We start from the raw sequence: 144,179 nt of genomic DNA on the forward strand, positions 1-144,179 counted from the left end.
GGCTTCCCTGGTGGTGCAGTGGTTAAGAGTCCGCCTACCAATGCAGGGGACACGGGTTCGAGCCCTGGTCCAGGAAGATCCCTCATGCCACAGAGCAACTAAGCCCGTGTGCCACAACTACTAAGCCCACGCACCACAACTACTGAAGTCCGCACGCCTAGAGCCTGTGCTCTGCAACGAGAGGCCACCGCAGTGAGAAGCCCGTGCACCGCAACGAAGAGTAGCCCCCACTCACCGCAACTAGAGAAAGTCCGTGCACAGCAGCGAAGACCCAACGGAGCCAAAAATAAGTAAATAAATAAATTTATTAAACAAAAAAATCTCTAGGAGCCAATCAGGGTAGTTTTGTCTCCCTTCTCCATGAAAGGTTGGGTGGGAAGCCTACCACCTTAAGGACAGCTGGCCTCTTCTAGGGGGCAGGGATTTTTAGCCTTGACCCCCTCTAATTACAAGAAGAGTCCAAGACGCACACCAGCCACCTTATTTCACACAATCCCCACTAGATCTTTCCTTTCACTCTTCAAGGCCAGACCTGTCCCGATGAACATTAGGCATGGAACACTTGGGAAAATCCCTTCGCAGTCATGTTCTGGCTGGAAAACCCCAAGTGAAGGAATAAAGCAGACACAAATCTAGATAGAGGAGACCAGGGCACCAGCCAGAAGAGTCAGGACAAACCTGCTGGCTACCTTTATTTTCAGTGTCTCTATAGCTGTGAGTCTAGGAGCCCACCCAGAATCCTCTCCATCATAGAAAGTGTTCAGAGGAAATCGACTTGATTCTTTATCTCTGAGAAACTTACTTGAGTAGCTGCCAGTAATCTTTACCAGGTTTTTAAAAAGTTCATAAAAGCTACTTACTTGTGTTTGAACATCTTTGCGGTTTCTTTCAGTTGCCTGAACAGAAATGTATTGTTATGTACAACAGAGACATATGTGTCTCCCTATAATTTTACACGCATACACGTGCAGTTTTCTGTTTAGAACTTTCTTCCCCATCTCCTTGCCCTAAACCGCATAATAAGCTCATTCATTTGTAACCCTTCTTGGCTGCCTGATGTTTTAAAAGTAGTCAGTCAGTGCTGTTACTTTGCTAGCTTCAAAGACGTTGTTTGGAAATGGTATTAAGAAAGCGGACTATGCAGGGAATACAATACTAGAAATGTAAGACCAGTAACCAACACTGACTCTGAGAGAAATATTTGCTGTCAGGATATCCCCAGTCCCTTGCCCAAGTGACATCAAGCCTTCTGCCCTTTAGATACAAAGATATCTGCATGCACTGTCTTTGAGGTAACAAGACACTGTGTAAGGGGGGGAAAAACGGGTCTGAAGAGAATTTCTCAGGCGCGGTGATTGCCTGATTGCACAAACATCAAACATCGCCTCGTCAGTTTTTCACACTCTCCGAGAGAGGAAGTGGCACGGATAGGAACGGGTGTTTGGAGCGGCGGGATGGGCCCGGGAGGGGAGGAGACACCGCCCCGCCCTCAGAGGAGGCGGCAGGGAGAGGGAAACCTCTGCGAGTAACCTGCACCTCGGCCCCTTCCCGCGTCCCCTGCCCCAGGCGGTCGACTGCGCAGTCCCCGGCAGCGCCGGCCGAGGCGGCGGGAGAAGCGCAATCCCCGTGTCCTGGAGGGCAGCACACGGCCACCCGCGCAGAGGACCATCCCTGACCCCAGACCCACGCCGGTCGCCCGTGCGCGTCTGCGCGCCCACGCCACCTTCGCCGCGCGCAACTCCCACGCCCCGGGCCCGCTGCCTGCCGGGCGCCGGATCCGCCTCCGGGGCTCGACCCAGAGGGTCCTCGGCGGAGTCCCTAGGGCTGCGGCCCCCGTCCCTCCCTCCTCCCCGCCCTCCCCCGCCCGCGCTCCTCCCGGTCGCCGCGGCTCCTCCTCCAGAGCTCCCCGCGAGCCGGCGGCGGCGCGGAGCAGGTGCTGACGAAGCCCGCGCATGCCGCTGCCCGGCCCGAGGCGGTAGCGGCGCCGGGCGCTCCGCCCGCCCCTCCTCCGGGCCGCACTCGGTCTCCGGCGCGCGCGGGGACATGTCGGTGGCGACGGGCAGCAGTGAGGCGGCCGGCGGGGCCGGCGGCGGTGGCGGCGGCGGCGCGCGGGTTTTCTTCCAGAGCCCCCGGGGCGGCGCCGGCGGCAGCCCGGGCTCGAGCAGCGGTTCGGGCTCCTCCCGGGAGGACTCGGCGCCCGTGGCCACGGCGTCCGCTGCCGCGCACGTTCAGCCGCAGCCGCGGCGCCACCAGCAGGGAAAAGTGACAGTAAAATACGATCGCAAGGAGCTTCGGAAGCGGCTCGTGCTGGAGGAATGGATCGTGGAGCAGCTGGGACAGCTTTACGGCTGCGAGGTACCTGGACGCGGGGCCGGGAGGGTCGGGGGCCTCCCTGGCCCCGCTGCGCAAACATAGGAATTCTCCAGGGCTCTGGCTCCCAGGCGCGCACCGCCCTGGCTCCTGGGGACCCAGGGCTGGGAGCGAGGCGCGGCGTGTTCTCTCTCCAGAGTGCCCTCTGGTGCCGGGGCGCAGCGATGGGGACGCCCCTCCTGGGTTCAGCTGCCGGGTGCCCGGAGAGCTGGGGGCCCCCTTGATGGCCGTGCCGAGGGCTGGGTCTTGCTCGGCGCCCTGCGTTTCTGCCAGCCCCGGGCTCTTCTCGGCTCCAGCTGCAGCTCCCCGAAGTGGGGCTCGGAGGGGATCACCCCGGCTGCGCGCAAACCCACGAGAACAGCGCTCACTGCTGGGACCCAGGCAGACCCGGTTTCTGTGGAGGAGGAGCAGGGAAAAGACTGAAAGCTGCTTAACGGAGAGGAGAGGTTCTGGGTACCTTAGAGACCACCTCGGTTTCTGAAATATACAACAAAATCATAAGCTGAACGCTTTCCCTTTTCCAGCCAGCCCCGACGCACATCTCCATAATTCGGCCTTGCATTACCAAAGCTGCACACGTTGGGCTTTGTTGAAACAGCTTTCTTTCTTCCTGCCCAGTTTCAGTTATTCCCGTTGACGGGCGCAGAATGAAAGCCTTGGGCAGCCTGGAAGGGTGCCTGGGTGGAAGGAAGGGAGCCTGCGGGTGGTGTGCGGGATGCCCGGAATCGCCCAGCTCCCCCTGCGCCGCGACATTTACTTCCCACAGTTCAGGGGCTAAGCTGATAACGCAAATCTGTCTGCCGCGTCAGGAGAAATAGTTGATGTAAGGAGAAATATTTAGAATAAGCTGTTACAAAAGTATGGCAGAAAAATGACCGAAGCCAAAATGATCGCCCGTGAGTGTCTTTAATAACAGTATTTGTAAATGAAGTCTTCTACGTCTCTTAAGGGAGTGGAGTTTGGAAAGGGTGGAAGAATGGAGAGGGTTAATAATTAAGGATATGGTTTCTAAGTTAAAGCTAGGTTTGTGTCTATAGGGCTGTTACCCTCTACAGCAAAAATGAAAGCCAGATGAACCCACTGGCTTTTCCTCCTGTTTAGATTTCACACATTTTATGGCCTATTGTGAAAACATATTTTCCCTAACATTCTCATCGGCGCAAGGAAACAGCATTCTCATTACAGACGCCTGATGAATGATTGTGATATAATGAAGCTTGACTATATGACTAATGGGCTTGTAAAAATATATTGTTTCTCCAGCCCAGCTCTTAGAAAAAGCCATTTTAATTGCATAAATAAAACTGGCCAAAATAGGAAGTGTTTATGGGTTTTTTTTTTAAAATAGGAAGTTGGCAAAACTCTTTAAAGAAACAATATATTTGATTTAGCTGGGATTACTGTGGGATGGATGGATGTGCCCAGTCTTGCCTCTGTAGAATCCAATTACTTTTCACTTATTTCATACTGGTCTTTATACTCCATTTTGGGTTTGGAGAAGATTTGGGTTAATAGAGAAACTGTTGCTGAAATTAAGAATGATTGAGCAATGTTCTTTTTATGGGAGACTAAATAGATGTAGCTTTGGGAAGAGTTCCAGCCTCTCATCAGGTTGGCAAATCATATATTTTAAAGGTTCTTCTGAATAATCGGAAAAAAATGAAAGATTGAATACTCACTGTATTACACATGTAGGTTAGGTACCTATTTTAAAGGGTAAATATGACCTTGAATCTTTTCCTTGTACTTCTCCCATTTCAGACCTCAACGTATAGCAAACAGCTAGAGAGTTGAGAGGTTTTGTGGTGAAATGACACAAGATGCTATAGGCTGCCCGCATGTCATTAAAATGGGGCAAATATTCCTCTTCAAGTTGTTCTGTCATTTTAGGTTGAAGGAATATAAGTCATTGAAAGGGTTGTTGGCAATTTGTAAATACTATATTGATGCTATACCTTTGGTGAATAATAAAAAGGCTGTGGACTAATAAGTAGCCACGTAAGGGATTGTCTTCTGCCATCTATTTTTCCACTGGTAGGGCTCTATTTTTAGCTTCATTTCTCTGGTCTGGTAGTCTTTCCTTGCTGATAGCTTCAAGTATTTCAGCCTCTGGTTTGTGAATCGAGAAGGACCTACCTGGCTCGTAGCTCTGAATCTCATGACTATGAAGGTTAGGAAATGTCCTTTTTTACACTTAAAATTGGTAATGTCTCCAAATGTTTAGCCCATGAAATTGACACGGAAAGCCAGCTTGCCAGACTTCGAACCAGCCAGAGGCCTGAGCTATCTGCCAGGTTGGGGGATCTTCCAGATGAACGTGTATTTAATTTCAGAAGAACTTGCATCAGGCCGCTCAGCAGTTAGATGACTTGTCCTTTTCAGAATAGAAAATAGTGGTCTTTTAGAGTGACATAAAGTATGATATTTAAAATTAGAAAGGAGTGGGAGAGAAGAAATACACAGAATAACTTCCTGGCTATGGTTTTATCGAGAAGTTTGCAGTGGCCAATCGGTTTTATACAGAGAATAATACAAAGACAGAATTTATGGAGTACTTATATTATGCACTGCGTGTTGTTCCAGGCACTGATTCATTTAGTCATTACAACAACCCATATGAAGAGAGTGCTGTTATCATCTTTGTTTTACAGATGAGGAAACTGAGACACAGAGGGATTAAGAGGCTTTCGCAAGTTCACATAGCTGGTGAATGTCACTGGGTGAGGTGGGGTAAGAGCCCAGCAGTGTGGCTCTGGTCCATGTTCTAAGCACCGAGCCTGCTTATAACTCTGCAGGGTCCTGTGCAAGAGAACAGATGGAGGCCCTCACAGCATGTGTCGAAATGTTTAAAAGTTATGAATCAAGCTAATGAGCATTCATATATATTCTATCCTCCTACCTTGGCAAAGATATCTTCATAATGGCCTGGAAAGCTAGGCTTGAACTTTGAATTCTCAGATTTCCCAGAGCTCAGAGCTGGTTGGGAGAATCTTCCCCTGGGCCAGGACCTGCTTCCCTCGGTTCTTCACCTGTGATACCTTCAATGAGGTAAAGGGCATCGTGTCCACTCGCATGTCCAGTCTGTCCACACTGCCTGCCCCCCACCCCCAACTGTGCCTCTGGCTCCAACCAGTGGCAAAGTCCCCCTTTGGGAGGCCAGACCTGGAAGGAGCCTGTTCATGCCCTGGAAGTGTCCTGGTATTTGATCAGGGAATTCTGGGGACTCAGAGTGTAGGCTAAAACCAGATGGAGGGTTACCGGCTCTGGATGGGTAAGTCCACCTGGTCCCAGGAACTCTGCAGGAAGATGAGTGGGGCCCAGGGCTGTGGCCCCTCCTACACAGTCTAAGGGTGGTATTGTTAAACACCACATCATACGTACAGCAGAAACTAACACAACATTGTAAAGCAACTATACGCCAATAAAAATTAATAACCCCCCCCTCCCCATCATACAGCCATTTGGATACATAAATAAATGTCTTTATAGATTCTAAAATGATTATTTACGTTTATAGTTATTTTCCATTTCATCTTCTTGTACAGTTAGTTACATTTTCACCTAGGAATTTGCTTATAACAGAACTGCTAGGTTAAATCTACATCCACATGTAAGAATTTCTGTTTTAAGACATTTTCATATCTCTCCCAAACCTTGATAGTTTTTAAGAGCATTTTTTTAATAACAAATTTAATCAGTTATACATATACATATGTTCCCATATCCCCTCCCTTTTGCGTCTCCCTCCCACCCTCCCTATCCCACCCCTCCAGGCAGTCACAAAGCACCGAGCTGATCTCCCTGTGCTATGCGGCTGCTTCCCACTAGCTATCTACCTTACGTTTGGTACTGTATATATGTCCATGTCTCTCTTTCGCTTTGTCACAGCTTACCCTTCCCCCTCCCCATATCCTCAAGTCCATTCTCTAGTAGGTCTGTGTCTTTATTCCTGTCTTACCCCTATGTTCTTCATGACATTTTTTCCCTTAAATTCCATATATATGTGTCAGCATACAGTATTTGTCTTTCTCTTTCTGACTTACTTCACTCTGTATGACAGACTCTAGGTCCATCCACCTCATTACAAATAGCTCAATTTCGTTTCTTTTTATGGCTGAGTAATATTCTTAAGAGCATTTGATATCTGGCATAGTGTCTACTTTGACGAGTATTGCAAGAGGACTTAACTGGATAAGTCATGTCAATTTTTCCCATCTTGCCCAGCATCAAGATAACATCTGTACTTCCAGTTTTGCAGTTTGATTTGCTTTGGAAATAAAAGCCTGTAGTTAACCTCAGATTACTGAAATGCCTGCAGCAGCCTAGCCATTAACAGACTTGTATACTGAGGGTATCTCCTGGGTTATCCTGAATGTCCATTTAGGGGGGCTTTCCTTTTGCTGCAGCTGTCTGCATTTTAAAAAGTGGTTTCTGGCACGTTACACTCTTTCATCTTCCCTTACTCCCTACCATCCTCATTCTGTAAGTCAGTGGTTCTCAAATTGTTTTGACTGTGGCCCTAGAAAGAAACACTTGCTGCCTGATACACATACTGACACATGGATGGATGAAAACAGAGATTCACAAAGCGCCACTTAAAGTTACCATGTACGTGAAAGAAAAATTACAAAGTTAATATTAAATATGACTTTATTAATGTTGAAATACAATATTCTGTTCTACTTAATTTACCACAATTGCTGGTTGTGACCCTCTAAATTGATTTCATAACACATTTTGGGGTTGCAACCTGCCATTAAAAAAATAACTGCTCCTGAAGGGGAAAAGATATATATAAGATAATCAGCTAAAATTTATTGAGTGCTTTCTGTGTATCAGGTATGGTTCATGGAATCCTAGTAACAACCTCTGATATTCCCATTTCATGGATGTGGAAACTGAGGCACAGAGAAGTCAAGAAGTTGCCCCAGGCCCCTCAGCTGGGACACAGCAGAGCAGGGCTGTGTCCAGAAAGTCAGCTGTACCTTAATCACTGCTTCTTGAGGTGGGGCAGTGCCTGGCACCTTCTTGAACCCCTGTAGGTTGCTTCCTCCCCTGATGCAGCTGTTGTAACTTCTGAGCTGACTGATGTTGCATGTAGGGGGACACCAGTGTCCATGGATTTGTTCTTGGATCAGGCCTCCTGTTTTTAGTTCAGGTCGTTGCTTTGTTCTCGATTCCTACTCTGCAACACCAAATTAGCCTGCTTTGCTGCTTTGTTAGTCCCTCAGCTGGAAGGTAGAAAGTGCTATCTAGAAGATGGTTTGTGGATTATGTGGTGAATCCCCATTTGTGTAGGTATTTGAGAATGAATAGACTTTTAAACAAAACTGCTTAAAAAAAAAACTCCATAAACTCAATCTGTAAAATATTAAGGAATAAATTAAACATGTTAAAAGTCCATGAATAAAACAATTCTAAATTGCCAAAGGATGAAATGAAAACTGTACTTAACAGGTTTCCCTTTGGAACAATGGTTAGGGAAATTTGGTGTGGAGGCAGTGATTAAAAGAGTAAATGCTTCGAAGCGAGGTGAACCTGAAAGGTACGTTGGCCCCAGCATTTAGTAGTGCTTAGAGATTGGGCAATTTCCTTAACCTCTCTGAGCCCCACTTTTCCCCTGCGTTTAAGGGAATAGTCCTGGCCGCTTTGTGGTGGTGTTATGAGGACCGAATGGGTCCGACCGTGGAGCTGGACCTTAGTCGGTGTTGTAGTTTGAATCATAACCAGCCACTAACTGTTGGTCGTTCCCTGTGATGTGGGAGAGGAGGAGGGGGGAAGATAAAAGAAGTATTCGTACCTATTTGGTGGTAGAATTTGGAGACGGATGTGAGGTCAGAGGCGTTGGTGTATTTTTGAACTTGAACATGGGCAAATATTCGCTCTGTCATTCCCTTTTTTCCTAGAGCCTTCCTCGTTCTGGAAGTTCCTGTGGATTTTCATATATGTGGAGGGAAGTTACGCATCAACAATTTGAAGGCAGGATTGGTCTTAATTTTCTTTGTCTGTGTTCCTTGTAGGGCACAGTTCTTCAGCCCTTAAGCATTTATTTGAGTGAATGAAAAACGGTCAACCTTCCGAAAACCTTTTAAAAGTCATTCATCTTTTAGTACTGGCTTATTTGGTGGTGCTCCTTTATCATGCTCATGGCTATGGAAAAAAACTGATGCAGGGTTTGGTTACAATCATCTATGTCAAGCTCTTGCATCATTACTGTTTTATTTTAGCATTTTTGGATATACACCTACCTCCATTGACCTATTTTGCTCAAAACAGGAATTGAAAGACAGTAGTCGCAGCTAATTGATTTTTAAGCTTAGACTGAGAGAATTCTTTGGAAAACTGAATCTTCCTCATGTCTCCCGTCCACTCTTTTCCTTTGCTTCTACTGTTCCCCTTGCCACACTAGCCTACCTGCCCTTCTCATCTCTGACACCTGTTTGTTTCCAGTATCTTCCATTTTTCTCTCACCTTTGAAACAACCTGGCTTCATAGGATACCCTTGCCCAGCTCATAGTCTCCTCAAAGACATCATCTCTTTCTAGATGAGGGAACAACTGAGTCTGTTTCATTTTCCATGTGGTGTGTGCACCATGTGCATAATTGCATTTTGTAGTTTACTCTCTTGTCTCCTGTTTCGTGCACTTGTCTATTTCAAACCTTCACCTGTCTTTTAAAAAATTATTATTTTTTTTTATTTTGTTTTTGGCTGTGTTGGGTTTTTGTTGCTGCATACGGGCTTTCTCTAGTTGCGGCGAGCGGGGGCTACTACTCTTCATTGCGGTGCGCGGGCTTCTCATTGCGGTGGCTTCTCTTGTTGCGGAGCCCGAGCTCTAGGCGTGCAGGCTTCAGTAGTTGTGGCACGCGGGCTTCAGTAGTTGTGGCTCGCGGGCCCTAGAGCGCAGGCTCAGTAGTTGTGGCGCACGGGCTTAGTTGCTCCACGGCATGTGGGATCTTCCCAGACCAGGGCTTGAACCCGTGTCCCCTGCGTTGGCAGGCGGATTCTTAACCACTGCGCCACCAGGGAAGTCCCCACCTGTCTTTTCAAGGCACCCTTTCTGTTACCTGCCCTGCGCCTTGCAGCCTCCCGCTGTTCTAGCCAATCCATCACCCTCCCGGGCACTTCCTTCTCTTAAGTACCTTCCTACCTCGGCTGCTTTTCAACCTCCTCCTTTCACCCCAGCACATACACAAGTTGCAGTGTTTCTTTCCGTTACCACAACCTCCTACCACAGAAATGCTTCCCTTTCTCAATCCTGTACTCCCTCTGGTTGCTGCCCTATCTTCTCCGTCCCTTGCTATTTTTCCAGATCTTTCTCCCCCCATGACACCCACTGTTTATCCACTGCAATCTGATGTTGGCTCCCCCATGGCTTCCCTGAGGATCTTCTTGCTTTTCAGTCCAGTGGTTTGTTTGGGTCTTTATTTTACTTGACCTTCTGAGGCATTAGGTGCCCTTCACCATTTCCTAGGGAAGCTTTGAGCAGTCCTCGCCTGGCTCTCATCCTACTCTCTAGCTACCCTTCCAGCCTCCTTTCTGGCTTTTCGTCCTCTGCCCGCCTCTTCAGTGTTGTCACACTGGCTCTGTCTTTGGGCCTCTGCTCTGTTTTTTCTGTTTCTTCCCCACTCCTGCATCCTCTTTCTGGTTGAGATGAATACTCCTGTGGCCTCAGGTGCTGTCCATATGCTGACAACCCTTCAATCTGTATGTTTAGCCCTGATCTGTCTTCTGAGTACCAGACATACTCAGATGCCCCGTGGGAACCTCAGCTTTAGCTGCTCTGAAACTGAGGTTCTCATTTTCCTCTGCAGCCTGCCCCTCTTCCTCAGTTCCCTGGGTGAATGGGAGGCACGCTGTCCACAGGTGTCCCAGCCGAGAGCATGCTGACCTCTCCCTGCGGGTCACATCCAGCGGTCAGGAGGTCTTGTGGACGCCTCCTCAGAGCTCTGGAATCTGATTCTTCGGCTTCTCGCTGCCACCGCTTTAGTCCGGCACCATATAATTTCTCACCTGTGTTATAGAAGAGACACTTTGGTCTCGTGTCCCTCAAATTACTGCTACTACTAGCACTAGTACTACTGCCAGACCTCTACTATTGCTGCTGTTATTACTACTTCTGCTACTCAAGTAGCTCTCGGTCCAGGGCCAGGTGATTTATGCATTTTATCTCCTCCAGTCGATCCTGACAGTAACTTTATGAGATGGGCGGTATTATCTTAATTTCTTCTCGTTATAGAGGAAGAAACTGAGGTCAGAGAAGTTGTTCCTTGTCCTTGTCCAGGGTCACGCTGACTCCCAAAGTCACACAGCCTCGATGCTACCGTTGCTCCCAGCAGCTGCGTTTATTAAGTTCTTACTGCACAGCCCGTCCTTCCTGAGTCCTCGTTCATTCCCTACAGTAACTCTGCAAGGGAGGTAGAGAGACCGAGGTACAGAGAGCCTGAGCGACAGGTCCCAGTCAGAGGCCACGTCATTCTCCAGTGGCAGAGGCCGGAGCGAAGCCCTGTCTCTGGTTCCTGGGCTGGAGTCTTCTCCTCTGGCCCTTCATCTCCAGCTCTCCCTCAACACGGGAGCTTCGGAGCCCCCTCCACACGGCCGGCTGGAGTGTTTCTAAAATCCTGACCGGATCTAGTCCCTCCACAGTCTTCAGGATACGGCCTGCGACAAGGCTCAGGGCTCTGCTGCTGGTCCCTCTCCGGTCTCATCTCCTTCCCCCAGCCCACCCTTGCTTCTTCAGTTATCGACTGAGATCCTAGTGCAGGTCAGGCAGGAGCCCCTTCCCGTTTGTCTCTCTCAGCCAGAATCACCTCTCCCTCCCTCCCTCCTCCTCCTCACCTGCCTGCCTCTTACCTGTTCTCCTCCAGGAAACGTCTGTCACAGGTGTCATCACTGGCAGGCTGGCTGATGGGGCTTTGCTGGCTTGTGCTCACCCCTGTCTCGGCCCCTTTCTATAATCTTGTCTCTTGCAGCTTCTGAGGGCAAAATCTTGTGGTCCCTGCAGCCCTAGTGGCCTCTTGCATCCTGGCTGCACTCAGGGGTCCAGGACCTGGCTGTCCAGTGAGTGACGCAGAAACTGGTCCCCTAGACCAGATGGTAGCATCTTCCGGTGCCGTGCATTTCAGAAATACATACCCCAACTTGAGTGCATTAATGTAATTTGGCTCTGCCTGTATTAAAAATCTGCTCTTCATGGGACTTCCTTGGCAGTCCAGTGGTTAAGACCCCGAGCTTCCACTGCAGGGAGCGCGGGTTTGATCCCTGGTTGGGGAACTAAGATCCCGCATGCTGCACGCAGAGCAGCCAAAAAAAAAAATCTGCTCTTCTGTCGTTGACCTGAAGTTTCAGTTCTTTTTCATGCTTAGGAATTATATACATGTGTTTTTTTTTGAAACTGTGAGCTAAAAGGACATTATGATGGAATAAGGCACAGAGGCCCAGGTGATGAAAGTCTTCAAAGGAAGTAATCACTCATTACCGCCATTCTTCTCTGTAATTTTAACTTTTCAGTGTGTACAAGAATATTATTTTGTTTGCACAGTAATCGTTCATTTCTTTGGAAGTGGAGATGCTTGCTGTGCTGGGAAGGGGTGAGGGCTTTTCCGTTAGAAGATAAGATTCGGAGCAACAGGCTCACACGAGCCTTGATAGAACAAGGAATGAAAGCCAGGATTCCTGCCTCTGCTTAAAAGTTTGGGCCAATAAATTCTCACCAGGTTTTTCTTAGTCACCACTGGCATTTTGGAAATCTGTTCCACTGAGTAAAAGCTTAGAAAAAAGAAGAGACCAGAGTGTGAATTAGTCTGTAAAGCATCACTTTATGGTTGAGGAAAAAATGATCACAGAAGGGCTTTTCCTTTTTGAAAGAATCTTTAGGTCAAACTGTGGAAAGACCTGTGGAGGGAAGGAATATTCATTCATTCCAACAGGTATTTACATAGATGGGGAAAAAGGAAGAAGATGCCTTAATTCATTTAAACTGTATAAGAGAAAAAAGAGAAAGTAAAGGGACCCTTCCTGTTATAGGGGAAGAATGGAGGTGTCCATATGATTGGAAGCCCCTTGAGGGTGGCAACTATTTCCTGTTCACGGTTGTATTAGTGTTTTCAATACATTTATTTACCACATAGTGGTTGTGTATTTCTTCCTTTACTCAAAGCCTGTTTTCGGGAAAGATTATCTTAAATTCATTGACATTATAATGTAAATGACTAAAAACACTTTATCGTTCAGGTTAATAGGAAGTAAGGTCTTAGGTAAGAGAAAGTCGTCAGTTAATAGCTGACCTTCAGGAGTGAATACATGGCGCAGGCTGTATCATCTGTGGGCTGTGGGACCATGGTGGCATCTATGAGATCTATGACTCGAAACGTGTTCTCAGTATGATGTCGTGGGAAGGGTCCTGGCCTCTGTTCTAGCAGGGCTGCCACTTGCCAGATGACCTTGGCAAGTCATTTTCACATAGGCTTTTGTTTTCAGGTTTTCTTTCCTCATCTGAAAAAAAAAAAAAAAAAAAGGAAGTCTAGGGCTTTCAGGCTCTGATCTTTATAGAGATTCTATAATAAAGCTGACCGTGCCTTGGAGAAAATGAGATTTATTAAAGAGAGGGTGATATTTAAAGCAGTAATAGAGGGTCTTTCCTCTCAAGGCAAACCTGAGACAGTTAGACTAGTTCACCAAAGGATCATCTGATTTACATAGTCATTTCAGTAGCTAAAGTGAGTGTCTCCAGCCTTCCCTTGCATGATGTCTTATGTGATGCCACTTGGACGGGAAGGATCCAGCTGAGAAGCCTTTTTAAAAGAACCCTCTTTCCCTCTCCAGCACTTCCTCCCCACTGTTGATTTCCAAGTTAAATTTGAAATCTAACAGTGCAGATACTCAGAGCTACCCTATCTGCCTATTTTTTTTTTTGCATTTAATTGGGTTAACCTTTAAGAAGAGCTGGCATATTTGACTTAAAGCTTTTAGGCATATAAGTTATAATATTGCCTGTTGGAGACCTTTCCTGTTATTATTTGTCCATTATCTTGGCAGCTTATAATTAACTAATGGTGGTATTTATTTTAACTTGAGGAAGAATTGTGTTGAGATATAAAACGAGCATCTGAGAGAGAAAAGTGCAGCACCTTTAGGAAATAAATTTTTTAAAAGGCAGAGTACAAATTAGCCTAAATAAGAGTCTGAATAAATCTGTACTAAACAAATTAATTTTCACTGGGGAATTTATTCCTGGAATGTCACTTTATAGTTAGTTTTAGAACATGATGGGATAGAAAAAAGAAAGTAAGATTTTTCATAGGCAGTTCCGGTAAGAAGTGAAAAGCAGAATTGATTGATCTTTATAATATTTGTTTATTTTGTTTCATGATAGAATCCATAAAGCACCATCAGATAATCCCATTCCTCCACACAAAAGCTCTGTGATGTTAGTAGTTATCCTATTTTTAAAATGTGAACATTGAGACTCAGAGGGGCTTAGTAACATGCCCACGTTGAAATTGCCAGTAAGACGAAAAGGAAGACTCAGAGTTGGAAACATGGAACATGTTTCTTGGAAACCATGAACATCAGTTTCATCTTCACCCCCTGATCATTTCCATGGATTCTAGCATTTTTGACCGATACACTGGGCAAGCCTTTTCTGCTTAATTTCTTCGACATATTTTCAAATATACTGCATCTTAGTTGAACAATTTACAGTATTCTATTATTTTTTAGATGAACCATTTAGAGGATTCAGCTGTTTCTTTAGAAAAATTCAAATCTATTAGTTCTCAAGTATACATCACAGTTGAGTGTGCTACTTATTTCTGATTGCCAGGTTTGCGTGAGCAGTTAGTATTGGAGTCCTTATGTTCTCTATTTATCCACTTAGATGGAATTTTGAGGTAAAAAGTTGGAAACTCACTTTAAATAAGCCATTTTATCCTACATGTTTGAAAGTACCAAATATTACCTTTGACATGGTTGAAGTAAAGAAATAATGCTTCTTCTAAGTAAAATGTGAAAAACCCTTATTAACAACATCCTTTGCTTCTGCCTAAGGATGTTTTTGTCCTGAGCTGCTATGGTCCACCATCTATTAATATCTTTTATGTTTTCTATGTCAGTAGTACAACTGACAGAGCTGCTTCATTCGTTTCTGCAAATGTTAATGGAATCAAATCTGTTTTAAGCCAAGCAAGTAAGATGTTGAGTTTTTGGATTGGTAAAGATAGCTTTTCTGCTTGGTTCTTAGGAGCTAGTACTCCACGTAACAATTCTAATTAGTCAACTGGTTTTTCTCCTCTTTGTGATGGGGTGTGGAAGCTCGCTAACAAGTCGGAAGAAAGTGAGTCATTGATTTGGTGCTCAAACATGATTATGCTTGCTATAATGAAAACACTCTACAAATATTACAACTAAAAAAAAAGAACATGTACTGTCTCTGGTAGACAAGGGCCTTTTGTTAAGCTAAAATATTCCATTTCTTCATCAAACCCCAGATGGTTCAGTATTTAGTAAGCTTATGCCAGAAGCAGTTTATATGGATGGATGTTTAGATAGTGAAAGTGTGTGTGTGTGTGTGTGTGTGGTGTGCGTGTGTATGTGTGTGTGTATCTAGGTAAACAGACAGACCATCACCCAAACTAGCCTGAGTCTTTAAAAGCATTTAGTTGCCAGTCACGTCTCAAACTTCTGCAATATTCCCATGTTAAATTTCAGAGAGGGATAGTGGGCTGCATTTAATACGTGGAAGATCCTTGGGTTGAGTTAACTCATTATTCTGAAGAAGAAAATGAGGAACTAGTTTATTTATCCTTGACACCTTACTCTAAATTGCCTTGCATAAAGCAATTTAAACCAATCAAGGAGGGCAAAGAATGAGATACAGAGAACATATAAAACAGTAAAGTGAAATCCAAATTCTCAAGCTAGTCGTTATGACTAAGACACTGACCCCCTCGGCTGCCTCCACAGGTGCAAGGCCAACCTCTGAGCAGTCCTGGAGGGCGTGAGTGTGGACCTGGCCTTCCTCGGAAGGAATTCAGGCTATCTTTTCCCTTTCACTAATCAAAACAAACTGAAAAGTTTTTAGAGACGGCTGCTTACTGGTGATAGGAAATAGGTTGTCTTATCTCGGGATCCCTGCAGGTTGGGATCACGGTTCTTTTTCCATCCTTTTTGCTGGGATGCAGGGCATGGAGTTCTAAGATAGCCCCTCCCACCTCTCTGGGGTAGGAGTGGGCGTGGTCTTCCAGAAGGAGGAGGCAGGCTCCCCCGGCCCGACCCGCCTTTTTTTTGCAGACTGGGTGTGAGCCGTCACCCTCGGCTTCCTTTAATTTCTCCCTTTAAATGATAGAGCCCTCTCGGGGATGTTTTGAGGATGAATAAGGTTAAAAATCATCCCAGGAAAAGTCAAGGATACTTATGAAAGTACTACTAGCAACATCTGTGATCTTTTTTTCCATAGTTAATTCTGCCTTGTTAATACATATATTCAAATGAAAGGTATGTCCATTGGTCAAAAAGAGAGAAGAGGCTTTTGGAGTTTTTTTATTTTGAATAATTTTTGGTGGAGTTTACACCTTGATTGAAAATTTTGGTCACACACCAGGTTTTGTGGATATAGAATAATCTAGTTAGTGTCCCAATGAAAAGTCTTCTTGTTGGGTTGCTTCAAGAAAATTACCTTTTTAATTCAAGAGACTTATCACATTTGAGTTAAGTGATGATGGATAATGTGCATTCTGGATACAAATCGTTTTCATAGGATGTCTTTGTGCTTAGAAAAAAGACTGCAAAGATATAATAAAAAGTGCTTTTTAGTATCATTATGGGTACTTTTTAAAAAATTATTTATTTATTTATTTATTTTTGGTTGTGTTGGGTCTTCGTTTCTGTGTGACGGCTTTCTCTAGTTGTGTCAAGAGGGGGCCACTCTTCATCACAGTGCGCGGGCCTCTCACTATCGCGGCCTCTCTTGTTGCGGAGCACAGGCTCCAGATGGGCAGGCTCAGTAGTTGTAGTCCACGGGCCCAGTTGCTCCGCGGCATGTGGGATCCTCCCGGACCAGGGCTCGAACCCGTGTCCCCTGCATCGGCAGGCAGATTCTCAACCACTGCGCCACCAGGGAAGCCCTATGGGTACTTTTAATTTTATTTATGCTTTGTATGATGAATGTGTATTCCCTTCATAAGAGAAATCTAGGTTATTTAGAAAAAGGTGGGGGTGGGTATCATACCTGATCTGCTGTCATCGTAAGAAGAGGCTTCCTTTCTCTTCCATGATCAATCTCTCTCCTGTCACAGGGCTTGATAATGTTCAGAGCAACTTTTGAGGTGTTTTGCCTTCTCTTCTCAGGCAGTGTTTTTTTTAATTGCAAATAATTAAGGGGAAAATGAACCAACAAGTGTGTTCGTATTAAATTCTTTCCATTTTCAGAATAACTAGTGATAAGGCTTTTGGAAAGTAAGGTGTCTTTATCTTTTTGGGTGGAAAGACCATCTGTGGAGAGGATGGTGCTACCAACCACGGGACAGAAGGGAGTTTAGAAGGAAGATGGGATCACCCTTTACCTTCTCTGAGGAGCCCATCCCCATCCTCCTACTCAAAAGGGGCTTTCTTCTTCATCTTCAGCCTTTCCTTCAAGAGTCATAGATCTTAAGATCTGTGCATTTCATGGTATGTAAATAATGTCTCAATAAAGTGCTAGACACGCAGACACAAGACTCTCTCCCCGTTTCCTCCTCTCTTTGCCCAGATCGAACAGGGAGCTTGTCTGTACCTTTTGTCCGCATTTTATCACCTTCTGCTCCCCCTTGGCCCACTGCTGTGTCGCTGTCTCTCCTCTCCACCCAGAGGGCTTGTGCCCTTCAGGTTGCTGAGACCCTCATGCCCATCTCAGTTCTCGTCTTTTGTGCTCTCAGCAGTGTTTTTTTGTTTCTTTTTAAATAGATTTATTTATCTCAGACCATAGTTGGAATCCTGGGCATTTTCTCTCTTCTTTTTTTTTTTTTTTTTTGAATGTTTGAATTTAATTTATTTTTTTATACACCAGGTTCTTTTTAGTTATCCATTTTATACATATTAGTGTATATACGTCAATCCCAATCTCCCAATTCATCCCCCCACCCCCGCCAGCAGTGTTTGCCCTGCTTTCTGAAGCCACTCTATCCATTATCCATCCATCAGCCATCTTGCCCTCCGTCCATCCTCCCATCAGCCATCGTGCCATCGATCTGTCTCTGTCTCCAATACCCATCCAGCAGTCCTTGCAACCACTTTCTGCTGGGCCCACTTACTTTTTTTTTTAACAAATAAACTTTATTTTTATTTTTTTATTTTTTATTTTTTATAAACTTTATTTTTTTAGATGGCTTTAGATTTACAGAAAAACTACAAAGACTGCACTCCGTGTACTCTGTGACCAGTTTTACCTATTAGCAACACCTTAAATTACTATGGTAAATTTGTTACAATTAATGAACCAATATTGATACATGATTTTAACGAAAATCCACACTTTATTTAGCTTCCTTAGTTTTTATCCAGGGTCTTTTTTCTGTTCCAGGGTTCTGTCCAAGATACCACGTTACATTTAGTTGTCATGTCTCCTTAGACTCCTCTTGGCTATGACCGTTTTTTGGGCTCTCCTTGTTTTTCATAACCTTGACAGTTGTGTGAAGTACTGTTAGGTATTTTGTAGAAATGCCCTGCAAATGGGATTTGTCTGATGATTTTCTTATAATTAAACTGGGATTATGGGTTTTTGGGAGGAAAGCCACAGAGGTAAAGGGCAGTTCTCATCACATCCTGTCAAGGGGCATCCTATCAACAGGACTTAATCACTGTTGATGCTGGCCTTGACCACCTGGCTGGCGTGGTGTCTGTCAGGTTCCTTCACAGTAAAGTTACTCCCTCTCCCACTTTCTATACTGTATTCTTTGGAAGGAAATCACTATGTGTAGTCCCTACCTAAGGAATGGGGAGTTATGCTCCAATCCTTATATCTCTATATGATTTATATGGAATTCTTCTGCATGGGACACTTATCTCCTCTTCCCCAATTTTTTATTTAGTCAATAATTTATTTAAATCAATATGGACTTGTGGATATAATAAATATGTGTACTTTGGGTTAAAATTCAATGCTGCTGTATTTATTTGTTGCTCGAATTGTTTCAACTTCGGGAGCTATTTCAGTTGGCTCCTTTGTATGTTTGACATACTCCCATCATTGTGTGTGTGTGTGTGTGTGTGTGTGTGTTTAATACTTCCTTACTTTCTGGTGCTACAAGGTGTTCCAGGTTCACCTTGTATATTTTTTGCCCCAGGCATAGAATCAGCCATTTCTCCAAGGAGATCTGGTTCCTTTTATTGGAGAATGGTATCAGAAACCAAGATATGGATGATAGGTGTGCTTGTGGCTACTGGGGTGTCATTGTTTCTAGGGTCTGTCAGCTGTCAGAGTAAGGAAATGTATGTGTGGGTACTAACCTGTGTATATACATGTATCTGTAAATATTTCTATTACGTAGCCATCAATATCTATATTAAGTGAAACATGAGTTCAAGATGATGTCTCCAGCTCTGATCCATTACCACGTGAATTATTCTAGCCTCTTTCTCTTGCCCATCTGTAAATTCTCCCTCCATCAGTAAGAAACCTGAGGTTCCCACCACCTGCCATCCATTCACTTAATTGTTCGATTGTGGCATACAGGTACAGCAGCATCGGAATTAACTCATACCCCTGTGGGAAACAACTTTATCAACTAGAGTGCTTACGTGCAATTCACTTGTATTTAGTCCTACAGACTCTATTCATTTCCCGTTACTTAGATCAGCACCTTTTCCCCATACCTCCTTCAGTGAGGTTGTTTCCTACATTTGTAATATAGTCAGATTGTTTGATCACATTCTGCATTCCATTTTGGGATCCCCCAATCTCTTAAATGATTTTTTTTAAATGTGCATACCCAAGATGTAGTCTTTGTGCTGTAAGGTTCATGTGCCTTGACAAACACATGATGTCACGTATCCACCCTTACAGTATCATATAGAATGGTTTCATCACGCTAAAAAATACCTCCTGTGCTTCACTCATTCAACCTTCCCCGCTTCCCCCTGAGCCCCTGACAACCACTGATCTTTTTACCATTGCCATAGTTTTGCCGTTTCTAGAATGTCATACAATTGGAACCACGTAATATGTAACTTTTTTGGACTGTCTTCTTTCACTTAGCAACATGCATTTAAGATTCATCTATGTCTTTTCATGACTTGTTAGCTCATTTCTTTTTATAGCTGAATAATATTCCATTGTTTATTGGCATGTACCACACTTTTTCCATTCAGCTATTGAAGGACATCTTGGTTGCTTCCAGTTTCGGGGCAATTATAAATAAACCTGGCATAAACATTTGCACACAGGCTCTTGTGTGGTTATAAATTTCAAATCATTTGGGTAAATATGCCAGATGTACTTTTAAGTGCTAGGGGTGTGGTGCTAGGGAAACAGCAGTGAACCAGAGAGGTAGAGTCCCTGTGCTCTGAAAGCAAATACACATGAGTAAAACAAAATGGTTCCAGCTTGTGAGAAGTTCTGTGAAAGAAATAAAACAGACTAATGGAATAAAGTATGAAAGACTGTGCCTAGGTTGCTAGGACCAGGGACAGCCTCTCTGAGGAAGTTCGTTTCCTTTGAACCAGGACCTACATGGTGAGAAATGACACTAGCTGTGCAAAGATGGGAGAGGATGAGCTTTCTCCCGGTGGGCTCAGTTAATGCTGAGACCCCAAGGCAGGATGGACCTTGACATGGTCAAGGGACTAGGGACAGAAAAAAATGTGAGCTGAGATCATGAGTGAGAGTCCTTTTAAAAAAAACTTTTTCCTGTAGTATGGCATACAGAGAACACAAATCCTAAGTGTGCGGGTTGATGAATTGTCTAGAATTGAACCCACCGCGTAGCCACCATCCAGATCAAGAAAGGGAACATTGCTAACACCACAGGAGTCCCTGCTGTGCCCTCTTTCCATCATTAGCATCACCCCACCCCCCACACCCCTGCCTGCAAGGTAATCTGGTTGCCTTTTAAAATAACTTTTATGGGCTTCCCTGGTGGCACAGTGGTTGAGAGTCCGCCTGCCGATACAGGAGACTCGGGTTCAAGCCCCGGTCCGGGAAGATCCCACATGCCGCAGAGCAGCTGGGCCCATGAGCCATGGCCGCTGGGCCTGCGCGTCCGGAGCCTGTGCTCCGCAACGGGAGAGGCCATAACAATGAGAGACCCACGTAGCACACACACACACACAAAAATTAAAAATAAATAAATAAAATAAAATAACTTTTATGTCTGTTTCTTTTGTTCAACATTGTGTGAGATACACCCAAGTCATTGCATGCCATTGAGGTTTGTCCGTTTTAGTTGTCATGTAGTGTTCCCTGTATGAATACATCACAATTGTTTTTTAATCTGTTCTGCTTTCGATGGGCATTGGGGAGGTTTCCAGTTTGGGATTATTCTGAAGTGAGCCGCTGTGAACATTATTGCACGTGTCTTTTGGTGAACATATGTCTGCATTTTTGTTGGGTTGCATACATAGTGGAGAAACTGCTGGCTTATAGGGTATACATATGTTCAGCTTTGCTAGATATTCCCAGACAAATTTCCAGAGTAACTATAGTAACTTACATACCCACTACAGTATCTGAAAGTTCCAGTTGTTTCACATCTTTGTCAACACTTGGTGTTTTCTCTTTCATTTTAACCATCTGTTAGGTATATATTGTTGTTGCATTGTGGTTTTGATTTGCATTTATCATGAAGTTCAGTCCTCTTTCATATTTATTGGCCCGCTGGGTATCCTCTTTGTGAGGTGCCTGTTCAACTCTTTTGCCCATTAAAAAATAAAACTTTAGGGGCTTTCCTGGTGGCGCAGTGGTTGAGAGTCCACCTGCTGATGCAAGGGACGCGGGTTCATGCCCCGGTCCAGGAAGATCCCACATGCCACGGAGCGGCTGGGCCTGTGAGCCATGGCCACTGGGCCTGCGCATCCAGAGCCTGTGCTCCACAACGGGAGAGGCCATAATGGTGAGAGGCCTGCATACCGCAAAAAAAAAAAATTAATAATAAATAAATAATAAAACTTTAGGTTGGATTGTCTGTCTTACTGATTTTTGTATATCCTGGATGCTAATCTTTTATACATCCTAGATATCAGTCATTTGTCAGAAATAGGTATTGTATGTATTTTCTCCCACTTTTTGAGTTGCCTTTTTTACTCTTTTAATGTTTGTTTTTAGATAAACAGAAGTTCTTAATGTTAATATTTTCCAGTTTACCAGTTTTTTTTCTTAATAGTGCCTTCTGCATCCTGTCTAAAAAATCTTTGTCTGCTCCAAGCTCATGAAGGTGTTCTCCAATGTTATCTTTTGGACGCTTCATTGTTTTACCTTTTATAATTAGATCTGTAATCTATTTGAAATTGATGTTTGTGTATGGTATACTGCAGGGATCAAGATTCGTTTTTTTCCGTGGGGACATCCAGTTGACCCAGCACTATTCATTGAAAAGATCATCCTCTTCCCCACGGTGCTGTAGTCACAAAACAGGGGACCTTGTATGTATGGGTCTATTATAGATTCTGTTGAGTGTGTTTTCATGCTGGATGGGACCTTCCCGTTGTGCTCACTGTACTCCATCTCCAAGTCTTGGCACAACGGCCCATGCACTGTAAATGGTCAGTAGGTATTAGCTAGTTGATGATCAGGTCTGAACTTGCCTTTTTGGCAAGAGTACGTAAAATCCCTAGGTTCAGGCTCAAAGAAAAGATACTCAGATTTCATTTTAGAGATGACTTTGCTGACTACTTAACTATATTTCTTCAACAGGCCCAAATATGGTTTTGGAAAAGTCCTGCTGGCCACAGTCCTAGGGAAGGTCAGTTAACTTCAGATGAGTCGGTAGGGCTGTGTCTATTCAACCATCCAGTCAGCCACCCAATAAATAGCTGTTAAGGGCCTACTATGTGCCAGGTGTAAAGTAGAACTATGAAACAATGGGATTCTTTCCAGAGTTTCTGTTTTTCTTATTTGTTTGTTTGTTTATTTATTTATTATATCCTTATTGGAGTTCAGTTGCTTTACAGTGTTGTGTTAGTTTCTGCTGTACAACAAAGGGATCAGCTATATGTATACATATATCCACATATCCCCTCCCTCTTGCATCTCCCTCCCTCCCACCCTCCCTATCCCACCCCTTTAGGTGGTCACAAAGCACTGAGCTGATCTCCCTGTGCTATGCGGCTGCTTCCCACTAGCTATCTATTTTACATTTGGTGGTGTATATATGTCCAAGCCACTCTCTCACTTTGTCCAAGCTTAACCCTTCCTCCTCCCCGTGTCCTCAAGTCCATTCTCTATGTCTGCGTCTTTATTCCTGTCCTGCCACTAGGTTTATCAGTACTGTTTTTTTAGATTCCATATATATGCGTTAGCATGCAGTATTTGTTTTTCTCTTTCTGACTTACTTCCAGAGTTTCTATTTTTGATTTTAGAACATTTGTTGTTTCTTTCTTTACAAGTTAAACGTTCAGTGTGAGGAGGGTAATTTTTGAAATTTTCTTCTGTTTCGGGGATAGTTTTGTTGTTCTATTATAGTTATTTAAAATTTTTGTGTGTGACAGTCTGGGTAAACAGGCAACAAGCCTAAGAATTAGGGCTTTTATGTTGCTATCAGAATATTTTAAAACAAAACCCTACAAAAGAAAAGAGATTAAACATTTTTTTTAAAGCACATTATTTCATCCAGTGAATTTAGTGAGCAGTGAAATACTTTTTTTATTTTCAGAATTTAGTGCCAGCCCAAAGACCACATTCAGAGGAATAGAGACGTGCATTTTCAGGAGGTTGGCACTGTGCCTAGGAGAAGAGTCGGTGTTGTTACCTCAGATTGCACTGCAAGTGGGTCTCATGTTGGTGCCGCTCCTGGTACTTGTCCGTTGCGGGACCCGTCGGTTGATGGCTTCTCTGTGGCCGCCATCTTGCTCCATGTTGCTAGGGCTCTATTCATGTCCCAGGGCCCCGCTCCTTGCCTCTCTCCAGGGATATGAATGAGGAGGACTGAGTTGGGCAGATGCCCTAAGCTGGAGCCAGCCCCCAGCATTAGCTGCTGGAAGGTGGGGTTGCCCCCGCCAGCACTTCCTTGCCCACTGTTGCTTGTTTCTGGTGGTTTCCAGCACTCAGAGCCCTTTGTTCACACTGGGAGAGGCAGCCCTGGAGCTGGGCCATGGCCGGTTCTGCCCTCTGCCTCAGGAAGGGGACAGAGACTGGCAAGGGAACAGGGTTTCCTTCCTTCAACTATCACTTACATGCAGGACTTTGAGTCACTTTCTTATTTAGTGAATGTTGGCCCTTTATTTTCTCTCTCTCTTTTTTTATTAGTTTGTCTCAATTGAATGTTTTTATATGCTGAGTTAAACCTCACCTATCCAGAGGTCACTCATTTGGACACAGAGAAGAACCTAAAAGAAAGCAGAATGGGAAACTTTGGGAGCTGAAGGAGCTGTCCTGGAGTGTCTGTTCTTTCTTTCTTGGAGAAGGCCTGAGGCTTTGGGGAGAGCTTGTTTCCTCCGACTTTAGCCGTGGTTCTAACAAGCTTGATTTCCTGTCTTCTTAGTTCATTCTGATTTAGAAGCAACAAAGTAGGCTGCTAGATATAAGTACGGGGAGAACATCTTCAGGACGGCTGACAGCCTGACAGTAGGGGGTTGACAGGGAATCTATAAAAAGCTCAGGAGATTGGAGCCATCTTCGCAGAAGACAAAGTGGCTTGGAGGGTTGCAATGCAGTGCAGTAGGACGTCTGACCGGAGTTATTAAGAGAATATTCAATTCTGTTGGTAACCTCTGCTTCAGAAGGCAGGCACATTTAGAGCAAATTTCAGAAAAAAAAAATTGTAAATATTGGTTATCTGGAATAATTTGCTTACACATATAGAGCCATTATTTTCCTCAGAATACTGAATAGAGAAAACAATTCTTTCCTCTCTGTCTTCCCATCTCTCCTCCTCCTCTTTCCCCTCTTCCTCTGCTCTCCCCTCTTGCTTTCTTCCTGCCCTTCCTCTCTCCCTTTCCCCTCCCCACTCTCCTCCCCTGTCTCCCTCCTCCCACCTCCCCATCTCCCCTTACTGCTTTCTCTGCCCTTCCACTTTCTCTCCTCTCTCCCCATCACCTTCCCCTCCCCAACACAATACAGTTTCCCATTTGCATTGTCTTTGAAGGACACAGATGTCCAGTGGGTTGATGGTAAATGTATAACAACCAGCTCTCAGAAGAAAACTCCCCTGATTTATAGCATTTGCCCATGGCCTTGGTGTAAACACTCCCTCCATGGTTGATTTCAGGCTACCACTGTGAAGTCACAAACTCAGAGCAGGGAACTCACCTCAAGAGCGTAGATAATAGTGCAATTAATAAAATCATTAGAAAGTGATGAGTTTTGAGGGCTTCCCTGGTGGTGCAGTGGTTGAGAGTCCGCCTGCTGACGCAGGGGACATGGGTTCGTGCCCCGGTCCGGGAAGATCCCACATACCACCGAGTGGCTGAACCCGTGAGCCATGGCCGCTGAGCCTGCGCGTCCGGAGACTGTGCTCCGCAACGGGAGAGGCCACGGCGTTGGGAGGCCCACGTACCACAAAAAAAAATAGATAAATAAAAGAAAATGATGAGTTTTGAATATTTACTAACTTTGTTTTAAGTATAATTAATTTACTTGTATGTCTATAAAATTTAATTTTTAATAATGATTGTTTACTAGCTGTCTTGTAAAATTCCTGAAAAGCTACCAGTTGTCTCTGGTGAGCTGGTATAAGCCGGCTCCAGCACCCCATTGCACATATCTAACTCCTTAGAGCTGAGGGATACTGTGTAACCTAGTTTGACCATAACAACAAACTAAACTCTGTGAAAGAATCCCAGAAACTCAGATCTAAAAGAGACCCTAGAGATCATCTCTTCCGCCCTCTCTTCCTGACACATTAGTTCCATCTACAGTCGGGTAAAAGGATATTCCAGGGCTTCTGCTGCTCAGATTTCTCATGTCCCTGTACAGACCCCATAATCGACATACACATTTGAAAGTTAAGGGACTTTCTTCAGGCTCCAAACCAGGACAGGAGTTTAATCTCTTTCTCCTGTTGCTCTCTCATTTCACTCTTATGGAAACAACCCGATTCCTGATTTCATAATTTAGCAGAAGATATATTTTATTTGTAAGGATTAATTTAAAGACCACCAAACCATGTCATTAAGTAAAATCAATGAATGTTTATTAGCATTTATTATGTGGTAGGTATTCAGAATCTCTCTTGTTTTTTACTGAAGAATTTACTGATTCGTCACTCATGTTTTAAAGGATATTCATTATATAGGTTTTATTTAACCTATATATGTTCATTATATGGTATATTCACTCACAGGTATATATATATGATACATATATTTTGTATACATATATATTCAGTCTATGCTACTTTCAACATTCAGAACTGATGGTTCAAGTTGTATAGGTAGGAAATATTTGATTCTCTCAAGCCAGTGAGACTAGACAACTTTCTAGAAGATCTCTCTAACCCTGGGGTGTTGGTGCTTTTGTGAGATGGTGAAGCTCTTTTGTGAAAGTGCATTTCTGTGTGTGTTTGGCAATACAGCAGACCATACATGACCTTCTGTACGAGGCCGCATGGAGTGGTGGGGAGAACAGTTGCAGAGCAAGGCAGACCTGAGTTATTGAGAGCCGCTGCTAGGGATATATTTTCCTTAAGAAGCCTTGGTTTATTATGGACCTCAAAATAGAAGCTTCTTGGTCTGAAGATAAAGTTCTCTGGAAATGCTATCTGACACGGCTCCTGCTGGGCAAAGTTGCTGTAACAGGAAGCAGCGTGCGTGTAGGGGGATGCTCTACGTAACCGGGCTGGGGAGGTAGCTTCCTGACGAGGACCGTGAACATGGTGACGAGGACCGTGAACATGGTGACTGGAGATGAAAGTCCTGCCATCCCACATCCCTGAGAGGCCAGATTTGTCCAGATCTGACTGAGGACCTTAAGTTCTTAAACACACCAGTCTCTCCTCTCAGATTTAAGATGGCCCAGTATTCCCCTTCCCCAAACCCTCCTTCTCCCTCGTTTAGGATCCTATCCATCCTCTGAAGCCCAACTCAGATCTCATCTCCATGATGTTTTTCATTTTAGGCAGAAATCAATCAGCTTACCCAGCACTTCTTAGCACATTTATAAGTCAATTAAAAATAAATGTGATGGCATCGCTCAGCTGGCTCTTCCTGTATGCTGCCTGTGGTTTCTTATGTGTATGTGTCTTATCTTCCTAATTCTTCTGTAAGCTCCTAGAGGGTAGGAACTTTGGTTTAGAGTATGTTGTGTCCTCTGAAAAGTCCAGCAGATGTTCCCTGTTTAATGGATGTGGGCATGAGGTCACGCTCTCCCATGTCAGGCTTGCATATCTCCTTGGTCTCCCAGCAACCGTATTGCTGTCTAAGTTGGTCAATCAACTCATTACCTGAACTCCAAACCAGTACTTGCCGTGGCTTCCCTCTTTTTATTGATGATGTGATGACTCACCCAAAAAGACCTGGAGGTTTTTTTGTTTTGTTTTTGAAATAATTTTGGATTTACAGAAGAATTGCAAAGATAGTATTCAGTTTTCCCATATCCCCATTCACCCAGCTTCCTCTAATGCCAACATCTTATCATCTGGTCCATGTATCAAAACTCAGAAATCAACATCAGTACAATACTGTTAGCTAAACTACAGTCTTTATTCAGATTTCCTTGTTGTTGTTGTTTTTCCCACTAATGTCCTTTTTCTCTTCCAGGACCTAATCTAGAATATCCCAGTGCATTTAGTGGTGTTTGTTCTTGACCCCTTCTCTCCTAGCCCAGCCATTCTTGGAGCCACCTGATCTGGCCCCTTACACCTGCCCGTCTTTCCCATTCCTGGGACAAGTGCCTGGATGCAGCTCCAGCCCCTTATCACTCACATGTGGACCCTGGCCCATTATTATCAGACTCCTGCCCCCAATTCTCCCACCTTCTTGTGAGATGCCCAGAGATGCCAAGTGGACCATCATAAAGTGACTCTTCCCAGGTGGCTCAGATCTCTCCCTGAGTGAAAGCTGGGCTCTCCACAGCCTCCTTTCTCACCTTCCAGCTTCGTCTTGTACCACATTCCAGCTTTGACTTTGGCCTCTTCTTCAGAGGAGAAGCAGCCTCCCTAACACCACTTCATGTCTCACAATGACTGACCTTGACTCCTACTGTGCACCAGGAACTGTGCTAAGCTCCTGAGATGCTTTATCTTAGTCTTCAGGACAGTACCTATGAGGGGGACCGATTAGGAAACTGAGGCACAGAGAAGGTTAAGTAACTAACTGCCCACAGTCCCACAGCTAGTATGTGGTTGAGCAGGGGTTTGGACAGGGGCCGTCTGACTCAGGACCTTAAGTTCTTAAACACACCAGTCTGTCGTCTCAAATTTAAGACGGGCCAATATTACCCTTCCTCAAACCCTCCCTCTCTCTCTCAGTTAGGCTCCTATCCATGCTCCGAAGCCCAACTCGGATTCCACCTCCACGATGTTTTTCACTTTAGGCTGAAATCAATCAGCTTACACAGCACTTCTTAGTATTTATAAATCAATTGAAAATAAATGCTAAGGCATCGTTCAGCTGGCACTTCCCATAGGCTGCCTGTGGTGTGGTTTCTTATGTGTACGTGTTTTATGTTCTTAATTCATCTGTAAATTCCTTGAGGGTGGGAACTTCGGTTTATAGTATATTGTGTCCTCCAAAAAGTCCAGCAGATGTTCCCTGTTTGATAAATGTGTTTTAATGAGTAAGTGTGATTTCCTGGGATGTCATGTGATAATAAATAATGAAGATTGTGTCTTTTTTGGTCTCATTCTACTTGAAGCATACTATGAGTGGCTTGAATGTTGCTAATGGTGCTGTTATGGCTTCTAATCCCCGCTGAGCAAATAATAAAACCCAAACAGCAGTTAACCTTCCCCATATTAACTCTTTATGCTCTTAACAAACCTATGAGGTGGGTGTTGTCACTGGTCCCATTTTAAAAAGGTGGAAACCAGGCACAGAGAGCTTCAGTAACTCACCGAGGGCTGCAGAGAGGCTGGTGGGGCAGGAAGGATTGTTCCCCATGGATCTCTTGGATCTGATTCAGTGGGGTCCTTGCCTGCAGAGGTCACAGACGGATACGGAACCCACCTTCTCTTTTTGTGAAATCAGAGTGGTCATTTACTAAGGATACAGAACTTTGACACATTGAGCGTATTTTGGAGAAAGTGAGTTTGTTAATATTGTGAGTCTTTATAAGTATTTAACTCCTTGCCCTTTATGACTGCTCAGTAATTTCCTTTGTAAAATATTACTTCAACAATAAAAAGCACAAATAAAGGTGAGCTCACTAGCTTGGCGCTTGTGAGGGCATTCCTCACTGCAAGGAAGTTGCTCTGACATTTCCTGGGTGGTGGTTTGGTTCCCCCAGGACGAAGGTAGGTAATGACCAGAACTCTTACTTTGTGTGATTTGTCTGTTGCAACGCTTAATCATATGACAGCATCTGACCCTGTGTTAGTGGATAACCATAACACATGGCTTTTGACTCTGCTAGGTTCCAGGCTGGTGTTTATCTCAGCAGAATCGGTTAAAGTGAAACTCGGATGTCATACTACAGGTGTATTTTGGGAAGTGAAGTCTGTACCACAGGTTCAGAAAATAACCTGTGGTATTTTTAACCACCATGTGGTTTGCTGCAGTGGGTCCTGAACTTTCTGAAGTTCTCTGTTTGGTAACAAGATTTCTAAACCAGTCACACCTAAGTCTCAAGTTACTCTAAGAAAGAATTCAGAGCTCCGCTGGGAGTATTTTGGAACTCTGGCCAGACATGGTCTGTGGGTTTGTTTTTTTTTCCCCCCTTTCTTGTGGGTTTATCCTTTGATTGGTTACCTGGTTTGGGGGTGGGGAGGGAGAAGTTCTCATGACTGGGGTCACAGGAAGGTTGTAGATGGTCACCACTAGGTGAGGCAGTGTGGGCTTGGGGGCGGAACCCGTGTGACACTTGCAGCCATCCAGCTGGCTAGTCTGGAAAGGCCACTCTGGAGGCCGTCTCTGGGACACCCATGGCCTTCTTTTTTTTTTTTTTTTTATTAGTTTCTGCTTTATAACAAAGTGAATCAGTCATACATATACATCTGTTCCCACATCCCTTCCCTCATGCATCTCCCTCCCTCCCACCCTCCATGGCCTTCTTGAGTTACAAAGCCAGGAATGGCTCCTAAAAATCTAGCTTGAAGCAGAATGCTTATGGTACAGTTTGTGTCTGATGCCCTTGGGGCAATTACCTCTTGTTTTGTTTCCTGTTTCAAGGCAATATCTTTTGGTTTAAACTGAACTTTCTCCTTGATTGCAAGTCTTTTTTTTTTTTTTTTTTTTTTTATTGCACTCCGCGGGCCTCTCACTGTTGTGGCCTCTCCCGTTGCGGAGCACAGGCTCCGGACGTGCAGGCTCAGTGGCCATGGCTCACGGGCCCAGCCGCTCCATGGCATGTGGGATCTTCCCGGACCGGGGCACGAACCTGTGTCCCCTGCATCGGCAGGCGGACTCTCAACCACTGCGCCACCAGGGAAGCCCTGTGCTGACATTCAAGTACCAAATGAGTTCAAGCTCAATAAATGTGAGCACTGCAGTAGTTCATCTGAAGGAACTGTTCTCTAATCCACGTTCTGCTTCTTTATATGGGTATTTCGGTGGATTCGTGGGTTAGTGTGCTGGGAACCAGCAGAGCTTTTACGATCATCTTCAACTAGTCCACGTTCAGACAAATGCCTTTCAGGTCATAGAAGCGAGATTTTTTCTTTTAAGCTGCTCTTGGGGGTGAGGCCCGTGTCAGGTAGGTCCCTGCCATCGCGCAGATGTGTGGTTTCAGCAGAGGGCTTGGAGGAGTGACTGAATCAGGAGAATCCTGTTCGCTGTTGGGGGGACCCTGGGGGTGAGGCGGTGGGTTTCATACTGACAGATGAGGCCCCTCAGGGAAGTGGGACGAAAGATCTGCAGGCACAGCCAATTATTTAAGGCAGGTGTCCCCGGGCACAAGTGACCTGGCCTTGCCCTGTGTGTCAGCTGGCCTGTGTCTCTACCTTCTGGCTTCCCAAGCTCATGACTCCATGTCCTGTTTGCTGCCTCCCTCTGACCAGAAGTTCTAATATCCGTGTTCCCAGCCTGCAAACTGGGCCCTCGTTCCCGACAGGTGACTTGCTGGGTGGTTTTGTTGTAGATGCCCTGGGCCCTGTATTGTCCTCTGTACACAGTTAAGCCCAGTCTCAACAGGCAGCAGAGAGAATGCAGGCCTTTCCCCTGCACTGTGGGTTGGCCAAGAGGAAAGGGGCGTCTGCTTCAGGAGAAGCATCCCAACAGTTCCAGAGGGACAAAGACACGCCACTTTGTACCTGTCGCTTCTGTGAAGGGATCTGGGGAGAAGAGATGGAAAATTACGTGACAGTTTGGGCCCAGATATGGGCCTCACTTAACGGGGCTTTCAGGCCAAGTCTATACGGGGAAGGGAACTATCTCGGCAGACAGGACGTGAAAATCCTTGCCCGTGCGACCGAGGACTGGACCCTGTCTGTTGACAACAAAGAAGGGAAACAGGGTCATGTGAGGTGTATCCGAGGGGCTGTGGAGATGCAGTGATTCCCTTTCCATCTGCACGCCTGTCTTCCTCTCCCATGGACGGAGGCAGAGGACCGATGGGGGGAGAGTTACTTTAATTGGGCCCGTCGGTCCTGCATCAGAACCCAGCGGCCAGGCCTGCCCAGTGATCCTCCCAGCGAGTAGACGGGACAGACCTCATCGCCAAGGCCCTGTCTCGGGCGAGGAAGATGGGCTTCTTTGCTGTCTGTGTCCTTCTTTGCAGTTAGCCCTGGCCGTGGAACAAACATTGTTCAATTGCTTATTGGTTTAATGTTTTACCTCGATCATGAACACGCTTTCCCCACATGGCTGTGGGCTGTGACATCATTTCCCAGCGGGCTTCGTATGTGTGTCCTGGCACCTGGGGCCCCTCACCACCACCCACAGTTTCCCTGAGGAGGCTTCCTAGTCCATCTGCGTCCTGGGATCAGGGGCTGGCACCACACTGGAAAGGCGTGTGGTGACCTGTCTCGGGCCCACCTGGGAGCAGTAGTGGGAGGTCTGGCGAAGGGTCTGGTCTGTCTGATAACCCAGCCCATGCGGGAGACTGGAGGAAACCCCAAGTGTGGGCAGAGGAGCATGTTGGGGGCCACGAGGACGGTGGAAGTCCTATGGGGGCTGACAGGGAGGGAGGGGCAAGACCAGCTGGAGGCTCTCAGGAGACGCCGGGCTCTGATTAGAGGGGAAGGGGTTACAGCAGGTGAAGATGTGTTGTTCTCCTTTTATGCCCGGCCAGCCCTTGAAGTTCAGTTCTTCATGTTAGTAAATAGATGATTGATATAGAGACCTGCTGGAAAAGTATCTCAACCCAAGAGACGACTGTGCGTCTGAGCAAAGCACAGTCATAGACGCATTACCTCAACGGCTTGGTTTCTGCTTTCCTTTTTTGGAATCAAAGGTACACCTGGCTTTCAGAATAGTCACGGTGCTACAAAATACTGTATCAGGAACACTGAAGAGGATTTCTATGCTGTTGGTGGTTGTATTACTACGTCTGATCTGAGATGAAGAGCCGGCAGTCTCTGGCGTGAGGAGATATGGAGGCATGTAGGCACGCTCCCTGAGATGGGGATTTTCACATCTCACAGCTGACTCATTTCTTCATCCACCGAGAAGGAGGGAAGATGAGATCCGTGCTCCTCTTGGATGCCGCAGACCCAGCAAGCTCTCCAAGGAAGGCCAGCCAGCTGTGCTTGTTAGCTTTCTAGACTCTCTCTCACTTCTGAGTGCAGAAGTCCCTTTCAAAGCTCTGTTCTACTTCCTAAATTACCCTCCCAGCCCACTTCCTCCTGGGAGGAAGGGAGGCCTGTGGTGTCAGCTGTCCTGAGAGTGGACCCAGTGTGGGGAAGCCTGGGGAGGGGCACAGGGAGGGCAGAGACTTCCAGGCCCAGAGGTCTTCATCCTCAGTGAAGGGAACGGCCCCCCAGGGCCGAGGGTCCCAGTAAGTGTCCGGACTTGGGGGCCTGTCTTTTAAGGGGAAACTAATCCAGCCGATTTGCCCTTAATTAGAATTTGAATCCCCAAATACGCATCTCACGTTAAAACTCTATTGTTGGTTCATGAGCTATTAAAATAACGGCCATTATTCAGGATGATGATGTTATATATGTTTGATGAAACATCCTTCTCATTTTTTTTTTTTTTTTTTTTTGCGGTACGCGGGCCTCTCACTGCTGTGGCCTCTCCCGTTGCGGAGCACAGGCTCCGGACACGCAGGCCCAGCGGCCATGGCTCACGGGCCCAGCCGCTCCATGGCACGTGGGATCCTCCCGGACCGGGGCACGAACCTGCGTCCCCTGCATCGGCAGGCGTACTCTCATCCACTGCGCCACCAGGGAAGCCCCTGATTATTTTTTAATGTGGTTGTGATGAAACTGAAGGATAATAGCATGCAAAGAATGAGTGAGGAAGAGGAACGTTTGAGTACCAGCTGTGCCACGTAGTGACTGTGCGACCTTGGGGAAATTACTTAGCCTTTCTGTTCCTCGGTTTCCTCATCTGTAAAATTGGGGGTCACGAAAGGGATGTTGTGAGATTGAATTGAGGTGATCCAGGTGATAAAGCGTTTAGCTCGGTGTCTGGTAGATACTAAGCTCTTGGTCAATGTTAGCTATTATAATGTTTGAGGCAGAATAGTGTAGACTGATACAAGGCTCCGGTTGTGTGACTGTGGGCAAGGAGCTGAACCTCTTTCTCTGAGCCTCAGTTTCTTCATTCGTAAAACGGGGAGATTAGTTCACCTATATGAAAAGGCTGTCACAAGAGCGACCATGATAGTGTTTGGGGAAAGTGCTTTCACGAAATATAAGTACTTTGGGCCGTCATACGTGGTAGTTTTTTATTTCTCCAGCATTGCATAAAGAACTCTACACATGTAGATAAATCTCGAGAGCTCCTCAGTTTGCCTTTGCTTGTTTTCTCTGATGTAAACATGTCACAGCCATACAAGTGATGCTTTAAGCGTGTGTCTGGAGGACCTCCCTGGGGTCACTTCAGTGGGAGTCACAGGAGAAGCCATTTGTGTGAGCTCCTTGAGCACATGTGATGTGGAGATCAGAGTGACACCAGAGTGATTTGGCAGAGATTTAGGACTGTCACCAAACAATGTGATGGGGGAAGGGGTGGGTGAGTGTGAAAACTACAGGTATGAACTTGAAGGAAGCCTGGGTGTGGCTTTTACTGCTGAATGCTAATCCTGAACCATATCATCAGGTTTCAGAGGGGCTCTTCTTGAAATAAGAAATGACTCAGTTGGGACTTCCCTGGTGGTGCAGTGGTTAAGAATCCGTCTGCCAATGCAGGGGGCACAGGTTCAAGCCATGGTCTGGGAAGATCCCACATGCCGCAGAGCAGCTGAGCCCATGCGCCACAACTACTGAGCCTGCGCTCTAGATCCTGCGAGCCACAGCCACTGAGCTCACGTGCCACTACTACTGAAGCCCACGCACCTAGAGCCCACGCTCCGTAAGAGAAGCCACCGCAATGAGAAGCCCGCGCACAACGAAGAGTAGCCCCCGCTCGCCGCAACTAGAGAAAGCATGCGCACAGCAACGAAGACCCAACACAGCCAAAAATAAATAAATAAATTAATTTAAAAAAAAGAAATGACTTAGTGCCAATCTGCATTGTCACTAGAAAAATGAATGTCCATGTTCTTATCGCAGTGCATCTGAAATAAGGACAGACAGTCAGAGTTTAGGTTTATTTGGGTGAGAGCAAGGTAGACAAACTATAGCTTCTCCCTTAGGAACTAATGGTCAGATTTAAATTTAGTAGTAAATGATATGTATCTTTTTTAAGGTGAAATCAGCTAAGCCTGTCTTCAGAAGTGCAAGTTTTCTTCGCTCTGCTTCCTTGTCTATTTTTCTGTAAGGGGCTGACTGCTTCCGGTGAGGCTGGCAGTCGTGGAGATAGTCTTGATGAGGATTGCCCAGCCCGGTGGGGAATCACCTCCTCACCTGGAGTTATCATCAGAGGGTACTTTTCAGGGAGGGGAGGCACCGGTGGGCATTTTCCCTTCCTTTCTGCTTTAGGATTCAGATTGTCCTGAGAAATGTTAACAGTATGGTAGAACCTTTAAAAAATCTTGTCTGGAATATTTAACTGTTAGTTATTCATGTTCTTCTCTGTTATGCCAGCTCTTCACTTTTACTCCTTCCTCTTTCCCCAGGTGTCACACTTCTCAAATGAAAAAAAGGTCTCTTACACATAATAGTTTTCTTTCTTATACCTTAATTAGAGAAAGTGTCACATAGGACATAGGAGCCTAGATTTCTTGTTTCTAAACATAAGAAAATGCTTTGTCCTTTGCCTTAATTGTAGCACACTGGAGAGAGAGGTTGCCCAGTCTGTGTGAGCCATCTACCTGACAAACATGGCACACTTTGTGGGTATCTTTGTTAAGATTTTTCATTAATGTGATGACTTATTTATTTATTGTTAAAATTTATTTATTTTTGCCTGCGTTGGGTCTTCGTTGCTGCGCGCGGGCTTTCTCTAGTTGCAGTGAGTGGGGGCTACTCTTCGTTGCAGTGCGTGGACTTCTCATCCCAGTGGCTTCTCTCGTTGCAGAGCACGGGCTCTAGGCGCGTGAGCTTCTGTAGTTGTGGCTCGTGGGCTCAGTAGTTGTGGCTCATGGGCTCTAGAGCACAGGCTCAGTAGTTGTGGCACATGGGCTTAGTTGCTCCGTGGCATGTGGGATCTTCCCGGACCAGGGATTGAACCTGTGTCCCCCATTGGCAGGCGGATTCTTTTTTTTTTTTTTTAGCGATATGCGGGCCTCTCACTGTTGTGGCCTCTCCTCTTGTGGAGCACAGGCTTCGGACGTGCAGGCTCAGTGGCCATGGCTTACGGGCATGTGGGATCCTCCCGGACCAGGGCACGAACCCGTGTCCCCTGCATCAGCAGGCGAACTCTCAACCACTGCGCCACCAGGGAAGTCCCGATGATTTATTTTTGATTTGGATCTCTGACTGGTTTTCTTTTTCATTTTCATTTTTCATTCATTTTCTTTTTCATTGCTCCTCTAATTTGAGACTTGAAATAAAATTACCTTGTGTGGTAAATGGTTTGTCTCTTTCTTCCTTTTCTTCCATAGCAGGTGCTGGATGAAGTGGGGAATTGGATGCCGGGGTAGAATAAGAATCTGTTTTTTGGAAATGCTGAGCTTGATGTGCACTATACAGCTAACTAACTTGGGTGTCAACAATATTAAAGAAAAATAGAACTTAATCTTGTCATTGGATTAAATTGAACCATTTCTATCAAATTGGTTAGGGTCAGTCACAGAAGCACTTTTAGTTTAGTATGGCCAAGGGCACATATTCAACATTCAGACCTGCTGGGTTTGAATCTGGCTTGGTCACTTCCAAGCTGTGTGCCTTGGGGCAAGTAACTTAGCCTCTGTTTGCTCAACTATAAATGAGGATAATAAAGGTGTATACCTACTTTATAGGGTCAGCGTGAGGATTAAATGAAATGATACATGTAAGGTACACTGTACTGTCACCAAGTAAGCACGCTATAACTCTAGAAATTCATAAATGCCCATTTAAAGTGCACATATTCTGCTGGCTTGTGGATTGTCTTTTTCATAATTGCTGTGGTAACTTAGACTTTCCACATTTGAAAGAGAGTGATTTTTTAAAATGAATTATCTTAGACTATTAGCAAGCAATTCTAGCTAATGTTAGTCATAAATTTCAATTGAGTTTTCTATAGTACAGTTAGCTATAGAATTATAAAAAGGAAAACAAGTTGGTGAAATGGGTTTATAAATTCAACTTTATCTCCACAGAGTGGAAGTAGAATGGAAAATAAAATGTATTTTGTCTTAGGACCTCAGGGAAGTTTAGCGTTCAGAAAAACCCTTCCCCACGTCTTAGGACATGGAGAGTTATTACAAACCTATGGCCGAATATCTGAGTGTCGTTTTCTACCTTTCTAAACTGGGAAGTTTCTTGAGGTGAGCGAGTAAAACATAGAAAAGTTTCAGTGATTTATGTAAAATCTCACCCTGATGCCAACATTAACAAGTCTTTATTTTAAACATCTTAGAAAAGCAGAGGAGACGTGCTCTGGTGTAATGCTCTCCTTTTGACCGTTCACATACTTCTCAAGTTTTGTGTCGTCACTTTGGGTGTCAGGTCAGTGATTCATCTGGCTTTTGAAGAAGGATTGGTTGTCAAAACTTGATGAGCAACCAAATCGGGCAGGTTAAATATCATTTTCTTCTTTGTCGTAGATGGACTCAGAAGTTAATGTCTGGGCTGTCCATTGACTAATCTGCAGGTGTAGTCATGCATCTGAGTACAGTAGATACTGCACCTGGTGAGCATGTATCCCAGGTAGCATGTGATGCTCTCACAGCAGGGGCTCAGCCCTGGGCCTGTCACGTCTTTGAGCCGAGGTGGCACTTGTGTGGAGCACCGAGGGGCTGTCTTCCTCACTGCCACGTCCTCCTGGTAGCAGGCAAGCCGCCTTCTCTTTGATGAGCACATCCAGCCCCCTCCGGGTATACATGGCTGCCTGTTTCTTTGTCCCCTTCCCCACTGCTCCCCCTTTATGGCCATGTGCTGTGATTCTCCATTGCTTGCAATTTGGGGGATATTGCTTTTTGGGCACGTTTAGAGCTTCTCTTGGCCAAAGATACAGATAAGTGACCCCTGGTTTGCCCAGGGGGGTCCACACTCGCAGTTTGTCTGTTTTCTTCATTGGATGAAAGGCTCCTGGAGTTCAGCCACTGCATGGGCTCATTAACGATTGTATCCTTGAATGTACAATACATAGTACCTTGCGTGTGGCAGGCGCCCCAAAAGATTTGTGAATGAGTCAGTGAATGAATGAATTTATGTCTTTGAGCAAACCAAAGCTGGCACACGTGGCCTGGCTGAGATACAATCAAGGGGTTTTGGTCTTGACTCATCCACCGGGGGAGGGAATGACTGATTCCCCGCTTCTTGCCCTTGATTCCTGGCCAGGCAGCCAGGACCTTCTCTCTGCTAACCATACCATCTGTTGTTGGATCTTGGCTATCACATTCTGTTACAGATCTTTCCCCGTTTTAATTTCATATTATTATGAAGAGACCTAATGTCTAATGTCTGCATTCTCACATCCCTACCTCTCAGCTTAGCTGGGTTGCTTTGGGTGAGTTATTATTGAACTTCTTTCCTTATCACTTTCCTTATCCATGAAATGACAACCGTGGTCCTGCCCGTAGGCTGGCTGCGAGGAGGGGAAGAGTTAATGGTGTGAAGTGTCAATACTTAGAAAGTGCCTGGCAGTAGTCAGCTCTGATCACTGACAGTCACTCTCAGTGTCGTGTGCACATGCAGAGCTGTCTCCACTAAGGCCCTGGGCCATCTCTGCTTTTCTCTTGCCCCTGCCAGCTACCTCACTGGTTTCCGAACTTTGTTCAACTTGCCCTGGGGACACCCCTCACAGCCACCAGAAAATGAACTGGAATGTTCCAGTTACAGTCCACTGTATCCCTAGCACTTAGCCCAGGGTCTGCAAGTAATGCATATCAATAAGTAACCGTTGATTGGAGGATGCTGAGGTTCCCTGCCTAGGCCCCTGCCAGGTGTGAGGCTCAGGCCCCCACAGTCTGAAGGCCTCTACTACATAACAAATCTGCAGACTCCTAGTCTGTAATAGGAAACTGACGATGATTTTTTTTTTTTTTTTTTTTTTTTTTTTTTTTTGCGGTACGCGGGCCTCTCACTGCTGTGGCCTCTCCCGTTGCGGAGCACAGGCTCCGGACGTGCAGGCTCAGCGGCCATGGCTCACGGGCCCAGCCGCTTCGCGACATGTGGGACCTTCCCGGACCGGGGCACGAACCCGCGTCCCCTGCATCGGCAGGCGGACTCTCAACCACTGCGCCACCAGGGAAGCCCTGATGATGATTTTTTTTTACAACAATCAGTGGCAAATCAGCTCAGGGTTGTCAGTCAAGATAGGTTAAGTTATGTTGCAATCAGGTGTGACCCCAAATTTCAGTGGTCTGAAACAACAAAATCATAATTCTCACTCATGCCGTGTATCCAGTGTGGGCTGGTGCGGGGGGTTCTGTTCCTCATCGCCACCCAGGGGCCCAGGCTGACGGGGCTCCCTTTAGACACGTGTTTCCATGATTAGCAAAGCAGATCAAGTGGCATGTGAGACACCCATGGGCTCTTAAAGCTTCTACCAGGAAGGGCACACAGCACTTCCGCTCCCAGTTTATTGGCCAAAGCAAGTCACTTGCCACATCTAACTGCAGAGGGAGCGCCAAAGCACAGACCCGCCCTGTACCCGGACGGAGCCACCAGAATATTTGCCACCAGAGAGATTTTGCTGAAAAATGGAGTGTCACTGTCACTAAAGGGATTGTTCCCTGCCACGTCTCTGCCCTCATATTAATCATTATTTTATTTAGTCAAGGAGACAAATGAATCCCAGGAAGCTTAACAAATGGGGTTTTCCTTTTTGAGGGTCTTCCAAAGGCCCCCCGGAACAGTCTTCCCGTCCACGTTGAAGGAAATAACCGCTGTCTGTCTGAAGACCACATGTCCTATGCAATCTAGAGCCGGGCCTCAAAGGCGAGTGTTTTACAAGAAAAGCCCCTCAGTTATTTTATCAGGCTGTTGCCAGGGATTTATACAGCCTTGCATCCTGATGACTGGGCGGGCCTGTCATTGTATGGATAAGCTCCACATCCAGTAAGCCTGCTTTGATGATCTCGTAAATAACCCTTTGGGGGGGTAATCTCCCTGTGCCCAGCACTGTGCTGGGAGCTGGGGTGCTGTGGTCATGCGGTTAATAAACACAGCGATGGTGGCTTGAGAGAAGAAGCAAAGGGAAATATTGGGCTGAAGAATGAAGGGAGGGTCAGGCAGGCGCTGACCAGGTGGTGGAGCTGTCGGCAGTCAGCTGGCCTGCAGTGGAAGGCGGGGGGCACTGCAGGACACGCTCGCAGGCCTACATGGCTGCCTCAGGCACAAAATGAAGCTGGTAGAGTCAGATCAGGAGACCCTTGTGGGCAAACTGAGGAGTCAGAATTTTGAGTTTAGTCCGACGCGACGGAAGCAGGGGAGCGAGGTGTTCAGATTTGATTTTTTTTAAAGTTATTCTTGATTTAGTCATAATTTTTTGTTTCCCATGCTTTACTTCTTGGTATGATTTATACTTCCACAACTAATGACTCTCTGCAAAATTTCTGTCTTAAACCTAAAGCTATATATTTTACACTGAATAACCACATTTAAACTCATCTTTTCCAGTATTTTTCACTCACACAGAAAATTCAACAAAAAACCGAGGGAGAATATTGTTCTCTCGCATAGATTCAGTCACTGTGGAGAGAGATCTGTTTATTATCAGGGTTTATTTCTCTCATTAGGTGGTTGCTACCATTTGTTGTTTTGTCAAAATTTAACATTGTATGTGTGTGCCTAAAGCATTAAGTGTTTCTAATTTCAACAGATTAATCTACATACTTCTGGCTTTGCTGGTTTTATGGTGAGATGATCTATTTACTTGAATCTTTCTTCTTTTGGTAAGAGCTTAATTAGATGGTCAGACAGATGTTTATCCAACACATTCTAAAACTATAAGTTTTGTTTCTCAGTGTTTGAAGACAGATCAGAATTTGGAGAAAACCCATGTGGTTGCTGTGTGTAGACAGTGCCCAGGTCGAGAGAGAGTAAGGAGGCTGGAGGGGGCCTGTAGCCTGGACCAAGGGGGTGAGGCTGGGGGGAGGCGGTGGGTGCAGGTGCTCCTTGGAGGTGAGATTGACAGGACTTGCCAGTGGATGGATGTCATGTCTAGCAGGAAGGCGACAGTGGTCATTTGCTCAGGGCAGCTGTCCTGCAAGGCAGGGGCACCAGGGTCCTGAGAAGGGAGATCAAAAGATTGGTGGTGAACAGAACAAAGGGAGCTGCCTTTGTAGGAGGTATTTTCATTTCCCTTTGTTCACTCCCTAAATTCCCCCTCCTTTGGGTTATGTTTTCTGGATCTGACTGAAATCAATCCTTGAGAGGCAGTGGGATCTCCCTCCCCCCAGAGTGCCAGATAAAGAGTGACACATTTTAAATGTTTGCATCCATGCCTCATCCCTCACCGGCTGTGCTTCTTAACGTATTTCCTTCTGTTGACACAGTGCCAGCTCAGACGGAGGTCAGAATGCAATAGAGCAGATTGCAGTGTTCTTTCTTGACTTAATTGACATCCTCGTCCCATTTTTCATGGTCACTGTTATTGGATTTGAGGGAGACTCTGGACTCTTGATTTGATAAGGAAGACACCTGCGTGTCCCTGATTGAATTTGGCAGATGTTTTGGTCGCCTTGTGGAGGACTGAGGAAATACCCAAGTCTCATCCGCAATATGTTATCAAGCCATCTTTTAAACCTTGGAGGGATTCTGGTGACAGCCAAGCTCATCATGTGGATGTTGATTGTTTTAGCTTTTCTTTCAGTGAGAACATTTGTCTGACCTTACATTCTAGGGCTGCTCCCATTTGGAAGCTTTAAAACCTTTATTCAGACTGATATGGAATGTTTTATTATAAGCATACCTCTCGGTAGAGTTTGAAAGCCGTAGACATCTTAACACCGACAACTACGGTTTGGAATCTTAATCCTGGCTGGTTCTGTTCTGAATCCACCCCCCTTCTTCCTAGTCTTCTGAATCGATGGAGTCACACAGATCTGTTCTGGGTTGTAACTTCCCACTGCCCCCAACACAGACCAACTCCTGGAAGGGGAAGGTCAGGTAGGTCACTGCCCACCAAGGCCTTCCCAGCTCTTAGCCTGGCTTTGATTCTCCATCTCACTTGCAGGTTAAAGGAGGGAAAAGATGTTTCTGGTCAGATCACCTTTGGGTCAAGCTGCCTGATGGAGGACAAATCATGGAACCTCTAGAAGTCTACGTTTCCTCACTTGTTATACTAGTACCTACAATTAGGTTGAGATGAGAAGTAATTAAACGCTTGATTGTAAAAGTTACAGGCACAATGCCTGGCACAGAGGTGTTGATAAATATTAGCTATTATTATTTTGAAAAACAGAGGACTGCCTTATTTACTTTTGCACTATTTGACCAGACCTACGCCTGTGCTTTGTGATGGTTTGTGTTTTACACAGATTTCTTAGAGAAAATAAACACATAAGCTCTAAGTCACTGATTCATAGCTGATTATGGTTCAGGACTTTGCCTTTTTATTACTAATCAGTGGATATTATAGTCTCTACTCTGGGGCTTTCCTGATTCTCAGAGGCTGTAGATCTCGTGGTTGCTAAGCGGTCTTCTGGACAGAGGCCAGTCGCCCTAAAAAGCTGCGTAATAAAATATTCTGAGCTCGGTAAACAAAGGCATCACTCAGATATGATAAAGAATTTGAATCAAGATTAATCTTTTCTCTGGCCTGGGTCTACCTTTGACTTCCTCAGATTTACAGAAGCTCTCATTGGTGAGCACTTACTATAAGGCCGGCACAGTGTTAACCAAAAGGTGTGCTATTTAATCCTTGAAACAGCCCAGTGAGGTAGGCTGTCTTATTCTTATTCCCATTTTTATAGACGAGGAAATGGAGCTGCAGAGGGGTTAGGTTGCACAGCCTATAACTGACAGGGCTGGGACCCAAACCCTGGTCTGCTCGGCTCTAGTGTCTATGTTCTGAAATACTGTTACGGCTTGAAGATGCAGGTGATGTTGGGTTTGAGAATATTCCTTCGGGAGCAAATATTGAATGGAGTGTCAACAGTGTGCAAGGTGATGTGAGAGGTCCACTAAAAAGGAACCTGCTGGGCTTCCCTGGTGGCGCAGTGGTTGAGAGTCTGCCTGCCGATGCAGGGGACATGGGTTCGTGCCCCGGTCCGGGAAGATCCCACATGTCGTGGAGCGGCTGGGCCCGTGAGCCATGGCCGCTGAGCCTGCGCGTCCGGGGCCTGTCCTCCGCAATGGGAGAGGCCACAGCAGTGAGAGGCCCGCGTACCGCAAAAAAAAAAAAAAAAAAAAAAAGGAACCTGCTTTACCTGGGTTCAACCCTGGGTTCTCCCCAGCACTACACCAAGGCCATTCTTGTCAGGGGGCTGTCATGTCCACTGTGCTCAGTCCAGTGGCCCATCTCACTTGCAGGATGTGATGCAGCTGATTGGCCCCTCCTCCTTAAAACTTGTTCTTCTACATCTGGCTTCCCAGGCACCACACTCTTCCCATTCCCTTTGCTGGTCCTCCCACATCTTTCTTTTTTTTTTTTTCTCTCTTTAAACATCTTTATTGGAGTATAATTGCTTTACAGTGTTGTGTTAGTTTCTGCTGTATAACAGAGTGAATCAGTTATATGCATACGTATATCCCCATATCCCCTCCCTCTTATGTCTCCCTCCCACCCTCCCTATCCCACCCCTCTAGGTGGTCACAAAGCACCGAGCTGATCTCCCTGTGCCATGAAGCTGCTTCCCACTAGCTAGCTATTTTACAGTTGGTACTGTATATATGTCCATGCCACTCTCTCATTTCGTCCCAGCTTACCCTTCCCGCTTCCCATGTCCTCAAGTCCATTCTCTTCATCTATGTCTTTATTCCTGTCCTGCCCCTACGTTCATCAGAACCATTTTTTTCTTTAGATTCCATGTATATGTGTTAGCATATGGGATTTGTTTTTCTCTTTCTGACTTACTTTGCTCTGTATGACAGACTCTAGGTCCATCCACCTCACTACAAATAACTCAGTTTCATTTCTTTTTATGGCTGAGTAATATGCCATTGTAAATATGTGCCACATCTTCTTTATCCATTCATCTGTCAATGGACACTTAGGTTGCTTCCACATCCTGGCTATTGTAAATAGTGCTGCAATGAACATTGTGGTACATGACTCTTTTTGAATTATGGTTTTCTCAGGGTATATGCCCAGTAGTGGGATTGCTGAGTCGTATGGTAGTTCTATTTTTAGTTTTTTTAAGGAACCTCCATACTGTTCTCCATACTGGATGTACCAATTTACATTCCCACCAGCAGTGCAAGAGGGTTCCCTTTTCTCCACAACCTCTCCGGCATTTATTGTTTGTAGATTTTTTGATGATGGCCATTCTGACTGGTGTGAGGTGATACCTCATTTAGTTTTTGATTTGCATTTCTCTAATGATTAGTGATGTTGAGCATCTTTTCATGTGTTTGTTGGCAATCTGTATATCTTCTTTGGAGAAATGTCTATTTAGGTCTTCTGCCCATTTTTGGATTGGGTTGTTTGTTGTTTTGATATTGAGCTGCATGAGCTGCTTATATATTTTGAAGATTAACCCTTTGTAAGTTGCTTCATTTGCAAGATATGGCCTATCCTGGATAGTGTTCCATGAGCACTTGAGAAGAAAGTGTATTCTCTTGTTTTTGGATGGAATGTCCTATAAATATCAATTAAATCCGTCTTGCTTAAAGTGTCATTTAAAGCTTGTGTTTCCTTATTTATTTTCATGTTGGATGATCTGTCCATTGGTGAAAGTGGTGTGTTAACGTCCCCTACTATTATTGTGTTACTGTCGATTTCCCTTTTTATGGCTGTTAGCATTTGCCTTATATATTGAGGTACTTCTATGTTGGGTGCATTAATATTTACAACTGTTATATCTTCTTCTTGGATTGATCCCTTGATCATTATGTAGTGTCCTTCTTTGTCTCTTGTAATAGTCTTTATTTTAAAGTCTATTTTGTCTGATATGAGAATTGCTACTCCAGCTTTCTTTTGATTTCCATTTGCATGGAATATCTTTTTCCATTCCCTCACTTTCAGTCTGTATGTGTCCCTAGGTCTGAAGTCTTGAAGTCTGAAGTCTCTTGTAGACAGCATATGTATGGGTCTTGTTTTTGTATCCATTCAGCCAGTCTGTGTCTTTTGGTGGGAGCATTTAGTCCATTTACATTTAAGGTAATTATCGATATGTATGTCCCTATTACCATTTTCTTAATTGTTTTGGGTTCGTTTTTGTAGGTCTTTTCCTTCTCTTGTGTTTCCTGCCTAGAGAAGTTCCTTTAGCATTTGTTGTAAAGCTGGTTTGGTGGTGCTGAATTCCCTTAACTTTTGCTTATCTGTAAGACTTTTAATTTCTCTGTGGAATCTGAATGAAATCCTTGCTGGGTAGAGTAATCTTTGTTGTAGGTTTTTCCCTTTCATCACTTTAAATATGTCCTGCCACACCCTTCTGGCTTGCCGAGTTTCTGCTGAAAGATCAGCTGTTAACCTTATGGGGATTCCCTTGTATGTTATTTGTTACTTTTCTCTTGCTGCTTTTAATATTTTTTCTTTGTATTTAATTTTTGATAGTTTGATTACTATGTGTCTCGGCATGTTTCTCTTTGGGTTTATCCTGTATGGTACTCTCTGTGCTTCCTGGGCTTGATTGACTATTTCCTTTCCCATGTTAGGGAAGTTTTCGACTATAATCTCTTCAAATATTTTCTCAGACCTTTTCTTTTTCTCTTCTTCTGGGACCCCCTATACTTCAAATGTTGGTGCATTTAATGTTGTCCTAGAGGTATTCTGCTCCCTGGCAGTTATTTTCACCATTTTATCTTCCAGCTCATATATCCGTTATTCTGCCTCAGTTATTCTGTTATTGATTCCTTCTAGAGTATTTTTAATTTCAGTAATTGTGTTGTTCATCACTGTTTGTTTGCTAGTTCTTCTAGATCCTGGTTAAATGTTTCTTGTATTTTTTCCATTCTGTTTCCGAGATTTTGGATCATCTTTACTATCATTACTCTGAATTCTTTTTCAGGTAGGTTGCCTATTTTGTCTTCATTTATTTGGTCCTGTAGGTTTTTACCTTGCTCCTTTGTCTGTAACAAATTTTTTTGTCGTTTCTTTTTTTTTTTTGATGGATGGTGCTGTATTCCTGTCTTACTGGTTGTTTGGCCTGAGATGTCCAGCACTGGAGTTTCCAGACAGTTGGATAGAGCTGGGTCTTGGTGCTGAGATGAGGACCTCCGGGAGGCCTCACTCTGATTGATATTCCCTGGGGTCTGAGGTTCTCTGTTAGTCCAGCAGTTTGGACTCGGAAGTTCCCACCACAGGAGCTCGGGCCCAACCTCCGGCCTGGGAACCAAGATCCCGCAAGCTTCATGGTGCAGTTAAAAAAAAAAAAAAAAAAAAAAAAAGGAAGAAAAAATGGAGCAGTACAATACCAAAGAATAAAACACCAAATAAAATTAGACAGATAAAAAATATATTAGGAAAAATAAAACTATATTTGAAACAACTGCAACAGGTAAAATAAAACCACAACAGAAAAAAGAAAAAAAAAGGGTGGGGGGAGGAAACAAGCCAAAAGGAGAGATCACTAACAAAGTAAAAAGAATAAAATAAAATCAGAAAAATAAAAGATTTATCCGGAAAAATAAAAATATAAAAGAATCAACAACAATGAATCAACAAGGTAAAACAGGACCCCAATCCAGAAGAGGAAAAAAGAAGAGAAAAAAAAAAGCCTTAGCCATGGGGGCGGAGTTTAGGTAGGGACAGGGTTTAGGGTTTAGGGTGGGGCAGGACCTAGGCGGGTGGGGAGGTGACTTTTGAATGTAGGGCACAGCCTAGGTGGGGCGACGTTCAAGCGTGGGGCGGGGCCTCTGCTTAGGACCTGCACAGAAGGGAAGACGCAGCACGTGGAAAGGAGTGTGGAGTTCTGGAGCTTGGAGGCAGGGCCCTGAGGAGGGTGTGTGGGTGCGGTTTAGGCCCAGGCCGGGGTCTCCAAGTGTAGAGGTGGGGCCCTGGGGGCGGGGGTGTAGGGGCGGGGCTTGGGCTGTGCGCAGCAGGAGGGAGGTTCGGAGGGCAGAGGATTAGGCCTGGGAGCCCAAGAGACTTCCCGGTGCCTAAGTGGACAGGGAAAGCGCTGGCCCCATTCCCTTCCCGCTCCTCCCCCACTGTCTCCCCCAGGGTCGCCCCTGTGCCCGCTGGACCCCTAACCGTGGGTGGGTCCCACTGGGTGTAGGAACTCCTCCCCTCCCCCAGCCACCCCTCAGGGTTGCCGTCCCCGAGGTCCAGCCTTTACTTTTGCTCCCCCTTCCCTCCCTCCCGCTCCCTCAGGACCCGCATGGCTGGAGGGGGCCTTGGCGGGCCGAGGATCAGGCCCGGGATCTCAGCAGGTTCCTGGGGGCCCAAGTGGGCGGGGGAAACCTGGCCACGCTCCCTTTTGATCCTCTGCCTTCCCAGTGGTTCCTCCGTTTCCCCCTTCAGGCGTGGGACCCCTCCCGGTCCCCCAGCCGCCCTACGGGGTGCCAGTCCCATCCCACTTCCCCTCCCCCTTCACTCCCCCCCACGCCCCACGTCCTACCCGGTCGCTGGGGGTTCCTCCCGTCCCCTTAGGTGTCTGTGGTCCCCCTCCAGTGCCTGGTAGGTGCCCTAGTTGTGAGGAGATGCGAATTCCACGTCCTCCTAGTCCACCATCTTGACTCCCTGCCTTGTTATTTTTGTTGTGAGGATTTCCACATCTGAAGAATCAGCAAATTCTCCCAGACTTTGTGGTCTGGTTTCCTTCATGGAAGACCTTCCAAACACCCTCCCACATCTTTCTAACTTCTACACATTAGAGGTCTCAAGGATTAGCCCTCAGACCTTTTCTCTTTTCTTTCTACATTCCATCTCTTGGGGGTTCTTATTTGGTTTCATAGCTTAAAATGTCATCTATACACTTGTGAAATTTATGTCTCTAGCCTGGACCTGTCCATCAAACTTCGTCCTTACATATCCAACAGCATCCTCTATATCTCCACTTAGATACCTAGAACGCGGCTGAGCCTCAGTACGTCCAGAACCAAGCTCTGATCTGTAGCTCCATCCCTCCCTCAACTGCTCTTCCAGCCCATCTTGCTCATCTCAGAAATGGCAGCCCCATCATAATGGTTCCTCGAGTCAGAAACCTTGGAGCCGTCCTCTCCTTGCATCCTGTATTCCAGCGGTCAGCAAATCCCATTGGCTCTACCTTCAAAGTATAACCAGAGTCTGACCGCCTCTACCGTGATCTGTATCACCTACTTCTCTTAACTGGATTATTTTAGCTCTACCTGTTCTCCTTGTTTCCTCCTTTGCCTCCTACCCCCTTTATTCTCAACACAGGAGCTAGAGTGATCCTGTTACTGTAAGTCAAGTCATGTGTATGTCTTTCCTCTGATCTACAGGGTCTGCCTGATCTGACCCTCACCCCCACCCCGTTACCTCTCTGATCTTCCGCTTCTTTTCCCTTCACTGACTCTGCTCTGCACACTGGCCTGCTCTTTTCCTGAACAAGCCATGTGTGTTTCCTCTCCAGGGCTTTGCAACTTGCTGTTCCTCTGCCTGGGACATTCTTCCCCTGGACACCTGCATGTTTCACTCCCTCACCTCCTTCAGCGCTTTACTCACACTGAAGCTTCCACAGTCAACATTTTTGGTATTACAATACCTCAACCCCTCCTATATCCCTTTCTTGCTCTAATTTTCTTTATAGTACTTATCTCCATTTAACATTATTTTTTGCATACCTAAATAAGTTCCAAGAGGACGAGGATTTTGTCTATTTTGTTTCCTACTCTATTCCTAGTACCTAGAACAATGCCTTGCATATAGTAGGCACTCAATAAATATCTGTGGAATGAATTTATCTGCCAAATGTTTACTTGTGGTCACTATGCACAAAGAATGGTGCTTAGAATGGGGAGGGACACGAAAATAAATTAGACTGTATAACGCTCTCAGAGTGTTCTCGATAGCATGACGGAAAAGACATGTGCGTAACACCTATCTTTAGAATCATTATTTAAGTGCCATCCCGATATGAGGCATTAAAAGAGAGAGAGCTTACCTTGCCATCTGTTCTACAAGGAAGTGGTTTCAGGCCCCAGAGTGGTGTTAAGCTGGGAGTGAGGTGTAGATGGGGACGGAAGAGCATTCCAGGTGTGGACGCCCATGTCTGTGGAGGCGGGAGCTTTCAGACTCGTGCAGAATGAGTCACTTGGTTTGCAGTTCCATGTTGTCTGTTTCTAAGCTTCATGTAGGAGATAGGCCCTGGAATATTCTGAGTGCTTGGTTCCCTTTCTGCATGTCTCCTCTCTTAATCTCGTTTAACTGCAAAGTAAAAATCTGTTGTGTAGGCTACCCCTGGACCACAGGTAGAGGCCAGGCCTTGATTCATGGAGGGAAAAGCTTAGAGGTTATCAAGTCCCGTGTTTCCCAAGCTTACTGCTTATCAGAGTCATCAGTGGAGTTTTCTATATCCACTCCAGGCCTACTTCATCTGCATCTCCGGAGAAAGGGCCCAAGAATCAACGCTGAAAACCAAAAGGAGACTATAGTCTGGAGGAGGGATGGCGCCCTCCATCCGCCTCTGCTGGGTCATTCAGGTCTGGAATGGCCTTCCAGTGCAGCCCATTCTGGTTTTGAACAGCTGGGCTTGATCATAGCTCATTCCCCGTTTCCTTCAACTGTCGTTCCTATGATGTGGCTCCTGACACCACTGTCCTAAGCCTCCTTACCCTGCCTCTCATCCAGTTCTCTGGCAGACATTCATTGAATGCCTGATGTGGGCATGGTTTTCTTAGCTCTTTTTCCCCCACATCCCTCTTCCAGTTTGATTACCCTTCTCTTATCCCAAGAAATGGTTACTCAACTGATCCATAACCCTTCTGAGGATTCGGACACAGCTTGAGCCAAGATTTATCTTTGTATTGCACACCTCTGTTTGTTTTCTTTTTAAAGAATGTGTACAGAAGGATACAGTCCACAGGACTTTTAAGTGGTGTGTGTAACTTAGTGAGGAGAACCAAATGATGTCGCACCATGATTTACATGTCAATTACAAATCATTCTTTTTCCATTAATTAAAGGAAGAACTCTCCAGTTGTCTACCAAGTAACAATTTATTATCCTAGGTTGGTTTTTTGAATGTTATTTTGAAGTGATGAAAAAACTTCTCGTTTAAAATATTTTACTTTGTATTGAGTTACATCGGCCTCGCCTCATTCTGACATTACAAACCCTTTTACTTAGTAAGGGGCTGGCTACTCTTGCTTCATTTCACCTTTAGCACCAACAGTTCTGGCATTTGTTAACTTGATTAAATGCCTGCCTTGGCCAACTACAAAATGTAAAAGATGCTCTTATAATTTGTTCCATAATTTAAAACCCTGTTTCATTTATTTAAACTCCTTGGCAGTAGATGTTTTCTATTCTATAACATCTCAATGAGTCAAGGGGAAATCCTCTTGTTTAAGTACTGATGCTTATTGAATTTAATCACTGATATTGAATTTAAAGGTGAGATTGAGCTAGTTCATAAATATAACAATAGATCCAAGAGGGTCTCTGTCTGGGTTGAATCAATCAACAAAGGCAAGAATTATAAAAAGAATGTATGCCCACTTTCTCTTTGGACTATCTTTACTTACCTAGAGCAGTTACTATTTACAGCCTCTCTTATATAACCTGCATGATTATCTTATCTCCAATTCTGGGTCAATTTCAAGAGGAAATTAAGTACCCATGCGATTATAGGGCTTCCTCATTCTTAACTTGAATAGTCTAGAAAGCGTGTTTAATGGTAAAGCTTTAGGCCTAAGCATTTTATTTGGGAGAGGGTTTCATTTATTCACTCAATAAAAATTTCACTGTGCGGGTATGTGGGTTGGATACCATGTTATACATGAGGGTTACTAAAATAAGCGAAGCCCAGCCCCCGCCCTCCTGGAGCTCTGAGTTTGCTGGCGGAGACGGCAGATATACATCTTGATGAGTTTTAATGTGCTCGTGACCGTGATGAGATTTAATGTGCCAATGACCGCAGAGTGCGGGCTGCTGGAGACTCCAGGTGCTAACACAGTGTCCGCTTGTGGGCAGTGGTTGCCCTGAATGGCTGGCACCCCATCTACCGATGCTCACTGGATACCGAGGGGAGAAGGCCCGAGACCCTTTGGCCTGGTCACTGTCTGGGCAGAAGAACCTGTCTCAGTGAGGGAGAAACGGGGTTCTCCTGTCCTGCGTCATAGACTCTGAGGACTATAGTCCTAGTAGACCCTCCCTTTCCAAGTAGGAATAACAACAGGGTTTTCAGAAGGGAATCATCACAATACACTGTCGTTATGCCCGCTGAGTACTAGCTGGGCTGCTTCAGACAGCCTAGAGGCTGGCGAAGATTTATGGTCATGGGGGCAACTGGGCCATCATAAATCTTCGGCCCTGCTTGCCTTTGTAACAGCAGAGTTAGCTCGTTGGTGCAAAGGCCCATTGGGACTCAGACTAAATCATTCAGGCAGTCGCTCACGGGTAATTATGGAGTGTCCACTAGGTGTGAGGCCTTCTGTTCCCCCGTTTATGTCAATATTTAGCAGGGTAGGAGCAGGCATCGGATTCTTGAATCTAATTTCTGTTCTAAGGACTTTTTGAAAAAATTGGTAAGGTGGTTTTGAGTGTATCATCTTCAATCCAAATAGTTCTCTGCTCAGGACAAAATAAATAAAGCTTTGGGGAAAGATTAGACCATTCAGCACCTTTCTGGGAATAAAAACGTAGTAGATGCAAGAAACTTGCCCCCCTTGTTATTTGTCACCATTTTTTCCTTTGAAAAATAAATCTGTAGTTCAATCCATTCACTTGTTAAAATGAAGAAGTGTGGCACCCCCGCTCTTGTTCCACCTGCCAACATTTGTGATCTCAAATGAGTGTCTGTTCCAGTAGCAAAAGTCACAGATGGAGGTAAGGTGACAACCTGTTGCCTCACTAGTTGAAGTTTCCTTTGTGACTGAATCAGAAGAACAGAATTGGAGTTTGGGGGATTACTGGAATTGTATGTGACTTGCCCAGGGTCTAAGTTACAACGCTGTTATTGTAAAGGGGAAGCTCTATCATAATCAGGGCTGACAGCATTTATGGAGGACAGATGAGAATTCCCGGGTTTCGGGAAGGCCTGGGTGTCCTCCCCTCCCCTCCCCGCGGTGTCACATAAACCTAGTAACCTTCCATCCACCACTGACTAAGCCTTGAACTTCTGCCGCTTGCTTCACCCCTTTAGTTCCCAGACACGTAGCCTGGGGGAACGATTCAAACTCTGTCCTAGAAGGACTGCCCGGGGGGTTCCGAGGATTATCAGCTGAACTTGCCTTCCTCCGGCCACGGCCACGTACCAGTGGAGGATGGGGGAGCATTTCTGTGGGAGAGAGAAAGTCAGGAGAGGAGTCCAGGGTGAGACCTCAGCCCCGCCTGAGAATTTAAACTGGACCCGCTGCAGGTTCAGTTCAGGTGAAGACTGCTTTCTATTCCCTATCGTTTGTCTAGGAGGTTCCACTGTGGACCTCTTCTCACCAGCACCCGCTTCCAGAAGCTACTCCAGCAGACCTGTGGCTCCAGGGGGCACTTGGCTTGCATGTAAAAGGCACCAACTGTTTGAATTGAATTTGATGTTAGCCCCGTCCCTGGGATCTGTGAAGTGAGGGAGAAGGGGGCCAGTGGCCCAAAAGTTAAAGGGCTGCTTTGTAGGTTGGCAGATTGCTGAATTCCAGGCAGTTATGGGATGTCTGGTGGTAGGTATCGCTTTCCAGTGTGGAAGCAATCTGCCTGTGACATCGGTCCCCTGACCGCCACGGTCGATGCGGAGGAGGCCCTGGACTAGGCCCTGCTCTGGCTGCGCTGTTGTCAGATGACCTCCGTCCCCCACGGGCGGAGGGCAGCTCCTTGGTGAGGGCTGGTGGATGGCTCAAGTCCCCCTGCGGCAGCTTCCTTTATCCTGGGCATTTTCCTGTGTTTAAGACCTGCACAATTACAAAAGCTATGGAAGATGGCTTTTTGGGGACTCATTTCCAAAACAGAGGCCCCGGCAGGAGTTGGGAAACACTCAGGTGATCACAGCAGTGCCAGCTGTTTGCAGAGGGTCCTGAGCAGCAGCAGAGCAGCGGTGGCCTTGGGCCTGGAGAGAACCTCCCGGGCCCCTGATTGGGTCGGGACAGGGCAGCCGGCTCCCACTCACTTAGCTGAGCTTTGCTGCCACGCCAAGCAGCAGCATGCCTTTGAGTAGTGGCCACCTGCCTCCGTCAGCATCCTCTGTACACAGGTGTGGGTCTCCCGTCTTGTTCATGCTCTAGTCCTCAGCACCCAGCCTCTGCCCAGCCCCTGGTAGGCAGCCAGTGCAGAATGAAGGTTTTTAAAGGGCTGTGGAAATCAGCCACCACGGACAAGGAAAGGCTTTTCCTTTTTTTGTTGTCACTATCTTAGTAGACACTCAGAACCTCCTGAAGTAGTGGTTTGCAAGCTGTACTTGGCCTCAGTTCCCCTGGGCTCCGGTTACCTGTGGGGCTTCTGAGTTCCTCCCTACACATTAGGGTCCAGATGACCCTGAGGGGGGTGCCCAGGAATCTGCATCTCCACAGGGGGCTTTGGGGGCAGGTATTCTATGCATCATGACTTGAGAAAGAGACCTTCAAGTTTCTAGCTGAGAAGTGCTCTGGAAAAATCTCTCCAAGTGGGGAATCATCAGTTGGAGAAGGAAGCTCCTGCCCGTTCCCCCTGCTTTCATCGTGCACCTGGGGTTTCCCAACCTTTGATTTCTTTTGCCATCCCACATTGAGTCTCCGAGGCACACTTTAAAATTCTCTTCAAGTACACTTTAAATCTTCAGTGGCATGGTTGCAACCCGCTGACATTTTAAAAATTGAGTACTTTTGTAGGAGAACAATAATAAACAATTACTGGACATACATTTTAAAACCACGTAAGTTTCCAAATATCAGATCTTAAAGAAACTCGATTTTAGCCCCAAGAGACTTGGCGATACATCACAACCGCCCCTCCTGGTGTCAGGATCCTAATTACTTGCTTCTACAGAACAGTTGAGGATTTTTTTTTCTCGGTAACCTTGAACCCTTCTCTACCCAAGTCTCCAGACTTAGGCGTATCCTATGCACCCTAAGGAAATCCATCCAGTTCCAGCTTCCAGCCTGGGGAGCACTCCTTTCTCACTACTGAGTGGAGGGTAGTGGGGACTGGCCCAGCCCCTGGCTCCCGCCCTTTGGACAGTCCCCTCAGGTGCAGATGCAACAGGCTCAGAGAACGGCAACGTCTAAATCAAAAAACCTCCATAGGATTTGTAACAGGTGAGGCCCAGGCCTCCAGCATGTTCTCTGGAAATGGTTAGTCATTCCCAGACTTGCCCTAAAACCCTGAGTCCATTTGCTTCTATCTCACAAAGGGTGTGGTCCATGGAAATTTAGAGTTGCTTCCAGATTGCCGTGGGTGCCCCGGCTGCTTCTGATGTGCCGAGTGCCTGGAGGGCTCCCTGGCTGCTGGCCCGACCACTGACAAGGCTCTGCCATTCTCCCTTGATGCTCCAAAAGTCACGGAAATCAAAGGGAGAGAGCTTTTCCCCAACAGTGCCTCATCCTGAAAGACATAGAGCACACATGTTGGGTCAGGTTGTCCGGGTTTGAAACTAAACCTATCAGCCCCATTGGTCAAGACCCTGACACACTCCATCTGTAAACTAGAGATGATAATAATGCCCACCTCCGGGAATTGTTCACTGTTTAACTCAAAAAATGATTCTCAAGGGTTTACTGTGTGCCAGGCCCTGTGCAAGGCGCGCTGCTCTATGGACTTGGAGTTTAGGGAGGGAGACCAACAGATGTAAATTTTATCTGTTGGTAAGTGCACAAAGGAGAGATGCATGATGTTAGGAACGCACTTTTCAGGGGTGGGGAGGGGGACCTCGTTACAAGGGGGACCAAGGAAGTAACTGCTGAGCTAATGAGTATTGCATACCACATATGCACGCAGCATGTGCAAAGGCCCTGTGGAGGCCTAAGTGGGGAGTGTGAGGAGGAATTAAATGAGGCTGGAGAGGAGGCCAGGGGCCCGGCATCCAGAGCCTGGTAGGCTGGGTTAAGAATTTGGGTTTTAAGAACCATGGGAAACTGCTAAAGGTTCTCAGCAGGACAATGACAGATTTGTGTTCTCAAAGTTGGAAACTATTTGGAGGGGGATTGAGAGTGGATGTGTGGAGGCCGTTAAGAGAGTCCTGGAATAATTCAGGTAAGAGATGATTTAGCTTAGACTTGGGAGGTGGTACAGGTGCAGGTTCAGGAGACAGTTAAGCCGTGGAATTGATAGACTTGGTGATGATTTGATGGTGGGGACAGAGGGAGAGGAGGGGTCAGGGGCAAGGTATCCTTGAAGAGTCACATTGCCTACACAGAGTAAGCCCTCATTAAATGTAAATTATTATGCTAATCATAAAGCAGCTCTCCCTTTGGTCTGCTGAGTTCTCTCGGAAGCTCTCGTTCAATGACTTTTAAGGGGGGACGAGAGGGCTGGCCTGTCTCCCTGAGACTGGTGTTTGACCAATGGCAGTTGGGCCCATGTACCCTCTGACACCGATGCGGCCCTTCCAGCATGAAGTCGAACCCTGCACTCAGGCCGAGCAGGCTCCTTTCAGTCTGCCCCCAGGGTCCTCATCCTACACCCTCATCCTGGTCCGCGGTGGAGCTTAGTGCCTGGATGCACCTAAGTTGGCTGAATGTCATAGTTTGACTCACACTTGGGACTTTTTACACCTCCGTATACTGTAATAAGGATTCACATGGCCATTAACGGGAGGGTCAGCCTCTCCCACTGCTATGTGTTGTCACCACCCAACAGTAGTCTTTCTCTTTTTTAATCCGTAGGCTTTATTTTTAGAACAGCTTTGCATTAATAGAAAAACTGAGCGGGAAGTGCAGAACTCCCATACGCCGCTCACAGTCCCCGCCCCTCCCTCTGTTTCCCCAACAACTGGTATCTAGTCTGGTATATTTGTTAAATTGATGAGCCAATATTGATACGTTATTATTAACTGAAGTCCATAGTTTACATTAGGGTTCACGCTGCGTGTTGTACATTCTGTGGGATTTGAAGTAATGACATGGATCCACCATGACAGTTTCATACAGAATGATGTCACTGCTCTAAACATGCCCCGTGCTCCACCCATTCAACCCCCCTTTCCTGTGAGCCTTTGACACCCACTGATCTTTTTACCGTCTCCATGGTTTTGCCTTTTCTAGAATGTCGTACAGTATGACATACATATACAGTAGGTAGTCCTTTCAGATGGGCTTCTTTCACTTAGTGATATGCAGGAAGTTTCCTCCACGTCTTCTCATGATTTGATAGCTCCTTTCACCAAGTCTTTCGAATTCCATCTGCACCGTGGCTACCGGTCCACACCTGGAAGTCTCCATGTGGAAATCACAATTTCTGTTCGGCGCCTGGCGTCTCTTCCAAGTGGCATTTCCACATCACCTTCTCAGTCCTGCTCTTCTCCGCACCTGTCAGTCCTGAAGACATTTGGCTGATGTAGGAGCCTTCCCAAGGTAGGAGCTGGAAAATGACTGGATTCAGTGTTCTGTGTTCAGGAAATCTGATACCACAGTGACTCCATATTCCCGTCGGAATGATTCAGTGAAAGTTTTGGTAGCTGGGAGAACTGCCTTCTCTAAGAATTGGGCTGTACCAGACTTTGAGTCATGATTGCCTTTGTGACACCCTGGGGGGTAAATTGAGGGTTTCCAGCCTAAAAAGTTTTGCTTGGTCCCTAAGCAGTTCTACTGCAAAGGTGAGTGTATACCCTCTTCTATCAGAAGACATCCCTGGCCAGATCACTGAATGGATGGGAAGCGGGTCAGAGCCAAGTGTGACTTCTTGGAAACAGGCTGCACGGCCATTGCCTCTTGCTCTCCTTGGACGACATCAGCCCTGTCCTCTGGCACTCTACTTTATTCTTCTCCAGTGTCCTCATTCATCGCCTGCAGTCCAGGGCCAATTTGAGATCATTGCTGAGTTGCCTTGTTCGTGTTATGTTTTGGAGCTGCCCAGTCCCTCCCGTCTTTTCATGGTGTCCTAATGTCCGTGTCCTCCACTCCCTCGGTACCCACCTGGGAGCTTACCTGTGGTGTTCCTCATGATGTAGGTGCTGCCATGGAGATCAGAGGGTCAGAGGCCAGGCACTGCTGTCAGCCCAGGGGGCACGAGGATGGTGGTTGTCCATCTGCTGTAGCTAGAGCTTTAGGATGTCCTGTCCCCACTGTCCTCAGGTATGCCATGGCGAAGAAGGTTGTCCCTGTCATCCTTGTGATCTGCCTTAGCCATCCCTTATTTTCAAATACCTTATTAGGGACAACCTCCCAGTTTTCTTGTCACTTTGGCATTGTTAGCAACCGGTTGTGCATCTTTAATGTTCATATGCAGAAATGCAGAACCAAGTGTTATTGTTTCCAGAAAGCTCTGCGTCTGGGGATTTTTGCTTACATTTTCTTTTTTCTTTTTTCTCCTCTTAATCCGTATGTTTTTGAACAAGTTGTCAATGTTCTAGGTCTTTACTTACCATTTTCAGGCATCGGGAATGAAAGAGTTCTTGGAAGAGACATTTACATTGAACTTTATTTACTTATTTTTAAAGAGGAATGAAGTGATCAAAAGTGCCCAGTCAACTGAGCCCCTTCTGAGGTCATCTTACCATTTGCTAGTTTGCACTACCTGGCCAGGCACCTTCAGGCCAGCTTCTTACCCTGCCCTGAGAATTCCAGGTGTGGGAGATAGGGCCAGGGAGGTGAGTTATCTTGCCCCGCTCACGCCAGTTGTAAGGGGGAGGGACAGCATTTAAACCTGGGCCTGTCTCTCTCCAAACTCCGTGCACTGGGCTCACCACCATGTGTCCCCTGCCGGAGGGGGGTATCATATGTGCTGAGAAGCAGAGCCGCCTGAGGCCTGTGTGGGAACATGCAGGTTCTGACCCAGATCTCCCTGGTGTCCTTTTATCACAGAAGGATGTGGCCTCGTGAGCTCCTGGGACCAAGGATGAGACGTATAACCCTTTCTGCCCTGACTCTGAGTCCTTTTTTAAAAACCTTGTTTGGAGAGTTATGATTCTCTCTCCAGAGACAATCGTTTGTTCAAACGAATTGCTAAATGTTTTAGGAAGGGCACAGATTTGGGGGTGGACGAGGCCCACCCCGGCTGCCCTGTGAAAGGGGAGCAGCGTGCATGGAGGACAGGGAAGGAAACCGGGGTGCAGCCTGGGGGGAGCCCCTCAGCTGGCTCCATGCTTTCCCAGGCAGCATCTAGGTCGTCTCCCCTAACATTCGGCCTGGGCACCCTCGCCAGGTGCCCTCCCTCACTGCCAACAGCTCACACCCACCGTCGCACCCACCCGAGCTCAAGAGGGGGGCCTTGGGGCCTACTCCTCGCAAAACGCTCTGGCTCAGCCCGCCTTGTTAACCGGTGCAGCTGCACGTAGAGGAGTTTGCCCTTTGAGGTTTGGATTAGCGGTGACCCAAATAAGAGCAGAATACATTTTGTGCAGTCACCCTGGTCTAAGCCAGTGTCATCTCTTACCCAGTTATTTCTGTGGCCTTGTAAGTGGTCCTGCCTATGCCCTCAGCCCTTTCTTCACAAAGCAGCCAGGGCAAGCCTTTGTAAAAGGTAAATCAGAGGGGATATGGGGATATATGTATACGTATAGCTGATTCACTTTGTTATACAGCAGAAACGAACACACCATTGTAAAGCAATTATACTCCAATAAAAATGTTAAAAAAAAAAAGAAAGAAAAGAAAATCAGATCACACCATGCCCTGCTCAAACCCCCAGAGCCTTCTGTCTCAGTCGGGGTCCAAGTCAGAGTCTTTACAGGGGCCCCACCCCAAGTCCACTGCAGTGACCCTGGGAACCTTGCTTCTCAGACTCACCTGGGCACCTGCTCTATTCCCCTTCCGTGCTCTTCCCTCAGATTTCAGCACGGTCCTTCTTCAGGTCTGTTCTTCAGATCTTTCTCTCACTACTCTGACCACCCTATTAAAATTCCAGCTATCGTATTAGTCCCTGTCCCTCTCCTCTGCTGTTTTTTCTTGAAAATATTTATCACCATTTGCTACATCATGTATTGTACTTAGGTGTTTATTGTCTGTCTTTCCCATCGGGGTTTTTTTTTTTTAATAAATTTATTTATTTTATTTATTTATTTTTGGCTGCATTGGGTCTTCGTTGCTGTGCGCAGGCATTCTCTAATTGTGGTGAGCGGGGGCTACTCTTCGTTGCGCTGCGCGGGCTTCTCATTGCAGTGGCTTCTCTTGTTGCGGAGCACGGGCTCTAGGCGTGCGGCCTTCAGTAGTTGTGGCACATGGGCTCAGTAGTTCTGGCCCGAGGGCTCTAGAGCACAGGCTCAGTAGTTGTGGCGCACAGGCTTAGGTGCTCCGCGGCATGTGGGATCTTCCCGGACCAGGGTTCGAACCTGTGTCCCCTGCATTGGCAGGCGGATTCTTAACCACTGTGCCACCAGGGAAGTCCCCCCCATCAGGGTTTAATCTCCATGACAGCAAGTATTTTTGTCACTTGCTCATTCTTTACCTCCGGCGTCTAGAAAGTTTCTGGAATATAGCAGGTCCTCAGTAAATAGATGTCACATGGATTTTCACGTGACCAGTAGTGTGGATCTTTATATCTCTGAGCTGGCGTTTGTTTTATATTGTTGATTGTTAGGGCGACAGTCCTCAACTGGGCTGCTGTGACACGAGGTTGTGTCCCGAGTGATTGGTTCAATGATAATAGTGAAAGTACCAAATAAAGGTAGTGAACCATCAAAAAATTAAAACATATTCTGGGTGTTTGTAAAATAATGTCAGTGTTGCTCACTGGTATCACAGTGTATTTTCTTAAGCAGGAGGAAAGGGGGGTGCTCGGGACAGGGCGTGCCCTGTAGCTTTTCTGCTTTCTGCTGCAGCCGTCATTTGTATGTGCTGATGCCCCAGAAATGAACCTTAGCTGCGGGGAGTGTGGTATAAAGGGGCGTCCAGACCTGCTCCCCTGGGCAGCAGGGACAGCAGCCTCTCTGCATACTATTTAAACCATCCCTTCACTTCATCATAGGATGAAGTTCAGTCAGGATACTTTAATCTTTTTAGAGGGGGAGTTTGGGGGATTTTGCTGTTTGAGCAAGCTTCAGCCTTTGAAGGTTATTTAACTTCTAAAACAAGTGTGTATTAGGGACGTGTTAGTAACACGGGATGGTACCATTCGCCAGTGTTGAAGTTGGAATGACTGACAAATTGTTTACCTCATTTTAGTTCCATTTAAGGCCTCTCCTGCCGCAGCCCCTCGAAGTGGCCCAGCAGATGCGTGCCCATCAGGCACCGGACCCCCTGCCCGTATTAAAAATAGGCTCATCTCCTCTCCCTTCACTCAGCTTCCCAGCTGTTTAAGCCTCCGCCCTCAGTCTTGATTTGTTTATGCCCTCTGGCCTTCATGGTCCACAGCTACAGGTGACTTTCCTAGTTTATTTCTTTGTTTCAGTGCAGCACTTCTTCCTGAAATGGGAGGTAAACATATAAGATATTAGGCCTGATGTGTCATAAAATGTCTATACTTTTTCTCTAACTCCTAGTCGACGGTCTGGGGGGATGTAGGCATCCAGGTTGGAAATCGTTTCTCTTCAGGATTTTGGAATGATTGTTCCCTTGGCTTCCAGCTCACAGCGTTGCTGTTGGGAATCTTGGTGACGTTGATTCTCTGTCCTTCTGTGTGTGACCTGTTTTCCTCCTGAAAGCTTCCCAGATCTCCGCTTCATCCCCAGTGTTCTGATATTCCACAGTGATGTGTATAGGGTAGGCTGGGCTCCTTTTTTTTTTTTTTGGCAGTACGCGGGCCTCTCACTGTTGTGGCCTCTCCCGTTGCGGACCACAGGCTCCGGACGCACAGGCTCAGTGGCCATGGCTCACGGGCCCAGCCGCTCCATGGCATGTGGGATCTTCCCGGACCGGGGCACGAACCCGTGTCCCCTGCATCGGCAGGCGGACTCTCAACCACTGCGCCACCAGGGAAGCCCTGGGCTCCTTTTTAACTAGAAAAAATTTCTTGCCGATTCCAGGGCTGACTTAAAGGTTTAATACGATACTATTTAGATATGTACCACTTAAAACGAAAACTCTTTATGCTTTTGGTTCTTCTGATTACAAAATCAAAATTGCAAATTAAATACAAAGTAACCAACCAACGGAACTCAAATGTCCAACGTGAATCACCTGGGATGGCTGATGTCATTCTTTCTGTGAGAGGAATTAGGTACAGTTGGGGGTAGTACAGAGTCCTTTGAGCGATGGCTTCGGGCTTCACTTGGTGTGAATAAGTAAGTCAGTTATGCATTAAATCTACTCTTCGGCCTTTTTCTCATTAGGTCATTAACCTAATGCTGCTTGATGATAAACACAGGGCTGATGTGATTATAGAGTGGTCATCCAGACGATTCTTAGAATAAACGTGCTTGCTTATAGAAGTGTTTTTGGGTTCATTAAAATGAAAACATGAGGGCTTCCCTGGTGACGCAGTGGTTGAGAGTCCGCCTGCCGATGCAGGGGACACAGGTTCGTGCCCCGCTCCGGGAAGATCCCACATGCTGCGGAGTGGCTGGGCCCGTGAGCCGTGGCCGCTGAGCCTGCGCGTCCGGAGCCTGTGCTCCGCAACAGGAGAGGCCACAACAGTGAGAGGCCCGCGTACCGCAAAAAAAAAAAAAAAAAACATGAAATGTAAATATTTTCACAGAGAAAATAATAATACTCACATAGTCCCTGGGAGCCCGTGTGCCTCTGTTCTTCTTAGGTTTTTCCTACACCAGTTTCCCCGTAGGCCTGTGGAGGGGAGCCCTGGGGAGTGTGGGCTGTCAGAATAGGCCAGTGCCCCCCGACCCCGACCCCTGCTGCCCACGTTTCTCTCTCACTGCCATGGTGTCCACTGCACTCTAATCTCACGGTCCTTCATGTCCTTATCTTGGGACAGAGACGCAGACAGCTGTAAGCCACTGTCACTTTCGGGGAGCCCTTGATCTGTGTGTTGTGGAGCGTGAAAACCATCATCCATTTTCAAGCTGGTTTAGCATCAGCATTCCTGCCCCCTTCACTGTTGTGGAGATCAGTGAGCATTTGTATTTTTTTAACAGCTGACGCCACACTTGACAGGGCTCGTGGTGTGAATTTTCTGGCGAGTTGGACGTGTGTGTGAGTGTGCATGTGTGTTTTCACTGCAGGCCGTCTGTTTCGGGAACACAATACTCGTTGCATCAGTGCATCCTGGTGCCTGAGCCCCGGGTGGTCGCAGGCTCGGCTGAGGTCCTGCTTGCGCGGGGCTGTGCCTCTGGCCCTCGGCGCTACCATGTGTCCCTGTGCAGTGGCAGCGTGGGGTCTTCCTTCTGCATAGGGTTGGTGGCTGCTGGAGGTGGCTTCCCTCTGAACTGCCTGTTGGTTTGTGAGTGTCTCTGAGGTCCCAGGCGTGCTCTCTGTCACTGCATGTTTCTCCAAAACCTCACGGGCTCAAAACCTGCACCTTGGGGCTTCCCTGGTTGCGCAGTGGTTGAGAACCTGCCTGCTGATGCAGGGGACACGGGTTCGAGCCCTGGTCTGGGAGGATCCCACATGCCACAGAGCGGCTGGGCCCGTGAGCCACAACTACTGAGCCTGCGCGTCTGGAGCCTGTGCTCCGCGACAAGAAAGGCCGCGATAGAGGCCCGCGCACCGCGATGAAGAGTGGCCCCTGCTTGCCACAACTAGAGAAAGCCCTCACACAGAAATGAAGACCCAACACAGCAAAAAAATAAATTAATAAACTCCTACCCCCAACATCAAAAAAAAATGACCTTCTTTGCAATAAAAAAAAAAAAAAAAAAAACCCTGCACCTTCCTTCTACCTTTCCCTTCTCCCTCCTCCAACATCCAGTTCATCTCCAAATTCCATCCCTTTTCCCTTCCTGTTTAAAATCACTGTTTAAAAATTTTCCAGGGCTTTCCTGGTGGCGCAGTGGTTGAGAGTCCGCCTGCCGATTCAGGGGACACGGGTTCGTGCCCCGGTCCGGGAAGATCCCACATGCCGCGGAGCGGCTGGGCCCGTGAGCCATTGCAGCTGGGCCTGCGCGTCCGGAGCCTGTGCTCCACAACAGGAGGGGCCACAACAGTGAGAGGCCCGCGTACCGAAAGAAAAAAAAAAAAAACAAAAAACTTTCCATTCTTGCCACCGCTGGCATCCAGGCCCTGATACCTCCCACGGGATGGCCGCCTCTCAGCAGCCTCCCCTGCCCCCTCCTCGTTCCCGGGGCCCTGCTGCTGGGCCAGCTCTCCCAGCATTTCCCACCCTTGCTCTGGAGCCCTCCTTGGCTACAGTCTCTGCAGGCTGAGGACAAACTGGCAGCATGAAGGCTGATGGGTTTTGTTTATCTTTCACAATATTTTAAAGAGTTGTAAACCAACTTAAAAAAAAGATATTTTAATATTAAAACTCTGTATTTTCAGCTTTTCTGAAAACTTGGAAAATCTGGCAGCATAGAGCACATGTTCCTAAAAGGTTACAATAGTTGGAAATGGAGGAGTTTTTTTGTTTGTTTTTGTTTTCTTTTTGCGGTACGCGGGCCCCTCTCTGTTGTGGCCTCTCCCATTGCGGAGCACAGGCTCTGGACGCGCAGGCCCAGCGGCCATGGCTCACGGGCCCAGCCGCTCCACGGCACGTGGGATCTTCCCAGACCGGGTCACAAACCCGTGTCCCCTGCATCGGCAGGTGGACTCTCAACCACTGCGCCACCAGGGAAGCCCTGGAGGGTTGTTTTGTTTTGCTTTTTGCTGCCTTTCCCTGGGGCATGCCTTCTCTTGTTTGCCGCACTCCTCACTACTCCTTATTGCACCCCACCTGCCTCAGCTCTCATTCTGGCGTTCATAGTCATTAATATTCATAGCCCAGAGCTGTCTGACCTCCAGGCCAAGGACCTTTCTACACCCTGTGCTTAGAACAACCCTTGTATTTTGCCTTCTGTGTGTACCATTCTGCCTCTTTTGGGTGCGCTCTCTCCCCCTCTAAACCTATCCAAATCCTGCCGTTCCACAAGGCCAGCCTACATGCTCTCTCCTCTGTGAAGCCCTCCCCGCCTGCCCCAGGAGGAAGCTTTCCCCTCCTTAATCAGAAAGCACTTTGGGTTTGTCTCTGTCTTTTGGTGCCGTTGGATATCATTTGTTTCTATGCTTCGGCTGCCCCTCCAGAGCAGGGCCTCACGGTGTTGATACCGTGCTCGTGTATGGTGGATGCTCAGTGACGTACAACCAGAAAGATGCACAGACATGGTCAAGGGCCTCATTCTGTGGGTATCGACAAGAAGGTGAATATAGGATGCTGTTAGCTGGTGACTTACCCCGGCCACTCCTAAGAGGTTGTTTCGTTTTTGTCACCAGAGGCCCTGTTTGCAGATCTATTTTTAACGTGGGGAAATCCCCCAAACACAGCTAGGTTCTGGCAAACCAGAGTAGGCTGTGGGTGTAGTCAGTCCCTGGTAAGTGATTTTATCTATCACCGGGGTTACTCAGTGATACTGCTTTATACAGAAGGTAGAGCTCCAGAGAACAATTGAATTTGGACTATTGCTACACTCATTAAAAATATTTAATACCAAATATACACAGGATTCTATGCTTGATACTAGATCGGTCTTTTCTGCCTACATGTACCTCCATGGCCCCCATCTCCATGTCCTCAGTGGGGCTTTGGTTTCACTATCGCCGACCTTCAGAACCCACCCTGCTCCACACTCCTGGTATGTGTGCTGAGCCTGACCTCCTCCTGGCCTCTGAGTGAAGTGGGTGGGGGTAATGAGAAGCTCAGAGGTTGGGAGAAAATGCCGATGTCTAGTGATTTGTTGTAATTACTCAGCCAGTGAATACTTGTTTTGCATCAAGCCTAGCCCAGGGTTTCCCAGCCACATGCCCTTGGGGCCTGGTAGTGACCTTGCGGTGCTAGCTGTTTTCTTTACTCCTGTCAAGCTCCTTTGAGACAGGAGGAGGCTTCGCTTTGTCTGGGCCAGAGGGTGAGTTGGACTCAAGGGCCATCCCGTCCAGCGGTGTGAAAGGCCCCATGTCTGCACTGTCTGGTGCAGCAGTCACTCGCCACGTGTGGCAACTGAGCCCTGAAATGTGGCTAAGGTGACTGAGGAACTGGATTCTTAACTGTATTTCATCTTAGCAAATTTAAACTGAAATACAGCCCAGACCTCAAGGGTTGGGAAAAATGGGTCAGGTGTGGTCAGCGCCTGCGGGAGAGCCCAATGCAGTCGTGCTGAGAGGACACCTAATTGCAGATGCTGCTTGTGTGGGTGCGACTCTACTTTGCTATACAAGTAAAAGCCTGTTTGACCAAATTTGGCAGGGCTTCAAAGCTGAACAATGTTTGCAGGGAAACCCATGGCTGTGCTGTTCTGCTGGGGGCATTGTTCGCTTATTCTTTAATTTCCTTTCAGAACAGCAGACACAGAGCTCCCCTTAGCTGTGATTACTTGAACAGTTTCTACAACCTGCTTCCTCTGCTTGATTTCATTAAACTGTGACATAAATACATACTTGGTGCCCAGACCACGTCTAAATGCTGAACCCAAATGACGGTTTTGGGGGAGGAGTGGGGGAACTTAGGGGGAGGCTGTATAGACTGTTACACAGATTGATACTTGTGGGTTTATCACTTTTGCTTGGCTTTTCTTGAACAGAGTCAGCTGAAATCAGCTCTGGGTATTTTGACCTCACACGGTGGTTATTAAAGCCACGCCAAGCTGTGGACGTAGGTAAATTAATCTTGAGCCACATTTGCTAGAATACACACACAGCGTGTGCCCGGCGCTGCTCCAGAGGCTGGATTGCCGTGGCTTCAGCATTTTTTGGCCTGGGGAGGGTCCACGTGGTCCATGTGTGATTTATCCACACTGCAGCTTGCCAGCTGCAATCTGTGTTCATGGGCTGCCAGTTGTTCTGTAATCCAGTGAGTTTCTTTGTTGGTGTTTCAGTTTCCATTGGTCCTTTCACTGTGGAAAGTCTGGCAGACCCTTGAGAGCTGTACCACTATTGGTGGCTCCCCAAATGACTCCCCTCTCCCCCTGCAGTCTTACTTTCAGCCACAATTCCAAATATACACAAAATCGGAAGTCGGGCACAGGCAGCGTTGGGGCAAGAGAATGCCAGGGTGGAGGGGACGCGGTCGCCAGGGAGGCTGGTACCCATACAGGGAAGCTGTGTGCACGTCCAGTGCTGAGCAGTGCTCAGCATCCTGACTGAATAGAGTACAGCCTTGGGATCCTCCAGCATCCTCCCCCGCTGATGGAGGCCACATCTGTACCCATCTCCCTGCTCTGCCCTGGAGGGGGCTTAAAAATGGCATCTCATTTGAAACAGCAGCTCTGTGCCAGTCTGAGAGACACACTGGCTGGATGAAAGTGTGGGATGGATGGCTTCTAGTGAAGGAGGGGAAAGCCACAGCAGCTCAGCCGGCTATAAGCGGAGGGCAGTGATGCTGTGTTCACTGCCATATGTAGATTGAGTCTCAGGGCCTGGTACTGTCAAATATTCCCATAGGCAGATACACCTCCACCCCTGTACCGTTTTCCTGACATCCTCGGAAGCCAGGTGATTATGTTTTAATTTTACTCCTATCCCTACTCCCCAGTAAGAAGTGTTCTTTCCTAGTTCTAAGGTCATTTGAATTTTCTAAGGAGATATGCCTTTTTTCCCCATTTTTTGTTAGTATTATTATTAAAACTTTTAAAAGAGACTTTAACCTTAATAAGACTAAGATGTTAGACTTGCCCCTCTGCTTTGGGTTCCGTTTTTCTTCTGCTTTATCTGCGCTTTCCAGTATGGATTGCATATCTCACCGTAGTAAAGAAACAAAAGTCAGCACCCCTATTTACAAGGGTTTTAGGAGCTCTGTGTCAGGAACTGGAGGCAGAGACCAATATACATATTTCTTATTATTATTCACAGTGGTGCATAATATTCCTCAGTTTCCTCAAAACACTTGGGTCGTCACTTTTGTGCTGGAGCAGGAAAAAGAATGGTTGAGCACTATTAGTAAATGCATTTTACTAGAAAGGAAGTTCTCAGAAGGTCAGCCTTGCCCCTGAAGACCAGACAACACAGCTGTCACAGAGCGGCTAAGCCCAGGGGTCCGCACAGGTGTCCCCCACACAGGTTTCTCCATGGCTTCTGCAGACACTCCTCGGCCATCCCTGTGGCTGGGACGAGTTGGCCTGCAGGTGACTCCTCGTGGGAAGGGGAAATGCAAAATTACAGCCCTCTCCTCAATGCGATCTTCTCTCAGCGTTCTCAGAGATGTGGGGAAGATCAGGTAACAGACAGAATGAGAGGAAGCCAAGATCTGCTGTGGGTTGGAGCTGCAGATTCCAAATCAGTGAGGTCTGTCACCGCATTGCAGCTGGACTTTCCTGCCCCCTGTTATGGACTGGATGTCTTTGGCTGCAGGAATATGAAACTTGACTCACAATAATGGGGCTTTACTAGAATGTTGGTGGGCTTCAGAAGTGGTTTGACGCGGTGACGTCATCCAGAACCCTCTTTTTCCGTATTTCTCCCCATTCTGCCCACCGTGAGTCAGGCTCTCCCTTCGTGGTCGCACGGTTGTTGCCGGCAGTTTCTAGGTTACAGGCTTCCTCAGCCGGTTCTCCAGCGGGGACGCTTGTCTTGAAAGAGCTTCTGTTCCCAGAACCCCCATTAGTCTCGGTTGAGTCTGTAACCGGGGTTGGGGTGATACGGACCCAAGAGCCCTACCTCAGAAGTGCGCGGCACGCTCAGGTTTTCCCAGACCCAGAGCTAGGAAGGGAGATGCGGACCTCCCCCCACCCCCCCAAAAAAGATCAGGGAAGGGTAGATCTGCCCTGGGCAGGAAACTGCAAGTCTCACTACTCTTCCTATAATCTGCCAATCCCCCATTACATACTCAGAAGTGCAGTTTTTTTGCCAGAAAGTAGAAAATCGTCATTTTTGAAATAGCACTACTTTCTACGCTTTGTGACCCTTACGTCTCCTTTGCTCCCTCCTCCTCCCTCGGTTCCCTTTCCCTCCTCCCCCTTCCCGCCTCGTCTCCCTTTTTTCTACTGTTTCCGCCTTTCTCTCTATCTCCTACTTCCCATTCCTTCTTCTTTTCCTCCCCTTCCTCCTAGTCTCTTCTCTCCTCCCCCCTTTAATTGTCAACGCATCGATATAACTGAACTGAATTGGTTCCATACAATGTAGTATCTCACTAAATAGAATGCTTTCACATTTGCCCCCCAGGAAGAAGAAATGCCAGATGTGGAAATTGACATTGACGATCTTCTTGATGCAGACAGTGAGGAAGAGAGAGCTTCAAAATTACGGGTAAGCAGCATTCAAAATCTAGAACCTTTGATGGATGCTTGAATCCACATGGGTCTCCTGAGCGTGGCTTGCAGTGATTCTGCCCCGGGGTGGCACTCAGGCAATGGCCGTTTGTAGAGAGAAAGCAATGGGATGCTGAGTATTCACCCTCACAAACTGCATCTCTGGTGATAAGGCAGGTCTTGACTATAGTCAGTTCTTAAAGCACCTTACAGATACGGGTTTCTCCAGCCTTAACTTCTTGGGAGAAAGATGGTTCTTTCTTTCTTCTCTCCAAAGATCCGTTTGCCAGAGAAGGAAGTGACGTCCCATAGTTATATGAGAAGGAGAGGGGCTGAGCTAGAACTGGAGTATCTAAGCTCAGGCTTCTGGTCTTGCAGTTGTGGATTATATCATTCATGAAATTAATTTCTAGATAAGATTGTTTACTGTATAATTCTGTTTAATAAAATATCCTTTATTGGAGTATGCTCACCTGATACAATGGATTTGAGATGCCCCATGTCTCCTTTGTCCAGAGCAATAAAATATTTATTTCCCTTCCCACAGGAAGTAAAATGTATCATTTTTAAATCTGCATTTGGGAGTTTCTAAAACCAATTAACCTTTGACCTGCCATTGCTCTTAATGTTCACTGATAATTACCGTGAATGGCTGTTAGTTATCACCGATGGCAAATGATCAGTAAAGGCAAGTAAAGGGCACATTTGAATGTGTTTAATGTGTTAGTAATTGCTAGTGTCTCTTGAGTGGCGAATAGTCTCAATTTACTGTTTATCTCTTATTGGTAAATTTAGCTGGAAGAAGATAGCACCCTAGTTCTGACAGTTACAATACAAAAAACACAAAAACAAAAAACCAGGCACCAGATCTATAAAAAATGTAATGACATAAAATTGTTTTCTTAAAAGCAAGAACTTGAAAGGGGCTTTGGCTGCCATCAGGTCACTCCCTTTGGTTCCCAGGGGAGGACAACCAAAGCCTGCTGAGGTGCGACAGGCTACTCTGTGGTTACATCACAGCCAGGCCCTCCTTCTCCACATCCAGTGTGATTGTCACCATCTCTTACAGGCTGTCTCAACTTAAGTGTATCCAGTTCATTATTAACCACATTGGCAGCCAGAAGGACGGGTATGTGTGTGTGCTTCTGTGTGTGTGTGTGTGTGTGTGTGTGTGTGTGTATTCTGAAGAGCGCAAGGCATTCCTGCAAAGGAAGGGTACAACTTTTTGTATCTTCAGAGGACCAACAAATGCTGAAATAAAGTGTGGTTCTAGGTAGTCAATATGAAAAATTGATTTACCATGTTAAGAATAATACTATAAAGATGAAATGATTTTTGACTTCACTTTTAAAATGATACTGAGTTTTAAAATAAAACCTCTGTGTGTTTCATTCTAGGAAGCTCTCGTAGACTGCTACAAACCAACAGAGGTAAACAAATTCCTTTTCCTAAATGCCAAGTTTGAATTGGTTTTTATTAAATCAATTTGTCTATTTTTAAAGCTAAACCATAATAAGCGCGGTGATTATGTGTATATTAAGTAGCCATTATTATCCATAAGTGAAAGGCATGTGTTTGTTTGTTTGTTTTTAATTAATTAATTAATTTTTGCTGCATTGGGTCTTTGTTGCTGCGCGTGGGTTTTCTCCAGTTGCAGTGAGCGGGGGCTACTCTTGGTTGCGGTGTGCGGGCTTCTCATTGTCGTGGCTTCTCTTGTTGCGGAGCACGGGCCCTAGGCGGGCAGGCTTCGGTAGTTGTGGCTCGCGGGCTCTAGAGTGCAGGCTCAGTAGTTGTGGCGCACAGGCTTAGTTGCTCCGGGGCATGTGGGATCTTCCCAGACCAGGGATCGAACCGTGTCCCCTGCATTGGCAGGCAGATTCTTAACCACTGCGCCACCAGGGAAGCCCTCAGGGGTTTGAATAGTACTAACTTGCTTATTTGTAAACCTCAGGACGTCTGGTTCGGGAAGACTTAAAACTAATGGAATTGGGTGTGTTGCCTGCTTTTATATAAAAGCCAGACTTCAAAGGAAATTGTGAGAGGGTTTGGAATCATTTTAGTAGAAGTTTTAGATTTGTAACTGGAGAATACATTCTATTAGTGTATAGGTATGTATTTTTTAAAAGCTTAAAGCTGATTCTGTCATTCATAATTGAGTGATTGCCTTTATTGGAAGGATAAATTTTATGCTTTGTTTGGATATTTATCAAGTGTGTAAGTATTAATGTAAAAAACAATAGATGTTAGTTTGATTAGACCAAAGCATTTAATGTATATGCTAATGACCAAAAGCTTGAACAGTGTACAAATTAAGAATTTGATCAGTTATGAATATATTGGTAAAAGAGGTACTTTCAGTTTGTTCCTGTGATAAATCAGAGAAATTAGAAGATCCATCAGATGTTTTGTAGTCTGTTTGCAATATCAAAGCAATGATGGTAGGACTTCTGTTTTTTTGAAGTGGTATAATTACAAAGTGAGAGGAAAGCGTGCTTTTAAGAGTGCGTAACATTTAAATGAGTGTGTGGGGTTTTAGGGTAATTTGGTTTGAGGTCAGTTACTTATTTGAGCTTTATTCTTACCATCTCCAGTTTTCCTTTATATTGATTTCATTCTGTATTCATAGAGATTTTTTCATTTTAATTTTAGCTATTAAAATATATATATTTTGGGCTTCCCTGGTGGCGCAGTGGTTGGGAGTCCGCCTGCCGATGCGGGGGGTGCGGGTTCATGTCCCGGTCTGGGAGGATCCCACGTGCCGCGGAGCGGCTGGGCCCGTGAGCCATGGCCGCTGGGCCTGCGCGTCCGGAGCCTGTGCTCTGCGGCGGGAGAGGCCACAGCAGTGAGAGGCCCGCGTACCGCAAAAAAAATAATAAAATAAAATAAAATATATATTTTTTAATCAATGTAATACACATACATAATTTTGAAAGCCTAAAATACTATTAGGCTTATGAAGAAAAAGTAGGAGTGTCTTTCCCACTCCTTAGTCCCCTTCCCTAGAGGTGTATATTTTATATTTACATACTATATTTATATATTTTTATACAACAACAATTTTGGCTGTTTCTCTGCTATTTACTCTTTTATTCCTAAATATACATTGACTACTTTTTTTTTCACTTCTTGACTTAAGAGGAAATATGATAGATCCCTCACTCTCCACACAATTCATTTCCCTCCATCCCCTCAATAAAGTTATATAACAGTATTAATTTAAATCAGTAGTCAAGGTTCATAATATTATGATTTAAACAGATTTTTTCACTGCTAAGTCAAACAGTGAAATATGACCACTGCTCCTTTCTTGTGTAGTCATTTGTTTTTCCTAGAGTTGATAACTACCTTGTCATTTATTTTTGTCTAATGCCTATTGATATTTTTTGTTAAACTCTCCAGAATCTTTGACAAACTTGTCATATACTTTTTTGTATGCTCCAACATATAATTACTATTCCTCCATGCCAGGCTTTCTTCCTGGAGCCCCTATGCAACAATCGGGAGACGTTATTCTCTGGGTTTACTGAGTAGCTACTGTCCTGAAAGTTCTGTTCAGATGCTTTGTTTCTTAAATCCCAGTCTTCCTCATTTTAGTTGGAGTACATCATCCAGTAGCTTTTTGAGAAAGGATGCATAAAAGGTAAATTTTTCCATCCTTGCATATATGAAAATGTAACTTGATCAATAGTTTGGATGGTGTAGAATAAAATTCATTTTTAAAACTCAGTTTTAAAGGCATTATTCAACTATTGTATTACTTCTCTTGTTAAGAAGTCTGATGCCTTTTCCATTCTCAGACCTTTGTAGGTGACCTGTTCTTTTCCCTTCGGTTAACTTTTAGGATTATCTCCATAGTTTGAAATTTTACAGTGATATGCTCTAGTGTGGCTCCTTTTCTCTTCATATGCTGGGTACTTTGTAAGCTCTTTTATTTATTTTTTTTTTTTTTTTTTTTTTTTTTTTTTTTTTTTTTTTTTTTTTTTGCGGTATGTGGGCCTCTCACTGTTGTGGCCTCTCCCATTGCGGAGCACAGGCTCCGGACGCGCAGGCTCAACGGCCATGGCTCACGGGCCCAGCTGCTCCGCAGCATGTGGGATCTTCCCGGACTGGGGCACGAACCTGTGTCCCCTGCATTGGCAGGCGGACTCTCAACAACTGCGCCACCAGGGAAGCCCTATTTATTTTTTAAATTAAGTTTTATTGGAATATAGTTGCTTTACAATGTTGTGTTAATTTCTACTGCACAGCAAAATGAATCAGCTGTACATACACATATATCCCCTCTCTCTTGTCCTTCCTTCCTATTTAGGTCACCACAGTGCATGAAATAGAGTTCCCTGTGCAATACAGTATGTTCTCATAGTTGTCTATTTTATACATAGTATCAATAGTGTAGATGTGTCAATCCCAATTTCCCAATTCCTCCCACCCTTGTAAACTCTTTCAGTCTGAAGATTTATGCCTTTCAGTTCTTCAAAACTTGCCTTTTATTATCTATTACTTTTTCCCTCAGTATTCTATATTTTTGGCTCTCCTGTTATTTAGATGTTTTACCTTCTGGATGGGGACCTCTAATTTCTTATCTTTTCCCTTCTGTGTTTCATCTCCTTGATCTTTTGTTCTACTTTCTGAAAGATTTCCCTGACTTTATCTTCTAGCCTTTTTACTGATATTTTAAAATTTCAGCTATCTTATTTTTAATATCTAAGAACCCTTTTTTTAAATCACTGTCTACTATTTCATTTTAGTATTTCTTCTTATATTATGGATGCACTCATTTCTTTTTTTTTTTCCCTTTGAGAATATCAGTCAAATGTTTTATTTTCTTTGTTTTTGTTTTCAAGATTATTCTGCCCTCTGCATTTTCTCAGGATCACCTTTTTTTCTGTCTGTTTTTGTCTGTCTTTAGTGATTCTGGGGAGTGTACCCATGTTTGAATGTTAGGACCCAGTACACTGTTTGGAATCTGTGTGAGCACAGCTTGTCCATTGAGACCCATTGGTGGGTCTCACCATGGAGTGACCAGGTTGCAAATCAGATTTTTTTCAGTGTGTGTGTGTATGGAGCAGGGGGATTCCTCATACTGTCACTATTTGGACATCTTTTTTTTTTTCTGGAGTTGTTTTTTTTTTTTTTTAAGAGTTTGATCCTGTTAACTCCTATCTGAGGGCTGATCATCGGATTTCAGCCTCTTTGGAAGTAAGGATGGGAAGGTGGCAGAAGACCTCACCATTTAATTCTTTGGGGACTAGAACTCCTTTATTTAAAGTTAGTTGGGAAATTAATGTAAGAGTTAAAACAGTTAGGTATTTGGAGAGCAGTAGCAAATTGTTGTGAAGGGTTAGACAAGCTTAGTGGGATTGTAGTCAGGAAAAGTGATGGATTATGCTGATGAATTAACACGTGATGAGGGGGTGGGGGATTGCTGCTGAGAGTAGATCCGGACTGGTGGGTATAGACGTGCCATTTACTCACTTTACCATTCCCTTTTTCTTCAGTTCTTCTGGGTGGAGAAGTTCATGTTTTGGTGTTTAGGTGAGAAGGGTTGGATATGCATGAGTCCCCCTCTCCCTCGAGGTTTTGCAGTGTCTAGGGAGAAAAATGTTTACACTCATTCACAACAGTTAGATGAAATGCAAGGTCTTGTCATCCTGTAACAAAAGCGTCCCTCATCCGGTCTCTGTAAGGAGGCTTATGAGATGAAAGGATATGGTATTTGAATGCTCTCAGAGTTCCAAAGGAAGAAAGAAGAAAAAAGCGCTGGAATTTACGAGTGAGCCTCTCGTGTTCCTTGTTTAGCTCATGGTTTCTAGGAATGGAAATCGTGTCAAATGCTGGGGAATTTCAGTCAAGCTCATTGATCTATTAAAGAATCATTTCAGAGAAGTTTGGGTAGTTTTGCCTTTGAGTTTAGGTGCATAAGAAACAGATTTTACTGGCCCCCAGATTGTGATGATAAACATAATAGCTTGTGTTTCCCCAGAGCTCTAGAGTTCAGATTGCGGGAACAAGCATTATCTTATTTAATCCTCACAACCATCACTTGAAGTAGAGAACTTGCATACCTTGTCTAAGACCTCATAGCAGTGAGCAGAGAGGCCAGGACTCATCCCCGAGTTTCTGACACCTGATCTTGTGCTCTTTCTTTCCATCCTGCCAGTCTTCCTAAGCTGCTTGACTCGGCAAGACCTTTAGGACATTAAAGGACTTTGTCTTATCTCAGCTAAATGCCTAACAAATTAATGATGTTCTTTTTCAAGTCGTCTTCTCTGGAGGTGCTATTTTTTTGATCAAAAGCATTTTACATACAGTTATTATGCCACTTTGAAGTTAGAAATGTAAGGAAGCCATCTTTGCTGAATCAGACACGTCTATTTATAGTCTCATTGCAGAGGCTGGGGTGGGGAGTGAAGGGTGGAAAGAAGGCTGGACTTTGAATCAAGAGTCTTACACCGGCACCGGCACCAAACGTGTGTGACTTTAAGCAGTTTTCTCAACCTCTCCGAGCCTCCATTTCCTCCTTTATAAAAATGGAGGTAATCCTAACCACCTCCCTGGGTTTTAGTAAGGGCTGTTTGCAATGATAATTCTCTTAGTGATAACAACAAAAACAATGATAATAACAGCTCAGTCATTACTGAGCACATGCCAGGCACTGATCTAATCACATGTATTAATTCATTTCACCTTCACAACAGAGCTGTGAGGTTGGCACTATGATCATCAGCTAGACAATGTGAGACACAGAAGGCTGCATAATTTGCCTCAGGTGACACAGTAAATAAGTAGAGAAGTCAGGGTACATAGGAAAGCAAATAACATGGAGCTTGACACGTGCTAGTTGAATCTGGTTCCATATAAGGCAGTGCTATTCCATTACATATTAAATACGCAAAATGCCCAAATTCGCTGATAATGATATTCATTTTGAAGAGCAGACTTTAAAGAAGCTGCTGATTTCACAGAAGTGATATTGTTTTGCAGTGTCACTTTCTGTCACAGACTTTGGCTCCATGGTTTCATTCTGTGTGGGTCCCTGGCTAATAAGAAAGGGACTCACGTGTCCCCATTTTGATTCATATTCCAAACTGTGGACCCTTGACATTTAAACCTTTCCTGACTTAGACCCTTTAGGAAACACAGCACTATAATTGTGGTCACCACACTAACAGATTAGTGGTTAACTAGTAAGAATGGTGTTTTCATTTTTTCCCCTTGAGCAAATGCCATTTCTGATGTAGTTGATATTAAAATAGAGCTGATTTAAAGGTAGAAGAAGGATGTTTCTAGATAAAGCATGAAGAAAAGGAGTAATTTTGTTTTGGTTATTACTTGGGTTTGAAGGATCCTCGTGGACCTTGTAGAAATCAGGGAGAAGGATGTCGAGGCCAGCTAGCCAGGCTAGAGAGGAGCTTCTTTTCTTATTTCTCACTCTTACTTTGCATGGTTTTCAAATCTCAGGATCACAGAGGAGCGCTTCCATTGTACTGGGATGGTGGACAGAAAAATGCACTTAGTATACGGGCTTGAGGGCACCTCTCTTACCACCTGTTAAGGGAATTGCCAGGTCTCTCTGTGGACTTCTAGAAACCTCTTTTTATAGTTAAAGGTGGCTGTGCCATTGCTCTCTGATAAACATCAGAGTTTTCTTTCTGATTTATTTCCTTTCTGTTCTATGGAGGTCGAGGTACTACCTATCATCTTAGCGATCAAAGCCTGTAAACTGATAGGCATCAGAGGTTCAGTCAGGATGACTCAGCCTGTGGGTAGGTGGTGAAAGGCACCTTTGCATCCCAGTAGTCAGCTGGGTCATGGAAATGTCATGCCATGTGACGGCACAGAAGAAGGACGGCTAATTATTGTTTGCGCATAGGAATTGACCAGAGCTTTCAAAAAGGCTGGCCTGCTCTGTTGTTCGTCCTGTGTCGGTGGTAGGAAGGCAGATTCTCCTTCTTTGCTTTGGTGTCACAGTGACTGCATCTTACCTTTCGGATGGGCTTTGGTGACGGTCACTGTCAACTCATCCTACTCACATCAGTCCTCTATCCATTTAATACCTTAGCCTGTCGTTTAAAACATTGTTCAGTTTACGTGTACATGGAAGTACTCCCAGCCCCTGATCACTAAGCTGACTGCAGCAGAGAGAAAATATAAACTGGGAGAGGCTGGGTCAGTGACTGGAGGAGGCAAGGCTTGGCATTTTGCTATGTTCTCTTTATTCATTTGCTCAACAAACGTTTTTTGAAATCTGTGTGCCCGTAAGTGATCTAGGGACTTAGGGTCGTGAGTATGTGATTGTTAGAAACAATCTCCTAGAAAGACACAGCCAACTATGGTGAGAATTTCAATGCTCAAAGGATATTAAAATAGGAATAAAAGGACAGAAATGCCAGGGTGTCGGCTTATCCCATGGTTCTCTAAGTTAGGAACCGGTTGCTTAATGGAGAGTGATTTTAGGGGATCTGTACTTTGCTAGAAAAAGCAGAAGAGGCGGGCTACATGCCGGGAAATCTTTTCATCTGGCCTCTCATGGGGTTTCCTCAAAAACGACTGCAGTTTTGGGCTGGGATGAGCAACAGAACTTAAATGTGAGATTAATGAGTTGAAATCTACCCTTTGAAAGCTGTCACCTTCAGAACGATGTTTCTGAAAAGTGAGAACTGGGAAATTACAAAGAAAGACCCAAATCAATGAAAATGATATTCTAATGGGTGGAGCCATTGGCGATGAGAGCCTAATTATGTCTTAGTGTAATTAGACAGGTAAATAATAAAGAGTTGGGATTTATTAGCCAGAAACATGGGAAGCTTTACCTATGGCCCAAAGGATTTTAGTCCCAGTATGTCAGTTGCTCACACACGTTCATTAGGCCTCCTCTGACCAGGGAAGAGGAGCCAGGATGTGCTGGAGCTGGCATTTGGACACATTTTGAGTCGGCATCCTGTGCTCTGTCTACTTCTCACTGCCTTTCTCTTAATTCTTACTAGGTGAGCACAAGCTCTACTTTGGACTTTGGAGTATTTATAAATCTGATTATGATTGTCTTTATTGAGGAAAAATCAACCTGAAATATTAGGAAAGCTTGCCAAAGACATGTAATCATGGAGCAAAACTCCGCATTTATTTCCTGGTCTTATTCAGCACTCTGCAGTGTTAGGGAATGGTCCACAAGACCATCCTCACTTCTGACACCAATTGCATGCAAGCTCCAAGGTCCCCAAGACCATACTCATGTTTGACTATTTGCTAGAAGGACCCACAGAACTCACTTAAAGTCGACATACTCACAGTTAAGTTTTATTACAGTGAAAGGCTACAGATTAAAATCAGTCAAGGGGAGAGATATGTGGGACAGAATCCAAGAAATTCAAATGCAGAGCCTCAGGCTGTTCTCTCCCAGTGGTGTCATGGACAGTGTTGATTCCCTCAGCTGTGATGTGTGTGTTATGCACAGAGTAGCCAATGAGGGAAGCTCACCTGATCCTGGGGGTCCAGTGTTTTTACTGGGACCTGGTCACGTAGACATGGTTGACGGTGCGTGTAGCTAACCTCAGTCTCCAGACCCTGGGGATATAGAGCTGATACCACATGACCTGAAGTGTCCCCACCACGGAAATCACACTGTTAGACTCTCTTGCATGGCCCAAGGTCCCCGGGTAAACAAAGGCACTTTTATCAGGGAGGCATTCCAAGGATTTAGAGCTTGCCACCTGGGATTCTAGGGCAAAGACCAGACCTCCTTTAGGGCAAGGTTAAATTCTTTACTACACTCTTAGAAGCAGGATGACCATGAGAATAATGATAATGATGATGACAACAGTAATTGCAATAAAACATTAGGAAACAAGAAAGAGATGCCATTATAGGAAGAACCACATGCATCTTGCCTTTTTGGAGGCTTCCCCCCTCTGACCTCTCCCCACCAATAGATTAATGATTGTTATTTTATAAAAGACTTGGTGGAGGAGGTACAGGCTTTGAAGGGCAGTGGACCTTTAAATGGTTGGCATTTTCCAGTGATTGATTGTGATTTTATGGCCTTTTCTTTTTCCATTAAATTCAGAATGAATGATCATGTTTTAAAAGCTGATCAACCCTATATTAAAAAGAGCTTTACATTCTTTTGTGTTTAGACTTAAATGGACAGAAGAAAAAATATGTGTTAAAGACAATTTGACACATGACTTTTGGATTTCTATATCTTTAGCAAAGGGAGTCACAATCAAAGAAGCAAGTCTCAAACAGTTTAGACATGGGTTTCTTTCATTTAGACAAGATTCAAGTATTTGTAGTAAATAATATTGTTCTTCATTGATAATGGGACCCATGATGAAAGTAGTTTCTTTAGTGATTATAAAGTGGGAGATTATAATTTTGCTGAATTTACTCCACTGATTATTTACTGTGGTTGGATTACTTATGTGGACCTTATGTTGAGGGAATTGCAAGTGTACGGATTGTGAGAAACCCATTAGTAAGTGAAGGAAGAGTTAAATGCCAGTAAGGTTGAATCTGGTGAGGGCAAATGAACTGTTCTGCTGCATATAAACCAAGGTTAGAATTTGGATACAAAATAAATTAATCTAAAAGCACTGATCTGAATCTCTAAAATAGATTAATGGGACTGCTCTCAGCAGCAGAACAAATTAATCTTTAACAGTGGATAGTCAAGAAAATAAATAGAATAGTGTCAGTGGTTTGAAGTTGAAGGCGGGGGAACCAGGATACAGGTAAGACCTTCAGGAATTCATGTTGGCAGAAGTCATTATAAGCACAGCAGGCACAAACCCTCACCCAAAGCAGATTCATAAACCTCTTTTCAGATAATGAAAAACAGGATGAGTTCTGGTGTGCCCTGTCAGCAAACGAACCTCTCTAAAGATAAACCCTCTCCCTTCCCCCCCAAAAAGCAGGGGAAGTGAAGTATTTCAGTGATGAGTGATGAGGGCACTTGTGGTGCTGAATAATGCCAGTGGCTGTGGGGAGCAAATCCCAGCATCACACAGGGATGGGGTCGCCCCCGAAGCTGTGTTCATCAGGGCTGATTCACTGCGTGCCCCTTTTGTCCTCCTGTGTGACCCCGATATTCAAGCCAATGAAAGTTTACGGTGTGATTTTTAAATGCTTGGCCAGTTCTTCGGGTGAGAACATTTTGCCATTTGGAACAGTTTTCACGTGTTGCCATCACGTTTGAAAAGAGGTACGTACTACCTACCCTTCCATTGTTCTCACGTATCTAATCTTTGTTGGATCTAGAAATTCTTCTCCTAGAGCCTGGTGACTCTAGTTCACAATACTGTATTGTATGTTTGGAAGCTGGTAAGAGAGTAGATCTTAAAAGTGTTCATCATGGGCTTCCCTGGTGGCGCAGTGGTTGAGAGTCCGCCTGCCGATGCAGGGGACATGGGTTCGTGCCCCGGTCCGGGAAGATCCCACATGCCGCGGAGCGCCTGGGCCCGTGAGCCACGGCCACTGGGCCTGCGCGTCCGGAGCCTGTGCTCCGCAACGGGAGAGGCCACAACAGTGAGAGGCCCGCGTAACACAAAAAAAAGTGTTCATCGTAAGAAAAAAATTGTAACTCTTTGTGGTGATAGATGTTAACTAGAGTTACCGTCATGGTTATTTCGCAGTATATACATATGTTGAATCATCGCGTCGTAGTCCTGAAAATAGTATAATGCTATATGTCAACTACATCTCAATTTAAAAAAAAAGAAATTCTTCGTTCTCCACCCTATCACTGCTTGCCTGATTCCCACGTCATCTGTTGAATGTCAAGCTTTTGGGAAGAAGCGTCGGGTAGCTATGTAGAACGTGCGCGAAGTGACTTAATTTGCTGTCGTTTGACAGTGAGGCTCAGGGCCAGCTGTGAATGTGCATTTTTAGGAAATGACTAGTGCATGGATAGGGGTGACAAAGAGGAGGCAGTACCCGGGGAAGCTGCTGACCCCCCTGCATCCCAGCCTTCGGAACCCTCCCCTGCTGTTTCTCTTCACCCCAGTCGGTACTCCATGTAAGGGGTGGGTGGTATTTTTCTGGCAGGTAGGTAGAGCATCCAGCGTTCTGCTAGGTGCTGTTATTCGGAGCTAGCATGATCTACACAATCACTGTGGTTGGTGGCACCATTCACCGAGCTGCGGTTTTAAGCATTTCTTTGGAAAGTCCTTTTGTCAGGAAATACTTCAAATCAAAGGGCTACTGCGTAATGTCCATTTATCTTGTTTATCTTTTCCAATGACTTGAAATGCTTGAAAGAACATGAGTGCAGTTTAATCACGCACAGAGCAGCGACTTGCAGTGATACCCTGGTTTCTCCTTTTCCCCCTTTCCGTTGGACCCACCTTCCTTAAAGCAGAGCAGTGGCATCACTGAGTGTAACAGATGAATCACTTCACTGTGAGCGGCTAGGGAAGGTCCCAGACGCCTGCTTATGGTGTTAATTACAAAATGCGCATCCATCTGCCGCCGCTGGCGCAGACCCCAGCAGGCAGGAGGGGGTGGCAGCTGAAAGCCACGGGACCCAGGAGGGATCCGGGATAAGAGCTCAGACAGAGTGTGGCCACTGCGAGGCCATGCCCTATGCCAGCGCCACACGGCCAGAACTCCAGAGCGAGGAGGGACCTTGTGTGCTCACAATGCTGCCAGCTCCCTTCAGAAGTGTACCTTGGGGGCTTCCCTGGTGGCGCAGTGGTTGAGAGTCCGCCTGCCGATGCAGGGGACGCGGGTTTGTGCCCCGGTCCGGGAGGATCCCACATGCCGCGGAGCGGCTGGGCCCGTGAGCCATGGCCGCTGAGCCTGCGCGTCCGGAGCCTGTGCTCCGCAGCGGGAGAGGCCACAACAGTGAGAGGCCCGTGTACCGCAAAAAAAAAAAAAAAGAAGTGTACCTTGGCTTCTCTCTCTCTTAGGAGTCTCTCCGTAAATCAGGTGGCTGCATGTCATATAAAGTCAGGTTTCCAGGGTCACTGGAAATGTTCCTTTTCTTTCTGTTGCTTCTTTGATCTCTTCTGTAGGTGTGTGCGCGCGCACATGCCTCCCTGACCCCTCCACCCCCAGCATCCTAGGCTCCGCTCTTCTCCAAGTGCTTCTCCTTTTCCCTAACTCCCCCAGGTGGCCTAATGTTCCAGGGCTGAAAGGAGAACCTTTAGAACCTTCCTCCGTGGTAGCTGGAGCCAGTTGATACTTTGTACAATTCCACCCTCCCCCATTGATATACAAAGATTCTCGGGTTGCCTCTCTCTGCTACTTCACTTTAATGCCTCAGCTGTATGAATTAATTGCTTCATACGCACATTTCTTTACTTTGCAAACCTTTGCTGAGCACCTCCTGTGTATTAAACTCCACGCTAGGAAAACAAAGAGGAGTTGGATCCTTGCAACCAAGTAGGAGTGACAAGTGTGCACATGAATTATCTTGCGTGCTTTTTAACTATATAAATGATACTTTACAAGTTTTCTCCTTCAACCAGCTTATTGTGCCCAACATGAGATTTGTGAGATTTGTCCATGTTGATACAGGAGGCTCTAGTTTATTCATTTTTATTGCATTCCGGTGCAGTAACATTTTAAAAAGTGTGTATAGTCATCTTTATTATAATTCATGAATACATTAGAAACCGACATGGATCTCTTTAGTAAGACGTCTAGATTCTCATGGGCATCTGCTTTCCACTCGTTAGAAAATCCTCTGTTGGTTTGAGAATGGTAAAAAAGGCCAATATCTTAGTGTCATTATGACAAGTCTTCACCTCATAGGAAACATGAAAGGGTCACCGGGCCTCCCAGGTCCTGAGACTAAACTGTCTTAGCAGACCTGCCCACACTCAAGTGTCTTCTGGAATTCCTTATAAATTTCAGTGGGCGGGCTTCCCTGGTAGCGCAGTGGTTGAGAGTCCGCCTGCCGATGCAGGGGACACGGGTTCGTGCCCTGGTCCGGGAAGATCCCACATGCCGTGGAGCGGCTGGGTCCGTGAGCCATGGCCGCTGAGCCTGTGCGTCCGGAGCCTGTGCTCCGCAGCGGGAGAGGCCACAACAGTGAGAGGCCCGCGTACCGCAAAGAAAAAAAAAACAAATTTCAGTGGGCACCTGGGCAACAGAACATTCTATTACTCTGCTGGCTTTTAACGTGCAGTTCCAAGGTTAAATAATTGTGCCCAAACTTAACATTTTCAAACTGTCCAGGCTTATCTTCCAAAAATAGTGTATTACTCACTTTACCAACTCTCCTTGCCAAGTAAAGGACCCCAAAGCATTAAGTGTTAACTGCAAAGAAGTTAGGCGAGGCTTCTCTTCTCTCCCCAAATCAAGTTTTTTGGAATCCCAGGAGAATGCAAGTACTGCAAATGCAGGGCAATAGTCTTTCCCGAAAAAAGCAATAACATTCTTATGTATTAATATACTATAATACACTTATCCTCTCTTCTGCTGATACTCACTTAGGCTGTCTTTATTCACAGACAACATGATTGTCTATGTAGAAAATAGAGTGTACAAAAAAGTTACTAGAACTAATAAGTGAGTTCAGCAAGCTTGCAAGATACAAGATAAATATTTAAAAATCTATTGTATTTCTATACTAGCAGCAAACAATGTAAAATTGAAATAAATGCATACCAGTCACAATAACATAAATATTAAATATTGAATACTTAGGAATAAATCTGACAGGAGATGTGTAATATTTGTACACTGAAAACCACAAAATGTTGCTTAAACCAGACTTAGATGGGTGTAGAGATATACCATTTTCATGGGTGAGAAGATTCATTATTGTTAAGATGTCAGTTCTCTCCAAATTGATCTATAGATTTAATGCAGTCTCAGTGAGAACCCTGCAGGTTTTTATTGGTAGGCATTTACAAGCTAAATAATTCTAAAATTATTAAGGAAATTTAAAGGACCTAGAATAGTTTTGAAAGAGATTAATAAATTTGGCTGATTAACATTACCTGATTTTAGGACTTCTTGTAAAAATCTATACTTATCAAGACTGTGGTACTGGTGTAAGGACAGACACATAAATAGATCAATGACCCAGCCATTCCACTCCTAGGTATTTACCCAAAATAAATGGAAGCATATCTCATACAAAGACTTGTACATGATGTTTTAGCAATTTTATCTGTAATAGCCCCAAACTGGGAGTAACTCAAATTTCCATCAACAGGTGAATGGGTAAACAAATTGTAATACTTCTTTAAAGTGGCATGCCACTTGGCAGTAAAAAAGAAATGAACTATTAATACATGCAACAGTATCACTGAACCTCAAAACAATTTTGCTGAGCTAAAGAAGCCAGACTAAAAAGTATATAGTGTTACAATTCAGTTTATAGAAAACTCAAGAAAAATGCAAACTCATCTATAGTGACAGAAAACAGATCAGTGTTTTCCTGGGGTAGGAGGAGTAGGGGGAGGAGGGAAGGATTGCCAAGGGAAATGAAGAAACTGCTGGAGGTATTGGATAGGTCCATTATGTTCACTGTACAGATGGTATGCTCATAGTAATTTTTTTTTCTTTTTTTTTGCTGTACATGGGCCTCTCACTGTTGCGTCCTCTCCTGTTGTGGAGCACAGGCTCCGGACGTGCAGGCTCAGCGTCCATGGCTCACGGGCCCAGCCGCTCCGCGGCATGTGGGATCTTCCCGGACCGGGGCACAAATCCATGTCCCCTGCATCGGCAGGCGGACTCCCAACCACTGCGCCACCAGGGAAGCCCCACTCATAGTAATTTTATACTTTAAATACGTCTCTAATTTATAGCATAACAATTATATTTTAATAAAGCTGTTTACAGAAAAGTCCCTGGAATCCTTTTAGTGTTGAGAGCTTCTATCCCAACCATTCTACTGAAACTTCTCTCCTCCAGGACACAGTGGCCCCTTTCTTACCTAATCCAATAGCTCTGTCTTTGACTGATTCAACCTCTCATCAGCAATTCCTTCTGTTGGCTTTAACCGCACACTTTCTTCACAATATTGTAAATCAACTATACTTCAAATTAAAAAAATTTTTTAACATTTTAAAAATAAAGTAAAACAGCACACTTTCTTGAGTTCTTCCCTATCTCATTGGTTCTTCTTTTTAAGGTGTCCTTTGCTGGCTCCAACTCTTTTGCCAGATCTCACTTGTTGGAGGACCTCTGGCCTTGGTTTTGGCCTTTTTTTCCTCTCTATGTACACTTTCCTCCAAAGTTTTCTCAGCTGGTTTTGTGATTCCAAGTATTGTCATCTTGTGCTGTTCAGTAGAATTTTCCGAAATGATGGAAAAATCCTATATCTGCATTGTCCAATGTGGTAGCCACTAGATGTATGTGGTTATTGAGTACTTGAAATGTGGCTACTGTGACCAAGGAAGTGAATTTTAATTTTTATTTATTTTAATTAGCTTAAATTGAAATAGCCACATGTGGTTAGGGGCTGCTGTATTGAATAGCCTGGGTCTAGATCGTTGTGTTTACAAACTATGGGTGGTAACCATTAAGTGGTCTTGACCTGTATTTTTTTCAAAATATGAAATAGGATAGAAAATATCTTACATGTAGTAAGAGTTATGTTTTTACATAAAACTTGTTTCCTTCTTGCATCTCTGTGTACTAGGTTGCTATAACCATGGATAGATCACATAGAGATTTTTAGGGTTTTTTGTTTGTTTTTGTTTTTAGGTGAAAGCCACTGATCTAGATGCTGGTGATGCCCCTATTTATGTCTTCAGCCATGAGCTGAGACCTGAAGTTACATTTATCTGACTTCTTGACATTTACCCTCAGGTACCTACTAGGCAACTCAAGTCTGTAAACTTGTTGTTTTTTTCCTCCAGTTATCCCCCATCTCAGTAATCATCACCACCCTTCCGCCAGTGTTCTGCTAAGGATCCGTGACCTTAATTTCCTTTGTTCCTGTTCCTGTTCCCTGCACCTACTCCCACTTTCAGTCCAGCAGCAAGGTCTAGGCTCTGCCTCTGAAATGGATCTCAGATCTACCCATTTATTTCCATTTTGGCTTCCATGGACTTACTCTAAGCCACTGGCATCCCTTGCCTGGACCATTGCAACAGCTCCAAACTGATCTCTCTTTCACTCTTGTCTTCATAAAACTCATTCTCCACATAGCAGCCAAAGGGATCTTTTAAAACCCTAAACCAGACGATGTTGCTTCTCTACTTAAAGGCTCTAGTGGTCTTCCATTACACTGAGGATACTCCCTCGTGGCCTTACTGTGGCCTACAAGGCCCTGGTGAGCTAACCCTTGCACCTCCAGCGTGGCGCCCATCATGCTCACCTGGCCCTTCTGCACCAGGAACACCCACTTCCTTGCCTGCTTCCCTGCAATGACTGCACACGTGCCATGACCCAGACCCCAGATCTTCTTCAAGCTGGCTCTCTTTATTAATTCAAGTTTCAACTCAGAAGTCATTTCTTCAGAGGGGCAGTCCTTCTTTGACTAAATTAGTGTCCCCAACCCAAGTCCAAGTGATCTGTTTTGCAAGTGAATGAGATATGTTGTTACTTATATGAAGTATTTCTGAGTAATATAAGCCAAGACCCATTAGTCAGTATTTTTGATTAGAGATCCTTGAATCTTCTTTGAGAATCATCTGTGATCAACAGAATCCTTCTGTGCAAGTGGTGTTATCAAGTTTCTCTCTGAAGAATCAATATTGGTCTTGCTATTTTTTAACTTAGCTGAGCATCTCATTATGCAAATTTATTGAGTGGTTTAAAATATGTACAATACAGTTATATTAAGTTATAGACATATAAATTGCATTAATATAAAACTTAAAATTAGAGTTTTTCATTAATGTCAATATATCATAAATATAAGCTGCATTATTTAAACTTTTTAATCACTGAGATTTATGTACAGCATGACCAATTTTTGGAGAAAATTTGAATTTGATTTAGATTACCAAATCGCTTTTCTCTTGAAGAAGAAAGGTCTGTAGTTTAGGGTACATTATTCCTTATGTGATTTTAGTCTTTATTTTTATAATGGTCTTTATGAAAAATATGTTATTAAAATAGTGCAGAAATATGACCAGAGTTAAGATAAATGATAAGGTTTGTGATTTTGACCTTTGCTTCAAAAAAAAAAAAAAAAAAGGAAAGGAAAACTACACTCCAGTGCTGAAATTTTCACAGCAGTCATTTGAGTAACAGATTGCAAAAACAATGATATTAAAACTGTATGCTCAGTATCCTATGTATTGTTTAAACCACATGGTAAAGGGGGCAACAGGAAATGCATTTAACTTTACAAAATGAACATTGAATATTAGTGGGGAAAATATAAGTGGGGAAATTTGACATTATTTCATCCTAGAAAGTTCTTAAATTAGATAAAAGTAGTGTTCAGAAAACTAAAATAGGGTGTCATTTTACCTCCCGTGTATTCCATTGTGTCCAAGTTCAGAAACAGTGGTGATTAAAATGTTTATGTCCTTTGACCTACTACTGGTTAGCTCTCCAAAGGGAATAATCCAAATTGCAGAGAGAGATTTATACACAAAGATGTTAACTGTGGCATTATTTATAATTTTGAAAAGCCAGGAACCAACCAAATATCCAGTGATGGAGGAATTAAGCAGACTGTAGAACGTCCATATAATAAAGGACCGTATAACCATTAAAATTAATTTTTAAAAAGACTAATGTTGTGGGAAAAAGCCTTGACATAATGCTAAGTGAAAAAAAGATATATTTATACAGTATGATCTTAATTAGGTAAAAATAATTTCCATAGAAGAAAATATGTTAGTAGTGGTTCATTCTGCAGAGTAATTGTTGCTGGTTTGTATTTTCTAGGTTTTCTAGAAAAAGCACATGTTATTTTTATAATAGCAAAAAGATTTTTAAAAAAAGAAATCGTGGTGGCTAATAAAAATACTAACTATTTAAGCATATTGTGTTTTAAAGCTGGAGAGAAGCACAGGGATCCTTTAGTCTGGGTGCTATGACTAGGGGCTGTAATTGGTAGGCGAGATTGTCTGAGAGCTGTTTTTCAGAGGCCGAGAAAGAGAGGAAGTCTCCTTAGTGTTTTTGCTCTGGGATGCCCCTACTGTGCACAGTTCCGTCGTGCACTGGCTGTCCTTTGCTGATCAGAAAGTCTGACTGGCTGTCAGCTTTGCTTCAACAAATATAAAAAAGGAGGACAAAGTAATTGTTATCTAATAAATGTGACATTTGGTAGGCAAAAACTTTAATACATGAGGCAACAATGAAAGATTGCTGAGGGTTTAAAGTGGGAAGCATTCTAGGTTGTCCTTTATTTGGGTTTTCATCCATGAATAGTCACGGCATCATTTTAGTGGGTCTCCCCCAGCATTACCTTTTAAATGAAGTTAGAACAGAATAGGAACAATAGGGTGCATGGCATATAGTAAGTATTCATTCTTTAAATTCTTACTTCAGGTATGTTTTTGTACGTACTGGGTTGTAAATGTAAACGTGTCTGTTTTTCTTTTCAAACTGTGATTTGTAGTCAAATAAAGTCAAGAGACTCTTACTGTGATCTAGACCAGTGGTTCTCAGTAATATTCTGAGACCAGAAGCATAGGTGTCACCTGGGAGCTAGTTAGAAATGCAAATTCTCAGGCTGCACCCCAGACCTACTGAGTCAGTAACTCTGGGAGTGGGCCCAGCACTCTTTGGTTTATATACTAAGGTCCCCCCCAACCGGTGATTCTGATGTGCACTCAAATTTGAAGACCACTGGTCTAGCCTTGCTATTTCAGGTGTGGTCCAGAGACTAACGCTGGCATCACTTGGCAGCCAGTTGGAAATGCAAAATCTTCAGCCCCAACCAGACCTACTCATTCAGAGTCTACATGCTCCCCAGGTGATTTGTATGCACGGATGAAAGATTTAGTAAAGGTTGGGAGGAATTGATCTAAACCACAGAGGCCTTCAGGGGCCAAGTGGTTAATGTCAGTGAGTAAAGGCAGCTTGGTTTTCTCTCTAAAGAGTACAACAGTGAGAAAGCAGGATGGTGTGAAGGTTAAGCATCTGCATTTGTTTAAAAGTGTCCTATATTGTACCAGTTGAGTTAACACACCCAACTAAGCTCATCAACCGTTAACTGCAGTTGACATCAAAGACTTCAAGGAGATGTTAAACCCAAATGTTAATAGCGTGACCCCCTCATAATAACTTCTTCTGATCTCTTAGGAATTTATCAAGGAGCTGCTCTCCCGGATAAGAGGCATGAGGAGACTGAGCCCCCCACAGAAGAAGACTGTATAATTCCGGACCAGGTGGAGCTCTCCTGGAGACCCAAGAAGGGATTTCGACTTCACGAAGACTTTTATTAAAGAATAGTTGTCCTTATGAGCAACTTTTTTGGGGTAGGGAGGGGTGGTATCTATTAGACATTTATTCAAGAACGTTACTTTTTTGTTGTTGTTTTTAAAGGTTTTGTTGGTGTAATATTTTAATAGCGAAGACATCACCACTCTGGTTTCAGCCCAACCAGGGATTAACATACCAGGCAGACACACAGGGCTGGGCTGGGCCAGGCATCTTCTTGGAGAAACCAGATGTTTAGGACCTAGCTATACAGGGATGATGGTTTTCTTAGACGTTTTTCTTAAGTTGTACATTTGACTCAGAAGTTGAATTTCTCGTGCTTGTATATATCTTCAGGCAACTAAGTTAACATATTGATGTGAGTTTTATTTCACACTGATGGAATAAACTTGTGGTTGTCCTTTCATTGGAGGTCACGGCATGTGTGTTTTCAAGAGGCCACGAGGTATTCTTTGTGTGAGTGCTAGAGACCTACAACATTCACTTTATGCACCAAAGTGAAAGAATTCAGTGTATCCATTATTTTAAAGAGCTACACTACAACAACGTGGAGTTGGTCAAGGGCTTAATTTATGGACTCTGTGTCATTTTGTTAATCGGATGCTTTGCCAGGTTATGTACTTATTGCCTCATTTGTGGTATTATTCAAGTTTTCTGAACCCTTTCTTTGAATGTTTATTCAGATTTCTAGAGAAATGCCCACGCTACCTGAGTGGTGTTTTGCCGTGGAACAAGGAAGCGCCCTGTAGCAATTCATTCTCTGCTTTCAACCAAATACTATGTATTATTCTCTCTCCATGAAAGCAGGTCATAAGGAAGTGAGCAGATTAAGTTTCTTCCTCCTTAGAAGTAGTTCTGGTCACTTCGGTTCCCCCGGCAGCATCAGACCAGGGCGGGGTGAGCTGAGTGATGAGCAGGTGTAAAAGGGAGAAAGCCTCACCTCCTCTCAAGAAAGTGGATACAGGAGCATTTGCTGGTTTGGAAGTGTGGTGGAGATTTCATTTCTGGCTTCTCTCAGTGGCATGTGGTGAGGACTCTGGCCCTAATTGTGCACCCTGATCCCTTTGCTTGGAGCGGAGCCTGGGATGCCTGCCCTGCCCCTCTCAGTTCTATACCAGCTCCTGGGAGAAGGATCAAAATGCAGATGGATGTGGGCGGGGTCAAAGGTCAGAGGAGAAACTCTTGCTTTCCTCCAGGAGGTCCTCACTGCCTCCCCGCAGAAACCCCCCATACTGTAAGGTGTCTCTAGGTGGCCCTGTCAGAGGACAGGGGTCAGGCATTTTCTATCAAGGGTGCTCTGAACATATTTTATTTTTTAAAAGAACTATGTTTGTGAATTTTATGTACACTGGCAAGCTTTTGAAAATGTATTTAATTTTGTAATGTTTACCAATGATTTATTTACAAGCTATTTACGCAAATAAATGAAACTGCTTACAATTCTGCTTACGTGTTTGCCTTGGAAAAAACAACATTGACATGATGATTTCACTTTGTCAGATGCTCTGCAGACAAGGGTACCAAGCACCTATATCTAGCTTTTCATTTTCAGGTCTTTTGTCATTTGATCCTAGACCTCACCTGAGGTGTCTCCAGATCAGGCAGTGAAAGCAAAGGGGCCGGGACACATCCCCGGCTTGAGAAGGAAACAGAAAGTGACTCTGTGTCCTTGGCCCTGCCTGCCTTCTAGTCCAACCCTCTCTCAGGCCATGCCCCTTGCATATCACTAAAACTCCCTTTTACCCATCTGGTATAAATCCTCAAGATTTCAGATTACTCAGATATTCCAATTATTGTGAGAAAGCCATGCACCCTGTGAGTACAGAAAAATCAGAATTTGCAGGACTTCTGTTAGGCTTGACCAGCCCAAGTTACGGTCTTCAGAGGAAATAAGGATTAACTTTTCCTCCAAAGGCCTCTGACGCTCCCACATCACACGTTGCCTGCCTTTCCTCCCTGCCCTTGCTCAGGGGCTGGCATCCCCTGACTCCCCTGAGCGCTCAAGCCACAAGCTTGGGGTGTCTGGAAGGTTCTCTGTATTTTTTTTCCTCCAAAGCTTTGCTAAAACTATTGCCTGGGTCTGGAACACACTCTCCACCAACAGGCTCTCTCTGGAGAGCTGGATTGGACCCCTCCTAAGTGTGTGCGCAGCTTCGTGGCATGTCTCCACGGTATTACTACTGGCTATTCCCCTGTTATCTCTTCTGTTCGACTCTAGGATCCTTGAGGTTAGAACTGGGTCTTATAAATCAAGCCCCTGGTGTTTGCCAACTGAATAAATATGATAAAAGAGTCTTCAAGAAAACTCAAACTCAACTCAGCTAGGAGAGTGATTCTTAGACCTGAGTGTACGTTTGAATCACCTGGGAAGCTTTAAAAACAGCGGATGCCTAGACCCCAGTCCTGACCAACTTAATCAGAATTTGTAGGGGCAGAGCTTAGGCATTTTTTAAGGTCCCCAGGTTGAGCGGCCCTGGGCCACTGGGTCATTCTTGTGTAGTCTGATCACATGGCATCCTGCTTGTGCTGTCACGGTGGGTGGCAGCTGTGACATAAGCACGTTATCTATTTCTCCTTGTGTTTTCTACTGGAGGGGAATTAAAGCACAGCACTAGGGAAATGACTCCAAAGTATCCGACTTCTGGCCCAGTGATCGCTCGAACACTGGGGAATCTAAGTTTAAACTTTACGGAGTGGTGTCCATTTACAACAATCATAATAATAGTTCCCATTTCTTGATTATTGTGCTAAGTGCTTACCTGCCTTATCTCATTAAATCTCGACATTAATCTCGTGAGGTGCATTGCATTATCCTCACTTTACAGATAAGAAAATCAACGCAGAAAGGTTAAGCAGCTTACCTGAGGTCACACAGTTACAGAGCTGAGATTCAAACCCTTTGACCATTAGGCTTATCTGCCTCTTACAGGGGTTACTCTCAGTGCCATGCACAGGAGTGAAAGCTGGGAACTCCATCTACAGTGAGCCGGGCCCCTGAGCTGGCTGGGGCACGTGGGGAGGCTCTGTGGTCGGAGGGGTCCTCGGCCACCTGCCGGTTCTCTCTCAGTCCTGAGAACCAAGGGCTCCCGAGCTGCAGGGCAGCCAGGCTCTGTACTGTGGCCCCTCTGTTTCCGGGCTCTTATGCCTTCTCCCCTAACAGAAAGCTCCTGGGCTTGGCCTTAGCAGCTTGGCATGGAGCACCCTTTCATCAGTTTCCTGAGAGAACAAAATTAGGAGAAAGAGCAGCCCAGGGTAATGTGGTTTCCAATTCTTGTAACACACAGATAATTTGATTTTCATTTACAACCTGGAGTCCCCAGGAAGGACTGTGTGCTGCGTGGAATCAGTTTGTCAACAGTAGGGGAGTATGTGGTTACATCTGGCTCTTTCCGAGAAGACTAAATGGTTGGGAACATGAGCCCTTTTTGAGACATGACTACCATTTCATGGAGGGGTACAGAGAAGGGGCCACAGCCAAGAGATAGCCAGCCAAGCACTAGGCCCACACCTGGAGATGCAGGTTGGAGAGCATCTGGGAGATGAGCTTGTCCTTTTCCACGGTCAGAGTGGGAGCCAGATGTTTGTCCTGTGGCTGAGTGCTGCTCCAGGCATTGCTCCACGCCCAGCCCACTGTGACTGAGCTTGTTCTTTTTGCTGCCCCTCGGGTGTTGCTTGGTGAGACACCCAGGCCCAGAGCCACCTGTTCATGTGACTGCTGATTGACACTCCCCTGCTCCCACCTCATTTTTGCTTCTGAGTCAAAGGTGCTGGGGTTTCCCTCTGCTTCTCGGGGACCTTCCCTGAGTGTAGGCGCTTTGCGGGAGCTTCCTCCCACCCCTGTCATCCCCCTCCTTTCACCCCTGCTTTGGGCACTAGCCTCAGGACCCTTTGTTGGCTCAAATGGCTTAAGGTGGCTTGGCGGGGAAGTACTGTGGGTGGGGAGGACCCCTTGTCTGTGGTCTGTCCAAAAACACAAAAGAACTCAGTGTATTTGGTAATTGGAACTTTGGGAAAGCCAGTTTCAAATTGGACACAGACAGGGAAGACCGGTCATTTTCCACATTGCTGTTTTCTTCTTCCTTGAATTTATTTCAACCCAAAAGATCCTGGAGAGTTACTACTGAGAGCTAGTGCCGTTCCCTTTGGGATTCGGGATGGAACTAGCTATGTGTTTGTAACTTGCCTGTGAAAATCGGGTCTTCTGTGATCAAGAAAGAACAATCCAGACTTCATGGAGTGCCCTTCCACCCCGACTCAGACACAAGGACTGGAAATGCTTCACTTCTTAAGGGTTCTGATACCACTGTGGTATTGCTTGCCTGGGGATGAATTGTTTGTGTAAGACTGGATTGTTCTCCACCTCTCTCGGCTGTGGATGTTCTCACCACAGCATACCAGACGGGCATCTCAGTAGAGTACTGATATGAGAACGACTGCAAATTAGGTCCTGGAAATCTGTTTTTCTGGTGCTTTGATTGGCTCCATTGAATAAATAAGGCCAGATTTATCTCTGATACATATTGCCTTTGGCTTTAGGCTCTTCAAGTAGGGTGTATTTTAAATGACCTTGCTGGTTGGGGTTCACCTTGTTTTGGTGGATTCTAGAGGTAGGAAGTCCTATCAAACACGGGGATTTTAAAAAGGGCACTTTTAATGTTAGTGCTGTTGATCACATTTATACACACACACACACACACACACACACATATATATATTCAGTGTTATCCTTGTAAGGAGACAGTTCTACACAGTCTCTCATGTTTCTGCATGTTTGTGGGCAGACATTGCCTTAGTTATGGACAAATGTTTTCAATATGTTTGTATGTGCAGCAAACAGCCTTGGAGGATAGAGATTGTTTCTCCCTCTAAAGCAAAAAGCACATGAGTTTACTGCCCATTATAAAAGATGCAGGTTCTGGGGACTTCCTTGGTGGTCCAGTGGTTGAGACTCCACGCTTCCAATGCAGGGGGCGCGGGTTCGATCCCTGGTCGGGGAACTAAGGGAAGCCAGTGGGGCTGGTCCCGTCTCACTCACACACTGGCTCGTTCGGGAGGTGGGTTCCACCTCCCTTTCCTCTTCTGCTTTTTGTGGTGAGTTCCGCCCATAGGTTCTGAGGATCACAAGGCTTTGGTGTAGATTTAGCTTCAACAGGCTCAGCTTCACAGGTCTGCTTCAACGGCCAAAGCCCTTTGCCTAATCTGTGCATACCCAGGGCAGACAGAACACCTGGAGAAATACCTTTCCTCCTCCTTCCTCTCCCATCCCTTCTAGCATCTTGTTTAGGTCATCAAACAAGCAAACACGTGAAAGACAAGCATGTGAACACTGGTGTGCAGTGCAGAGCAAGGAGTGGAAGAAAAGTCCACACTTTATCATCCTGTCCCTGGGAAAAAAAAACCGAGGGAAGGGCTTCCCTGGTGGCGCAGTGGCTGAGAGTCCGCCTGCCGATGCAGGGAACGCGGGTTCGTGCCCCGGTTCGGGAGGATCCCACATGCCGCGGAGCGGCTGGGCCCGTGAGCCATGACCGCTGGGCCTGCGCGTCCGGAGCCTGTGCTCCACAACGGGAGAGGCCACAACAGTGAGAGGCCCGCATACTGCAAAAAAAAAAAAAAAACCAAGGGAAGAAAGGATAAGAATGATGCCCTGGCCCTCAACAAACCACTTTTCTGTACATTCTTCTGTTGTTTCCTAGGTGTGCAAAGAAAGTTACTGTGTTATATTTGGGCCAGGAATTTAAATTCCATAAAATATTTTATAACTTCTAGGAGGGAGCTCTTTTTTTTTTTCCTTTTAAATAAATACATTTATTTATTTATTTTTGACTGTGTTGGGTCTTCGTTTCTGTGCGAGGGCTTTCTCTAACTGTGGCAAGCGGGGGCCACTCTTCATCGCGGTGCGCGGGCCTCTCACTATCGCAGCCTCTGTTGTTGCGGAGCACAGGCTCCAGACGCGCAGGCTCAGTAGTTGTGGCTCACGGGCCTAGTTGCTCCACGGCACGTGGGATCTTCCCAGACCAGGCCTCGAACCCGTGTCCCCTGCATTAGCAGGCATATTCTCAACCACTGCGCCACCAGGGAAGCCCAGGAGAGAGCTCTCAACTGCTCTTTTTGCTCGTGTTTTATCATGAGTCCCATGTAATCCAAGGTGCTGCTTCGTGATTTATGATCTTTATGTGGAGGAAACGTGAAAGATACTTCATGAAGCCACTCTACAAGCAGGCTGCACATTTAATGTTCGGAACAGAAATTGCCCTTACTTAAGCAGTCTCCCACCCTTCCACCTCCCTGATATCAAGAATGACTCATCCATGTATAGGATGAACCAGACAAAGCAATATTTCTAATGAGCTGCAGACCCTGAAGGCAGAAACCCTTTAAGAGTTGAAACTCCCATTTTATTGCCAACAACAAATAGCAAACTGAATGTTAATTCAGTGGTGATCGTCTGGGGGAAAATGAGCAGAAATGAAGAGGTTTTAAACTGATAACCAATCATTAATCTAGTCAGCTCCCTCAAATACTAACTTCATTACTAAGGGGGTCATTACTTTTATGTTGTCAGTTTCAGTGAAAAGTCCTTGGGGGTTATTTATGAGTAATTGGGAAAGTAAATGTTGATGTCTGCCATGGATGTTTTATGACTAACTCTTCAGATCTTTATACGGCATTGGTTGAGTCTGGAAATTGCATTGGTTTTCCACCCAAGGCTTTGCAAGAGCTTTTATTTATTGTTTGTTTGTTTGTTTTTGTTTTTGTTTTATTGGAGTATAGCCGCTTTACACTGCTGTGTCATTTTATGCTGTACAGCAAAGTGAATCAGTTATATGTGTACATATATCCCCTGTTTTTTGGATTTCCTTCCCACTTAGATCACCACAGAGCACTGAGTAGAGTTCCCTGTGCTATACAGTAGATTCTCATGACACAAGAGCTTTCAAATTACCTGTAATTGTCAGATGGGATCTGTCTCCTCAGGAAAGTGGGTGGAGCTTGCCCACCCCGCTGTGCATTTCAGGTTTTTAAAACAATGTTGCTGCCGCCTCTGGTCTCCCCCTTTCATTTTAAATGGTGGCCCTGAGGCCAAGCTATAGTGCCGCTAATTTTATTTTTTTAATGGAAATATAGTTGATTTACGATTTTGTGTTAATTTCTGCTGTACAGCAAAGTGATTCAGTCATACATAGATATATATACACATTCTTTTTGAAATTCTTTTCCAGTATGAGTTATCACATGATATTGAATATAGTTCCCTTAGTGCCACTTATTTCATCAGAAAGACTCCTATAGGAAGCAAGCTTAGGTTATTATAAGGGGTAGGGTTAGCAGCACCTACTAGAAGAGCTTTCAGCAGCCGTAGGGGGGCCCCTGGGCCCCCGCCCTCCTCCACCACATTCATCAGAGACCCAACAATCAGACATTTGTTCTCCTTCAAGTTAACCAGCACATATGCTTGGTAGTGATCTTAAACTTTAATCATCTTTGCTTTTGTCAGATTCCTTATTGAGGGGGAGGGTCTGGGTGTGTGAGGGCTGTGTATGGGCCATCACGTCTTTTGGCTCCCATTTTGTGATAGAAGCCTCCCCAAACAAAGTAAGGGCATCTCTCATAATTAAAAATTTTAAAATAGCAAAACTAAATATGCATAGAGGCAGGCCTTCCCTTGGTGCTAGATGAAACAGTCTGTGATCCTGGTACATCGATCTGCATATTTCCTCCACAGAAAATTTCATGCAATACAAATATCAGAAAGGTCTAGCTCAGAACAGTACCCGAGGGGCCATGAGATGGAAGTTTTCAAGGGGGTGGGTGGGGCAGGCGCGGTCTTCACTGTGATAAGGTCCACGGTGGGCCTCACATGGGCTCTAGGAGGTTGGCAGAGTGAAAAAAGCACTTGGATCTCTCACACCCCAGCCTGGGGTCTTTGGGCAACTGATTCTGTCTGGGCTTCTGTTTCCTCCTCTTAAAATTAAGAATATTTGCCTTAACTATCTTGTGGAGTAGAAAGGTGCAAATGAACAATAAATGTAAACGGTCGGGAACAGCATAAACATCGACCAGAAGCGGGGGAATTCCCTGGTGGTCCAGTGGTTAGGGCTCCGCACTCTCACTGCTAAGGACCCACGTTCGATCCCTGGTCAGAGAACTAAGATCCCGCAAGCCACGAGGCGCAGCCAAAAAAAAACAAAAAAACAAAAAAAAAACCATCTACCAGAAGCAAGTAAGTATGGTAAGTATGTTCATCAGATCAGAAGCTTGAGTAGCTGCAAAGACATGGTGCCAGTCAATCAATCAGTAGCATTGGGCTTGGAATCAGCCCCAGCTCTGCTGCTTACTATCTATGTGATTTCAGGTGCCGCCTTAAGTGTCTGCCCCTTGCTTTCTTTATCTGTAAAGTGGGAAAGCAACAGGATTAGAGTTTATATGTATATTAGCATACATACACATACAGCACCCTACTATTATATAATCAGACAGATACTGCATGTAGTTACTTAGAATACTTCTCGTGCTCATTTTCAGTTTTCAAAATGATGATCTCTACCCTTAAGGCCCTTGCTTTTTCTCCTCCCTCTTCCTTCTTGATCTGTTCCCATCGTTGATCTGATTCTGCTCGAACACAGGTGTGAAACCAGGGGGCGTTCAGTGGAGTTGATGACACACCTGAAGTCTGCAAGGCCACCATCAGGACTCTCTAGAAGCAAGACGGGAGCACCTGCCTGTGAGGGACGAATGTTTGTACCCCACAGTTCTCAAGCTCGCCAATTCCATAGTTAGAAGCTTGGAGGACCTGAAAGAACTTTTTGGAGGACCTGAAAGAACTTTTTTTTTTTTGCGGTACGTGGGCCTCTCACTGCTGTGGCCTCTCCCGTTGCGGAGCACAGGCTCCCGACGCGCAGGCTCAGCGGCCATGACTCACGGGCCCAGCCGCTCCGCGGCATGTGGGATCTTCCCGGACGGGGGCACGATCCCGTGTCCCCTGCATCGGCAGGCGGACTCTCAACCACTGCGCCACCAGCAAAGCCCATGAAAGAACTTTTGATTTGATCTTTGTTGTCTGTGTATGACACTTTCTACTCCTTAGTATTGAAATGTGTTTGTATCATTTCTCCCTCTTGGGGTCATACTTGGCTGGGGGTGGAGGTGGCCATTGAGTAAGTACCCTAAATCCAGTAGCCATCCCCATGGGGGAAAATTATGGGTAGGACAATGGACGTCCATAGCTAAGTTTCAAAGAAGGAGAAGTCCGTCTAACAAGGCACACATGTTTTTTTCCAGCATTTCTCGGGGCCGATGTTTTTTAAATCAAGGACAAGGCTATGGAAAATCATCTTTAATTAAACCTGCAGTCAGTCCCTCTAGGGCTTTGTACTGTGTTCACCTCTTAAATTATACACTCCAATTAGCAGAATCCTTTCTCCTAGCCCCGAGGTTTTATTTGCAGGTCTCACCGTACTCTGGCAGCTCCAATCTGTTTCATTCTGTCTGGAAGCATCATCTGTACAATTTCTTCCCTGGCTGCCTTAGGCTGCATTCTTTTTCTCTCCCAGTGTGTCTTTGTTGTAAGCCCGGCTGAGAACACAGCCTGTTAAACCGCCACCCCCTGCCTATCCCTACCCCACTGACTTTCACTCCTGGCTCTTCCCCAAATCAGTCTCCACCTGTCCATGTATTTAATAAAGATGTTGACCAGCATTCTTTGCTGCTTTCAGAAAGAAGCTTACAGAAGTTATGTTCCCTCCTTCAACCAGAAAACCCAAAGTGTAAAAGGAATTCTAGGGGAAGAAATGGAGGAGCCTCCTTAATCAAGCATCAACCCAGCTGACATCATGCCCTAAAATGATTAGAAAAAGTCACCTGATATTTTAAATCTTCATCACTTGATAAATTAATCTAAAAAGGGAACAGAGACTGTGCATTTTCTTTCATGTGATCCATATATTGACCCTAAAAGACTGCAGCTTCTTGGAATATCTATTAAGAGCTATAAATTACTGAGCAGTAATTTTAAAGAGAAATTATTACAACAAAATATTTCTAGTGTACAAAAAAATCCAAGGAACAGTATCAAAATATCTATATCTGGGGAATCCCCTGGTGGTCCAGCGGTTAGGAATCCGCCTTCCAGTGCAGGGGACTCAAGTTCAATCCCTGGCTGGGAAACAAAGATCCCATATGCTGCGGGGCAACTAAGCCCTCACGCCGCAGCGAAGAGCCCGTGTGCTATAACTAGGACCTGAAGCAGCCAAATAAATAAATTAAAAAATAAAAAAAAGAAATATCTGTATCTGTATCTATCTATATCCATGTAAATATCTGTATCTATTTATCACCTATTTATCTACTAGTCATAAGCTTAAGAAGGGAAACAGGTAAAACTGAAGCCCTCTTTATATGCCTCGCTGACCCATCCCTCTCTCTCTGCAGCTGTAAATATGAACCTGAATTTGGTGTGTATCCTTGCCATGCATGTCTTCATACTTTCACTACTTATGTAGGATCCATAAACAATACTACATTAAAAACTTCCTGTAAATATTCCATGTATCTGTCTGTAACCTGGTTTTTACATGTGAGAATTTCCTGTGCGATAATTTGGCCACTTCACTTATTCTACAGGAGGTGTCCATTCTCTCCTGGATGGATATTTAGGCCCCGACTTTTAGTGATTATGAACAATGCTGTGATGGACTCGTCATTACAGGGGATCTATGCGTGTGACTGTCTTCACAGGTGAGCCTTAAAATGATCAGGCAAGTTTGGGAAACTCCAGAGCAAATTTCCCTGTAAAGGGCCAGATCATAAAAATTTTCAGCCTTGTGGTCACAAAGCTTTTGACAGCCTCTGTCAATTCTCTCCCTACACCCCACCCTCCAGCCCAGCTTCTCCACAATCCTGTAAAAATATAAAAACCAATCTTGCTTTGAGTTCTGTACACAGTACGCTGGCAGATTTGGTCAACTAGCTAGTGCATGGTCCTGCTCTGAGTACCACCGGGATGAGGCTACCTGTGTCTCTAAGCCTATTAGATACTGTCAAATGCTCCTGAGATGATTTTGGAGAGTCACAAAATCTTTCACCTCCCCTTTCTCCCTGATAGTCCATGACTCCCTCCCTCCCTCCCTCCCTCCCTCCCTCCCTCCCTCCCTCCCTTCCTCCCTCCCTCCCTTCCTTCCATCCAATATGCTGCTTGCACGTTTTATCATTTTTATGGGAACCTCTTGCTTGAACTCAGATTTTTTTTAAATTTATTAATTAATTTATTTATTTTTGGCTGAGTGGGTCTTTGTTGCTGTGCGCGGGCTTTCTCTAGTTGTGGCGAGTGGGGGCTACTCTTCATTGCGGTGCGCAGGCTTCTCATTACGATGGTTTCTTTTGTTGCAGAGCACGGGCTCTAGGTGCGCGGGCTTCCGTAGTTGTGGCTCGCGGGCTCTAGAGGGCAGGCTCAGTAGTTGTGGCGCACAGGCTGAGTTGCTCCGCGGCATGTGGGATCTTACAGGACCAGGGCTTGAACCCGTGTCCCCTGCATTGACAGGCGGATTCTTAACCACTGCGCCACCAGGGAAGCCCTGAACTCAGATGTTTAGCAATTACCTTTGAGGAGCAGAGTGCCAGAGTCACTCTTCTCCATAAATTTCTTACAGAATTGAGGCTTATCCCACTCTGGAAACCGGTGTGTGGCCCAAGCAGGCGGTACAGAGTGGAAACGCTTCCTGCCTCTCGGAGCTAGAGCCCCAGAACAGATGCTGCTTGGGGACACAGGGTGGGCCAGGCAGTGTTCACTGGACGCATAGCCATAAATGTGCTTGGCTTACTTGGCATCCTTAATGATGCATACTAATGAAGGCTTTTAATTTTTATGATTATCTAGGGAAGAAAATATGTGGGGAATGGCGGTAATCCTGGCAGACAGAGATTACATGAACACAGAACAGTCTTGAAAGTACAAAAGAAAAATATGACACGTCTTGAGGGCTGAGTGTGAAATCAATATTTGTAATGAAAGTGTATGGTAAGGAGCTTTGAGAAAGTGGAGAAATTCCAGACCACAGGCTGCAGGGCTTCAAACAAGCTCACACCAGTCACACGACACGTTTTAAGTTCGAACTATGATATTAGAGGAATGGGTTGACTCTGTTGCATTTGAGAAGAAGGCATTTTGTTCTCGGAATTAATTGGTTGGCCTGGATCAAACCTGGAAGACCAGGGAAATACTCAGTGGCCCTGTGGCCCTACAGGTGTGGTGTCGTTTGGCTTTTGTGTCATTGGCTTAAAGAGGAGTAAAGAGAAGGGTTTGGATGGAGGTTGCTCCTCAAACACCTGAGATGCTGACTGCTGAGCGCTCTGTAATGCAGAGGCGGAAGCACACGGACTCACCCGGGGGCTCCTGGAGGAACTCAGCTAAACCAGCAGCTTGGCCTCCGTGCTGTGTAGACCGGGAGGTAACTGCAGGGCGTCCCAGTGACAGGGGTGCTGCTGGGTGGTTTGGTGGCTGACTTGCCCACACCCTTCTGCACGCGGCACACTCACTGGGTTCCCCGGCACTCTGCACCCCACGTCTCGTGCCCTTCCCATGTGCAACCTACAAGGAGGCACCCCTCCCACGGGACACCGCTCCTAACCCAGCCAAAGGCTGTACATCTCCAAAGGCCTATTTCTGGCCCACTGGTGGGTCGAGGGGTTCCCTCCCCACCTCTCAAATCACAGGGGGCTGCTCAGCCGGAGCTCAGGGACATCCTGACCCAAGATCCCAAGGCTTCGGCCAGTAGTTTCACTGCACTGCACGGCTCGGAGCAGGCACGCTGCCTGTTGGTTTTCGTGGTCGCACTGTTACGGAGTCCAAGCTCGCTCTGCTCACCGCATGACCGGCCAGTAAATCGGGAGACGAGGTGTTGCAGCAAGGCATATGACTTGATTCGGAAAGCTGGACCGAGGAGATGGCGGACTAATGTCTCCAAAAAACCATCTCATCGGGGTTTGGATGCCAGTTTCTTTTATAGAACAGAGAGGGGGAGGAGATGAGGAAGTAAAGTAAAAAGGCCACAGGTCTTGCAAATATCCCCTGAAATGGCCAGCTTCGGGGTGGGGATGTGTTTATTTCTTCTTTCTTGCAGCCATCCACAGGTGGACAGGGTCAGGATACTTCCCTGAACAAGGGCACTTTGGTTTAACATTCAGGCAGAGGGGCGGGGTTCCCCGAGGCAGGCCATTATGTATAGACAGTATCCGTTTAGTGAACAAAAGCAACAGGAAGCAAAGGTTAAAGTAAAAGAAACAGGTCCAACATGGAGTCAGGGTTGGCTGTTCACTGTTACAACGTGTCTCCTAAGGAGATTGCAGGGTTGATGGAAAATACCTTCTTTCCTCTGTCTCCATGCCAACAGAGCGCACACAGGTCCTCCCGATGCCCTGCAGCATGTGTTGATCACCTCCTGGCCCTGACTCTCCGTGACCTCCAGCTGGCTCGTCTTCATTCATTCCCTCTGACGCCCAGCACCGTCTTTTTATTGTCCCACTTTGAGGCCAGTTGTGCAACGTTGGAAAGGAAAAGAAATAGTCACCTATCCCCTGTAAGAAATATGCCCTTGGAATTTAATAACTGATACTGGTGTGGCATTTTGTTTAAAAAGTATTTTCATCTGTATTATTTGATGCTCATCACATCAACTCTATGGAATAGGTGAGGCAAATATTATCATTCAAAAAATTTTTATTGTCACTTTATAAATAAGGAATTGAAAGCTTGAAGAGAATTTCTGAAGGTAATTTTTATGTCTTCCAGAAATTTCTGAAGTTTCCAGAGCTGGTGTGTGATGGATCTGGGACTCATACCCAAATCTTCAACTCTTAATCTTGAGATTTTTAAACAAAACTATTGTTCCCTCAGGGTTCGCCAGAGAAACAGAACCAATAGAATACACACATACATACACACATATGCATATATCGATACAAATGTGTATATATGTGTGTGTATAAAATTTATTTTTTAAATTGCAGAATTATCAATATAATATTATTTATTAATATTATCATATTATTATTATCTTAAGGATTATTTTATGTGATTGCAGCAGCTGGCAAGTTTAAAACCTTTTGGGCAGACTGGCAGGCCAGAACTCAGATGAGAGTTAATGCTTCAGTTTTGCAGCAGAATTTCTCTTCTCTGGGAAACTTCAGTTTTTGTTCCTAAAGTCTTGAACTGATTGAATGAGTCCCAGCCACACTACTGAGCTTAATCTCCTTATTTACTATCAACTGCTTTTAGAAATTACCCACATCTACAAAATACCTTCTCAGCAACACCTAGATTACTATTGGATGAAATCACTGGGTACCACAGTCTAGCCAAGTTGACACATAAAACTAACCATCACAACTATATCATAGAAATCCCCCTAGTATAAGTCTCAATTATGTGGTAAGCAGAAATAAGAGTTAGCACAGAGGGATGAAAATGAGATTGAGGATTTATGCCCTGGCCTCTGTTCCATGGATGCTGTGTCCCCTGCAGGCAGGGTCTGCATCAAGTTCAGCTTTGCTTCCCCAGTGTCCAGAATGATGCCTGGTCATGAGAGGCCATCAGTGAATATGGACTGAAGGGATATATGTGAACCTTCCTTAATATCTCAGAGGCGCTGATCACGGAATTAATTTTATCTTATAAAACTGGTGGCTTCCAGGTCTTTCTAGCCATAAGAGATGTGCTCTTGTGCCTGACTGCCAAGGATCGAATCACAGCATTCCCATTTACTAGCTGTACCACCTTAGGCAAGTAACTAAACCTGTCTGGCTGTCTTCCTCATTTCAAAAATGGGGGTGATAATTGTATTTACTACGAAAGGTTGTTGTGCAAGTTAAATGAGTTAATACATGTGAAGGGCTCAACTCAGTGCCTGGCACATAGAAATAGCCAATAAATATTAGCTATTATTCCCAATATTATTTACACATCTATCCTCGACTCTTTTGCTTTGAGCCCCATGTTCTTCACTTGTAGGAAGGCCAGAGTTCTACAGATTCTTCTTTCTTGAATATTTCTTAGATTCCTAGGTTACCACTGCTAATTGTGCACACTGGAAGCAGTATGCTATTTAATAATTTAAAAGATATTACCTTATGGGAGAGAGCCCCTCCACATTAAAATAATCAAGGATAGCTTAGTATATTAGTTTGCTAATATACTAGCAATATACTGCTAAGACGGAGTGCCACAAACTGGGCGGCTTAAACAGAAATTTATACTCTCATTGTTCATTAGGTCAGAAGTTCAAGATCAAGTTGTTGGCAGGGTTGGTTTCTTCTGAGGGCTGCAGGGAGAATCTGTTCCATGTCTCTTTCCTAGGTTCTTGTAGCTTAGCCTCAGGTGTTCCTTGGCTTGTAGAAGGCTGGCTTCTCCCTGTGTCTTTACATGGTCACTGTCTTCTTTCTATGTGTGTCTGTCTCTATGTCCAATTTCCCCCTTCTTGTAAGGACACCAGTTATATTGGGTTAGGGTCTGTCCTAATGACTTCATCTTAACTTGATCTTCTGCGAAGGCCCTATTTCCAAATAAGATCGTATTCACAGGTACTGGGGTTAGGATTTCAAGGTCTTTTGGAAGGGACACAAACCCATGACACCCAGCTTTCATACTGGGCCCAGTGAACTGTAAACAGCTTATGCTCTGGCCTCAGGCAGTGCCCTTTAGCTGATGAGTAAATACCCAATTCCAAACAGCTCTGTGGTAAGTGCTGAGGAACCCCAGCCAGAGTGCTGTTGGGGGCCATTGTGCTGTTAACGTTCACTGTTGTTATATTTTAACATCTTTTTTTTGTATCTCACAATAAACAGTCATTTAGTTGGTGGTTGTAGTGCTGAAAGATGGGTTGGAATGATTTAGAAATAAAAAGCTATGGCGGGGGCTTCCCTGGGGGCGCAGTGGTAGTGAAGTAAGTCACAAAGAGAAAGACAAATACCACATGATATGACTTATTTGTGGAATCTAAAATATGACACAAATGAACCTGTCTATGAAACAGAAACAGACTCAGGGACATAGAGAACAGACTGGTGGTTGCCAAGGGGGAGGGGGAGGAATGGAGTGGGAAATTGGGGTTAGCAGATGTAAGCTCTTATATATGGAATGGATAAACAACAAGGTCCTACTAATAGCACAGAGGAATATATTCAGCATCCTATGATAAACCATAATGGAAAAGAATATTAAAAAAAAGAATGTGTGTATATCTATGTGTAACTGAATCACTTTGCTGCAGAGCAGAAATTAACACAACATTGTAAATCAACTCTACTTCAATTAAAAAAAAAAAACTACACAAAAGACTTGTTCCAAATCTCCCAGAAAGACAGGAGAACCCTTAACGATGGGAAAAGGTGAAATTGCACAATGTTGATTCATTCCCCTGGGCACTGTTTCTCCTTGAAGTGGAAATCAAATACCGGACAACCAGTTGTCCTGAGGCCTCCACCTTTTGAAGGTGATCGGCCAAAAATCAATTGTCCAATTGAAGTCGGTCCTGCTGTTCACTGAAGGTCAAGCCTGGCGGCTCTGGTCACTAAAGACAACGGTTCGTCAGCTGTTAGGAATAGTTCTCGGTACAGCTGCTCCAGGCACGTAGAGACTTTCACAAATATCCATACTGTCATCACCTTCCTTCCGACAACAGCAGACACTTCCCTTCCCGCTGCGCCTGTCTCGGGGGATACTAGCAGCCGTCTGTGAGAACGAGGCCCTGAGATGCTCGTGGGCACAGACACAACTGCTGGCAGGACAGGAAAGGGAGTCAGGTGGCGCCGTGCAGGTCTAAACAAGAGCCTGTCATGGGCTGGAAGTTCAACAGAGGATAATAGTAAGAGCTGCTGTTTTCTGGGGACCTACCATGTGCCAGCAGGCACACGGCATATTCCATGTATTACTTCATTGAATCCTCTCAACATTCCTGTGAGGCTGGTAATACTATCCTGTTTTACAGATAAGAAAACTGAGGCTTGGGCTTCCCTGGTAGCACATGGGTTAAGAATCCGCCTGCCAATGCAGGGGACATGGGATAGAGCCCTGCTCCGGGAAGATCCCACATGCTGCGGAGCAACTAAGCCCGTGCGCCACAACTACTGAGCCTGCGTGCCTAAAGCCCATGCTCCACAGCAAGAGAAGCCACCACAGTGAGAAGCCTGTGCACCACAAAGAGGAGTAGCCCCTGCTCGCTGCAACTAGAGAAAGTCCACGAGCAGCAACAAAGACCCAGCGCAGCCAAAAATAAATAAATTAATTAATTAGAAAAAAAAAAAAGAGGGCTTCCCTGGTGGCGCACTGGGTGAGAGTCCGCCTGCCGATGCAGGGGACACGGGTTCGTGCCCCGGTCCAGGAAGATCCCACATGCCGCGGAGCAACTGGGTCCGTGAGCCATGGCCGCTGAGCCTGCGCGTCCGGAGCCTGTGGTCCGCAACGGGAGAGGCCACAACAGTGAGAGGCCCGCGTACCATAAAAAAAAAAGAAAGAAAGAAAACTGAGGCTCAGAGTGGTTAGAAACCTTGCCCAGGTATACAGCTAAAAGTAAGAGAGTCAGGAAGTTAGCCTAGTTGGTCTGACTTCAGAGCAAGGTCTTAGCATTTTAAAAACATCAAGGAGTTTATGGTCTAGAGGGAGAGACCGGCAAGCCCACAGGAATTATGATAAGGAGTGTAGTGGGGGCTGTGGGAACAGAGAGAAGGGACCCTGAATGGAGTCTTGGCGGGGATCATGGAAGCACTTCCAGAGTTGGGGCTCTGGCTATGTGTCCCCATGGCACCCTGTGATGGTTAATTTTATGTGTCAAGTTGGCTGGGCCACAGGAAAATTAGGTCAAACATTATTCTGGGTGTTTCTGTGAAGGTGTTTTGGATGAGATTAGCATTTAAATGGGTAGACCAGCTAAAGCAGATTGCCCTCCCTACTGTGGGTGGGCCTCATCCAGTCAGCTGAAGGCCTGAAGAGAACAAAAAAGCTGCCCCTCCCCCAAATGAGGGCGAATTCCTCCTGCCTTTGTGCTGGGACATCAGATCTTTCTCTGCTTTTGGACTAGAATTGAAACCTTGTTGTTTCCTGGATCTTCAGCCTGCTGGCCTTTGGACTGGAACTCCACCACTGGTTGTCCTAGTACTCAAGCTTTTGGATATGGACTGGAGCTAAACCATTGGCTCTCCTGGGTCTCAGCTTGACAACTCACCCTGCAGGGCTTGAGACTTGCCCACCTTTGTGATCACACGAGCCAATTATTTATAATAAATCTCTATATCTCTATCTACACACACACACACACACACACACACACATACACACACACACAGTCTCTTGCCCACTGGCTCTGTTTCTCCAGAGAACCCTGAATACACACCCTGTTCTTATCCTGTCACACCATCTCCTCCCAGCATCTTATCACTGCCTGTTTAATTATGTCCCTTCACTGGGCTATGAACTCTGGGTGGCAGGTGTAAGTTCGGATCTTAACAAACGGCACCGCGAAACAGAGGAAAGCTTCAAGTGAGCTCTATTAGGGGGTACTCCCGGGCGAGGTCCACTGGTCCGAGAGAAGGGGCCAGGGAAGTCACACCCGGGCAAGGGTTGGGCAAGATTTTATAGGGGACGAAGGAAAAGCGGTGTGGTGAATCTGGGAGGGCGCAGGGTATTCCTTATTTGGTGGTCTCTTCGGGTATCGTGGCAATATCTGGTGCTGGTTACATCAGTCTTGGGACCGTTGGTCCTGCCCCTCGAAAGGCGGGAAGGCTGGGCTGGGTGGAAAGTCCCCAGGTCAGTTCCTGGAACTGGGTGGTCCGGAATGTCTCCAGGTCAGTTTCTGGAACTGGGTGGTCCGGAGAGTTTCGGTCTGATGCAACCTGTGAATCTGATTGCGTTCCCCTGCCTCGGGCCAGTTGGTCTTACAACAGGGACCAGGTCTGTTGGTTCCTTGCTGTACCCTCAGTGCTAGGTACCATCACATAGGGAAAGACCTAGCAGAGTGCCTGTGGGTTGACTGACTGACAGGATGAATGAGGTGCTGGGACCCGAAGGAGGAGTGGGAATGAGCCGGGAGGAGGCGTCCTAGGTGGCGGGTTGGTGGCTGGAGAAGGATGTTCCAGCAGTGGTAATGGCACGGCTCAAGCATCTGGCTGAGAACGGCCACCAGGCGTCTCGGAGGTCAGCGATTTCAGCCGGGCTGGAGGCTGTAGCGCGAGGCCGGGAGAGGTGAAGCCAACAGCCGTTCACAAGGGGCTTCGTACATGTGCTGAGCAGTTTGGACTTTATTGGCTCAAGGAGCCATTGAAGAGTTTGAGGATTCGGAATCTATCTTGCAGTGTGACCTTGGCCAAGGTATTAACACCACCTGGACCTGGGTTTTGCTGTTGTTTGTTTTGTTTGCTCCTTTTCATTGTTGGACACATGACAGAAATATCTGCCTCGAGAGGTTGTGAGGCTGCCGTGGAAGCGTCGGGGCTGTGTGAGGGGAGGCCTGCCGAGGGGTCGGAAGGGGCCGGGGCCCAGCGTGCCTGTGCGGAGGGGTCCCACCTCACCCTTGGCCCATGGATGCAACTGCACCACATCCTTCTGCTCTGAGGGGGGATGGTCAGCAGTCTGGGATGAATGAGTGTCCAGGGGCGTCAGAGAGTTACCGTGCCTGCCCTGAGTGCCCCACACGAGGGGAGTAATTTCTCTCTTGGGAGCATCTAGATGAATAAATGGTGTCTCAAAGAGTCCCTGGGGAAGAATCACAGCAGCATGAGCGAGAGTCTCTGTGATCAAAGCAAGGGCCGTTGAGTTAAAAGTTTAAACAAAACTTGGATCCATTTAAGGGCCAAGTACTTCGATGTGATGGTTTTGTATTCATCCATGCTCATAGAATGTTCAGCGCAGCTGCTGACGAGCCTTTTCATTGGTCAAATGTACGACCCTATATGTGGACATGTGGAAGGAAGGTGAGTAGATTAAATAAATACTGCAAAGCCTTCCAAAGCCGGTTTGCTCCCAGGTAAACTCTTGTTATAGGACGGGCTGGTTGTAACTATTGTTTTGTTTAGCCAAATGTAATCATCAATAAGGTCTTGAAGGGAAAGGATATCAGAGTGATCCGTGGCACGTAAGAGGTGCTCAATACAGATGAATGAATGCTTACACTCTCATCTGGAGATAAATATGTGGAAATAAATATTACAAAGGCTTCCAAATCTTAGTGTGCTCCCAGGAGAAGTATTTTACTTTTCTGAGCTCAGTAGAGGAAGAGAGGCAGATCGGTTTTCCCAGCAGTGTGGTGGACAGGAGAGGGTGGATAGGATTTTGTGTTTGGTACCGGGACGTTGGAAATACAGTAAGGACTTAGGAAATGCCAGTGCTTTGCACCACCTCAGCTGATGCGGATTGTGAATGGCAGGCTAGGGTCATTATTAAGAACTCGGCCTCTGTTGTCACACTCATGAGCATCAGGAGAATCCAGCATGATTCATATCATCTGAACAGGCACTCAGGAAGTCAAACAGGTACCAGCTAGGATGGAGATGCTACCCAGGGAAGACAGAAAAGTATTGTCTAGCCCAAGGGCGAAGTATTTTTTCCCTTCCCTCTTTCATTTGCTTTCTTGTGTAATACCTTCCCTTTTCCCTGTCTTTCTTGTCCTCTCTTCACTATTTTTTGTTTGTTTGTTTGTTTTTTGTTGTTGTTTTTGTGGTACGTAGGCCTCTCACTGTTGTGGCCACTCCCGTTGCGGACCACAGGCTCTGGATGCGCAGGCTCAGCGGCCATGGCTCACGGGCCCAGCTGCTCCGTGGCATGTGGGATCTTCCCAGACCGGGGCACGAACCCGCGTCCCCTGCATCAGCAGGCGGACTCTCAACCACTGCGCGACCAGGGAAGCCCCTCTCTTCACTCTTAAACTGAGTGTACCCCGCCCTCTGCTTCCTTGAATTCCTATTTGTGCTGATCTCACTTCCGGACAGCAAGGGTGAGGGCCATGTGGATAAACAGATGAATCACACAGCAGAGGCTGTTCATACATCAAATGTATCTAGTGACTGTCATGTGCTTAGTGCCTAGTCCCTTGCTTATCCATAGCAGGAGAAGCAGATGGGTGACCATCACAAACTATACAGACCCCACACGAGGAAGACTGAGCTCAAAGCAGTGAGTGTGGCCCCCAAGTGCTGTAGGAATCCAGAGAAAGTAGAGATGAGTGAGGAGTCAGGTTTTGATGGACAAAGAAGAACACTCAAGGTACGAGGGTTAAAATGAGCAAAGATGATGAGGTGAGAGATCATGAGAAGACCAACCTGGCTGGAGGGAAAGTGTTGAGCCCAGCAGGCAGGCAGACAACCAGAAAAGGAAGCAGGATTTTGGAGAAGCCTAAGAGCAGTTAATAGCAGTGTTACATTTAGGGGGCACGGAACCCCACTTTTGAAAGCTTATCTAACTCTTGGTCTCTGTCTTCTCTGCTCCTCCATAATTCTAGATCTCCTGTTATCCACTAACTGGTTGTATCATAACGTACCGTTTGTAATTATTTTTGTTTATCCAAATGTAATTTTATCATAAATAAGGTCTTGAAGGGAAAGAATAGCAGAGTGATCCGTGGCACATAAGAGGTGCTCAATACAGGTGACTTAATGTCTATGCTCTCATCAGGTAGCACAGGGCCTGGCATATGGGACATTCAGCACATCTTTGCTGAAAGTCAGGGTTCAGTTGCAGATAACAAAGTCCACTGTAGTTACTTTGCTTAGAAAATTGTTGGAAGGGCTAAAGGCGTGGGATTTTAGGCTGAGTCCCCAGGAATGATTTGCAGGAGAACATGATTGCAGGACCAACCGGCCAAGGGTCTGGGAAATTCCATTTTTAATCCTTCAAAGTGACTGCAATATATGAAAGCTCTTAGAAGAAGGTTGGAATAGATAAAGAGCTACCAAGCTATCATCTCCACAGCACTGAGGAAGTATCTGAATATTCCTTTGTCCAGCGTATGCCATCAAAAATCAATGCCGGGAGTTGGCGAGAGGGGAAATTCTCATTGTTTCCTATTTTTAATATACTTACCTAGAAAGGTCTAAACACTTACCCTCTTCCCTGATCCCAATTTGTGCTTAAGCTCTCCGCAGTTTGGAGAAATGATTTGCTAAACCAGGCTGGGGCAAGCTCCAAGAGAATTGCTGACAATGGTCACTTTTATGGGCCAGAGACACAGAATCAGATGGGTCAGAGGCAGCCCATTCATCTCCCTTTCTTTCTCTTCTAATTTTGTTCCTGGACCCCTTAGCCAAGACTGGATGGCTAATGGTAGCTCTCATTATAGCTGAGGTTCTCAAATTCATAAGGAAGTTTCTGGAAGCCTGAATTTAACTGGTTTTATAAATGTGGCTGGGAGATACCTCACCAGTCTCTGCTTCCACATCTAACCCCAGAGCTGGGTGGGTTTGGGCATGTTCCTGAAGGAGGGCAGCTCCGCCCACGTGGAATACTTGATGCTGGATTCCAACTGCATGATTCACGGAAATGATGCACCGTGCCCGCCCTCCCCCACCCCCATGAAGCATCTGCCACTAGGTTAATTCATTTGCATAGTACAGCCTATACCTGTCCAAGCGCCAGGACAGTGTCTCCCCCTTCTTTCTGAGTACAAAGGTAATAAAAGCTTGTGCTGCAACGTTAGAAAATACATCCAATAGGAAGAAAGGGAAACCTAAGCTATAATTGTACCACACACTGTTTGCCACACATTTTGGCACTTTTCCCGTCTTTTTTTTTTTTTTCGAAGTCACAGGATTTTAAAAGCAATCCAAGAAAACAAGTTAGTCTGTGCATATCTACCTACGTATAGCTGAGCAAGGTCTTTGTCACATGGCTGGGGCTCGCTCCTCTTGTAGGGACATAACCAGGGAGACATAACCACTTCCCATTGCAATATTCGCCACTCCATCAGAAAAGTCTTTTTTTTTTTTTTTTTTTTGGTACGCGGGCCTCTCACTGTTGTGGCCTCTCCCGTTGCGGAGCACAGGCTCTGGACACGCAGGCCCATTGGCCATGGCTCACGGGCCCAGCTGCTCCGCGGCGTGTGGGATCCCCCCGGACCGGGGCACGAACCCGTGTCCCCTGCATCGGCAGGCGGACTCTCAACCACTGTGCCACCAGGGAAGCCCCGAAGTCTTTTTTTATAGTTAACTTAAAAAATTGGTGTGTTCATAGCCCATTTTTTCAGGCCCCCGGTGATAGATGACATTAGGCCGTCACTATCTGGAAGATATGAAGAAAGACCCACAACCTTCTTCGGACAACAAAAAAACTGCTCGGTAGAATTGTCAAGGGGCTGACAGATATCTGGGGAGGAGGGATATGTGAGGGGTGCATTGAATTAATAAGGGCTTTCGTTTTAGAAAGTGTGTGGACAAAGGCTGCACTAAATGGGCAGTATCTCCACAACTCCCTAGACATATGTCCTGATTCTGCTACTTAAGCACGTAGAAAGTTAGCAGATGGCTTTCCTCCTCTGTCGGCCGTGGAACCCAACAGGCCAGGGCGTGTCCATCTAGTCTGCGGCAGCCCTCGCTCTGGAAAAGGAGTGTCTGTAGATCGGCTGTCAGTGCATGATCCTTCTTAGAGGGCTCCCGGCAGGCCTGGCCCGGTGAGTGAGGGGTGGGTGAGAGCAAAGGCCAGTCTGGCCGGTTCCTGGTGGTGCAACCAGCCCTCACAGCAGCAGAAGTTCAGATTTGGGTTTGAAGTTAAATATAGCTTCACACACCTTCTAGAGTTGCACTTGGGTAGCTTAAAAGGGCAAATCAGTCGTAAAATGATTCTCTCAGGAGAAACACTTGTTCATTCAGGTTGCAGGGATGAATGGCCTTGATCTTTCAAGGAGAATGACCTGAAGTGAAATGACCCAGCTGGCGAAACAGTCACCTCAGCACTTGCCTTCTGTCTCCTTCCCTCAACCCGGATTCCGCCCCCAGCTTCTCCTTTTCATTGCTGACACATCAGAAGCATCCAGAAAACATGGCAAGGGCTGGGAGAAATTAACTGGGAAAGAAAGAAAGAAAGCCAGGGGAGAGGAGAGGGCCTGGATGGGAGGTTTTCAGATCAGATTAGTGCTGCAAGCTTCAGCCTTTTCTGAAAGGAAGCATAATCTTCCATCTGTTCCTGGTGATAAGCCAGTCCTGTGTTGATTGTCGGACTTTGACAGAAACACGTGGATCTGACAATGTTGCATCCTCTTCCCACTCAATTGCAAGCAAGCTGAAAGCACTCCCCACACCCCAAATTAACCTGTGAAGAGAAGGTGTGGTACTGTGCTTTATAATTAAAGTAAGATGTGTATTTGGTCTTAGCCCCAGTTCCTGGCACAGAGCTACCCTTGGAGTTTTTTCTAAGTGATGAGAAGGATAAAGGTGTCTTTTGTTATGTTAGTGACGCCACTTTTGGAAAGCCCCTAGGTCACCTAAGGAGGGGAGGTGGTTGCCAGGGGAACCAAGGGGGTGATTAGAGGGTTCAACTTTCAGTCCTGCCCCCTGATCTGGGAGGAGAGGAGGAGACTAGAGGTTGAATCAATCAACAATGGCCAATGATTTAAAGGATCGTGCCTATATAATGAAGCCTCCATAAAAACGCAAAAGGACTGGTTCAGAGAGCTTTCAGGTGGGTGAACACGGGGGACTTTGGGGAGAGTGGAGCACCTGGAGAGGGCACGGAAGCTCTGAGCCCCTTCCCCATGTCTTGCCCTAAGCGTCTCTTCCGTCTGGCTGTTCCTGAGTTACATCCTTTCATAATAAACCACTGATCTAGTAAGTAAAATGTTTCTGAGTTCTGTGAGCCACTTTAACAAATGCATCGAAGCCAAGGAAGGGGGTCCTTGGAACCTCTGGTCTATAGCTGGTTGGTCGGAAGCACAGCTGACAACCTGGGCTTGTGATTGGCATCTGAAGCAGGGTGAGGGGGCCTTCCTATAGGACTGAGCTCTTCACCTGTGAGATCTGACACTGTCTCCTGGTAGGTAGGGTCAGAATTGAGTTGAATTGTGTAACACCCTGCTGGTGTGGGAGAATTTGTGGGTGGGGGGAATCCATACCACACGTACAGCCACGCATATTAGATCTGAGTGTGCAATCATTAGAAGGCTACTAGACATGTTTGTTGGGCAGTAATTATAGTGCTTCCCAATCTTTTTCACCTCACAAGATGCATAGAGAGAGATATTTGATGACATCGTGCAGTAAACGGAGAAGCTGGCCTCTGAGGGATCAGACCTGTAACCCACCCCACAAAACGGGGCATATTCTGGATTAACGAGCCCAGTCACGCTGCATTATCTGGGGAGGAGAGGGCAGGGGGCCTTCAGCACAGAGCAGCTGGAAGCTCTTCTAGAGACGGAGGTTCACAGGATTCATTCCTCTCCTCTTTCTCGCTTTGCCCCTCTGATTGATTGACTGGTTCTTTCTCTCATCAGAATCCGTCTTTGGAGATCTCACCTTCAGTGCTAGGAAAAAGGCCTGTGAAGCCACCACATGGCAGCGTAAAAGGTAGGGAGAGAGAAGAATGGTCAGAGTATATTTATTGAAACACGTTTCTAAACCCCAGCATGTGGTGCCTATTGGGATCGTCTGGAGTCTTCTTTGTAGATGCAACCTCCCACCTCGTCCTCCGATTCCCTGCGGGAGGGAGGTCAGGAATCTTCATTCTACCAGGCCCGTCAGGGGGCCCTCAGGTCACATTTTGGGAAACCTGCTCAAAATAGTGTCCCTCCCCCGCCTTCCTTCCTTTATGAACTGCTCATCTGGATGATTAGTCGCACTGTTTCTTTGGCCCATTTGGTGTTTACCTCCAACTCCCTTCTGTCTAGACTTGGGTACTTGTTTTTCAACACCCAGTAAGCATTTCTAAGCTTTCTGTTTCCCAGAGGGCACCCAACTTCTCACCTTCCAGGGTGAGAAGGTTTGCTGGAGCTTCGGTGTGGCTGCTCTGCGGGGAGAGTCAGGAGGGGCCGGGGCTGTTCCGAGAGGCGGGGGCAGGTGTGCTGCAAGGTGGTGTCTGCACCGACCTGCTCCTGCTCCTGCTCTTGAACTTGTCGGTTTGCGTGCGTGAAGAAAATGACGACAGAGTGTGCTTTTACCTAATGTCCTTGTTCTGTTCTGATCCCATCCGGGACACCACATTACATTTTTTGGTCACGTCTCTGTAGGCTCCTCTTGGCTATGGCAGTTTTTCAGAGTTTCCTTATTTTTGATGACCCTGAAAGTTTTGAAGAGTACTCGTCAGGTATTTTGTAGAAAATTCCTCACTTGGAATTTGAAGTTTTTCTGATGACTAGACTGGAGTTACACGTTTTGGGGAGGAAGGCCTTGGAGGTAAAGTGTTATTCTCATCATATCATATCAAGGGCACTTGGTATCAACATGATTTACAACTGTCAATATTGACCTTGATCATATGGCTGAGATAGCATCTGTCAGGTTTCTCCACTGTAAAGTTACTCTTTTTTGGACATGCTTTTTTGGCCGCATGTCTAAAGCCATGTTCTCCAATTGGCTTTCTCAGCAATAAAGCTGACGTGTTTTTTTTTTTTTTTTTTTTTTGCGATACGCGGACCTCTCACTGTTGTGGCCTCTCCCGTTGCGGAGCACAGGCTCCGGACGCACAGGCTCAGCGGCCATGGCTCACGGGCCCAGCCGCTCCGCAGCACGTGGGATCTTCCCGGACCGGGGCCCGAACCCGTGTCCCTGCATCGGCAGGCGGACTCTCAACCACTGCGCCACCAGGGAAGCCCAAAGCTGACGTTTTGACCTCCATTTGTCTACCTCTTGTATCTCAACTGAAGAAGGGAGAAGGGAAAAATTAAATGGATATTATATAGTGAACCCCTAAGACCTTAATACGATCAATCTGGCAAAATACTGCTCATCCTTTAAGGCCCATCCAAGCATCACTTCCTCTTTGAAGCCTTCCCTCATCTCCCCAGGCACTCAATGTGTCCTCCTAGGTGCCGCCACCACCTCCACCTACAACTCTTGTGGGACCTTCACTTCGCTGTGATGATTCATGCACCCTGTTGTTTCTTCCACAGGACTATCAGCTGCTCAAGGGCACTGGCCATGTTCTATGAATCTCTACATCCCCGAAACCTGGTTCAGAGTGGAATTTAGAAGACACTTAGTAAATAAATGTTTGCAGAATGAAGAACCATTCCCTCCAATTCTCCTATCAGTGAGAGTTGCCCGAGTCCTCCAGGATGGAGGTTTAGTGGGACTCCTCTTGATGGTTTGAGGAAGCTGAGAATCAGTTCTATTCTCTTTACAGCTCCTTGGTAAGGAAACAGGGCTGCCTAGCTGGTACAGCTAGAATAACACATGGGTCCAGGACCTATGTTCTGTTTTGGACAGTTATTACTGAATGAACAGCAGGAAGAAGGTAGCCTTCCCTGGGTATTAGGCTTTCTCTTGGTGGAGGTTTAAAAAAAAAAAATCTCAGGGCTTCCCTGGTGGCGCAGTGGTTAAGAGTCCGCCTGCAGATGCAGGGGACACGGGTTCGTGCCCCGGTCCGGGAAGATCCCACATGCCGCGGCGCGGCTGGGCCCGTGAGCCATGGCCGCTGAGCCTGCGCGTCCGGAGCCTGGGCTCCGCAACGGGAGAGGCCACAGCAGTGAGAGGCCCACGTACCGCAAAAAAAAAAAAAAAAAAAAAAATCTCAGAAAAGGAGTGTAGTCTTAGAAACTGATAAATATATAGTAATCATAATAATAGCTATCATTGTTGAGCAAATATGCTAAGCACTGTGTTTCACACAAGTGATAGGTAATTCTTACACCTCTGTAAAGTAAATCATTGCCTGGGCCTTACCTGAAGTCATATGACTGGAGACTCAGAGAGGGAAAGCCATTTGTTCATGATCACACAACTATAAAGACCGGCACCAAAGTGGGTCTAATTCAAAGTTCACTCTATTTTTATTGATTCTACATTGATTCCCTTCATGAACTTTCTGCTTCTCTTCATTTTCTGCTTCTGTAATTAGCTGAGTCTAAGAAAATGATATGAGAAAGGACAAAGTATTGGCCAAGAGAACACAGCAGATGGACCACGGTTCTGTTCTTTTTTTCAAAAATAAGGCTCCATTTATGTAATTTTGCCTTAAAGAAGGCTGACTCTAAACCATTTCTGTACATTTTACCCAAATCCTCACTGAGATAACTTACTGTGTTTTCTTGATTTTAAGATGCACATTTTCCCATATTTTAACATCCTCTAAAATTTGAATGTCTCTTCAGTTGCATTCAACCTGGATTGAAATCAAGTTTCTTAAGAGGGGATCTGAGATTCTATTGATATTTAAAGCTGTCTCAGTCTGGGAGGGAATATTTTTTCCCCACCTTCACTCAGTGCAAGTTGAGACTTGCAAGTCTTCTGCTGTTTCTTTTTGTGGGGTGAATTTATTCTCATTTACCCCAAAACAGAAGGTGTAGCTTTGGTGGACTAGCTTTATTTGGAGAGTCTCCCAATATTGGCCATTTTTTCTTTCTTACTGCTACATAAAATAAAGATGTATCTTACAGTCAGTGGTATTTAAGATCCAATTAAATGTGTGTTTACTGAGGTCTGATGTTCATTTCAAGCAGTGTGGAAGCCAGTCTCCACGATGCCCTCCCTGTGCACCATGGTTCTTTCTTTCTTTTTTTTTTTTTTTTTTTTTTGCGGTATGCGGGCCTCTCCTGTTGCAGAGCACAGGCTCCGACGCGCAGGCTCAGCGGCCATGGCTCACGGGCCCTGCCGCTCCGGGGCATGTGGGATCTTCCCAGACTGGGGCACGAACCCGCGTCCCCTGCATTGGCAGGCGGACGCTCAACCACTGAGCCACCAGGGAAGCCCTCCACCATGGTTCTTGCTCCTGATACCTACGCCCTTGTGTGTCCCTTCTCATACTGAATAAGACTGACCTGTGCAGCCAGCAAGATATTATGGAAATGACTGAGCATGACTTCCAATGCTGGGTCATAAAAGACCTTGCTGCTGCTGTCTTGTTCTCTCTTGGATCACTCATTTTGGAAGAAGCCAGCTGCCATGTTGTAAGGACGCTAAGCAGTCCCACGGAGAGGCTGGTGCAAGGGATGAGGAGCTTTGTCAACAGTCAGCACTAACCTGTCAGGCATGTGAGTGAGCCACCTTGAAAGAAGATCTTTCAGCCCTCGTCGAGCCTTCAGATGACTACAGCCCTGGACGTGACTACGACCTCATGAAAGACTCCAAGCGAGAACCACCCGGTTAAGTTACTTCCAGATTTGTGATTCACAGGAACTGTGAGACTGTAAATGTGTATTATTTTAAGTCACCAAATTTTGGTGCAATTTACAACATAGCAATGACAACTAATATAAAAGCTAGAAGAATCTATTTTGAAACAAAACATTGGACTTTTCAAAAACAGTTTTCAATTCTTTGTTTTCTAATGATCCCTTTTCCACATTAATGAGAGAATTTCTATTATTTTCAGGATAACTGAGATCTAAAGAAACTATGAATGTTTGCTGTGTCTAACATAAAGGTAAAGACTTGCAAGTGACTTCATACTTTACACTGCACACTTTATGCTTCAAACTTCTTAGTTTCATTGAAGAGATTTTTCTTGTAATACTGTAAGGAGGGATAAAATATGTACTGCCTTTTTTTTAATGGGAAAGTATGGGTTGTATTATTTTTAATCCAGAAGGAATACTTTACTTGCAAAGATGTCCTTAATTACCCTAAAATGGCTTATTTTGAGGCACCAGCTCTTATATATTAAAGAGACCTTGCCAACCCCTGGTTGCTAGTCTCAGCTATGTATTTAGGGATACTGTGGCTCTGCCCTTTGGGCTTGCTAAACTTCCATTTTAATGAGCATTTAATCAACATATCCTTTGGGGAGCCTCTTGGTTTTTTATATCATCTTTGGAAAAAGCCAGTTTGTGTTGTCTTGTGCCCTAGACATCGACTACAGCTATTGAAATAACTGAATATTACTTTTCCTCTTTGATATCCAGTCGATTGTTTTAACCTGTGTTTTGGTTATTACCATGGATTGTCACAAAAATCCAGTGGTTTCTAAACTTTGTTGCTCATCAAAATCACCTTTGGAGGTGTTTGTTTTATTTTTTAAAATGTAGGTACTGGACCTCATGCCTGATTTTCTAATTTAGAATCTTCAGGAATGGGCCTTGGGAACTTGTATTTTTTTAGTTAACAAACTCTCCAGTTGATTCTTTTAGAATCATTCCAAAGTATCACTAACAGGTATGTTAGAATCCACTGGATTTACTCCCTACCCTTCCTCCCCAGCCTCTAAGTCTACAGGGAAGAGAAGACACAGCATGGTATTGGCCAGAAGAAATCTTAGGGATCAGCTGCTCTGCAATCCCTCATTTTTCAGATGAGCGTGACTTGCTTTGTTGGGAATTTTGGTTATCCCATTAAGCACTATGACAGTGTCATTGGAAATAAAAAGTTAGTAAAAACAAATACAACAATGATTTCTACAAATCTCTGTTCTAGGGAAGGGTTGTCATTTATCTTTAGGACACCAAAGCTTGCACATGACTTCATGATTGTTTTCTTGAGATTTTCTAATAATGAATATCTGTAGGAATAAAAATACATCTCATTTTTAGGTTGGGTAAAGAATTGGTTAGAATATTTTTAATCCAGAAGAAAATACATTACTTGCCTGGATGCAAAAATCTTAAAAAAAGAACCAACATTTTCTGGGTTGGTTCAGGATTTCTGGGTTAGGGTCTCATAGCCTGGGAGAGAGGACGTACTTGGTAGGAACATGAAGGTAAGTAGAAATCCATAGGATCCCTGTGAACGTAGGCAGGCAGGAGCCCTGAAAGGAAGGAGCGCCTATGAGAAAGTCTCTATGGCGGGGGTGGCTGGGGAGATGAGGACTGCGGTGTCGAAAGCTCAATTTGATGTCATATGATCTGTGCTGTAATTCTCTCTCTATGATCCCAACCTTCACTAAACCGTCTTCTTGTATTGGTGGTGCTTTGGGGAATGACGGAAGAGGGACAGCATAGGGTGGAGTGATATTGCATGAGAACAGAGCATTCAGTGGAAAAGGAAGAGGAGACAGAGAGAGAGAGAGGGAGAAAGAAAGTGAAGGGGGAAGGGAAGGGAGTGGGGGGAGAGAGAGAAAGAGAAAGAGACAACACTGCAAGCAATGTAATCCCTCTGAGACTTCCAGGAGACATGGGGGTACTGGGCTTCATAAAGAATGTGGCATGGACTCAAGGTTTTGTTTTGTTTTTTTCTTGTTTTTGGATGTTAAAGGAAAGAGTGACCTCTCAGAAGAAAGACTTGGGGACCGACATCCCAAGCAGACACTTGGATTGCATCGTAAGTTTTCTATGCAATGGAAGCATTTCTATCATGCCACACACATTCCTGCCACACAGAAGCCTCGGGTCTTGATGGGCATTCCCTCCAGAGGCCGAGACTGCCCTCTTTATCATATATCCAGCTGTTCTTTAGACAGTGTCTCTGTGCTCCCCAAAGAATAAAGCCACAAGTACTCCATCATAAGGAAGACAGGTTTACAATAGCTGGGGCAAAAAGCTTAATTTAGCCCCCAAGAAAGAGCCAGAGTTGTGAAGGGAGAACTGAGGGCCACCCCACAGGTCTTCCCAGCCTTTGTTTTCTGTGATTCTTAGGAAGAGAGGGGTCAAACCCTGGTTTTGTGCCATGATGAATAAAATGGCCTGGCTGGGTGTCAGCTGGCCTGCCAAATCTGGCAGCTGGCAAGGAAGAAACAGAGAACTTCCAAGGAACTAACTCAATTTGCATGTGTAATGTGTTCATATATGCTGTCTGCATATAGATTGTATAACATTCATGACATACAGAGGAGGACTTTGGGTTCCTGGGGGAAAAAGGCTCAGAAATAGACATTTCTAGGGTAGCACAAGTCAGGATATAGATTCTGGTCTCACATGTGGGGTGATCTCAGCCACCAGAGGACATTTAAAAGGCAGGAAGACACACATGAGGACAAAGGAAGTCATTCCCACAGTCAGGGCCCTGAAGCTCAGGGAGGCAGGGGGGTTGCCTGGCAACAGCAGAGAACTCAGAGGGTTGCTGGGGGGATCATTTCTCATGGGGAAGCTGAGCCCTAAGGAACCAAATCCCATTTCACTGAAGCATTTGGTTGCACATAATGGGTTTGCCAACTCCTACTGTGGGCAAAATGTGATGACAAAAGCTCACAGCTAGGAGAAGAGAGGTGATGTGGTCCTGAATGCCTGCAGAAACAGCAAATAATGGATCCACTACTTCGTATGATTATTCCTACTGCAGGCCATCCCAAGAATCAGGCGTTAGCTTCTTGTCTAAGATTCATCCCTGGCAGTTCATGGTCATTTTCCCTCTCTGGGCCTTGCAGTCTCAGCCTTTAGAGGAAATAGACTGCCACCTGCCCCTGGTGTGGTGTTGTTTTGAGACCTGGTGTGAGGGCAAAAGAAAATTCACTGGGTTATAAAAGATCTCGAAGATGGGACCAACACTTTTTAATCTCTATGTATTTTATAGGCTCCTAGCATTGAGTTTTTAACATAATAGGTCCTCAAAAAAAAAAAACATTCATTTTGTTGAGTAATCAGAAGCAGCTATATTTCCTTGGGGCTACATGGCATCTGGCCTTTTCAATTACACTGTGCCATTTTGCTTGGATATTAAAGGCAAGGATGAGCCCCAGGAGAAAGGCTTGGAATGTAATATCTCAATAGCAAACAGTTGGATTACATTATAAAATATTTTCTGTGAAATGGAAGAGTTGGAATCATAGCACAGGTACACTTGTGTAGCTGGAGGAATCCAGATATGCCCTCACCCAGTGTATTTCTGCTGGTGGAATACTGAAGGGGTTAAATGGGATTCAATACTCCTGGTTGCTTCAAGTATTATGGAAAAAGGAGTTTATTGCACTTTTGTGTGTCAGGTCAGATCTCCCCAGGATTATTTCATGGGAAAGAGAAGTTCTTCATTTCCTTAAAGCTTTGAGTTTTTGGACTGGGGATAAGAGTAGAACTTTCCTGGGGAGAGAAGTGATGCAGCTGGCTGCTGGGCCTCTCCTGAGAAGAAACAGCAAACAAAGGACAGGAGGCCCTGTGGGAAGCATCGAACTTGGAACTGAGTGAGTGAGTCTGTGGGATTGGATGGGGACCCTAAGCTATTGTTGAGGGACTCTTGCATTAAGTCTTCTAGTTTTTATTTCTAGTAGTGTGACCCAGCAACTTTTAAAAATCTCTCTCTCTCTTTTTTTTTCTTGTTTTACATTATGATTTCTTTCTCCTGCTAGATCTGAACCATTGAAAAAGAAGAGTGAGCATGTAGCCTTTACATGCACCTTTGGTTTCTGAGTCTTGTGAAAACTCTTTTTAAATGAAGCTAGAGTAAAAACAAAGATGCCACTCACTTCCTCCCCAAAGTGGACCAACTTCATCCCAGGACCCATACATGCCAGGAGGCCCAGGCAGGGTCAGAGGTTAGCCTCAGGCAGTTGAGCCAATTCCCCATCTTTGTTCATTCTGATGAGAACAGAGAACTTCTCTAGTTTGTTGTTTTCTTTTGGGGTGATGGTGTTGGTGGTGGCTGTCAATTTTGTGAGTTTGGAAGTGGTTTTTCTAAGGTTTTCTCTGATCATTCTAAGTCTTGAGCTTCAAGAAAAGTTATGTAATGCTGACTTATGTAAAGCACACTTCTCTGTTTTTTTCTCCAAAAGGCTGACAGTACCATGTCTAAATTTATGAAAGCTGAACCTTGTAAAGAACTAACTTATCTCTTTATAAAAACTAAATGTTGATTCTTTAAAATTACCGCAGAACATTCAGGTGCTTTTCCAAGGAAAAGAGAAAGTAGTAATAACATGGAAGGCCACTGGTCAGTCCTGGTAATCTACTGGTAAAATGGCAGAATCATTTCTAAATGTGTAGGGAGATGTAGCGGGTATGTGATCAAGCTGGTGAGTGAGCTAAGCACATTCAGAGGTGAGACTACTGAAATATTGCTGGGTCCCAAATAAATACTAAAATCATGATATTATTATTTCTATACTTTATTCTATTTTTTCAGGTTCACTGAAGTATAATTGACCAAAACAACTGTAATATGTTTAAAGTGTAAAACATAGTGATTTGATATACATTCATATTGTGAAAGGATTCCCACCATCGAGTGAATTAACACATCTATCATCTCACATATTAATCTTTTAAATTTTTTTGGTGAGAATACTTGAGTTCTACTCTCTTAGCAAATTTTAATTATAAATAAGGCAGTGTTATCCACTAGAGTGGCCACGTTATACATTAGACCCTCAGACCTTATTTATCTTATAACTGGAGGTTTGTACTCTTACCAGCCTCAGCTTATTTTCCCCACTTTCAGCCCACAGTAACTACCATAATACTCTGTGTTTCTATGAGTTCTACTTATTTAAAATTTTTTTATTTTTAGATTTTACACACATGATACCATGCAATATTTGTCTTTCTCTGTCTGCTAATTTCACTTACATTATGTGCTCCAGGTTCTCCCACGTTGTGGCAATTGGCAGGACTTCCTTCTTTTTATGGCTGAGTAATATCATATTGTACATATGCACCACATTTTCTTTATTTTCACATCTTTATTGGAGTGTAATTGCTTTACAATGGTGTGTTAGTTTCTCCTTTATAACAAAGTGAATCAGTTATACATATACATATGTTCCCATATCTCTTCCCTCTTGCGTCTCCCTCCCTCCCACCCTCCCTATCCCACCCCTCTAGGTGGTCACAAAGCACCGAGCTGATCTCCCTGTACTATGCGGCTGCTTCCCACTAGCTATCTGTTTTACATTTGGTAGTGTATATATGTCCTTGCCGCTCTCTTACTTTGTCCCGGCTTACCCTTCCCCCCGCCATCTCCTCAAGTCTGTCATCTACGTCTTTATTCCTGCCCTGCCACTAGGTTCATCAGTACCGTTTTAAATTTTTTATTTATTTTTAATTTTTTAATTAAAAAAATTTTTTAAGCATCTTTATTGGAGTGTAATTGCTTTATAATGGTGTGTTAGTTTCTGTTTTATAACAAAGTGAATCAGCTATACGTACACATATATCCCCATATCCCCTCCCTCTTGCGTCTCCCTCCCAACCTCCCTATCCCACCCCTCTAGGTGGTCACAAAGCACCAAGCTGATCTCCCTGTGCTATGTGGCTGCTTCCCACTAGCTATCTATTTTACATTTGGTAGTGTATATATGTCCTTGCCGCTCTCTCACTTCGTCCCAGCTTACCCTTCCCCCTCCCCGTGTCCTCAAGTCCATTCTCTACATCTGCGTCTTTATTCCTGTCCTGCCCCTAGATTCTTCAGAGCCATTTTTTTTTTTTTAGATTCCATATATATGTGTTAGCATACGGTATTTGTTTTTCTTTTTCTGACTTACTTCACTCTGTATGACAGTCGCTAGGTCCATCAACCTGGCTACAAATAACTCAATTTCATTTCTTTTTATGGCTGAGTAATATTCCATTGTATATATGTGCCACACCTTCTTTATCCATTCATCTGTCGGTGGACATTTAGGTTGCTTCCATGTCCTGGCTATTGTAAATAGTGCTGCAATGAACATTGTGGTACATGACTCTTTCTGAATTATGGTTTTCTCAGTATACCACATTTTCTTAATCCATTCATCTGTCAGCAGACACTTAGGTTGTTTTCACGTCTTGGTTATTGTGAATAGTGTTGCAATGAAAATGGAATTACAGGTATCTCTTTAAGATAATGATTTCATTTCCTTTGGATATATATCCAAAAGTGGGATTGCTGGATCCTAAGATAGTTCTAAATTTAATTTCTTGAGGAAATTCTATACTGTTTTCCATAATGGCTGCACCAGTTTACATTCCCACCAACAGTGCACACCATCTGCACCATGCTCCACATCCTTGCCAGCATTCATTATTTATCTTTTGATAATAGACATGCTAACAGGTGTGAGGTGATATCATTGTGATTTTGATTGGCATTTTCTTGATGATTAGTGAGTCTGAGCACATGTTCATGTACCTGTTAACCATTTGTATGTTTTCATTGAAAAAATATTTATTAAGATCCTTTGACCATTTTTAAATTGGGCTATTTGGTTTTTTGCTATTGAGTTGTATGTGTTCCTTGTCTATTTTGGATAAAATCCCCTTATGGAATATGTGGTTTGCAAATATTTTCTCTCATTTCATAGGCTGACTTTTCATTTTGCTGATGGTTTTCTTTGCTGTGCAGAAGATTTTTAGTTTGATGTGATTGTTTTGCTTTTGTTGCCTTTGGTTTTTGTGTCAAATTCAAAAAATCATTTCCAAGACCAATGTCAGGGACCTTACCTCTTATGTTTTACTCTAGGAGTTTTATGGTTTCAGGCCCTAAATTCAAGTCTTTAATCTATTTTGAGTTGCTTTTTGTATATGGTATAAGATAGGGGTCCAGTTTCATTCTTTTGCATGTGGATATCTAGTTTTACCAACACCATTTATGTCTTCCTCATTGTATATTCTTGGCTTCTTTGTTGAAAATTAATTAACTGTATGTGCATGGGTTTATTTCTGGACTCTCTACTCTGTTCCATTGATTTTTTGGTCTGTTTCTATGTCAATATCATACTGTTTTGATTCCTATAGCTTTGTAATATAATTTGAAATCAGGAAGTGTGATGCCTTCAGCTTTGTTTTCTTTCTCAATATTGCTTTGGCTATTTGCAATCTTTTGAGGTTCTATATGAATTTTAGGATTTTTTCTATTTCTATAAAAAATACCACTGAAATTTTGATAAAACAGCACTGAATCTGTAGATCTAGGTAGTATGGACATTTTAACAACATTAAATCTTCCAATCCATGACCGTGGAATATCTTTCCGTTGATTTGTGTCTTCAATTTTTTTCATCAATGTCTCACAGTTTTTAGTGTACAGATTTTTTATCTCCTTGATTAAATTTATTCCAAAGTATTTTATTCTTTTTGATGCTATTGTAAATGGGATTGTTTTCTCAATTTCTCTTTCCAATAGTTTGTAGTTAGTGTATAGGAATGCTACTAATTTTTATATATTGATTTGTGTAACCTACAACTTAGTGAAGTCATTTATTAGTTCTAACAGTTTTTTTTTTATGGAGTCTTCAGAGTTTTCTATATAATATCATGTCATCTGCAAACAGAGACAATTTTACTTCTTTCTTTCTGATTTGGATGGCTTTTATTTCTCTTTCTTGCCTGATTGCTCTAGCTAGGACTTCCAGTGCTCTGGTGAGAGTGGGCAAATTTGTCTTATTCTTAATCTTGCAGGAAAAGATTTCAGCTTTTCACCACTGAGTATGATGTTAGCTGTAGGCTTGTCATATATGACCTTCTTATGTTGAGCTATGTTCCCACTATACTCAATTTGTTGAGAGTTTTTAATCATGAAAAGATGTTGAATTTTGTCAAATGCCTTTTCTGTATCTATTGAAATAATATGATTTTTATTCTTTGTTTTGTTAATGTGGTATGTCACACTTATTGATTTGTGGATGTTGAACTATTCTTTCATCCCAAAAGGATGTATGTAGCCTTTTAACATACTGTTGAATTCTGTTTGTTAATATGTTGTTCATGATTTTTGCATTTATGTTCATCAGTGTCCTGATGGACACTGTAGTGTCCCTGTCTGGTTTTGGTACCAGGGTAATGTTGGCCTCATACATATTTGATTTCTAGCTTCATACCATTGTGATTGGAAAATATTCTTGACATGATTTCAATCTTCTTAAATGTATTAAGATTTGCTTTGTGGCCTAACATATGATCTATCCTGGAGAATGTTCCATGTGCTCTTGAGAAGAATGTGTATTATACTGCTGTTGGATGGTATATTCTGCATATGTTTGTTAGGTTCATTTGCTCAAACATGTAGTTTAAATTCAATGTTTCCATATTGATTTTCTGCCTGGATGATCTATCCATTGTTGCAAGTGTGGTATCAAAGTCTCCTACTATTGTTGTATTGCTGTTTATTGCCCCCTCAGATCTGTTAATATTTGCTTTATATATTTATGTGCTCCAATATTGGTGCATAAATATTTACAATGGTTACATCCTCTTGGGGGAATTGACCCCTTTATCATTATATGTTGACTTTTTGTCTCTGATTACAGTTTTTGTCTTAAAGTCTATTTTTAAAAAAATGTAAGTATAGCTACCACTACATTTTTTTAGTTTCCACTTGCATGGAGTATCTTTTCCATCCCTTCACTTTGAGCCTATGTGTGTCCTTAAAGCTAAAATGGGTCTCTTTTAGGCAGCGTAGAGTTGTGTCTTTTTTTTTAAACCATTCAGCTACTCTATGTCTTTTAATTAATGAATTTAGTCCATTTACATTTAAACAAATTATTGATAGGTGTGGAAATACTATTGTTATCTTGTTAATTGCTTTCTGGCTCTTTTGTAGTTCCTTTCCTCCTCTCTTGCTCTCTTCCTTTGTGCTTTGATGATATTCTGTAGTGGTATGCTTTGATTCCTTTCTCTGTGCAGATATCCTCTGTGTACCTGCTGTAGGTTCTTGCTTTGTGGTTACCATGAGGCTTACATAATATTATGGTTATAATAGTCAGTATGCTCAAAAGCATATAAAAGTTCTACATTTTTACACTCCTCTCCCACTTTTTATGATTTGATGTCACAATTTACATTTTTTTATTGTATGTCTATTAAAGCATTATTGTAATTATAGTTTTTTTAATACTTTGTCTTTCAATCTTTATATTAGATTATAAGTGACTTATCCACCACCATTATAATATTAGAGTATTCTGAATTTAACTATATATTCACCTTTACAAGAGAGTTTTATTTACTAAGTTTGAAAATACACATTCCTAGGTATATACCCTAGAGAAATGGTGCCCATGAACACAAAGAGATATGTAAAGAGTGATTATGCATCATTATCTAGAAATTACCAACCATCATCAGTAGAATGAATAAATGATGACACGTTCATACAGTAGAATCCTGAATGGCAGTTAAAATAAATCAATTACTGCTTTACCCCAAAAAGGTAAATAAATCTCACAAACATAATATGAAAAAGAAGTCAGAATCAAAGGAAATATGCCCAATTGTTGTATATTGTATCCAGTTTGAAGACAGGTAAAACTAAACATTAGTGTTAGCATATATATGGAATTAAAAAAAAGTGTCATGAAGAACCTAGGGGTAAAACGGGAATAAAGACACAGACCTACTTGAGGATGGACTTGAGGATATGGGGAGGGGGAAGGGTAAGCTGTGACAAAGCGAAAGAGAGGCATGGACATATATACACTACCAAACGTAAGGTAGATAGATAGTGGGAAGCAGCCGCAGAGCACAGGGAGATCAGCTCGGTGCTTTGTGACCGCCTGGAGGGGTGGGATGGGGAGGGTGGGAGGGAGGGAGATGCATGAGGGAAGGGATGTGGGAACAGGTGTATATGTATGACTGATTCACTTTGTTATAAAGCAGAAACTAATAAAAATAAAATAAAATAAAATAAAATAAAATAAAATAAAATCACACTGAATTATCACACACAAAAAAACAAACATTAGTGTTAGAAGTCAAGATGGTGGTTGCCTCAAGGAGTGGGGTGTAACAGGGTGATGACTGGGAGGTAGGGAGCTCGAGGGGATCTTCTGGACCACGGACAATTTTTTACGTACTCACCTGTGTGATGTTTCATGGGTGTTCACTTGGTACATATAGGAAATTCCAGGGGAAGATCTACCAGCTGGCTGCTTTCTGAAATGATTGCTTTTACTTTTCAGGTTTTTATGACTTCACTGTTTCTCACCTTTCTCTTGGGCTCACACCTTGGTGTGAGGGCTGATCCGTTTATAGCTATCACTTTTGGGATCAAGTCTGGGGCTCTATGAAAAAATTTCTTGGGGTCCACAAGGACATGTGTGAATGATATAGACCATCCCAGACCCCTCCAGACCCCCCAGTTAGGTCATTTGTACTGGCAGCCCTCCACCCTCCACCCTCCTTGGGCCTGCAGGAGATCTAAAGTGATTTGGAATGAGAGCTAACTTGCTGTTGCCAGTTAGAAGGCTGCTCTCTTACTCTCCCTCCCCTGCCCCTTTCTCTCTTTGGGTTTTTGCAGTCCCTCAGAAGCACTGGGAGACACATTTTGCAGGAGAATGTCTTTCTAGTCTCTCTTGATGCCATTGACAACAAAGAGACCACACAGCCTGCTCTGTGTTGTCTTGGAACAGAGCCCTGGGCCCTGTGGCCGTTGGGGACAGGAAAGCAGTGCTTCAGCTGTCACATCCAGAATGTCACCCACCACACTGGGAAAAGAGTCTTCCCTCACGCTCAGTGTTGCTTTTGCTGTCGTCTTTCTAGAACCCTTCTGTCATTATTCAACACAATGGTTTATGGTTATGTGAGAGAAAAAGAAATTATTTTCTTTTTCTCATGGAGATCCTGAAGAGAGGAATTTCTGAGCGTCTGCCCGCTGACATGTTGAGAGAAGGCCGGTTTGGACGTGTCTGTGCTTTTCTTCTCTCTGCTAAATGCACATTTTGATCTGCTTACTGGGCAGCAGACAGGGAGGCCGGGAAGGAATCGCTGTGATCCTTGGAGGGAAGGAGAAAGACTGGGACTGCTATCTTAGATCGTTTTCATATCAGTCGCTAGTGCCAGAAATTTTCAAATAGATGCTAGAGATCCAACACCTCAAGAACAAGAATATATTTGTCAGGGGGCTCTGTGAGGTTCCCTGACAACTGCTATGGAATTTAGCCTTTTTAAAAAGAAAGTGAAAACTGGTGGACAGCACCAACTATGCTACTCCATCCCGCACGCACATCTCCCCCGTGGCTGTCACTCTGAACATCTGGCCTTCTCCGTAATAGAAGTATTTCATACCCTGCTGCAGGGGTGGGTATTATCAGTAATATCCCTAGGCAACAGGCAAGAGCCAAGATCTAGGATTTGGACTCTAGGTCTCTTAAAAGTTTAACTAGTGTATCTGTTATCTATGGCTACGTAACAAATGATCCCCAAACTAAGTGGTTTAGGGTGACAAATGTTTCTTATCTCACAGTCTCTGTGGGTCAGGGATCCAAAGGTGCTTTCTCTGGGCGGTTCTGTCTCAGGGTCTGTTGGGAGGTTGCAGTCCAGATGTTGGCCTGGGCTTCCTTGGGGCTGAAGATCTGGTTGCGAGATGGCTCCCTGCAATGACTGTTGGAAGAGGGGACAGCAATGGGGCTTTGATAGTGAAAGAAGGCCTTCTAAGCCCAGGTGACTCTCTGCAGATCTTGTCAAGGGCCAGTGCAGGGCTCAGCATGGTGAATCTAAACAAAGAAGAAAGTAGGCTGGTGAATTGGTCCAGGGGCTGAGCAGGGGAAATGCAGGCAGCTGTGAGAGGGAAGATGAGGTGAATTTAGGTTAGACCATCCCGAAGAGCATTGTTACCGAGTTGCTGTCTTCTTGAGCCCAAAGAGGTCTCATTTAGGAGACTGAGCACACACCTGGGCAAGAGGCTTAGCAATCTGATGGAGAGGATGTCGAGTGCGATGAAAGGGCCTCAGCACCAGCGATCAGAGCTTGAGACTGACCTGCTTCTCTACGATTCCCAGCTAATTATGGGACGAGTGAGGCTGAACCAGGTGGCAGTCACTGTCAGAAAGAGAGTTGAGTGAAAACTACTCATGAGAAAAGAGCTGGATTAAACAGTTCCTTTTTCTTTTCTACAAACTCCAGCACATTCCAGCTTTTATGCAGCAGACACATACCTGTGTGTTCCAGAGTAAAAATACCATGGAGGCACTGGTCATAAAATGTTAGAAGAGTCTTTCCTAGTATAGAATTTAGGATGATTCTCCTCCAACAATGCCATCTCAACAGAAACCAGGATTCTAGGCTGTTAGGTGATGACCTCAAGGCCACTGAGTTATGAGTGGCAAATCTGCTCCTGGACCCCTTTTTCTGACCCGCAGGCCAGTGCTCTATTACTTTACTGGAGAGATTCAATGTTTTACAAGACAATGAGCTGCCTCATCCCAATAGACCCAGTGGAAGTGCAGCACTCACCCACTCCCAGCTGCTACACAGCTAGAAGCATCCTTTTATCAGCAGACCCGAGGGCAAGGAGATGGAGAGGGATTGTTTTGGCGGCTAATGGATTTCCCTATGAGTGCCCGGTGACATCCCCAACCTTAGCCCGGGTTGGGCCACGGGACACAGTGGAAGCCTGCTAATACTGACAAACCCTTATGAAGGAAAAAATGATTTGTGCACAAAGCCTCTGCCTCAGGGCCTCTAGCAGTTTTGTGCAGCGGTCCTGGACTCCCAGAAACTAGCCTTTGTGTGACCTCCGGGGGGCAGACAGCCCATGTATGTTCTTCCATTCCCTGTGGGCAACCTCAGAGCGCCCTGATGGACTCTGTCGTTCCTAGGATAATCCATATTTTTACCTCCCCAGGTCTTTTAAGCCTTCACACGGGTGAAGCAGAGACTCCAGGCTCTTCTCTGATGAGGCTGATGGACATCACCAACACATTAGGGTAGGCTTTTCAGAATCACATTAAGATGTGTTCATGTCAAATCAGTCTGGACGGTGAATCATATGAATTAGCGACTTGCTTCTTGAGGGCTGAACCAGGAGAATAGAGGCTGTACAGAGCCAAGTACTCACAATGAAGAGCTGCTCGCAAGCAGCACTTGCTTTTCTGTGCTGTTCACCTGTCAGGGCTCCGGGTAGTTGGACATGGAGGGAAAGAAGTCAGTATATGTGGCTCCAGCTGGCGGGCCCTGCAGTTGTACCTGCAGGGTGGTGATAGCTTTATTTTATTATTAATTTTTTAAAAACTTCTGGCCACATTGTGCAGCATGTGGGATCTTAGTTCCCCAACCAGGGATCAAACCCACGGCCCTGGAGTGGAAGTGTGGCGTCTTAACCACTGGACTGCCAGGGAAGTCCCAGGGTAGTGATGGCTTTAGATGTTGGCATTTGTCCCTGGATCTTGGCCATGACTCACTTCTCACCCTCAAGCTGACATGCCTTAAAAAAATGCTTATTGAGATAATGTGTGGGCCTGGTTTAGTCTTCCACTCTGCTCTCTACAGGAAGATGGCTATGATCATTTATTGCCCCTTCAGCCCAGCAATTCATCACACTCTTCCCTGGCACAGCTGTGTCGGTCAGAGCATTGGGGTCTGCTCCTGGGCGGCGGGGGATCAGCAGAGCATAAACCAGTGGCTTGAGCCCCTCCAGGGACAAAGATCAAAGCCAGCCACACAGATTTACTGCAAGTGAGAGGTTGAGTTTCACTCTGACACAGGGAAAATCAGCAGGAATCAAGCAGTTAGGAAGTGATGCCGACTGCAATTACAGGGTGACAGTTCTGACTCATTCGACAGGCAGGGCTGTGCTAAATTTAGCCTGTGGCTTTACTGGTGTTGACTGGTAATATCCCAAGGATGCAAGGTGTTAAGCACAGTTTCCAGCAGCAGGGCCTTGTGTCGAGGATGGGAAACAACAGGAAATGGGAAGCACATTGGGCCCAGCGAACAAGCAGAGCTGGGGGCTGATCATAAGCTGGTCTCTGAGCTGGGATTGCTGGTGGCAGGCCAGCTGGAGCCTGTGGGGACCCACTTTCCCCTTCTCTGTGCCACCTGTGTGGTGTATGCTTACAACTTGGCACATAGGGAGACAGGCTATTTCTGGAACATTCCTATCATAATAAATTTCAGCTTAAACAGTTAAAGATAGATTTCTCTTTTTAAAATTAGACAAACCAGACTGATAGAAAAAATGTCAAAGGTTTCTAGAATAAGACACTCTACAGAAAGGGTCAGCAAACTGTGGTCCACAGGAGAGCAGCCCATTTTTGTAAATAGTTTTATTGAGACACGGCAGCAGCCACTAGTTTATGAATGATCCACAGCTGCTTTCAGGCCACCACGGAAGAGCTGGGCAGGTGCAACAGGAAACCCAGTGGCCCGCAAAGCCTGAAGCATTTGCTGTCTGGACTTTTAGGGAAGTTTTCTGACCCCTGCTCTGGAGCAATGGTCCCCGGGGACAGCTCTTTTCAATACGGTTGACCCTTGAAAAACACGACTTTGAACTATGTGAGTCCACTTATACGCAGATTTTTTTCAATAAATACATTGGAAAATTTTTCAGAGACTTGCCACAATTTGAAAAAACTTGCAGACTAACTGTGTAGCCTAGAAGTATCAAAAAAATTAAGAAAAAGTTAGGTATGTCATGAACGGATAAAATATATGTAGATAATAGTCTATCCTTACATAGGCATAAAGTGAGTGATACTTAATAAATTAATAATGTGTCAGTTTTTGTACTGTTTTATTACTTTGCTTTCAAAGAATTATATTGCCATACAGTATGCCCCTCTCTCTCTCATAATTGGAGAAACTGCAAATCAACCCATCATCACAGGTAAGTAGTTTTCAAAAAAGTGTAACAATGTTTCTAATACTATATTATAAATATGACTGTGATACTGTATGGCATGAAAATTTTATGACAATTCATTCATTATAGTATAGGCCAGTCTATCGTGAAGCAATTGTATGGATTTCGCTAGGCCACCATAAAGCAATCATATTGCTGCTTCTTCATTATCAATGCCTGAATTGTCATAACTGTAAACAAATATGAATTTCTTTTTCACATTATCTTTTCATTTTGATGTCTAGTGTTAGTAACACTTATAACATCTACAGTGTTTTGTATCATAAGACAATATAGATGTAGGTACTGATGGATGACTCAAACAGATGATATAAATTTATAGTATGGATAAATACAATACAGTACTGTAAATGTATTTTTCTCTTCCTTATGATTTCCTTAATAACATTTTCTTTTCTCTAGCTTATTTTATTGTAAGAATGCAGTATATAATACATGTACAAAATATGTGTTCATTGGTAAGGTTTCCAGTCAATGGCAGTCAATGTTTACGTGTATGTTAAGCAGACCATTAGCGTCTTCTTTAAAGGCAAAGTAACACGGAACACTGGAAAATATAACTCCTTCCAAGACTTGACTATTCCTGCACAGAATTTATGAGTAAAGCTATAGATTTGTTTCCTTCTAGGAAACTATAGATTGCTGGGGACTTTCTTTGAAGATATCATCCAAGGTATCCAGTTCAGAATCTACCACCAGCTCAGAGACTAGCCTCTGAGTGGATCTCAGATTCTCTGTGGCATGCACTTTTAATTCCAAACTCACGGGGGGTTTGGACACCCCCCCTTCCAGACATTCACTCAGGGGAGTTACAGGCAGGGTTGGGCCACTGGGCCTTTGTGAGCACTCTGATGTTATTACCCACATCGATGCCAAAATCTTGGCTCTGTGAACACCGATGCTGAACAGAAATACGGAAACAGAATTACGGAGGAGAAAGAAAGAGTGGCTTTATTCCTTTGCCAGGCAAAGAGCGAACGCAGTAGGCTAGTGCCTCAAGAACTGTGCCCCCCTCCGTGGGGAGTAGGGAGAGGTGTTATAGTTGGGGCTTGTGGTCAGGGGTATGCGATAAAGATCAAGGCAGTAACAGTCTTGGATTCTTCTGATGGGTTGGTGGTGAGGTAAGTAGGAGTCAGCATCATCAACCTTCAGGTCCAACTGGTCTGGGGTCTACATGTCTGTGGGCAGCGTACCATCATTAATCGTTAACTTCTCCCACCTGGAGAGGGTTTCAGCATCTGCAAAATAGCTCAGATATATTGTTGTGTGTATCCGTTGATGGGGAAACAGGACTTTACCCCAAGGCGACTCTTGACTGTTTCTCCCTGGTCTCACACCCCCTCCCTTCCCTAAATAACAACTGCTTGAATCTGCCCATTGGAACTCAGGGAAGGCCATGGAGGCTGAATGAAGGCTGTTTCCTGTAATCAAAGAAAGGGGGGACACAGAAAGATTTTGTGCCCAGGAGTCCCACAGGGCTCTGCTTGGTATCAACATGAGTCCCTTAGACCATCAGTTTTCTTTAAAATCTCTACTCTTCATGTGTTGAGTAAAGAGCTTTCTTGGTTAAAGAAAACATTGAAGCCAGCAAGTGTGAACTGTTTATTAGGGAAAGAGATGTATGAGTTTCTCTCAGCCTAGATCTACTTCCTCCAGGCTGTCTGTGATGGTTAATTTTATGTGTCAACTTGACTAGGCTATGATGCTCAGAGAGCTGGTAAAACATTATTTCTGGATGTGTCTGTGAGGGCGTTTCTAGAAGAAATGAACGTTTGATTCAGCAGATAGAGTAAAGAGATCCACCCTCACCAATGTGGGTGGGCATCTTGCAATACGTCAGACCTGAATGGAACAAAAACGTGGAGGAAGGGCAAATGCTCTCTTTCTTCCTGGGCTGGGATGACCACCATCTGCCCTTGGACATCAGAGCTCCCAATTCTTGGGTCTTCAGGCTCAGACTGAATGACACACCAGCTTTCCCGTGTCTCCAGCCTGCAGACAACAGATCTTGGGACTTATCGGCCTCCATATCTGTGTGAGCCAATGTCTACACTGAATAAACACACACACACACACACACACACACACACACACACACACATCCTATAGGTTCTGTTTCTCTGGAGAACTCTGACTAATACACTGTCCACACTCATTCTTATATAAGGGAGTAAAAGGAATTTTCCCTCAACCCTTCTGAGTTCTTGGTTGAAACTCCTGTGATAAAAGACAGAATAACAGGAGAAAAACAAATAGAAGTTTATTAACATGTATATCACCTATACACGGGAAGTACCTAGGGAGTAACTCCCCACGGTGGCTTAGCATTTAGACTTAAATATGATCTTAATAGGGAAAGGCACGGGGGATATAGGTTTCTTAGGGGGGAGTGATTTTTAGGAAAGATGAATGGGTCCTTAGAAGACTTGATGGGAGGTGTGGTAGTTTGGGACAAAGTCCGGCTGTGGTGCTGCCTTCTAGCCTCCTCTCCTGTGATGTGTCAGTCTTCGTGGCTGATAAGACTCCCTGAGAGGAGAGTGTTTTCAACTGAGTATCTTTGGGTGGAGAAGGGGATTTCAGAGAAAGCCTCTCCCTGCATTTGCTGTTTTTCAAGCACCCACAGCTCCAAATAATCAATATGCCAAAGTGGTGTGTTTGGGAGGGGCATGTCCTGAACCCCTACAGTCATATTTTGCGGTGGCGTATTCTACTGGCCTGAACTTATTTCCCTTAATCCCAATTTGGCCTCTTCTTTCGGTCTTTATAAAAACCTGGGTCCCTCCATGGTTCCTTCTCACCGTCTTCATCTGGCCCCCGTGATGTGGAAAATGCTTTTCCTAGGATTTGTTTCCTCCTCTTTCTACTCTTGCTCCTTCTCTTTGTAAAATTGTATTCAAAGGGAACATAATGAATGCTACTGATTATTTCTTCTGATAACCCTACTCTCCTCTGCCTCTCCCCCTAAAAGAATATGGGAGAATGTTCCCCTGCCTCAGGTTCACTCCTCTCTGCTCTATTATGTGCTGCCTCTTCCACACTGAATTCCAGGACTGAGGCCATTTTTCTATTTATGGCCTCGTGACTCTGCAGAGACTCCATCCTCATCAGACTCCTAGGATATGGAGCCTTGAAATCCCCAGAGACTCCCTGCCCTGCTTTGTCAAATGCGAAGGAGTCTAATAGCAGCACAGCCTGCCTTGTGATGGGATCCTCGCACTTTTACACTCTGCAAAATGTCTACAGCCCCCAAGCCCTCCATCTGTGGATTAACAAAAAGGGCAATTAGAACGTTGGCCTTAGCTGCCATTTCACACTCAGATAAGAAAGCTCCACGTTGGAGAGGGAGCACCTTGCCTGAGGTCTCAGAGTTACATGTCACAGTTGGAACCAAAATAGAGACCTATATACTTTTAATGATTAATTTTAATCATTAAATTTAAATTTTTTGTTTGTAAATTCAAAAAGTGCAAGATTAGAAAGTAGTGAGGGAAGAAAAATACTATAAATGAAAAGAGAGTGAAATTAATGAATGCTAGAGCAATCAAGGAAGGCTCCTGGGAAGAGGTGGCAATTACATGGGGTCTTAAAATGTGGTTACGATTTGGATTAATATATTAAAAAAAAAAAAAAGCATGGAGAGATTATGAGCAAAGGGATCCCGGGGCAGTGAGTTCCTCCCACCTGGGGTGGGGTGTGGGTAGGACAGAGGGGACGTAAAGCTGGCTCAGTGGAGGGGAGGTAGATCCCAGAGGGCCACGGGAGCCAGGGGTTCAGGAACTCACGTGTGATTCAGCAGAGGAGGGGCAGCCAGGGGAGGCTTTTGAGGAGTCGATAGGTAGAGAAAAGGTGTTTTTGGTAGATTGATTTGGTGGTCCTGAGTTTGGGGAATAAGGGTACTGACTGGTACAGGAAGCAGCCAGGAGAAATTCCCATAACTTTAAGTATGGGGGGTAGTCAGATGGGGAAAGCAAGGCCCCCAGAGCTGTCGTGAGAAAGGAGAAGACGGAGGCGGGAAAACTGGGAAGAAAAATTTAACCAACCTCTTCCCACTGTACTTGACCCCAAGAAGATGCTGAGAGTGTGAGAGGGCACAAGTGAGTCTCCTGGCTCTGCCGTTTCCTCCCTCTGTGGTCTTGGATAAGCCATGCCGTCTCTCTGTCTCTGTCTCCTTAAACACAAAAGCAGAATCATACTTGACTTGTTTCCTTCAAAAGATGGCTGAGGAAGCAGATGAAATTTGCAAACTGTAAACTATTAGACAAATGTTTGCTGTCTTTCCATATAATAACGTTCTCTACTATAAAGTAGAGTTGCTCTCAGAATGCGGCAAAGTTTTCTGCCTTTTTCTAAAATTGTTTAGACTGCCGCTCTTTGGAGCCTTTCTCATGGCTTTGAAATCATCTCGTCACGTGGAGAGCCTGCCTTCTGTTCCTCAACTTGGTGGGGACTCCTCTCCCTTGTATTTTTATCCCTCTACCACGGAGCCATAAACCAGATAATCATGTTCGTTAGGACTGAATGTAAAGTAAGAATAAGCTCTGAGTGAAACCTTGAGAAGGCTCTCCTTTGGGCAACGTCATAACTTTGGCTCTTAATTCTTTTTGTGGCATCACGGTGGCTGCTAATGTTACTTAGTAATGGTAAACATGTATTGAACACTTGGGCTCACTTCTGGCCTCTCAGACCTGTGGGCAGTAGCGGAGGCTGTTGGATATGACAGGTACACCAGAGATGCTCTAGGCATTTGCACTGTTGTAATTGCTGTCATAAGTGGATCGAGATCCACCACATAGACCTGGACTCAGAGCCCTGGAATTCAATGAAAGGAACATTACATTTATCGTTTGAAGTTTTGTAGAAGGATTGTATGTTTCATTGAATTGTGATATAGTTGAGAAAGGTGAGGAAGTTGTAGGAGCTGGTCTGCCGTGAATATAGATTATTCTATTTTGGATATATCCTGAAATGATGACAAGACACAAGCCATGGAAGTATCCTGTGGACAATTGGAGATTCAGGAGTAGAACTTGGGTGAGAGGGAAGGAATGGAGATAAAAGTATATGAGTCATCTGCAAATAAACGGTAGATTAAAATGAGACTGGAAGACATGTTGAAGGGATACTGTAGATGGAGAAGATCAGAAGACCAAGGGTTGAATCCTGGGCAAATGCAGAGTCAGGGAGCACAGGTGGCAAGTGTAAAATGGGGCTCTGACCTCCAAGAGTTTGTCGTCTTGTCAGAGCCACTAAAAATGTATGTGATGAAGAATTAGAGAGTGACACGTGACTGTAAAAAACCATCGCATGATAATTTGGGCTCTACAACCGTAAATGCTGTAGGCGGTGAGGAAGGGAGTGATGTCATGACCCAAGGCTGCTGCAGAAGGCTTCCTGGGAAGGAAGGCAAGCTCAGCCTGGGAAAGGTGGCTCTGCAGGCTCGGAGCCGACTGCAGTGTATTTGGGAAGTCCCTTTAGCCCAGAGATATGCACAAAGAAATGCGGGAGGTCTAGTCAACCCAGTGGAAAAACTCCCTCCCCGCCCGCTGCCCCCAAGCTAGCCTGTGCCATCTCAACATTGCCTCCCTCTCTCCCTCGCACAGATCCGTCTTCCTCTCTCTCTCCTGCTGCTGTACTTTCTGGAAGCCTCACAAGACAGCCCTAGTTGACTTCCTTTCTCAAAACTTTAGTAACTTGGCTTTCTTTACCATGTATTTGAAACTTTTCTTTATATTTTTAGTCTTCATTTATATGATTGGCCTGTTCCCCAAGTCTGTCACCTGCCTTAGGAGATGGTTATAAGATCAGGGGCAATGTATGTAAAGCACTAGCACAGAGTAGGTGCCTAGTAAGAGCTGGCCGTCATTAGCGGTGGCATTACAAGGCCCCTTGAGATCAGTGCCTGTGTCTGATGCCCTCTCCACCCTAGCTAAGGGCAGGCCCACGGTGAACGAATGCGTGTGCATATGACAGTAAATTCTTCCCACATTCCATAGGCTTCTTCTGCATCTTTAGCACTTGTGTTTAACAGCATGGACTGTAAAAGTTCATTTCTGGGAGGTCCTAATAGATACTTGCCTGGTGGTGATCATTTTGTAGTGTATAAAAATGTTGAATCACTATGTTGTATACCTGAAACTAATATAATATTGTAAGTCAATTATACTTTAATTTAAAAAAATTTTGGGCTTCCCTGGTGGCGCAGTGGTTGAGAGTCCACCTGCCGATGCAGGGGACATGGGTTCGTGCCCCGGTCCAGGAAGATCCCATATGCCGCGGAGCGGCTGGGCCCGTGAGCCGTGGCTGCTGAGCCTGTGCGTCCGGAGCCTGTGCTCCGCAATGGGAGAGGCCACAACAGTGAGAGGCCCGCATACCACAAAAAAAAAAAAAAAAAAATTTTTACAGATATTTGCCTGATTCATTTTTTTAAGAGATGGAGAAAAGCCAACTCTCTTTTCCTTTACTATTGAAGGACAAGTTGCTTTTGTTAAATATAACATCTCAAAATCTTTCAAATGGACATTAATGCTGATGACAGACTTGACCTCAGCAAATTGCAGATAAATGGAAAGTTACTAGCTCAGGAAGAAAACACTCATGGGAGTTTTAAATCCCTGGCTGTCCCTGGCTTGATCCATTAATGTAGTGAGTAATGCTGTTAGTCCCTTCTGTTCTCGTCAGGGACTTTGCTTCACATTTAAGAGCACCTGCAGAAGGAGGGTGAGGAGGAAAGGCAGAGAGTGACGTGGTTTTCTTTTTTTTTTTTTTTTTGGAGTGACATGTATGAGGCCCAGCCTAGATGATTTCCATGATATATTTTTTTAAATTTATTTTTATTTTTGGCTGCATTGGGTCTTCGTTGCTGCGTGCAGGCTTTCTCTAGTTGCAGCGAGCAGGAGCTACTGTTCATTGCTGTGCGTGGGCTTCCCGTTGCAGTGGTTTCTTTTGTTGTGGAGCACGGGGTCTAGGTGTGTGGGGTTCAGTAGTTGCGGCACGCGGGCTCAGTAGTTGTGGCTCGCGGGCTCAGTAGCTGTGGCTTGCGGGCTCTAGAGTGCAGGCTCAGTAGTTGTGGTGCACGGGCTTAGTTGCCTCGCAGCATGCGGGGTCTTCCCGGACCAGAGCTCGAACCTGTGTCCCCTGCATTGGCAGGCGGATTCTTAACCACTGCACCACCAGGGAAGCCCCATGATACTATTTTTTGAAACAGCCTTTTAAAAAAAACTTTTTATTTTATATTGGAGTACAACCACTTAACAATGTTACGACAGTTTCATGTGCACAGCAAAGCGACTCAGCCATACAAATACATGTATCCGTTCTCCCCCAAGAAACAGCCATTTTCAGAGCTTGAAGTAGTTGCAAGTCAGATTAGCCCCATTGTCTCTGATGTTGGCAGAGTGATAGGACCTGTAAAGTGTTTGTGTCCCCGGAGAGGGCTTAGGTGTCTGTCCCCTTAATGGCACTTGTGGTTTGGCCTGTTGTCACGTTTGCTGGGAGAGGGATGGAGACGTGGCTGTTAGAATCTCTGGGCCACATCTCTTTCACACACGGACCTTCAAACTTTGGCTATTCAAAACAATAGGTATCTCCAGAATTGCAACAAAAACATTCTGTTTATTTAATACTTTTGAATATTTCACCTCCATAGCCGGAATATATAAATAGTGGTAAAGGAAATATGGAGCAGTTTGGGTAAATTTCAATGCCCAGAGTGAAGCTATAAAGAGATGGTTTGTCTTCAGCCCCTGCAACTCCTCTGTCAGCAGTGTCTCCCCAAGTGACCCACCAGACACATCCTCGGCACCGGAGTGTCCTGGGCTTGGCGTGCCGGCAGTACCCAGCCTCCATCTCGTGAAACAGCTCACTCACCACGAGCTCCTTCACTGTGTACCTGGACACGCCTCCCCCACTGCCCCCGTGCCCATCCCACCCCTCAGGGACAACCGGATTCGGGGAGAATGCCTGCCTCAAGGGAATACAGTCTGTTCTGTCAACTTGTGAGGGGGCTTGGAATTAAACCATTACCCGAGAGGGACACAGTGATTCATCAGAGCCTCTCTGTCTGGAATTTGCACTGGAGAAATGGTAGAAGTCATATAGTTAGCAGTGGATTTGCCTGAAAAGACTTGCAGACAAACACCAGGAAGGGTCGTGAGCGAGCTGCAGTGATGAGAGAGCGGAGGGCAGTAAGGCCGGAAAAGACACAGGGCGAGACGTTGGCTGTTTGAACTATGATGATGCTGGGTTAGTTCTTTCAAACTTTGATTTTCTATCCACTAGACGTGAGGGTGATGCCTCTTACATTGTTAATATCATTCAAAGACTTCCATCTGGAAAACTGAATTTCGTGTAATCTGAAAAGTGATGTTGCTCACTGGGGACGGGGCTCCTGGGCCCGAGTTTTTGAGTGTCTCTCTCTGTCTAGGACAAGTGGCTTCCTCAAGACCCCTAAAGTCTGCAGCTGCTCCCTGGTCCCCTTGCAGTGCATGTCACATAGTAGGCCCTCAGTAAGTGTCCGTTGAAGGGAGAGATGAAGAGCATCTATTTCCTACTTGGGCAGAGTTTTGATTTCTCTAAGGCTTTTGTAGGGACATGGTGCTCATGCTAGTGTCCTTCTGGAGGCCACACCTTCGCAAAGATCGCTTTCCCTGTGCTTCCTAAGAGATATTTACGTGCTTAGGTGACGCCTACAGTTTAATAAGTGCAGTGTGTCAGTCAAATCGGACTCAAAATAGAGCCTCCAGGGAAATGACCCTGCTGATAGTTTAGGACAAGAGGGAAGGACATGGTCTAACACAGCAGCCAAGGAGGCCGAATGCAGCGGAGTGTCCGGGCGGTGAGCCAGGACATTCACCTACCACATTCATCAGGCCCAGATACGGTTTCAGCCCAGTCAGCAGTGGCTTCTCTGTGTTTCTCAGCTAATCCTGCTGCAGAGCAGGTAGAGCTTGGACGGTTTATGCGAGATAGAGGAGCATTCCCGTGTATTTTATTACCAGCCATGTGTTGGTTCCAATATCTTGCAAAGATGCTGATTTTCTAGGGCTAGGAGCCCTATGGGGGCTCTTCCTGGAATGCAAAGTTGGCACAGGTACAGAATTAACAGCAACTGATGTTCTGAGAATTGGTGTCCAGAGAAAAGTCACACTCCTGTGTTACTCACCTGCCTGAGGTCAGTAAAAACAGAGTCACCTAGCTTCAATATTAATAGCTCATGTTTTACAGAATTTTAAAGCCAGAATTTCAGAGAGCTTCTGTTTAGTCCTTTTTTGTTGTTGTTGTTGTTTTAAACAGGTAAGGAAACTGAGACTCTGAGGGAATGAAATGACTTGTCCAGGGTCACACATTTCATAGCAAAACCTTGATTTAAAGCCCAAAGTTTCTAACTTCAGTTCAGCTCTTGGACTGTCTAAAATCTACTCCTTCTAAAAAATTTTCTCCCCAGTATTACTAATGACACATTTTTTCCAAGATGTTTATTTAGATTTGTTATTTTGAAGTGATAGCTGGTTGGGATTTTTTTTCCCCAAAAATAAATATATAGAATATCACCACCATCCACCTAGTTGTTGAAGCCAATAACTGAGTTGTTCTCAATCCAACCCCTGGCCCCCATCCCTGGCTTGGGTAACATCTAATCTGTTGAGAGCTACTGTTTTTTCTACGTTTAAAATACATTTCAAATCCTTCTATTTCTTTCAACCACCATCTCTGTTCCAAGCCCTAAAATGTCTTTCTGCATCTGCTGCAAATCCTCCCATCCCTTCTCTACGCTGGAGACAGAATAATCTTTTTAAATTTTTATTTTGAAATAACTATAGATTCACAGGAAATTACAAAAAAAAAGAATGTACAGGGACAGCCCATGTACCCATCACCCAGTTTCCCCCAATGGTAACATCTTACCATCTTATACAACTATTGAACACAGTATCAAAATCAGAAAATTGACATTGGTGCAATACACAGAGTTGATTTCACCAGTTTTACTTGCACGTGTGTGTGTGTGTGTGTGTGTGTGTGTGTGTGTGTAGATTCATGCAACCACCACCGCAATCTAGAGAATAATCTTCCAAACTGTAAATCAGGGCTTCCCTGGTGGCGCAGTGGTTGAGAGTCCGCCTGCCGATGCAGTGGACACGGGTTCGTGCCCCGGTCCGGGAAGATCCCACATGCCACGGAGCAGCTGGGCCCGTGAGCCATGGCCGCTGAGCCTGCACGTCCGGAAACTGTGCTCCGCAACGGGAGAGGCCACAACAATGAGAGGCCCACGTACCGCAAAAATAAAATAAAATAAAAATAAAAAATAAAATAAAAAAACTGTAAATCACTCATGCTATCTCCTTGCAGAAATCTTCCCAGTGGCTTCCCATCCTTCTAGAATGCACTCAAGCTCCCGCCTGAGCAACTTCTCAGCTTCCTCGCAGACCCCAGCTCTCTCGCCCTGCTGCCTGGCTGGGCCCCACTGGCCCTGGGAGCTTTGGCACCTGCTGCTGCTTCCATCTGGTTTGCTTGTTCTTGGCTCTTCCTGCCACTGCCTATCCTCCTCCTTCAGGTCTCGGGTCCCAGGCCATCCTCTCTGACTGTCCTCTCTGTCACAGCACCCTGCTCTTTGCCTTGCAGCGCCTGTCACCATCGGCACAGCTCCATATGCTGGCTCACTTGTTTCTTTTTTCCTTGGGGATATAAATGCCAGGAAGGCAGATACTTTGTCAACAGTTGTCCCCTGCCTGGCCTGGTGCCCAGTAAACATATCAAAGATGAAGGTCAATGGCAGGTCTGCGTCCTCATGCCCAGAATGAGCCAGGGCAACTCAGGGGCTGAATTTATTTGACAGGAAAGGAAAGCATAGTTATATATGTAGGAAAAAAATCTCATATTTTAAAAAGAATAGTTGCTTATACTGAATACAAATACTACTTTAAGAATACAAAGGTATAAACTTCTGTAATTTAAAAAAGAAAGTCTGTATCCAATCCTTTTTGAGGTATAGAAAGTTGTATTTTCTCTTATTTATCAAGTCACTTTTTTGGTAAATGTTTAAGATACTGCTTCTTTTTATGTGTTATATTTTGTATCCTTAAGAGTATCAAGTCCATCTCTCTATATATACTGAGAGTAAATAATTCAAATAGTAAGAGAAGATGTTGCACTGAATACAAAGTGTGTGCTTGTGTTAGAGCTCACGCACCTGAGAGTTTTCGCCTCAGTGTCCTCAGCCACTTGCACACACAGGGCTTCCTGACTGGTGACAAGGTTTGGGTTCAGTCCTGAACCTATGGCTGCAGAGAGCTCCTGGGTTAAGCCAACACCCTGAAGACTTCCAGTCCCCTGGCCAGCAACGTGACATTCAGTGCTTCCTATTTACAGGTCCCTTTCAAAAACTCCTTTTCAACACAAGCCCTTGGGGTACATTCATATCATTTAAAATATAAATGTAAATTTTAAAAAAAGTAGCCAACACAGAAGGCAATGGAACTTTCATTGCTCTTTTTTCACTTTGAACTGAGGGAATCAACCAAAGTGACA

General features: G+C 45.0%; 1 protein-coding gene across 1 annotated transcript; it reads left to right on the forward strand.

Annotated features, from left to right (window-relative positions):
- Window positions 1–2,043: 2,043 nt before the first annotated feature.
- Window positions 2,044–88,083, forward strand: PPP1R14C (protein phosphatase 1 regulatory inhibitor subunit 14C; the record flags this gene model as incomplete). The annotated part of the gene is made up of 4 exons (XM_081251054.1): window positions 2,044–2,355; window positions 67,741–67,824; window positions 69,224–69,256; window positions 87,990–88,083. The coding sequence occupies 4 exons, from the start codon at window positions 2,044–2,046 to the stop codon at window positions 88,062–88,064; spliced, it is 504 nt and encodes a 167-aa protein (XP_081107180.1). The 3' UTR covers window positions 88,065–88,083.
- Between the last annotated feature and the right edge of the window lie 56,096 nt (window positions 88,084–144,179).

This window comes from Mesoplodon bidens, assembly GCF_964165515.1.
Source record: "Mesoplodon bidens genome assembly, chromosome: 12".
Taxonomy (NCBI): Eukaryota; Metazoa; Chordata; class Mammalia; order Artiodactyla; family Ziphiidae; genus Mesoplodon; species Mesoplodon bidens.